Source organism: Tamandua tetradactyla, chromosome 17 (genome assembly GCF_023851605.1).
Source record: "Tamandua tetradactyla isolate mTamTet1 chromosome 17, mTamTet1.pri, whole genome shotgun sequence".
Lineage (NCBI taxonomy): Eukaryota > Metazoa > Chordata > Mammalia > Pilosa > Myrmecophagidae > Tamandua > Tamandua tetradactyla.
This window is the reverse complement of record NC_135343.1, coordinates 6970827-7080611: the sequence shown is the minus strand read 5'-3', so window position 1 is coordinate 7080611 and position 109785 is coordinate 6970827. Positions and strand designations below refer to the sequence as shown.

The following is a 109785-nucleotide window of genomic DNA, read 5'->3' as shown; positions in this document are numbered from 1 at the left end:
AGGTGCTAAATGGGTGTAAAGTGCTGGCAGAACAAAGAAAAACCTGATTGCTGAAACTCTATATTAAAAAACATCTAACTGCTCCTGTTTTAATTTTCTAGGGCTGCTGGAATGCAACCCACCAGAATGGACTGGCTTTTAGTAGTGTTTTTTGTTGTTGATGTTGAATTCTTGTTTGTTTGTTTTGCTTATTTGTTTCTTTTGGGGGGAAGTGCATGGACCAGGAATCGAGCCCGGCGAGAATTCTACCACCAAAGTACTCTTGCGACCCCGTGAGCTGGCTTTCATAAAGGGGATTTATTTAGTTACAAATTTATAGTCCTTTGGAGGAAAGGCAACTGGCTTTCCCTGTCATATGGGAAGGCACATGGTGATGCCTGCTGGCTTCTCTCCCAGCTTCTGGGTTCAAATGGCTTCCCCTAGGGTGATTCCTTTCTGCATCTCCACATGTCTGGGTCTGAACTACTTCCCTCTCTCTTTTAAACCTCCAGCTAAATAAATTAAATGTCACTCATTACAGAAGGAACTCCCTTTAGTCGACAGCAGATGTGAGCACCCACTGATGAATTTCACATGCTGATGATTTAAGTCCACAGGGACAGAACAACTGGGCACCACCACCTGGCCAGGCTGACACATGAACCTAACTCCTACAGCTGCAAAACTCTCAGTTACCATGCTTACGTGTTCTACCAGGGCCCAGGACCTCAGACTGTGGGTCTTTTTGCTTCTTAAGACCTTTTGGTCTCACCAGAGTCACCAATTGATACTGGACAAAGGTGGTGAATTCTCTGCCTGACGTCCTCAAATGACCAATCCCTGAGATGCTGGGGTTGCAAAGAAAGAATTTACTGCTAGATGTGAAGCAGGAGAGCAGATGGCTTATGGACCCAAAAATCTGTCTCCCTGAGTCTAGGGGATTCAAGGTCTTCGTGGATTCTGACAAGGGGAGATGAAGTCATTACAATTTCAACACAAGTGTAAGCACAAAGGAAGGGAGACAGAGTTTTCATTTCAATGGTAAGTTTAAGTGGAAACCATTTACAGGTATAAAGGCATAAACTGGGCTGGAACCACTTAATAGCTGACTTAAGTTTTCCCATTAGCATTAGGGCATTTGCCCTTACAAATTTTTTAAGTTAAAAAAACAAACAAACAAAAATGGACAAAGGCACAAGATAAGGGCTTTTTGTGATTATTTTCAGGGATCAAGGCAGCTTTTCTCTATGTCTACTTTAATTTACCAGAAAGGAAAAAGGAATATTTATATAATGATTCTGTCATCTTGATCATTCATTAGTACTCACTCCTCGGTTACAAAACTATATGGAAAAGAAAAGCTGTGATTACAATAGAAGTCAGTATAGTGACTATCTTTGTAGTCAGGCAAGAATTATGATTAAGAAGAGCCAAGAGAAGCAATATTCCATTTCCTGATCCAGCTGGGGGTTAGAAGAATAGTCTACTTAGTAACATAAAGTACCAAGGGTCAGTAAGGTGTACTATGGGCTGAGTCCTGCTTGCAGTTATTTCTGTAAATAAAGTTTTATTGCAACACAGCCACGTTCATTCATTTACATATTGTCTCGTGTTGTTTTTTGCTACAAAACAGTTCAGTAGCTATGACAGAAACTGCACGGTCACAAAGTCTGAAATATATACTATCTGGCTCTTTACAGAGAAAGTTTAGCCTTGTTTTATACTGATTTGCTATGTTGTAGTTTCTATTTAATGCACATTTTGTAGATGCATTATATTTCATAGTAAAAAAGAAAAGGTTATAAAAGAATGCAATGTATAAGTGCAACGTAGTAGTATGTCCACATGGGTTGGTCTTGGGTTCCCATGAGAAGAACTTGGGGTGCAAGAAAATGCTTTGGGGGGTTGATTCTTTTTCAACTTAAAAATACATATCCAAGTTTATAGTGACTGTTTTAAAACATATATGTGCACACACACACAGAGTAGTCCTGTTATCTCTCAAATTAAGTAACTCTCTTACAGGGCCCACACTGCATTGTTAGGTAACAATGCTTGCCGTAAATTTGCTTCTCATTAGAAACAGAAGAAAAGCTAACAATGCACAATTAAATGGAAATACGGATTTAGTTCTCCCACATCTTCAAAGTTAGCTTGCTTTCTTAGTACAGAAATGGTAGAAAAAACTTGACAAAAACCATATACACTGTAGAGGAATTTTTCTCTAAGCGTACCAATTCAAAAAACTCTTAAAATTCTGATTATTGGTGGAAAATAATCTAGTTTCACTATAAAATAAAGTAAGACTTTTTCATTTTGTTCTTAGAAGTTTCCTTGTAAAAATATTTGAAAAAAGCCACTAACAGGTATAAGCAAGTTAATGTGACATTTTAACGCTGCTCACAACTGATAAGCAACTTAAAACTATTGTATTGAGAACCTATTATAAAACAAACAAAAATATTAGCAAAAACAACAAAATTACTACTCTTGACTTAGAAGATGACTAATCTTTTACCAAGTACCCCAGTCTCCATGGAGTAAAACTCAGGGAAGGAGAATCAGTTGTAGACACCATTCCATAGGATTTCAGTTTCAGAAGTGCCAAAAAAGAACTTACTTTACCTATAGGTGAAATTAATGGAATTTTTAAGATGGAAATTAAAATTAATAAAATGCATCTTAAGTACATGTGAAGTAAAAGACATATATTTATATAGATTCATCATAAACTATAAAATTTTTAGTTTAAGAAATTAAAGCCTGATCACTGAAGAATGAATTTTTTTCTGGGACTGCCTAATAATTATGCTTAACTGTTACTATGTTAACATCATGCATATACATATTCAAATATATATATATACATTTGAAACTATTAAAACTTTAATTTGATAGTCAATAGACAATAAGGTCCCACATTCGTTTATTAAAAATTAACATAAAGAAACAAAAACTGTACAAAAAAATGGCCTAAATCACTTTTTACTTTGAAACACCAATCTTGACAAACATCCCCTACTACCCCTTTTTCTTCTATTATGGCCTCTTCCTCTTCTGCAACAGCTTCCCTTTACTTGAATTTCACCTTAGGGCCAACATCTAAAAGTAGTATATCCAGGGGCAAGCCATCTGGAGGAATAAAATATCAGATAGTACTTCCTCAAACACTTAGTATTTCCAGTTGTACACATTCTCTGTTCTTCAGGGTCATTTTCCCAACTTTAAGATGTATATTCATGCTGATGTGCACACCTGTGATAGATCCCTGGATCTGTGTTCCATTCTTCATTTCAATGGTTACAGTTTCATGACTCAATTTCATAAAAAATCTCACAAGATTCATCTTAGTGGTGCTGACATTCTTTTGGTAGGATAGTGCACAAAATCACACAATGGAGGACCAATGCACTGGGATTATAAGTGGCAAGAAACACTTACTTCTGGGGTCCAGACACAAACAGCAGGAGGTGATTTCTTAATAGATGATTAGGAATTAGTCTTGCGAAGAAGGTAGAGAAGCTTCTATCTCTGGGAATATGGTAGACTATGTTACTCAGAATAATCCTATACTACCATTGAAAAACAACGTAAAATGCTGTACAAAATATATTTTATATATATTAAAAGTGTCAAAGAACTGACAAGTGAGTGAGAAATTACCACACAAAAATCTAAGTAGATGTGGAAACCTAGACAGCTAAGTGGAGCTCTGATGTTCCTTTTGCCCTGGGGCATCTGCTAATCTTATAAAAAATGAGCTTGGGTTTTCTTGATCTCATGGGATAATGGGATAAGGGTCAACACTTGGGGCCAGACAGATCAGGGTAAGGCTGGTTTTACAGGAGACCCTCCCTTTATAAGCTGGAGTTTAAATCTATTCCTTAAGCAAAACATCTCACAAGAAAACTGTAAGGAAAGTTGCATTGATACTGAGCAGAGCATGGGAAATAAAAAATTCCCTAAAGCAGTCATGACCACAAGAGAGTCCTTGTGTGGATTTGCAGAACAAAATCATATCACCTGGATGATTCACTAAGTTTGAAGGTTATTTTAAATTTCTCTTGGACTAGTAATGTCCCAAGACTATTGGCAGAAACAAGGACAAATTCTTTCTAGAGGAATGCACCTTCAGCCTAGGGTTCATAAAATTTCAAAGGATAACTCTTTCAAGGCAGAAGACCACACATAGCCAAAACAGACAAGTACACATGATGTACCTTGAGCAATAACTAGTAAAAGCAGTAGCTAGGAGAAGCTATATAGCAAAGACTTCAGCTGCTTAATCATCAGACATAGACTATAAAGCAATGGTACTTAGAGTAATTTTAAAACTAGGAACTTGTAAATATTTGGAGTAAAAACACTATGAAATATGACAGGACAATTGAGGAATAATCAACTAGAACTTTGAGAAATGAGAGATACAATAATTGAAATTAAAAATTCAATTAAAGAACAGAAGGTAAAACATATGAAAAATAGTTAAAAGGCTTGGAAAATAGAATGAAATGGTCTAGCATCCATTCCATCAGTGTTCCAGAAGAAGAGAAAAGAGAGAATAACAGCTGAAGAAATAACAGCTGAAGATGTCTGAAGAAATAACAGCTGAGAATTTTCCACAAATATGAAAGACAGCAATCCAATTCAAGAATTCAAGAAGCCCAATGAATCCCAAGCAAGATAAATTTATAACAAATTCACACCTAAAGCTATCATAGTGAAAATGAAGAAAACTAAAATCAAAGAACACTTAAAACAAGGCAGAGAAAAAGGACAGATTATCTTCATAGAAGCAGTGGGTATGTTTACTGACTATTCCACTGCAGCAATGAAAGACAGAAGACAATGGAATCATATCTTCATTTGTGGAAGGCTGTTTCTGCCAACCTAAATTCTAAAACCAGTGTAAACATCTTTCAAGAAAGTGAGCAAAATAAATATTTTTTTTCCTTTTTTGCATGGGCAGGCTCCAGGAACTGAACCACGTATCTGGTATGGCAGATGAAAATTCTGTCACTGAGCCACTATTGTACCACCCCAAATAAATACTTTTTAAGAAACAAAATCTGAGAGCATTTGCCAAGAGCAGAACTTCAATAAAGATAACTCTAAGATCTTTAGGTAGAAGGAAAGTTATTCCAGATGGAAGTACTGTGAAAGAAGGAAGAAGAAGCAAAAGAAAAGAGAGAACATATGGATGAACGAAACAAACTTTGATTACATAAAACAAAAGTATTATATCCAGGGGCAATAAAAAGATAAACGAAAATGAATGACAACCTTTTTATTTCTTTTTCTGAATTGATGCAAATGTTCTAGGAAATGATCATGATGATGAATATGTAACTATGTGGTGATGTTGTGGATTACTGATTATATATGTAGAACAGAATGATCATATGTTGAGAATGTTTGTGTTTCTTGTCATTTTTTTAAAAAATTAATAAAAAAAATTTTAAAGAAATTAATGACAACAGGAGCATTTTAGTAAGAAGGGTAAACAGAGGTAGGTGTTAAGATTCTTCTATGGTGCAGGAATGGGCTAAATGTATTGATTAGTTTAGACTTTGAGAAGTTTAATATTTATGTATGATTTCTAGAATAACCATTAACATAGTAACATTGGATATTCTTTTAAACTACTGTAGAATAAAAAATAGAATGGTAAAAATACTAAATTAATAAAAAATGAGGCAAGGAATAAGAGGAAAATAGTTTTTAATTATCCTGAAATTAGAGGGGGCTATAAATAATGAAAATAGTAACAGGTGCACTGAGGGTAGCTCATTCCTAAATGAAATCAGAGCAGCCACTAGCTCTCAGCAATCATTAGACCAAGGCACAGAATGAGAAAAAGAGCAGAGTCTCTGTTTCTCCTTCTCTGCAACCAGGTAGCATTTGACAGGCCGCCCAGCTTCCTCCCACACATTTGGTTCTTTCACGGTGTGGTTTTTAAACTTGTGGATTGTCCAAAGATGCAGCATTTCAATGGCTGATGTCCATCCCCACCCTCAGTACCAAATAGGTGTGATCCCTGGAGGGACCCTGCAGCCCCTCTTCCCTCGACCGGCCTCAGGCTCACGAAAGTCACTTTACCGTCCCCCTGTATTGTGAAGGTCCTCGCGGTACTGGCAAAGCTTCTCCTCCAGGAAGGAGAGTTGCCTTTGCTGGATTTGAGGAATTCTCTTCCTTGTGTAAGACAAATAGTTGCTTTACTTTTTTTTTTTTAGCAATGTGAGACCGAGTTTGGGAACCATTGTTTAAGCTTTCCTGTGCTGGGGTTTGTGATAAATCCAGACTTCTGTTTTGTTTTGTTTTTCTTCCTTGCAGAGGAAGTGAAATGCAGCAGGTCTCCCACCATGGGCTATATCGGATGTGGCAAAGGAAACAAAGTCAGGAAGTTCAAGTGATGGCTCCTGGGTCCAGACACAAGCACCACTTGCCCCCAACATGCAACAGAGAATATGATGCTAAAGCAAAAGATGTAAGACATGGTCTCTTTGAGAACCCCAGATTCAGGTTTCTAAGATCTCTTTTCATTAGTCATTCAACAAACACTTATTCAACACCTGTCACAGCCTGGCCCAAGTCATGCTGGTCGGTCTGTGCACTCGGGGAGCTCACTTTGTAGCAGGACAGCTCAGCACGCATACTGCTGGGGCCCAGTGTGAGCGGTGCTGTGACAGGGGTCCGTCAGGGGGCTGGGGGCGGGCAGAGGAGGCCCCTGCTTAAAATGGCTGTGGAAGAGGGGGTTTCGGGGAAGCCCTCCAGGACAGGGCAATGTTCCCTGAGGTCGGCCGGGCAGCTTGAGGCCAGGAGAAGATATGAGAAGAGGTCTAGCGCTCCCAGGCAGAAAAAGGCACTGAAATGTGCAAACATGTGGCTCCTTGAGGAAGGGCAAGTTCTCTGCCTTGGAAGGCTCCCAGGCAGGTGAGGAAGATGAGGCTGGCAAGCCGTTGTTCAAAACAGAAGCGTCTGTAAGAATGTTGGAAATCCTAGGCCTATACCTGAGGAGAGAACAGAATTCCTTAGGTGGGGAGTTGTGTCGCTGTGCTCATGTGTTGGTCCATCGGGGCTCTGGAATGCGCCAGAAATGTGGTTGATCATCAAAATTTAGGCAAAAATTAGACTTAGTGGTCCAAACGATGCAAAACTGCAGTGGTATCTCTAAGACTCAGCTTCTTTAGCTATGAAATTGTAAAAAGATCTACTCCTTAAATGAGTGAACATGGAAGTCATCTTTATAAGCTGTAAAGGATTGCCCAAACCTGGAGGAATGAGAAAAACGGGTATGTGAGAATCCTGCTTTCAGCACTTGCATGGCCGTCATCATGATTTGCAGCAGCATCAAAGGCTGCTGATTCTGCCCAGCCTGCCGCCAGGGAGCAGGGAAGACAAGGGAAGCGGAATAGAGAAGGGAGAGGAGAGGGAGCTGGGGGGCTGCAGGCAGGGAAGAAGGTGTGGGGACATCCGGCAGGGTCCCAGGAGAGGACAAGAGAAGGGGAAGTGGCTGGCTGTGTGGTGGGCGGATAAAGGAAAAAAGGGAATCTGTGAATAACACTCTGACTCTTTGCGTATTTGCTGGGCCGTTATGGTCACATTCATCACAAAGTTATGACCACACTCATCCTTTCTCAAATAAAGCTTCCGGACCAAGGACATACTAAGCCTGGTCAGGTTGCATCGTGCTTTGTAACACCCGGCTCAGGCATGCGTTCAAGGGCCGGCTAAAAAGAAAATCGGAGAAAATGCATTTGAATCATGTCAGAATGCTGAATGAGTCAAGCAGGACCAAATATGGGTTTTTAACTTTGCACACCACCCCTCCTTGGACAGAGCTAAATCCTCACATAGGAACAGCTGAGTGAGAGTGTGCTGGGCATGAGAAGGACCGAGCTGGGCTGCGGGGGGAAAGGAAAGCGTGGTGCCGAGTTTTCTTCTGGAACCCCAAGCAGCCAGAAGGTTCCATGGCCTCCTGTTCCCGCCGGTCAGGGCCGCTGCTCCGGCAGGAGAGCTGAGGGGCCTGCGCTGGGAAGGAAGCCCCGTCCTCTGCTTGAGGAGGGCGGCAGGAGGTGGACGTGGGGAGGAGCCAAAGCAGAAGAAAAGTGCACAAGGGAAGCAGGAGACCAGAACACTGGGCTTCCTTCCGGTCAAACCCCAGAAACCATGTGGTTTAACATGCCTAAGTCCCAGGAAAGCCCAGGAAATTGGACTCACCCCTGCTGGAGCTCACACCGTTGTTTCCTAAATTGAGTCCCTGGAACCCTACTGTCCCCAAGATGATCACTGGTGTGAATCAATGTTCTGCAAAACAAGCAAACAAACAAACCAAAACGGGGTGGCATGGGACACTGTAGACAATTTGGGAAACACTGAGTTTAATTGAATTAAACAGGACGATTTACTGCGGGACTTCTCAGGTCCTTTGATATGATAATGCACCTGTGAATCACCAAGATCGATAGGGTATTTGTGAGTTCCCAAAAAGATGCACTTTTTTTTTTCTTGTGGAATACCTCGTTGTACAAATATTTTGCAAAACACTAAATCAAAGTCCTAATGGTGCCATGTTAATGAAACACTCTTGGTAATTATACTGTCAATCACATTCTAGGGTTCATTTTTTGACAAGCTTAAGAGCATTTTTAAGCAGGTCTAAATGTGTGTGTGTGTGTATAAATATGCCTTTCATATCCCTCAGGAGAGAGCTCCAAAAATATATTTTTTTCAAAAATCTTATGGGTGATTGCAAACATCCACAGAAGTAGAGTGTAGAGTAAAACGAACTTCCTGTACCCTCACCCAGCTTCTCAGAGTCTTTGGGGCAAGCCTTACACCCATTTCTACGTTTCAATCAGAAACCGGCTCTGGCCGGTGACGCTCGTGGGTGCCGTGCAGGCAGGACCGCTGCAGTGTGTCCTGACTTGGGCTCGTTGTGGGAGACACGCTTTAGTTGATCGCTGATGTGATCAGCCACAGCTGCAATCTACGGACTGATGATTTAATACACCAGACTTCCGGCTTATCAGCCGGCCACAAAATATCCTTGTGGCAATGGTCAGGCCAGTGCTAGCCTGACCAGACAACCAGGCCTCATCACTAGGCCAAGATGACACCAGAACCTGACCATAACAAGGGCCTTCATACATGTTTGTTGAATGACTACTAAATTGTAGCCTTCCCTCTGCTTTGCCCGACGCACCAAGTGTCCTCTGAGATGACCGTTTTCAGGTTGGCGTGGAATCAGCCTGCTTCTCCCAGAAGCCTCAGGGAGTTGATGAATAAAACATATTACAAACTCATCAGTTTGTTATAAGAAAAGAAAACCTGCTCAAACTAGCTCGAGTGGAAAGGCAGGCTGTTGGAGGACACTGACGAATCCTGAAGAAATCAACTTCATGGGGGACGGCTGACCTCATAATGGAAGTTCTCGGCACCGACCCTCTCCCAGCTCTACCTGCCTGGCTTCCCGTGGCCTCTCCCCTTGGCAACTCCAGCTCATCTGCTTTCTGTGCAGGGTTCTAAAAAGTGCTGCCAAACCGAGTGGTCTCACTGGGGGGTAACAAGAGGCAGGCTGGACAGGTATGACCAGGAACACTCAGTAGAATGTGACTGAGAGAGGTGGAGAGATGCTTTTAAGGTTTTTGGCATAATGGTGACGTGAAAATTGTATTTGAAAAAGACAATCTTGACAACTGTTTATATCTTAGACTGGCTTTTGGGGTCTTAATATTAGTTGTGGTTTTTAACTGAGGCAAAGACACACTTCTTTTCCTAAGCTCTAGGCATTCACTGGGATGTGTTTACTTTTGTTCTCCAGCAAAGCACGCAGGCAGATGTTTTTTATTTTTATTTCTAGATTTTCCATTTTTCTTTCTTTTTTTATTGTGAAAAATAACATATATGCAAAAAGCAATAAATTTCAAAGCACACCACAACAATTAGTTATAGGACAGATTTCAGAGTTTGGTATGGGTTACAGTTCCACAATTTTAGGTGTTTCCATTTATCTGCTCCAAGACATTGGAGACTAAAAGAAATATCAGTATAATGATTCAGCAGTCCTACTCATTTGCTAAAGCCTATCTTCTCTTTTATAATTCCTCCTTCTCCTTTGATCCTTCTCCCAATCTTTAGGGTATTTGGGCTATGCCCATTCTAACTTTTTCATGTTGAAAAGGGGTGTTGATAATATGGGATGGGGGATGGAACTAGTTGATGTTCTGGAGAGACTGGACTCTCTGGGTCTCAGGACTTATCTGGCCTAGGAACCCATCTGAAGGTTGTAGGTTTCTGGAAAGTAATCATAGTGTATGAACGCTTTGTAGAATCTCAGATAAAGTCCTAGGTGTTCTTTTGGGTTGGCAGGAATGGTTTTGGTTGGGTTTTGGCAAAACATGATAGATAGCAATATCTAGTGGAAGCTTATGTAACAGAGGCCTCCAGAGTAGCCTCTCAACTCTGTTTGAACTCTCTCAGCCACTGATACCTTATTTGTTACAAATCTTTTCCCCTTTTAATCAAGAAGACTTTGTAGATCCCATGGTGCCAGGGCCAGGCTCATCCCTGGGAGTCATGTCCCATATTGCCAGGGAGACTTTCATCCTTGGATGTCACATCCAACAGAGGGGAAATGGTAATGATTTTACTTGCAAAGTTGGGTTAAGGAGAGAGAGTGGCCATATCCAAGCATAAAGTTTTCTGGAAGTAACTTGTAAGCATAACAATAGGTAGGCTCGGCTTCTCTGCTACATAAATAAGCTTCACAAGAGCAAGCCTCAAGGTCAAGGGATTGGCCTATTGACTTGGATGTCCCTAATATTTGAGACAGTATCAGGGATTTCCCTGGTGGTAAAGTTTAATAGTTTCGTATTTTTTCTCCCATTTTGGGCTTTGCCAATACTTTCTAATTATCTGCTCAACATATTGTGGGACGCATCTGGGCATTATATTAAGCTATATAGAATGATAAGCCTTCATTCCCATTTTGGGCTCCATGTGTTTGGGTTGTTTAAATCATCCATCCAAACAGGTTGATTATGTGCTACAGAAAATTTAGGCTTTGAACAAAATAAACCTCTCTTACTTTGGTCTCATAAAGTAGGTGAAGTTCTAAAATCCAATGACCCAATCAGCTTCGTTCTTAACTCTGTTGAAGCCTGATCTCTTTTTCAATTTCTTTAACAGTTGCTGTACATGGCAGTGCTGACTTTCAGGCCTGCAAAACTCATACTCTGAGTGTTAGGTACTCAAAGTTCTGGGAAATTCCAGATTTTATATATATATAGCATAGCCTCTCAAAATCTAGAAAGAACAATTACCGCTCTGGACCAAATGTGACTACTATAAGAGCTTACAATCTAGGTCCCAATTTCCATATTAAGTATTTTCTAAATGAGACCATACACTATTTGCTCTTTTGTTTCTGACTTATTTTGTATCACATAATGTCCCCCAGGTCTTTTCATCTCATTACATGCCTCATGACTTTGTTCCTTTCTGCAGCAGCACAATATTCGATCATATGTATGCGCCAGAGTTTGTCATTCTCCTTCTCACTCACTGTGTCTTTCAGCTACCTCCATCCATTGGACATCATGTTTAATGGCCAAAGTCAATAGTCCATGTCTCATATTATTCTCACTTAATGGTATAATCATCAACACTCTCAATTTTAGACAATTTTCGTTGCTCTCAAGGGAAAAATGACTGATAAACACACCCTGACCAAACAAAAAGTCCAAACCTCCTCTTAACTCTTGTCCTTCCCCCATAACTATTTACCCCTGATATTGCAAAGGTACTGTGCTGTCTTCCTGTCAAACATAGGTCATAGCTTGCAAGAGTAGTTTCCCCCATACCCTGATATTATAAACTCTTTGTACAAGATTTATACCTTTGAAGTAGTTAACGCAAGAAACTTATTTATATTTGCAGTGTGGGACACCTGGGTCTATACAACCCCTTTCAATCATGCTCACCTTCAATATGGCAATATTACTTATAGACCCAGTAATGAACTGCCTTCACTTCATCCAATACCTTACATTTAAGTTCAACCTCATTAGCTAACAGTTCACCCATCTCTAGTTTCTGTGTATCTCTAGGCCCCTTATATTCTGTGTCATAAACCTCTGAGTTTACCTTTACCAAGATCACAAAAGTGCAATCTTTCAGCAGCTATCCTTTTTTGTCTGGTTTATTTCACTCAGCATTATGTCCTCAAGTTACATCCATTCTGCCGTATGTTTTGGGACATCATTTTGTCTAAATGCTGCATAATATTCCATTGTATGTATATACCACATTCTGTTTATCCACTCGTCTGTTGATGGATCCTTGGATTGTTTCCATCTTCTGGCAATTGTGAATAATGCTGCTATGAGCATTGGAGTGCAAATGTCTGTTTGTGCTACTGCTTTCAACTCTTCTGGGTGTATACTGAATAGTAAATTGCTGAGTCATAGGAAACTCGATATTTAGTTTTCTAAGGAAACGCCAAACTGTCTTTCATAGTGGCTTGTACCATTATATATTCCCAGCAGCAGTGCATAAGTGTCCCAATTTCTCCACATCCTCTCCAACATTTATAGTTTCCTGTTTGTTTAATAGCAGCCATTCTTATAGGTGTGAAGTGGCATCTCATTGTAGTCGTTATTTTTATTTGTTTTCATTGTAGTCTCGATCTGCAATTCCCTTATAGTTAATGAAAATGAGCATCTCTTTATGTGCTTTTTAGCCATCTTCGGAAAAACGTCTATTCATCTCTTTAGCCCATTTTATGATTGGGTTATTTGTTCTAGGCAGACGCTTTTTAGAAAGCTTTCATACATTTCTCTGCTGAGAATTCCAATTGGTAATCCAGCAGACCGGGATCGTGTAACAGATTGAAAGGCAGTCTGATATCCTTTCTCTTCTTTCAGAAAGATGTTTCAAATGTGTATAATGTATTTTGTTTGGGGGAGGTGGCGGTGAAATTCATTTCATAGTGGGGATGGTATCATGAAATAATTCCACACAAGAAGGCAGAGAGCAAGCAGCTGTTGGGGTATGTTTTTACCAAAGAATAACATGAACTGCGAAGTAAGCTGAAGGTTTGTCACACCAAAAAGTCAGCGAAGGCTATAATTTTCAAACTGCTTTAAAAAAAAATAACTCCCCTTGCCCGCAAAAGTCTTTTAAATAGTGTTTATACAAATCCAAAGTAATTGCTTCAGTGTTCCTTTGCCCACTCCTTTGGAAAATTGTTAAATGTAATAGGGTGTGATTTAGAATTTTGCACACAATTACTATTTGGAAACGTGCCAGTCAATGTTACAAGACAGCTCTAATAAAACGACTTATTTAATTCCTACTAATCCTTTGCAGAAAAGGAAACCACGTCCCATTTTGGTTTTGCTTTTTTTTTTTTTTTTAATCAGATGTCTTGAAAATCCCACTTGTGCTGTAACAAAAGAGTTCAAATGTGCCACTCTTCAAATCAAAACATTCAGGCATTGGGCGGGCCGCGGTGGCTCAGCGGGCAAAGTGCTTGCCTGCTATGCCGGAGGACCTCGGTTCGATTCCCGGCCCCAGCCCATGTAACAAAAACGGAGAAACAGAATACAATAAAACAAGAAAATGTTTAAAAATGTTTCCCTTTCTTCCTTCCTTCCTTCCTTCTATCCTTCCTTCCTTCTCTCTGTCTTTCCTTTAAAAAAAAAAAAAAAAAAAAAAAAAAACATTCAGGCATTGCAGGAGAGGTGAAGCCATTCCTTTCATTCCAAAACCTCAGAGCTTGCACTGCGGAGTTTGCGCCAGCCTTCCACGTGACTTCTGCCAGAAAAAGAAAAGGGGAAACCATGAGTCGGGCGAGCAACCTCTGTGGCAGGGCTCCAAGTCATGGGTTTCAGATCAGAAATGGCAGAGCAGGGCTTTATGTGGGGTAGAGGTCCCCACTACGCACTTGCCCGGGAATGTGGCATTCCCGTGGGTTTCATCTGAGCATGAGCTCAGAAGCTCAGGAGATGAATGTAGACCCAGGAAAACTTAAACACAGGACAGCAATTTGGAACCTCTCCAGTGAAATTGTTTGCTTCAGGGTAGTTTGAAAATCTCCACAGCTTTTTGGATTAGAGTCCAACGGTTTTGGAAAGTCTCTTCTGGGCTGATGTGGGACATCATGTTGCCTGTGTTTTGTCATGCTCTGTCCCTGAAGATGTGGCCACTTTCTGCATTTCTGACCAAACACTCTCATACGCATTAGGTTGATCTTAGAACACAGCTATTGCCTGATGACACCTGGGTATAGTCACAAAAAATGAAAAACTGCAAGAATTCCATGAAATTAAGCACCCAGGATCAGAGGTGGTTTTGTGCAAAGACAGGGCACAGCTGGTGCCCTTTTAGAAAGTGAAATGAGCCTAAATGAATACTCTTGGAAACGAATTACATCAATGTATGCAAAAGAAGTCACTGTTCAGCTAAAAAAGGTGGAGTCTCTGGCAGAGGGAGATACACAAAATGTGAAATAAGGAGTTGGATTCAATCTGACATAAACTTTAAGGTTTATTTTCCCTTGTAATGGCATTAGACACTGGAGTTAAGATGCTAAACCTGGACTCAGATAGAGACTAGACTTCTCAGGTGTGAGAAATCATATGCATGGGCTTGGCTGTCTCATCTGGGAATGCTGCTTAATGACATTTTTTGTTTTGTCAGTTGCAATTAACCATTCTTTGAAAACAAAATGGATTTTATACCTAATTCTCCTTAGTGGTCTATGTGGCTATTTACTCAAGCCAAACAGAAGTCTTAATTATACAACTAGGGAAAAAGCCATGTGCAGAGGTCCAATTCCTTAGGACGGCACAATCTGTGAATACATTATCCCAAGTGTCACTGCAACAGCAAACACCTACCCAGAGTCTGCATTTATAAGACGGCTGATGACACTAGGGGCCCCATCTGTCACCTCTAGTAGAAGAAATTAACTGGCCCTTTTGAAGAAGTGAAATTGACCCCATGGCCTCATTTCTACAGCCTCTCACCAACCGGCTGCAACAGCTATGGGCCGAGGTTTGCATCTCCTAGCATCTAGCATTTGATGCAATGCGCAGGCAAATTAGAGACTTCTGGTCAACCAGAAGGTTGTGGGTTCACCATTGTATTTCCAAGGTCTGTCTTAGCGCTCTGTAAATATGCAAATATTATGTAACCAGCAGGGACATAACATGACTCCAACTGTGCCTGAGAGAACAGAAGGCTAGGTCCATGGTTATTTTCCGTCTCTGTGGAAGTGAGTGGAGGTCTGGGAAGTTTCCCAGGTGGTAGAAGCTGCAGCAGGACCAGCACATGGGACTGTACGGAGCCCTTGTTCACAGCCACTGAGCAGGCAGGAGGCTCAGGATGTGAGTGTCCAGGGCCAAGCAGAGCAGGTGAGGAGACACGTGGGGCTCCCTGCCCTGCCCTGCCCCACCCCAGGAGGACCTTCCACCTCTTCTAGAAATGACTGGAGAAGGGGAGCTGACCTCAAGAGAGCTGGCTTGGATGGTCTTTGTCCTATCACATCACCTCCTTGTTTCTTCTGTCCCCTCTCTCGCTGCTAGTTCTTAATCCAAGTAGCCATTGGGTCTTAGTTATTCAGCGGGGTCTCCAGGCCCTGACTGATACCAACTGCTGTCAACCTGCGTGTCACTGGACAACTGACCTACCTCCTGGCAGGGTGTCCAGGGAATCCCCTCTAGGTGCCCTTGCAGGGCTCCTGGGGCAAAATGGGATCAACTGTCCCCTCCCGGATGGCTTTTTTAAGAACCCAGCCCTGACCCGGGGAACTCAGTAAGACCAGGGGCCCAGGCCACTTGCGAATTGTGGATGTGCCCACTCACCCACCCACCCACCACCCATGCCTCCGACCGGCCTAGAGGGGAAATCCTTGTGAGGGTACAAGGCGCAATGAGACCAGGCTTTACCGAGCTCTTGTTATGCCCAATATTTTTTTTGTTATCTCATTTAATGCTCACCACCCCTTATAATTTTCCCACCAGGAAACCGGAACTCTGAGAGTAGCTGGGTCCCTCGAGGTCGCGCAGCAAGGACGTTAATACAGATGGCCCTGGCTGCAGGACCACCGCAGGGCAAGGGTCCTTGACCCTGCGCCCTGGGATCCCCTGGGACCGCCCACTCCATGAGCTTCGAGCAACCGAGATGTTTCAAAGCCCCCAGGCACGGTGGTTCTCAGCCGGGTATGCGCCCCTGGGACCCGGGAGAGCTGGGGAAAGCCCGTCTGCCTCGCCACCCCCGGACCGATGACCCCAGAATCTGCGAATGGAGCGTGGGCAGCGACGCTTTCGAAAATTGGCCAAATACGTCCACCGAGCCACGCATGGTGTTTTTTCATTTGTCGCGTTCCGTTCTGTGTGGATGTCGGGGTTTCCATCCCGTGATCGAGGGTGAGACCCCCCCTAACCTGCAGAGCGGGGCGCGGGGCGCGGATTCTCGGGGCTCGGGCCTGGCGGGCTCGATCAGCGGCTCCCCGCGCGCCCCGGGCTCGGGCTGGAGAGCTCGGCTCCCGGCCCCGCGCCCCCCGCCCCGCGCCCCGGCCCCGCGCCCCCCGCCCCGCGCCCCGCTCTAAAGTAAACAGCGCAGAGCGGCAGCGGCGGCCGGACGGGTGCAGCCCAGCGCCGCCGACGCGCACCGCCCGCTCCCAGCCTCGGCGCGGCGGGCCCGGGGCTCCCAGCCATGGCCGAGGGCGCGCCGGCCTCCCCCTCGGGCGGCGGGGACAGCCGGGACCTGCACAGCGGCATCGTCCAGTGGTGAGCGGCCGGGGCCCCCCTTTCCGAGGCTGGGCCTGGGGGGGGGGGCGCTGCGGGCGGGTGGGAAAGGAGGGTGGGGCAGGGCCAGGGGGAAGCGCCGCTCCCGCCGCCGCGGCGCCCCGGGGACCTCTGGCCAAGGCCAGGTGCGCCGAGGGACAGCCTGAGAAGTCCTTTTATAAGATGCCCCAGGACCGGCTCCTTGGAGGGCTGAGCGGCCGGAGCCGCGGATGGGAATCACACGCACGAACACACACAGACACACGCGCACACACGCACATACACACACGCACACACGTGAAGCCCTCTGGCCGGGGTCGCCAATGGGCAGTGCTGTGTTTCCCATGTGTGGGCCCCCCTGACGCTCACGCTTCCCGCGGGGAGCAACCCCGGTCCCACGGGGGACGTGCTGGTCCGCCCGCTGCGCGCACACATCGGAAAGCGCGTGGGCCTTGGCGAGGAGAGAAAGTGTTTTCTCTTAGCCTGAAATCCCAAGACAGCAGTTTCCTAACTTGAAGCGGAGCAGTTTTCTAGTTTTAACAAGGCATTACACACTGCTTGTGAAATTCACTTCTGGCTATTGCAGTAGAGGCGGAACAAGCGGGAAAGAAAAATACCCGTAGCACTTGGGATTAACCAAACCACGGGTTTCCGTGGGTCTCAGTACAGAGGAAGATAATTGAAACCAGCCCTAGAGCCTTAGTTTTACGAAGTGAGTAACCGTTAGTGATCGATCTACTTTTATTTCTTCAGTTTCAAGGACTATTTCTCAGGAAAGATTATCTGAAAAAGTTTTGGACATGAAATCGGAAAACGAAGGGCATATTTTTTATTATAACCTTAGTATGCCCAAACAGTTACCACTTCCCCCCAAAAGAAAATATCAGATCAGTTTTGTCCTACAGGAGAGAAAAAAAAAATCTAAAGAATAAATTTTGCATCATATACAGTATTTTTCAGACAGTTACACAGCAGCACCCAATCTCGGCTGTGCTTAAAAGATAGGATTTTGAGATTGAGAAATCTTCACATACAGCCCACACATGGCGTAAAATCAATGGCTCATAATATCATCACATAGTTCTGTATTCATCACCATGATCATTTTTAGAACATTTGCCTCACTCTAGAAAAAGAAATAAAAAGAAAAAACTCATACATACCATACACCTTGCCATTCCCTCTCATTGACCACTAGTATTTCCTTCTACCCAATTTATTATACCTTTTGTCTCCCCTATTATTTATTTATTTTTTATCTGTATTTTCTTACTTATCTGTCCATACCCTGGACAGATAAAAGAAGCATTAGACACAAGGTTTTCGCCATCACACAGTCACACTGTAAACGTTGTGTTATTATACAACTGACTTCAAGAATTAAGGTTAATTGATTATAACCATGTCAAGAATGTTTCTGTGTTTGTTTGTTGCCTATAATAAAAATATTAAAAAAAAAAAGAAGAAGAAAAAAAAGAATCAACGCTACTGGAACACAGCCCAAGTGTTTCAGCTACTTCCCTCCAGCCACTCCAATACACCATAAACTAAAAAGGGATACCTATATAATGCACAGGAATAACCTCAAGGATAACCACTCAAATCTAAAACCTCTCAGCCACTGAAAATTTATTTTGTCTCATTTCTTTCTTTTCCCTTTTGTTCAAGAAAACTTTCTCAATCCCTTAATGCTGGGTCCCCGCTTATCCTGGGATTTCTGTCCCATGTTGTCAGGGAAATTTACATCCCTGGGAGTTGTGTCCCATGTAGAATAGGAGGGCAGAAAATTTACCTACCGAGTTGGGTTAGAGAGAGAGGCCACATCTGAGAAACAAAAGAGGTTCTCTGGAGGTGACTCTTAGGCCTAATTTTAAGTAGCCTTAGCCTGTTCTTTGCAGTAATAAGTTTCATAGGGGCAGACCCAAAGATCCAGGGCTCTCCCTATTTATTTGGTTGTCCCCAATGCTTGTGAGAATATCAGAAATTCTTCAAACGGGGAAATTGAATATTTCCTCCTTTCTCCCCAGTTACCCAAGGGAACTTTGCAAGTACTTCTTTATTTACATTCCAGATCACTCTGGGATTTATGGGGGCATCACACTATCCTGGACAAACCAACAAAATCTCACACCCTATTTAAGATTCCACGTACTTATGGTGTTCAACTAAACTGACCATGTGAGTTAAATCAGGAAATGCACCACCGAAAACATAAATTTTGCACCCAATAAACATCTTTCCCTTTAGTCTCACACCGACGTTGAAGTTTCAAAATATAGACGATATCATCCTTTACCCTGTATTCTGATTTAACTTAGTCCTGTCCAGATCAGCTTTATTCATATCTCTACTTCGAAGTCTGATCCCTTTTCTCAACTTTTTAAGCAGTTCCTGTATGGGGTAATGCTGACTTTCATAGCTTCAGAGCTCACGAGTCTCAGGTGTCATATAAATACCTGAAGTTTCTGAGAACTACCATGTTATATAAAGAACAGCTCAGTTTGGAGATTGCTCTTAACTATTTAGTAAATTAGAAATAGTAAACTAGTAAATAGGAAAATAATAAGCTATTTAGTAAATTAGAGTTTCCAAAGTTGGACATGTGCCACCCAGACTTGTAAGAATACAATGGTTCAATTAATGGAAGCATGATTTGGAGCTGCAGAAACTACCTAATGCCATTCTAAAGGCTGCCTGTGACCTGCCAGGACCGGGCTGCTGGCGGGGCCAGGGCTGTAAATCCCTCCTGGGGTGACCGAGTAGCCCGAGGATGGTTGGGAACTCAGCGGCAGCCCAAACTAACCTGAGTCCCCGGCACCGAGCCCCTCCAAGGCAGGCCCCTGACCCAGGGTCATGTGCTTCAAGTTTCGGGATGGGAAGCATTTCCTCGTGGAGGCGGGTCGTCATGCACCCCGTCTCCGGGGTGGCACGTGGAGCAGATTGTTGCTATGTGGTTTTGGTAATGGTATTCAAAACCCAGCTCGGTCTGTGGTCTGGAGTCGAGGTGCCCTGGAGAAGTTCCTGTGGACTGAGCAGGCCAGCTCCCCCCACAGGGGCAGCACAGGGGCGGCCAGGGAGCCCTCTCAGGTTCCCTCCCTCCAGGCACCCCCCCACCCAGGCACCTCCCCCCCCCAGGCTCCCTCCCTCCCAGGCTCCCTCCCCCCCTGGTTCCCCGACCCCGCACCCAGGCGCCCCCACCAGCCTCCTGAGATGGGGTTTCTTGGTACCATGTGGAAGAAACGCCCTGTTTTCAGCATTACTTCCCATTGCTTGGCTTTCCAGTTGGGCATGTGCTGGGTTCCCAAAGCTCCTTAGAGACATCAGTGCCTCGGAGAAGGAAGGGTCCTGCCCTGAGCTCAGCTGTCTGGGGGATCGGGAGGAACACCTGCTTAGCCGTCCAAGGCTTCCGTTTCACGGACAGGATGGCGAGCAGAGAAGGGCCCGGTGGCCCGGGCAGTACAAAATGACAAAGAGTGGTGACCTGACTCCCCCAGACCCCTGCTTTCAAACCTCAGATGGAACCCGATGCGTCTTCAAGTCCAGATGCATGCTGAGCGCTGGCTGTAGACAAAACAACTGGTTCCTGTAGACGAAATGACTGTCCCCTCATAAATACGACTTTTTCAAATCTCCACAGACTGTGTTGCAGTTAATGAAATGCAAGTTTATTTCAAAAGGTACAGAAATCATAGGTGCTTTAGATCAGGCCGCAGCCAAGGGTGCTGTAATTTCGAGCGTGGGGCGGCCCACGCTGTGCCTTATGAAGGAAAGGAGTACGTGGAAAGCTTGGGACGCCTGGCCCGGGTCCACCTGCTGAAGTCTGTGACCTGTAGCGTGACCCATCGCCCCCCGTGAAGACGAGTGAGTGTCCTTGGGCCCCAGCCATCCACGTTAGCCAACAGCGGGCCTTGGAAACACTGATGTTATGCGCCTCACAAGGAAGTTGGTGATCTGGTCCACTCCAGATTTGGACAGGCACTATCACTACGTCTCACCAAGGGTCGTTGTGGCGGCACAGCATCGGACCGCTGACCACTTGTTCCCTGCCAGCAGTTCTGCTGAGCTCTGCTGTCGCCCGTGGAAGCCTGGCTCCCTGCAGCAGGTGACTTCCGTGCGCCCCTCCCACCACCACTGCCTTCTTGCTTCCCTCCAGGATGGGGGCGTTCAGCGTAAACGTGTTGATGCGACAAGTGTCCCTGTGCCAGCTGGGAGCCTCAGCACAGCACAGACTTTTTTTTCTAATCACAAACTCAGAGGTGCCTGAGAATCCAGGGTAAGCCAGAACCTGAGCAGTGTAGCCTCTGGTCACAATCAGAGCGATCATTCCCTGTGCTGAAGCCATAACTGCTTGAGTGCAGGTAAAAGCGTGAGTCTGGACAGGAAAGCTGTGATGGAACAAACTGCAGCCTAATTTCAAAGCATCCATTTGTCCTGGTGATGCCCCAGACCAGTCTCTGAGATTTGGTCAGAACTTTGGGGAACAACCAAAGGCAGACAGTCAGAAGAGGGGTGACCCTTAGAGCAGAGGCGCCATGTGGGAGCAGAAGTCCTTCCGGCGTGTGGACAGAAAGGGCCTTGCTTGTTTCCATTATTATTATTACATTATCACTGTTGCAATCTTGTTTGGCCAGCCTGGTCTGACTAGGTAAAGTCAGAGTTAATGATGGTTTCGAAATAGGAGGACATTTCACAGAGGCTTAGAGCAAACAAATGCCAGGGACAAGGAAGAACAACTAGCAAAAACGTAAACTGGAGTTCATTTTAAGGACTTAGAATTTTGTTCTGTTCTTTCTTAAGGAGACTACTCCCTGACTACATCAGAAATATCTGCGAATGAACAAAACTGAGTTTGAAAATCCAGCGGCCTGTTTGAACTTGATATGTTTCACGTTTTGCCACAGCTCCCCAGGCTCAGCCAACAGTTTTCTGTGATACCTGAAGGTAGAAGACTTTTCATTAATCCACAAGTGGTGTCCGAACAAAACAGATATAAGATTACCGAGATGTAGGAATTTGCTACCTTGTCCCATGTTAAGCATCACCCTGTATGCAACCTCAAGGCAAATAGTTGGTGCAGAAGCAGCTGTATTTAAACCACTGTGTGGGTCCCATGCTGGTGTTATGGGAACCCCTCAGAAAACCATGCCTTATACCCCATATATTGATTTTTCCTTTTTTCTGGGAAGCCACTGGGATCCGGCAATTGTGACTGTGGTTTTCAGTTCTTAAGAAATGCAAATTTAGGTCCAAGCATGCCTTATCTCAGGAAATAAGCTGTAGAGCATCAATAAGAAAGGAGAACCATATTGTCTTCCAGTTCCCCGTTAAAACAATCCCTCTTTATTTAAACATTATGCTGGCTGATTTTAGGTATTTCTTTAAAAGACTGAGAAGAAACCTGGCAGTCTATCCCAAATCAGAAGAGGGAAGGTTGTGCTCAGAAGCCCCTGTGGACCCACACTTCTGACCTGGCCACTCTCACCATTTGCCACCAGCATGCACAGCTCTTGCTGAAACAGGCATCTGTCTGTCTGCGTGGGGTCCAGTCTGTAGGCTGCAGACCACAGGCAGAGCCCCTCTGTGCCCACCCTGGGTGCCAGGGACTCCACACCAGCCCCAGGGCCCAGGACTCCTCGGACAGTCGGAGATCCCGCCTTGAGCAGAGGCTTCGAGCACTGCAGGTAACAACCGAGCGTCACTTAGCTCTGTACCAAACAGGGAAGAAAGTAGTAATGAAAGCTGACATCCTCTCAGCCTCTTGGTGCTTTGCATTTGATATCACATTGCAATTCAAAGAACCAAACACAGGGGCCAGAGCCCTACATCTCAGGGAATTAAGCAACATGCAAATAAACTGCTTCGGAGATGGCAGGTGGTGGAGGGCAGGCTCAGAACTGCATGCACTTAACCTCAGGCAAGCAGGGACTGCAGAGACGCCACTGCCTCCAGGACACACCTGCAGCTTTGAAGGACCACATGGGGGCATTGTTTTGTGTCTTAGAGCGTAGATGGTTCTTTGTGTCATGATTAGGCTGGTTCTTAGCTACAGCCTTTGTAACCATACATGAAATGCTCTTCACTGAGCCCAAGAACTCCTGGTTCTTTTCAGCATGTCCTTCCCTCCAGGAATGTTATCGGTAGCTTAAGAATAACCCCCCATGCCCATGTGCCTTAGTTTGTCGGGCTTCCGTGAGAAACACCACACAATGGGTTGGCTTAAACCACGAGAATTTGTTGGCTCACAGTTTGGAGGTTGGAAATCCAGAATCAAGATATTGCAATGGCCATGCTTTCTCCAAAATCTGTAGCACCTCACTTTCCTCTCTCTATAAAGCCTCCAGTCTTGCCGATTACGACCCACCCTTATTCAACTTGGCCGAATCTTTAATAATAATATCTTCAGAGGTCCCCTTTGCAAATGGTTTCACATCCTCAGGAGCGTGGATTAAACTTGGAACATGTCTTTTGTGGGGTACGTGATTCAATCCCCAACTTCATTTTCAGTAAATTTACCACTGGGCTGAGAACTAAAGGGAAAGTTAGTGATGCTGCTTGTGGTGAGCCTTTGCTGGGTTCTTTTCAGTAACTTAAGCATGCATCATCTGGCTGGATCCCATGCTTGTGTTTGATCATTGTTTCTTATCAAAATGTCCTGCTTTATCATGGGATTGAGAAAGCCTATTTGACCGAAAGGGGAAAGAGAAATGAGGCAAAACAAAGTCTCAGTGGCTGAGAGATTTCAAACAGAGTGGAGAGGTTATCCTAGAGGTTATTCTTACACATTCTATAGATATCCCTTTTTAGTTTATGGTGTATTGGAGTGGCTGGAGGGAAGTACCTGAAACTGCTGAGCTGTGTTCCAGTAGCCTTGGTTCTTTTTTTTTTTATTAATTTTTTAAAAAATATAACAACTAACAAGCAAAAACATTCTTAACATATGATCATTCCGTTCTACATATATAATCAGTAATTCACAATATCATCACATAGTTGCATAGTCATCATCATGATCATTTCTTAGAACATTTGCATCATTCAGAAAAAGAAATAAAAAGACAACAGAAAAAAATTCATACATACCAGACCCCTTACCCCTCCCTCTCATTGATCACTAGCATTTCAATCTACTAAATTTATTTTAACATTTGTTCCCCCTATTACTTATTTTTATTTCATATGTTTTACTCATCTGTTGATAAGGTAGTTAAAAGGAGCATCAGACACAAAGTTTTCACAATCCCACAGTCACATTGTGAAAGCTATATCATTATACAATCATCCTCAAGAAACACGGGTACTGGAACAGAACTCTACATTTCCAGGCAGTTCCCCCCAGCCTCTCCATTACATCTTGACTAACAAGGTGATATCTATTTAATGTGTAAGAATAACCTCTCAACTCTGTTTGGAATCTCTCAGCCATTGACACTTTATTTTGTCTCATTTCATGCTTCCCCCTTTTGGTCTAGAAAAGTTTTCTCAATCCCTTGATGCTGGGTCTCAGCTCCTTCTAGGATTTCTGTCCCATGTTGCCAGGAAGATCCACACCCCTGGGAGTCATGTCCCATGTAGACAGGGGGAGGGCGGTGAATTTGCTTGTTGTGTTGGCTGGAGAGAGCGGCCACATCTGACAACAAAAGAGGTTCTCTTGGGGATGACTCTTAGGCCTAATTTTAAGTAGGCTTGACCTATCCTTTGTGGGTTAAGTTTCATATGAACAAACCCCAAGACTGGGGGCTCAGCCTATTGCTTTGGTTGTCCCCACTGCTTGTGACAATATCCAGAATTCTCCACTTGGGGAAGTTGAATTTTCCCCCTTTCTCACCACTCCCCCAAGGTGACTTTGCAAATACTTTATTACTCACTGTTCAAAACACTCTGGGATTTACTGGGGCATCACTCTGGACAAACATACAGCATCGTATGCCCTACTCAAGGTTCCATGTACTTATGGTGTTCAATTAAGCTGTCCACATAAGTTATATAAGGAACTGCACTAGTCAAAATATAAATTTTGTATCAAACATTTTTTGCTTTAGTCTCACACATAAGTTAAAATTTTTAAATATTAATTACCATCTATTTTCAGCACCCTGCAGTAATGACATTCCTTTGTTCTTCCTCATGCAGAAACATTTTTAAATTTGTACATTTAGTCACCATAATTATACACTCTAGGCATTCCTAGATTATACCATCTCAGTCTTTTTTGTCTATCTTTCTTTCTGATTTCATTTGTGCCCCCAGCCCTTCTCCCTCTATCATTCTCACACTCAGCTTCATTCAGTGTTCTAACATAATTATATTACAGTTAGGTAGTATTGTGCTATCCATTTTTGAGTTTTTACAGTCAGTCCTGTTGCACAATCTGTATCCCTTCAGCTCCAATTACCCAATATCTTACCCTATTTCTATCTCCTGATAGAAATTGGTCTCTGTTACCAATGAAATTCTCCCAGTTTATTCACTGATGTCAGTTCATATCAGTGAGACCATACAGTATTTGTCCTTTTGTTTCTGGCTAGTCTCACTCAGCATAATGTCCTAAGGTCCATCCATGTTGTTACATACTTTATAACTTTATTCTGTCTTACAGCTGCATAATATTCCATCGTATGTATATACCACGGTTTGTTTAGCCACTCATCTGTTGATGGACATTTGGGTTGTTTCCATCTCTTCACAATTGTAAATAATGCTGCTATAAACATTGGTGTGCAAATATCCTTTGTGTCCTTGCCCTCATGTCCTCTGAGTAGATACCTAGCAATGGTATTGCCGGGTCATATGGCAATTCTATACTTAGCTTCCTAAGGAACTGCCAAACTGCCTTCCACAGAGGTTGCACCATTTGACATTCCCACCAACAGTGGATAAGTGTGCCTCTTTCTCCATATCCTCTCCAGCACTTGTCATTTTCTGTTTTATTGATAATGGCCATTCTGGTGGGTATGAGATGATATCTCATTGTGGTTTTAATTTGCATTTCCCTAATAGCCAGGGAAGTTGCGCATCTTTTCTTGTGTCTTTTGGCCATTTGTATTTCCTCATCTGAGAAGTGTCTGTCTGCCCATTTTGTAATTGGGTTGGCTGTCTTTTTGTTGTTGAGTTGAAAAATCTCTTTATATATTCTGGATGCTAGACCTTTATCTGATATATCATTTCCAAATATTGTCTCCCATTGTGTAGGCTGTCTTTTTACTTCTTGACGAAGTTCTTTGATGCACAAAAGTGTTTAATTTTGAGGAGTTCCCATTGCTTTCTTTCTTTTTTCAATGCTTGTGCTTTGGGTGTAAGTTCTAGGAAACCACCTCCTATTATAAGATTTATATTTCCCTACATTTTCTTCTAACAGTTTTATGGTCTTAGAACTAATGTTTAGGTCTTTGATCAATTTTGAGTTAATTTTTGTATAGGATGTGAGATACATATCCTCTTTCATTCTTTTGCATATGGATATCCAGTTCTCTAGGCACCATTTATTGAAGAGACTGTTCTGTCCCAGGTGAATTGGCTTGAGTGCCTTATCAAAGATCAATTGAGCATATATGAGAGGGTCTATATCTGAACACTTTATTCAATTCCATTGGTCAGTATATCTATCTTTATGCCAGTACCATGCTGTTTTGACCACTGTAGCTTCATAATGCACCTTAAAGTCAGGTAGTGTGAGACCTCCAACTTCATTTTTCTTTCTCGGGATACTTTTAGCTATTCGGGGCACCCTACCCTTCCAGGTAAATTTGTTTATTGGTTTTTCTATTTCTGAAAAGTAAGTTTTGGGAATTTTAATTGGTATTGCATTGAATCTGTGAATCAATTTAGGTAGAATTGACATCTTAACTATATTTAGTCTTCCAGTCCATGAACACGGTATGCCCTTCCATTTATTTAGGTCTTCTGTGATTTCTTTTAACACTTTCTTGCAGTTTTCTTTGTATAGGTCTTTTATCTCTTTAGTTAAATTTATTCCTAAATATTTTATTCTTTTGATTGCAATTATAAATGGAATTCATTTCTTGATTTCCCCCTCAGTTGTTCATTACTAGTGTATAGAAACACTACAGATATTTGAGTGTGATCTTGTAACTTGCCACTTTGCTGTACCCATTTATTAGCTCTAGTAGTTTTGCTGTGGATTTTTTGGGGTTTCAACATATAGTATCATATCATCTGTGCAAACAGTGAGAGCTTTACTTCTTCCTTTCCAATTTTGATGTCTTGTATTTCTTTTTCTTGTCTAATTGCTCTGGCTCGAACTTCCAACACAATGTTGAATAACAGTGGTGATAGTGGATATCTTTGTCTTGTTCCTGATCTTAGGGGGAAAGTTTTCAGTTTTTCCCCATTGAGGATGATGTTAGTTGTGGGTTTTCATCTATTCCCTTTATCATGTTGAGGAAGTTCCCTTCTATTCCTATCCTTTGAAGTATTTTCAACAAGAAAGGATGTTGAATTTTGTCAGATGCCTTTTCTGCATCAATCAAGATGATCATGTGGTTTTTCTGCTTTGATTTGTTGAAATGGTGTATTACATTAATTGATTTTCGTATGTTGAACCATCCTTGCATACTTGGGATGAATCCTACTTGGTCATGGTGTATACTTCTTCAAATGTGCTGCTGGATTCAATTTGCTAGAATTTTGTTAAGGATTTTTGCATTTATATTCATTAGAAAGATTGGTCTGCAGTTTTCTTTTTTTCAATATCTTTGTCTCAGCCTTGATTCTTGAAGATGATTGTATAAAAATGTAACTTTTACCATGTGACTGTGTGATCATGAGTACCTTGTGTCTGATGCTCCTTTTATCCAGGGTATGGACAGATGAGTAAAAAAGTATGGATAAAAAATAAATAGTAGGGGGGATAAGGGGCGAAATGAAATTGGGTAGATGGAAATGCTAGTGGTCAATGAGAGGGAGGGCTAAGGGGTATGGGATGTATGAGCTTGATCTTCCTATTTCTTTTTTTGAAGTGACACAAATGTTCTAAAAATGATCATGGTGATGAATAAGACCATGTGATGATATTGTGAGCCATTGATTGTATACTTTGTACAGACTGTGTGTGTGTGTGACGATATCTCAATAAAAATATATTTTAAAATATCCTGCTTTTGAAAAACCGGTGCCAGTGACCCCTGCTTGTCCTCCTCTCCCCAGGTTGGTGGATAATTTCTGCAGCTGTGAAGGGCAGAGTGTCCCCCGCTGTCTCATGTATGAGATTTACACGGAGACCTGTGGGCAGAGCGCTCAGGAGCAAGTCAACCCAGAAACGTTTGGGAAGGTAGGTTGTGAAGATTAAAAAAAAAAATACAGCATTCATTAAGCTTTAAAAGGAGGCAAATTAATCGATGAGGACAATTTGAAACGTATTTGGGTCTAATGAGTTCCAGTGAGTCTAACTAGCTTCATTCTGGGAAGCCAACCAAATGGTTGCCACCCCTCTTCATTTCCATCGAGAAGCCATACTGTTGGCTGCTCCCTTGTCCTCACGATGGGTGAGGAACGGATGGCAGCGGAGGAAAAGCACCTGGGGCCACGGCGTGCACTCCCTGAGGTTCCTCCCTGCCCTGGAAACGCCCAGGCCCAGCCTCAGTGCAGGTTCTAAGAGTCATTTTGTGGCATCAGAAAACAGCTGCTTCCCATAATTTGGTTCTATTTAGAGACCTCACTGGCTCTGAAAGATTTCCCCTGCAGGTAAAGAGCTACATGCTGGAACCCTGTTTAAGACCACACAGTATACAGCAAACACAAGGATAGTCCATCTGAGATCCTCCAGGTTCAGTGGGTATTTATTGTGCACCAGCTGTGTGCCAGGGGCTGTTTCCGTGCTGGGGGACAACAGCGACAAAGACCAGTAAAAGTCCTGCCCTTATAAGAATTTAGAATCTAGTTGGGGGAGGCAGACAAATGAGGTATAGTGTATTAGAAGGGATAGAGGTTAAGGAGAAAAACAGAGCAGGAGGAGAGGAGCTGAGCTGTGTGTGTGTGTGTGTGTGTGTGTGTGTGTGTGTGTGTGTGTGTGTGTGTTAGAGGGAAGAGCTGTAATTTTAGAGAAGGCAGCCAGGCAGGGCCTCACTGAGAAATAAGTCTTGAGTCCAGACTTCCAGGGGTGAGGCAGTGAGCATGTGGCAAGCGGAAGGAAAGAGTGGTCCAGGCAGAGCCGGTGCAAAGGCCCTGAGGTGGGAGGGAACCGAGCTGCCGAGGCTGCTGTGGCTGGAAGGCGGGGAGGCAGGGTGAGAGGATGAGGGGGTCAGATCCCAGACGTGCAGAAGGAGACGGCACAGCAGAGAACGTGGCCTGGACTGCGCTGTAGCAGTGGAGGTGGGAAGAAGGGGCCAGCGGGGTTTGTGGATGGAAAGGATGTATTGAATCAAGGGACTCGATTGTTATTAAATTAGCAAAAATAATACCTTCAGTCACACAGTGCATTGTATTTATTTTCAAAGCACTTTTCCACCTGGTATTCAGGAACAGATGCTTAAAACAAGTTAAAAGGGATTTTATTTTTTAATTAGAGAAGTTGCAAGTTTTCGGAAATACCCTGCAGAAAGTACAGCGTTCCCATATAATCCCTGGTGCACTCATTTTTCCTATTATTAACACCATGCATCAGTGTGGTACTTTTGTTACAACTGATGCAACAATATTATTATAATTGTACTATTATCTACAGTCCATAGTTTACCTTAGGGAAAGGGGAATTTTTAAAGGAAAATTTTAAAATTTTTTAGGAAAAATTTTTAAAGGACAATTTTTAAAAGAAAAGGGATATCTCATCAATCCATTTGCCAAAGTTTGACGTGAGCCCCTGAAAATCTAGCTCGATAGAAACAGAAGGGGAGGCATAGAAGTCACTGTAAATATTCTAGTCTCCTCATTAAACAAGCGTTTTAAGAAGTGAAATTCATTTTCATACGTTTTATTTAACCCAGACATCTGCAATATTATCATTTCAACCTGAAATCAATATAAAAAATAGTGAACGCTTTTTCCAGTGCTAGATCTTCTAAATCCGATGTGTATGTCGCACTTTGAGCACCTCTCTGTTTGAACTGGCCACATTTCAAATGCTCAGTAGCTACATGTGGCTGGTGGCTCCCATTTCAGCAGCACCCTAGAGGGGAAGGTACCTGCCCGTCTTGTCTGTTAGACCTGCCCCCAGCGTCCCTCCACCTGCCCTCCCCTGCCCCGTAACCCTGGCCTGTCTGGTGCTTCCTTAGGTACTTCGCCTGCCCCCTCCAGGCCTCCCCTTCTGCTTTAGCCTGGACCCTGTAACGGCTGCACGGCCACCCCACCCTGGTGGGGCCACGAGAGACACTCTGGAAGGGTTTGTGAGTGGGGAGGAAATGAATGCCATTGGCATCCTTAGTGCTCTGTCTTGTTTCACAGCCACCTGCCAAAGCAGGGAGCATCAGCATAGTTTTATTGGTAAAAAAAACAGACAGACGAACAAAAACATACAAAAAACAAATCCAGAGTGATGAAGGCTGAGGTCCTACAGCTGGTCCCAAGGCTTGGGCAGGACATCCAGTCGCCTGACTTGTGGGTCAGAGCTCTTTCCACTTACCTTGCTAGTCCCCAAAAGGAATCCCTGAGTGCAAAGAGAAGGTTACCTGGTGCAGCATCACAGCCAGTGCAGGTGCTTCGGAAGCACCCCTGGCGGGGGGCTTTGCATTAAGAGGGAGGGCCCCCCAGCTCTCTGCACCATGCAGCCCCAGGTGCAGACGGCTGAGCAGGGGCAGCACATTTCTGCAAAGAGAAAGGTGCTTTCTTTGGTAAACACAGCCTGTCTCTGGGGTTTGTGACTTGGCAAGAGGGGTGCAGGCTGGTTTGCTGCAGCTGCTCCTCTCTTCCTCGGGGAAGAGTGCCGTTCACCACCGGCATTCCCTGCTGCTTGGTGGGCCAGCTGGCTTCGGCTTAGATGATTTGGGGGATAAGGAACTGACTCACAGTGCCACTAAGCTGCCAAGTCAGTTTCCTTCTTTGCTTCTCCCTCTTTATTAGTGGTCCTTGGGGAACAGGATTGGATTAGTTCATGGCATGCTCTCACTACTGATCCCTGCGTGGCCTGATTTCCTTTGATTTTAGTTCTTTTTCATAATATGATAAGCATCCGTGAGCCTGCCACCCAAAACACACCGTATTGCTACTTCCCCACATCCTGTCTCTCTACCTTGCTCATGGCTGGAAACCATCATTCTGGTCATGATTATCTTGCTTTTTGAAAAATAGTTTTATTGCATTTATATGTATTACTAAAAATCATATTTTTCATTTTGTGATCTAACTTTATTTAAAAGGCTGTTATGTTTTCTGTAATCTTTTGGGACTATTTCACTTAATATTGTGTTATTAAGATGCATCTAAATTCATTTTCAGTATTATACAATAAATCGCAGTTTATTTATCCATCCGCCGCTGATGAGCGTTTGGGTTGTTTCCTGATTTTGCAGTTGTGAGCATCCTTGCACATGTCTCCCGTTCACAGCTGAAGATTTTCGATTGGAAACCCTGTATATCCTGGAGTGGGTTTGTAGATTTCAGAGGGTATGTGACTGTAGCAGCTTCAGAAGGTGGGACCAAGCTGTTTTCTTAAATGTTTGCACCAGGTTTCCCTCCCACCAGCCATCATCTGGACCCCAGTCTTGTTTTCGAAGCGCTGACATTTTTAGACCCATTCTCCTTATATTCAGCCAGACCCCTCATGTCTGACATTGCCAGCCATGGTGGGCATTCTGCACTTTTAATAATTCCAGAATATGTACTAGAATCTTCTACGGCAACAATTGCCCAAGTATTTGAAACAATCGTTCATGTCTCCTGTCTCCCCTTTTTCGGACTGCGTAGTCTTGGTTCCCCACCCTTTACCCTCTTGCCCGCCTGTTTCACTGTGCACCTCCATTTATGGAGGCTCCCCCTGGATGATGGCCTGAGCTTATCACCCAGTGCCTTGGGAATGCTCAGAGGACAGCAGCTTTTGCCTTGTCCTTCCATCATTGCAGCTTCTGGCTACTGTTGGCTTTTATCCTTCTATGTCACCCTGCTGGTTTCATTTTAAGTTAGTGGTCAACGAAAATAATCCTTAGACATTTTTCACAGGAATCGAAATTAAATTAGGCCTCCTAAAAGTGCCTGTAAACTGTAAAATACTCTATGTAAATATAAAACATCATTGTAGTTATTATCAAGTTGTTATCATTCTATAGGTGCCTATTTGAACCCCAAAGTAGCTGCTTCCACTCATATCACTCCTTTTCAGCAATGAATTGCAATTCTGTTCATCACTATCTCCTTGAATCTCACTGTAGGCCATCCAGTCTTCTAACTGGTAAAGCTCACAGGTTTGGAAAGCATATCTCTTATCCCTTCATTCTAATACTTACTAAATAAAGCCACAGCAGTGTGGCCTTAGGCACACTCAGGTACATTCCCTGAGTGTCTCTGAGCAAGGTTTTCCAGCGAGCCAGGAATTCCCCAGTTATGCCACCATTCAGGCCAGATTTCCCCTTTTCATCACTCAGAATATTGGGAAACTTCATCGGAGGCTGTGCTGAGCCCCGCTGCCCTGCGCTCCAGACTCTCTTTATCCATTTATCGGAGGGAAGTGGAGGGAGTTTGGTCTGACATGTTTTGTCCCCATATGGTCCCTATTTCCTTTTCTCAGATATCAAAAACTCTTTTGATTTTTTAGGTCCTGTTATAATGTTGTTCACTTCTAGGGCAGTCTTACTGCAGAGTATTCCAAAGATCATGGAGAGAAGACTCCTAGGGAGTAGGGAGTTAAGGCTTAAAACATACGGAGTCTCTATTTGGGATGATGGAAGAGTTTGGGTAATAGATGGCGGCAATGGTGGTGGGCTAACCTTGTGAACGCAATTACTGGCACTGATTTTTACATCTGAATTGTTAAAGGGGGAAATTTAAATTGCATATATGATATTAGAAAACTTGGTTAAAAATCCATGGAACAGCACGACACAGCAAACCCTAAGTTAAACCACGGACCCTAGTTAACAGGGAAGTTATAAAATGTGCCTTTATCGTTGTAACAAATGTGCTGCACCCATGCAGGGTCTGAGTCACCGGGTGCTGTATGGGAGCCCTGTGTTTTATGCATGGTTGTTCTGTAAACCCGCAACTGCTCTAATAAAAAAAGAATTAATAAATGGAGTGGAAACATCCCCCCTCCCAACAGAGACCCCAGTGCAATGATTTACATTTATTTAGCATTTTGTCATCTTAATACCTTCTTTAGAATCCGTTCCCCAGGACGTTGTGCTGGAAATGTGCCTGAAGAGTGGGTCAGTTCAGTTGAGCCGGGAGGGAGCCTGGGCTGCTGAGTTTGTGATCGCAGGATACTAAAAATGGAGGGGGGAGGGAAAGGGGAAAAGGATATGATCACAAAGCATGTTTACAAGAGCCACAGCAGAATACCCAATTCTTCCTTCCTCCCTCCTCCCCCCGGAACAGAGTTGGTTCCTCTCTGAGTTCCTGCACAGATGGTGAGATGTTTCTCGTGCTTTTTTGGCAGCACTGGGCACACAATGTGGGGGGGGAGGGGATGCACATCCCTCGTGGCAGGACTGTCTCACACGAATTCGGGAATTTCCCCAAGGCTGACTTCCTTTGAAAAAAATAACATTTGCTATTGTTTCTCTGATTAGGAAAGTAATGCATCCCCTTTGTAGAAAATGTGGAAATTAGATTAACGTGTATAAAAAGAAAATTACTACCAGCTGTAACTTCACTGTCCGGAGGTAGCCACGTGTCGTTGTTCGTTTGCACACGCACATCCAAGCACACACACAGGCACACGCGCTCACACACGAGTGGGGGTTTCCCACCTTCCTTTAGATCTGCTCACGGGCTGGATGGCTGTCCCCCTGCTCTGCAGGAGCGTGTGAGCAGACAGCAGGCGTGCAGCTGCTTTCCCTTCCACGGAGCAGAGGTCTGCGGCCCCTGGAAACCACCAAACGTCATCAAACTGATACTGAGAACGCCCATCGCATTTAATGATCGAAACTCTGAACTCGGTTTAAAGTCTCATTTCTTCCCTACCCCCGAGACGAGGTGTGGGGGTTCTTCTTCACCCCCCACCCCCGTGCAGGTCCCCCAGCTCAGCAGGTGTGCTGGGAGCCCCCTGGGAGGGAGAGAAGCTAGAGGAGCTGGAAAGTGGGCGCTTCTGGGCTTCACGCTTTGGGGACCGGCGGGTGTCGAGCCCTTTTCCTCCCGGGCACTCTGCAGGGTTCTTCAGGGCCTCCCTTGGGAAGGTTCTAGAATGCGTGCTTGGCTTGGGGAAGGACTGGGCGGGCGTGCACCTGAAGATCTCCGGCTGCGGGACAGCTGCCCGCGCCGGGGGGTCTCGCATGGGGCGGGGGGGGGGGGGGAGGCTCGCCCGCACCCCAGCTCGTTCTCGTGGGTGGCCGGCGGCTGGCGCACGGCAAGGACCCACAGCCGTGCGTGGCGGGGGCGCGGCTGAACCACGGGCGGTGGCCGCTCTGCTCCTCCCGCACAGCAGCCGCCAGCCCTGCTCCCCGCACCCCACCCCACCCCGGGAGGCCCAGGCCGGAGCCGGACACCAGCTGCCTAACGCGCTTCTCCGGGTGGCTCCTGGAACCCCGTTCTGTTGGGCACCTCCTGCCTATGCTTTCTCCAGAGAAACCCCTTACATTTTCTTCTCTATACACCTTATTCAGCAATTAGAGTTGAGTGGTTGTTAGCATTCTAACCGGTTTTTATCTAAATGCCCTGGGGTGCAAGTACCCCAGGGTGCCTGTCCCACAAGTCACTTTGCAAATCTGTCATCTTCATGTCTTCCGCTGTTGTGCAGAATGAGTATGGATGGATGGATGGAAAGGAAGGAAGATGACAGCTAGATGGATAGACAGATGGATAGACAGATAGATAGATGGACAGGCACCCTCTCTAAGTTTGATTTTTGTCTCCTTTTTCCTTCCCTTTGGGTCTAGGAGTGCAGCCGCCTTGGGGACTGCTTGAGCTCTTGCTGCTTCCCTATCGCCTGTCCACATCCTTTGTAATGTCTCCTTTCCTTAAATGCACTTCAATTATTTTAATTTGAATGCTCCATCTGTTTCCTGTTGGAGCCCTAACTGAAAAAAGACATATCGATAGACAGACACAACCTGCGTGTAAACAGTGTAGCTTCTAATGGCATCAAACCTGAAATCAGATTTCTTGGGTTATGACCCTGGGGAAGTCATTTAACCTTTTTGTGCTTCAGTCACTTCAGTTATAAAAGAAAATGTTAACAGTAATAGCAATTTTAGTACCTACTTTGTGAGGTGCTTTAAAGGAATTAATGGAAAAATACCTGAAAAGAGATTAGAACAGTTCCTGGCACATAAGGAGCTCCCAAGAAATGTTTACAATTATTATGCCTATTTTCACTTAGAATATCATGAACATTTTCACATTAATATATTTAAAAATGCATGTTGTATAATAGCTATAAAACGTTTTCAGATGTACCATAAATTTTTAAACATTTCCTTTATTGGAAATTTAGATTTGTTTATTCTCTTTGTCTATTCTAAGTAACAAATCTCCATTTGCATCTGTTAATTTCCTTAGAATGGATTCTTGGAAAGACCTTCAAATTTATACAGCCAATTTTAACCAACTGTAGCTAATTCATACCCCTCAGTAGTCCATAACTCATATCTTAACCTAGAAAATGTGTTGGGTAAAAATTATATTCAGCTGTGAGAATTTGTTGGATTATTAGAAAAGATGAGGAATTTTGTATGTGATTTGATCTTGTGTAACTTGTCTGTGTACATAGAATCAGCAGAACATTTTTCTATTGGGCTTTTAGTGTTTTCCCTATTGACTTGTGTGAACTCTCTCTGTATTGGGATATACACTTTATAATTTGTCTATTTCTTGCAAACAATTATCCCAATTGTTTTTATTAATCTTTTAATTTTAACTGTGGTGTACCTGATCATACAATAAAATTACAGGATAATTCAAGGTTGGAATTGCTCGTTGAAACAAAAGTGGAGTTCTCACCTGCCATGCCAGAGATCTGGGTTCGATTTCCGATGCCTGCCCATGCAAAAAAAAAAAATAGTGGGCAAGTTATTATGTTGCCAGACAGCTAGGCAGTTTATTTCTGCTTTGCCCATCAAAACACAAGATTATTTCTCACAACCTTAAATCTGAGCCTGGTGCATACTTTATAATAATTTCTATAGGTACTGTTTTAGTTTCCTAGGCTGCTGGGAGCAGATACCATGAAATGGGTTGCCTTACTTTTTTTTTTTTTTTTTTCTTTGCATGGACAGGCACCCGGAATCAAACCCCGGGTCTCAGGCATGGCAGGCGAGAGCTCTGCCTGCTGAGCCACCATGGCCCGCCCTTGCCTTACAGTTTATTAGCTTACAGTTTTGAGGCTGAGAAAAATGTCCAAATCAAGGCAGTAATTTCCTCCTGAAGACGGGCTGCCAGGTTTCTTGAATCTTCTGCCACACGCAGCAGGGCACACGGCAGCATCAGCTTGTCTCTCCCTTCTCTCCCAGGTTTTGCTTCCAGCTTCTTGCTTCCGTAGCTTTCTCTCTCCTTGTCTGAATTTCATTCCCTTGTAAAGGCCCACTCTGGGCCTAACTTAACTGAAACAACCTTATCAAAATATCCTGCTGATGATAGGTTTATACCCACAGGAATGGATTAACTTTAAGAACATGATTTTTTGTGGTTTCCAAACCACCACAGGTACCCTACTGTTTGCCCCTTGATTTCCTTTTACGTGGTTTTAAGCGATTTTTTTAAGAGATGAACTTACTAGAATCTGTTGTTGAAAGTGGAAATTTCTGGCTTCTATATCTCATTAAGGCTCAGCTGCTTTTTTCCTTTATCTCTCGCCATATATGTTTTTCTGTACATTTTGGTTCTCCCTTCAATTGCACCTATCAATTTGCACTCACTAGTGAAGGTTTTAGCTGTGCAAGTCTTGTCTTCCGTGCTCTTTCATTTTGCCTCCTCCACCCCCGTGCTTGTGTTGATTTCCATGTATGAGGAGGCAGGACATGAGTCAGTGCTTCTGTGAATTCCTCCTGCTCGGCAGTAAGTGGAAAAAGGGAGAGGGCTGCAACGTAAAGCCAAGCAGGGGAAGATGCTGAGGGAGGACGGAGGGGTTATGGAAAAGCAACAGAAATCATTTTCTTGCCAGCACCCTACACGGTGCCTTACTTGCTTTGTCTTTTTGAAAGTTCACCGCACTCCCAGATTTCCACTCCCAGCAGGTGCTTGAACATCACTTTGTCTCCTAATTAGGAAACTGATGCAAACTTCTACTTATTTCACTGTATTTGATCATAAAACTTATGTCAGTGCTATCCAACAAAATGTATGTAACAAAGATAGTTGGATGGGTGCACGGATGGTTCCATGGTAGAATGCTTGCCTTCCATGCAGGGGACACGGTCTCAATTCCTGGACCATGCACCCAAAAAAAAGAAAAAAAAAAAGAGATTAAAAGATAATTGGGAGATGAGCAGTTGAATCAGAAATGGCTATGTTACTGAATATTGTAATCCTATTTACTAACAAAATCTTTAAAATGAAAAAAATTAAGTAGAAAAATGATTGAGTGGTGAAAATGGCTTTTATATTGGAAGAAGAGGAAAATGGTTAAATTATGGAATATTCCTATGATGGATTATTACGCCACAGTTAGTAAACCCCTGTTTTCAGGGATTTTTAATGACAAGGAGAAATGTTGATGGTAGCATGTTAAGGGAAGAAAGTAGGAGGCAAAACTGCAAAAATGCTAACTTGTGATCCCAATGATTTAATATGTAGACTACATATATGTCTGTGTGTATATATGTACATATATGTAGTCTACATGTTAAATCACCGGGCTCTGAATAAAAGACTGGAAGGAACTACATTAATATTTAAATGTCAATGATTTCTGAGTGTCAGGTTTTTTCAAATTTCCTTTATGTATATTTTCTTCATATTCAGAAAAGAGCAAAGGCAATTCAAACATTGTAAGAGAAAGAAAATGGAAGTTTTATTTCTAAGTTTTCTAATTGTAACTTTAAATCTGGCTTATTTTTTAGCTTGTGCACTTGGTTTTTCCTGATCTCGGCACCAGGAGGCTGGGCACGAAAGGAAGTGCCAGGTAGATTTATATTTTTTGTTTTATTTTACATGTTTAAAAGCAAACATTTGAAAATCACAAAATGGTTGACAAGGAAATGCAAAATTAAACAAGCTATAAAGAACAACTCTTACCAAAGAGTTCCCATTATTCAAATTAAATCCTATTGCCTGAAATAATTTGGGTGTTGTGAGAACCAAATACTGGTCTCTATTTATTTAGGGATTTCATTTAAATGGAAAGGTCACAAAATACTTTTTGTTTCAACTCTTCAAATGCATAGACAAGGAAATGTCTAGTCATTGAAATATTTAAATAATAGCTCACACTGAATAATAGAATTTTGCTCTTTGAACTAAAATTTGTTTCCTCTAATTAATATTTGAATTATATTCAGGATACAAGGTACTGAGGCTATATTTTCAACACAAAAGGCAGTACTAGTATTAATAGTTGAATGGAATCATAACCGCCCTTGAATTATTATTTGTTGTTGTTTTAAATCAACATGGGAAATCAGTGAGAAGGGAATGAAGCCAAATTAGGAAATGGTCCAGCCGGACATGGAGGAATTGAAGACAGTGAAAGAGTTTGCCAAACTAAACATTGAGCAATAATTAATTTGTCAATATTTCGGGGTGTGGCAATAAGCCTGACGGGCAGAAGAAAGAACCTGGGTTGCACAAGAATCCCAGCTTCCTTCCTAGGTTCCTGAAAACCTGAGCCCAGTTCTCAGGACAGAGAATCTTGGTGTCCCTCCACTTCTTAGAAAGGGGACTTTTCCTGTTGCATGTCTCTGAGATTAGGGTGTCCTCAGTTGGGAAAGCAGAATAGGGCATTCTCAGGCCGATTTCAAGGCTGTTACATACGAAATAGTCTGAAGTTGCTGGTCTAATCCAACTGTGTCTGATAAAGCTGGATGGCTGATTAACGTGTGATAATAAATGGAGATAATGAGAAAGCCTAAGAAGAACTAATTCCTTAGCCTGCTCTGGGTCCATAGGACATAAAGTGTGAAGGTAATTTGAAATGATTTTTAAGGCATCTCTTTTTTTTCCAGGTATCATTATGATGGAATCTGTATCAAGAAAAGTTCTTTCTTCTATGCCCAGTATTGCTACCTTCTGGGTGAAAAAAAGTGTCAGAGGTCAGTGTCACTGGGGATTTTGGTCATTGGTCACACATCTGGTTAATATTAGAACTGTTTGGATTTTAGTTGTAGAAGACCTGGCTTTGGGCTGCTCTGCCATGAAGTCTTCTTAAGGATGGCAACATGCGTCCTGTCTCCTCAAGTCAGGACACCTCTGCCCCCCCTGGTAACTCAGCCTCTGGCCCTGTCATTGGTCAGGAAAATCCATTTCTGGTTCATTTCCTTGGATCCTTTTCATTGTGATTATCATCCCAGTTGCCAAAACCATTTTTCCCTTGAGTGAGTGTTCATTCTTTTCATCTTTTGCAAAACTTGTCACTACTAGCCGCTTCCTTCTTGAAAGTTTCTGTAGCCCTCAGGTCTCTGCTTCATCCAGTTTCTTTCCTGAAAACCTCCTCTGTCTCTTTATCTTTCCCCCTCCATTAAGTGCAGGGATTTCCCACGTTTCAGTCCTTGATCCTTAACGGTATTTTTCCTACTGTGTATCCCCAGGACACCCCCGCCCCGGTTTGCATGACTTTGGAGTCGTTGTCACTGGCCCTAACCCTTCCCCCCACTAGATTCTCCTCTCCGGCGAGCTTCTGGGCATTTCCATTTAGATGACTGGTACTGGGTGGGCCACGGTGGCTCAGCAGGTAAAGGAATGCTTGCCTGCCAAGCCCAAGGACCCGGGTTCGATTCCTGGTGCCTGCCCATGTAAAAAAAAATAATAATAATAAATAAATAGATGGCTGGTACCTCCCGCTCAATACCTTCCTCCAAATCATCTCTGCCTCTTGACTTCCTTATTTCAATTTATGATGTCAGTAGGTAGAATCTGCGCAAAAGGTCACCTCAAAGGCAGCCCTGGCTCCCTCTCCCTTGTTGCCAGATGCCGCTGGTCACAAATTCCTATTGGTTCTCTCTTTCCAGTTTCTCCTGATTTATTCGTTCTGGTTACCAATATCCCCTTTAAGCCCTACTCATCTCACACTGAGGTTATTTCCAGAACTCTCATGAGGCCTCGCCTTCCTCAGTCTCTCCACTCTTTAAATCATCCTAAACACAGCCAGCCACCAGACTAGTCTCTCTGAAATTCTGCTTTTTTGGGGGGGTCTCCTCTCTGCTCAGAAACCCTCGACGAGGGCAGAACCAGGGGGCTTGTTTCTCTCCCCAGTGTAGACCCTGAAATAACTATTGAGGAAGTGAAACTTTGGACTTAAGAATAGAGTAGGAAAGAGAGAGCAGTGGACAGGAGATGGTTCAGAGGAGGCTATAGTCACCCAGTGAGCCCCTGAACCAAAAGGGCAGCGGATCTGAAAGACCTCACAAAGGCAGGGTCTTCAGGATTTGGCAGTTGATTGAGTCATTGTCCATGGAAGGACTCAAAGATGACTCAGCCAAGCCTGTCCACCAAAACCTCAAACTCAACCTCAGAGAAGGCCATTATGCTCTGCTCCAAACCAGCTCTTCCTCTTAAATCTCCTAGTCACCCCTGAGTCATAGAGATGGGAAATTATATCAACAGAAATAGAGAAGTTAGGAGAGGGAGTTGATGTAATAGGAGATTTATTTATTTCTGTTATCATTAGAACTTTCTTCGTGAAGTGCATTTTCTCCCTTGCCTACCTGTGTACCCGGAAAGGTTTGTCTTCAATCCTGCATTTCTTTGTTTGCCCCCAATGCCCAGCACCCAATAGCCAGCAGGCAGTTTGGAGAGCTCTGCACGCACAAGGAAAACCACTAACAAGGCAGGAGTGAGAGACCATTGGTGTCCTGAGGACAATGGGATTCAGATGTCACAGGAGGTGAGGGGCTGGAACTGGTCTTTGTAGGGGGAGAGAGCCACAGCAAGAAGGAATGAAGTTGTGAGGCATGCAACCAGGGTGAATGAACTTTAAGGACAGTATGTTGAATAAAATGTCAGAAACAGAACGACAAATATTATCATGCCTCACTCACATGGTCTATAATATACGAACTAACAGAATTGAACTGGAGAGCATGGGTTATCAGGTTGCGGCCTATTGTAAAGGGTCCTAGATTGTAAGCTCTTACAGCAGTCACATATATTTAGGAGTTGTAACTGACATTTCTAAATTCTGAGATACTGAGCTATTTGTATATAACCTGGCATTTCCTGAAACTTTGGGTATTTATGTGACACTTGAGATTCAAGAGTTAGAGCTTTGAAGCTATGAAAGTCAGCATTACCCCATGCAGCAACTGTTAAAAAAGCTGAAAAACTGATTAGACTTTGACTAGAGAAATGAATGAAGCTGATCTGGATAGGACTAAGGTAAATCAGAATACTGGGTAAAGGATGACCTGGCCCATATTTTCAAACTTCAACCTCTATGAGAGACCAAAGGGAGAAATGTTTATTTTGTGCAAAATTTATATTTTGGCTAGCATGTTATTTAACTTGTATGGTCAGTTTACTTGAACATCATAATTACATGGAGTCTTGAATAGGGCGTGAGATCTTGTTGGTTTGTACAGGATAGTGTGATGCCTCCCAGAGTAATTTGGGAAATGAATAAAGAAATATTTTCAAAGTCCCCTTGGGAGACTGCAGAGAAAGAAGGAAATATTAAACTTTCCCATTTGGGGAATTCCTGATATTCTCATAAGCAATGGGGGACAACAAATTCAGTAGGCTGAGTCCTCAGTCTTGGGAATTGCCCCTATGAAGTTTGTTCCTGAAAAGGAGAAGCTAAGCCTACTGATAATTCTGCCTAAGAGCCACCTCCAGAGAGCCTCTTTTGTTGCTCAGATGTGGTCTGTCTCTGGAAGCCCAGTTGGCAGGTGAACTCACTGCCCTCCCCTCCATGTGGGACATAAGTCCCAGGGGTGTAAATCTCCCTGGCAATGTGAGACCTGTCTCCTGGGGATGAGCCAGGACCTGGCATCATGGGAATGAGGAAGCCTTTTTGTCCCAGAGGGGGAAGAGAGAAATGAGACAAAATAGTCTTGGTGGCTGAGAGATTTCGAACAGAGTCAAGAGGTTATCCTGGAGGTTATTCTTTATGCATCATATAGCTATCCCTTTTTTATGGGGTATTGGAGTGTGTGATGGTTAAGTGCTGGTGTCAACTTGGCCAAGAGTTGATGCCCAGTTGTCTGGTCAGGCAAGCACTGGCCTGACCATTGCTGCAAGGATATTTTGGGCTGATTGATAAACTGGAAGGCTGGTGTCTTAAATCATCAATCAGTCAATTGATTGCATCTGTGGCTGATCACATCTGCAATCAATTAAGTCGTTCCCACCAATGGGATAATCCAGTAGATTGAAGACTTTTAAGGAAGTTGAGAGCTTTTTTTCACTGCTTCTCCAGCCAGCAAACCTCTCCCGTGGAGTTCATCCAGATACTTCATCGGAGCTGACAAATTTGTAGCCTGCCCTAAGGATCTTGGACTCTTCCAATCCCACAGTTGCATGAGACACCTTTATAAATCTTGTATTACAGATCTCTCCTGTTGGTTCCATTTCTCTTGAGGTTCTAGAGAACCCTGACTAATACAGAGTGGCTAGAGGAAAGTACCTGAAACTGTGGAGCTGTGTTCCAGTTGCCTTGATTCTTGAAGATGATTATATAACTGTATAGCTTTTACAGTGCAACTGTGTGATTGTGAAAACCTTGTGTCTGATGCTCCTTTTATCCAGGATATGGACAGATGAGGATAAGGATAATAAATAAATAACAATAGGTAGAGATAAATGGTAAAAACTGGGTAGATTGAAATACTGTAGGCCAATGAGAGGGAGAGGTAAGGGGTATGGGATGTACAAGTTCTTTTTTTTTCTTTTTTGTTTCTTTTTCTGGAGTGATGTAAATGTTCTAAAAATGATCATCCTAGAGAAAACACAGCTATGTGATGATATTCTGAGCCACTGATTGTATAATGTGGTTGGACTGTATGTATGTGGCTATTTCTCAGTTAAAAAAAAAAGCAAGAAATTCTGAGGATGGAGTTTGGCAAGTGAGCAGGAGAGTGGGAGAAAAGGAACTGAAAACACAGGCAGGGACGTTATAAGTTTTGGAATGAAGATGGGGTTTTATTCTTATGTGATGGAGGTTTCTGGAGTGTCTCATACTGGGGGGGCGAAATAATCTGGTTTGCAATTTAAATGGAGATCCTTCTAGCCGCTGTGCTGAGACTGGGCTTAGGGGTGCAAAGGGATAGCAGAGGGGTTAGGGAGGCCAGTTACGAGGCTTTGGTTGCAGTCCTGGCAGGAGGTGTCCCATTGAGATTTGCTTTTTACTGAAATAAATTTAATTCTCCCAGAGAGGCAGCATAATGCTGTTGCAATATTATATGTGGATACAGGCAAAGAATCTGCAGCCAGCCTGGCTCTGCCACTGTAAGCTGTGTGGCTGCTCTGTGCCTCAGTTTCCTCATCCATTAAATGAGGAGAGTGGTAGTATCTACTTCAGACAGTGCCATTGTGAGGATTAAAGAGATGAGTACAAGGAATATGCTTCAAACAGCATCTGGCACATAATAAACATCCAGTAAGTCTTGTAAGCATATTGCTCTAGGCTTTTGAGGTATTTAGTTTATCATACCTGCATGAGTTTTTTCCATGGTATTATGTATATGATTTTTATGTCAATAGTGTATTTTCCACTTCTGTGATTTCCATTTGGTTCTTTGTATTACTTCTGCGTCTTTGCTGAGGTTTTCTATTATTTCATTTGTTTAAGATAATTTGCAGTCACTTGTTGGAGCACTTCTATGATCGCTGCTTTAAAATTCTCGGCAGATGATTCCAAATCTGATTCCTCTCAGTACTGGTGTCAGCTGATTGTCTTTTCTCATTCAAATTGTGATTTTACTGGTTCTTGGTAGGACGGGTAATTTTGTGTTGCTGTTTTAGCAGGCAGTCAACCTGTTCAGGTTTAGCAGTAGATCATGGCCTACATTCGAGGGTGTGGTTCCCTGACGGCCTAGTTCTCTGAGTCCTCACATGCAATTCTGGTTTGCTCCATTTGCTGCTGGGACTTCTGAGCAGTCCCTACTGGTGCTGGCTCCGTGGGCAGAACGTGCTTCCCTGGCCCACCTGGGGTCCCTGGCCCACCTGGAGTAGGGGACAGGCAGGGTCAGAGTTGCTGGGCCTGGGGCTCCTTATGCCACGTGGGGGTGGGCAGGGAGACGTCAGGCTCTGCCAACCGACCTGTAGAATGACCTGCTCTTTCTGCAAAGACCAGGGTTTTGCTGCTGCCCATCCAGGTGCAGGGGCTTGCCCGCCAGAGCCCCAGGTGTGGGCAGGAACTGGGGCCTCCTGGTGGGCTTTCCTTCCCTGGCTAGAGAGCACAGGTTTCGTCCTTGTCTGTATCTGTTGACGGTTCTGGCTTGCATGTCTCTCCAGTGCCCAGGCCAGGTGGAAATGAGAGAGAAAAAGAAAACCCAGGGAACTCGGTGCCTTGCTGTTCCTCAAATCCTGAGGTCCCTGTTGAATAATGTCCGAGGTATGTAATTGTATACAGAGGAAAGAACAGGAAGAAGTAGTCTACATTATCTTGTTGCCTGCACATGATTTTTAATATAAGCTACTTCAGATAGTCTTTGAAAGCAGACAGTGAGATCACATTATAAATAAATGCTAATTATGAATGGGATGCTAGATTGTATGGTTGTTCCTAATAATTAAAAATACAATAACTTCCCCAGGGGTATAAATCTCCCTGTCAATGTGGGATCTGACTCCCAGGGATGAGCCAGGACCTGGCATCAAGAGATTGAGAGTTTTCTTAACCAAAAGGGGGAAGGAAGAAATGAGACAAAATATGGTTTCTGTGGCTGAGAGATTTCAAACACAATTGAGAGGTTATCCTGGAGGTTATTCTCATGCATTACATAGATATTCCTTTTTAGTTTATGGTGCATTGGTATGGCTGGAGGAAAGTACCTGAAACTGCTGAGCTATGTTCCAGTAGCCTTGAGTCTTGAAGATATATAATGATATAGCTTTTACAATGTGACTGTGTGATTGTGAAAACCTGGTGTCTGATGCTCCCTTTATCCAGGGTATGGACTGATGAGTAAAAAAAAAATAAGGACAATAAATAAATAATAGGTAGAAGATTGGGTAGATCAAAATACTAGTGGTCAGTGAGAGGGAGGGGTAAGGAGTATGGGATGTATGATTTTTTTCTTTTTTTAAAATTTCTTTTTCTGGAGTGATGCAAATGTCCTAAAAATGATCATGGTGATGAATACACAACTATGTGATGATACTGTGAGCCACTGATTTTATATTGTGGATGGACTCTACATGCATGAATATATCTCAATAAAAATATTTTTAAAATATGTGATGAGTTGAAATATGGTGGTGGTAGCTTCCGATCAGGACAAGATGGTGTAGACCTGTTTCTCTCTGGCCCTCCCAATGAGCACAACTGGAACAGTGTCCGAGATGACCAAAGGAGAACTCTGCAAGGTGATAAGAAGAAAGCGGAACTTCCGGAGAAGATGGCAGCTTAGTAAGACGCGCGGGTCTTAGTTCCTCCTCCAGAAAAGCAACTAAAGAAAGAGAAACAATACGAAACAGCTCCCGGAGTCACGACAGAGACCAAAAAGACAGCGTATCCCATTCTGGAACAGCTGAACGGGCAGGGAGAATCTGCTGCGGTGAGATACCCGAGGGGCGCGCGTTTTCCCGGCTGGGGCGGCTGGCGACTGGGGTCCCCTCCACGCACGTGGCTCCCTGGTCTGACTGGGAACGTTGGATAGCGGGGCCCTCCCGTCACGCTTGGCATTTGGGGCCAGCTGGGCAATTAGGACCGGCACTCTCCCAAGCCGCGGCGGCCAGCGACCCCCGCCTCCATGTGCGGTTTCCCAGGCCGACTGCCGTGCAGACAGACGAGCGCCACGAGCGCCACCTACTGGGCAGGAAAAGAAAAACAGAGCCCAGAGATTTCACAGAAAAACCTTTCAACCAGCTGGGTCCCACACCCAGGGAAATCTGATCAAATGCCCAGACACCAGCAGAAAATAATGGATGACGCTCGGAAAATTGAAGATATGGCCCAGTCAAAGGAACAAACCAATAGTTCAAATGAGATACAGGAGCTGAGACAACTAATGCTGAATATACGAACAGAAATGGAAAAACTCTTCAAAAACCAAATCAATATATTGAGGGAGGACATGAAGAAGACATGGGCTAAACAAAAAGAAGAAATAGAAAATCTGAAAAAACAAATCACAGAACTTATGGGAGTGAAGGACAAAGAAGAAAAAAATGGAAAAAACAATGGATACCTACAATGGTAGATCTAAAGAGACAGAAGCTACAATTAGTGAACTGGAGGATGGAACATCTGAATTCCAAAAAGAAACAGAAACTATAGGGAAAAGAATGGAAAAACTTGAGCAGGGGATCAGGGAACTGAATGACAATATGAAGCGCACAAATATACGTGTTGTGGGTGTCCCAGAAGGAGAAGAGAAGGGAAAAGGAGGAGAAAAACTAATGGAAGAAATTATCACTGAAAATTTCCCAACTCTTATGAAAGACCTAAATATACAGATCCAAGAAGTGCAGCGCACCCCAAAGAGAATAGACCCAAATAGGCGTTCTCCAAGACACTTACTAGTTAGAATGTCAGAGGTCAAAGAGAAAGAGAGGATCTTGAAAGCAGCAAGAGAAAAACAATCTGTCACATACAAGGGAAACCCAATAAGACTATGTGTAGATTTCTCAGCAGAAACCATGGAAGCTAGAAGACAGTGGGATGATATATTTAAATTACTAAAAGAGAAAAACTGCCAACCAAGACTCCTATATCCAGCAAAATTGTCCTTCAAAAATGAAGGAGAAATTAAAACATTTATAGACAAAAAGTCACTGAGAGAATTTGTGACCAAGAGACCAGCTCTGCAAGAAATACTAAAGGGAGCACTAGAGTCAGATACGAAAAGACAGAAGAGAGAGGTATGGAGTAAAGTGTAGAAAGAAGGAAAATCAGATATGATATATATAATACAAAAGCCAAAATGGTAGAGGAAAATATTATCCAAACAGTAATAATACTAAAAGTTAATGGACTGAATTTCCCAATCAAAAGACATAGAATGGCAGAATGGATTACGACCCAGCAATAGCACTGCTAGGTATCTACTCAAAGGACTTAAGGGCAAAGACACAGACGGACATTTGCACACCGGTGTTTATAGCAGCATTATCTACAATTGCAAAGAGATGGAAACAGCCAAAATGTTCATCAACAGACGAGTGGCTAAACAAACTGTGGCGTATACCTACGATGGAATATTATGCAGCTTTAAGACAGACTAAACTTATGAAGCATGTAATAACATGGATGGACCTAGAGAACATTATGCTGAGTGAGTCTAGCCCAAAACTAAAGGACAAATACTGTAAGGTCCCACTGATGTGAACCGACATTCGAGAATCAGCTTGGAATATATCATTGGTAACAGAGACCAGCAGGAGTTAGAAACAGGGTAAGATAATGGGTAACTGGAGCTGAAGGGATACAGACGGTGCAACAGGACTAGATACAAAAACTCAAAAATGGACAGCACAATAATACCTAAGTGTAATGTAACTAGGTTGGAACACTGAATGAAGCTGCACCTGAAATATGGTTTTTTGTTTGTTTGTTTGTGTGTTTGTATCTTTTGTTTTTGTTTTTTTTCTTTTTCCTTTATATATATATATATATATATATTATTAGTATTATTATTTTGATTCTCTTCTCTATATTAACATTCTATATCTTTTTCTGCTGTTTTGCTAGTTCTTTTCCTAAATCGATGCAAATGTACTAAGAAATGATGATCATACATCTATGTGATGATACTAAGAATTACTGAGTGCATTTGTAGAATGGAATGATTTCTAAATGTTGTGTTAATTTCTTTTCTTTTTTTTGATTAATAAAAAAAATTAAAAAAAAAAAAAAAAAGAAGAAAGCAAGGAGGCTTGCCTTGGGGAGGGCATCTTGCATCCCCAACCTAAGAGAAGGCTACCCAGACCAGGAGATCCCAGAAAGGCTCTTTCCTCCCCCAGATCAAAATGGGGTCCCTCTGACAATGTCAGTCAAATGCTCCACCACCAGCAAGGGGAACTGATTGGAAAATCGTGCCAAAGATAAATGGCCGGGGGGCGTACTCATTCCTTTCTGGGCCTGGCACACCTCTTCTGCACCCAGAGATGCTGAGGAGGATGGGCTTGTCCAGCAGGACAGACCCAGCTGTAATAAGCAGCAGGTGGGGGGGGGGGCCTGTTTCACCCCACAGGCCCGATACTCTGCTCCCAACCCAGAGACAGCTGGGGAGCACCAGTAGGAGCCCCAGCAGTGCAATATAAATTGAACAGACCATAGTATCACCCCAAAGGCTGTGCAAATTAAACTTTTGAAAACTACAGACAAAGAGAGCAATCTTGAAATCAGCCAGAGAAACTACATATTACCATAGGTGATACCAACTCGAATGATAGTAGATTTGTCCTTGCAGGTAGAGGGAAATGTCACAGTTTTTTAAGTCCTGAAAGAAAAGCACGGTCAACCATGAATTCTGTATCCAATGAAACTATCTTTCAGGAATGAAGGGGAAATAAAAATGACCTAAGACAAAGGAAAACTATAAGAATTTGCCATTAGCAACCTACCCTTTTAGACTGGATGAAAGAAATTTTTCAGAGAGAAAGGAAAAAAGGATGAAAGAAGGAATCTTGGAACATCAAGAAAGAAGAAGAAACCGAGAGGAAGAGCAGAAATATGGGCATGCAGAATATACTCTGCTTTGCTCTGTGAGTTTTATAAATCATATTTGTTGATTGAAACAAAAGTTATAACATCCTCTGATACTCTAGGCAATGATATTTAAAAGTGGAGGCAGTTAAGGGATCTAAATGGAACTGAGATGACCATACCTCACTAGACGTGGTAAAATGTTGATACCTGAGAGATACAGAGAGAGCAGGGCAAGATGGCAGCATAGTGAGGTATGGAATTTAGTTCACCCTCCAGAGCTGCTGGTAAATAGCCAGGAACTGTATTGAACAACTGTTGGGGGAACATCACTGACTGGACACACATTCGGTACACCTGAAATGGTACAGTCTGAAATGGTGGAACAGCTGAGATCCCACAGAAAACTGTAAGTTTCCCAAGCCGTAGAAGCCAGCGGCCCTCCCCATTGGGTACAGCAGGCTGTTTCCCTGAGGGGAAAGAAAAAAGACTTTACCAGTAGCAAGGAAGTTAGCTCAATCAAGCTCCAATTGTTGGGGAGGACCAGGAAAGCACAGAGTTTAGAGGCTTCATAGGAAAGTCTCACATCCTGCTGGATCTCACCCTCAGGGAAACTTAATAGTGACTACTCTCTGTTTATAACAGATTTGGACTGCTGAAAACAGCCCCTGAGCACAGATAAACTTGGAATAAGCACTAAAGGGACCAGGAGCTAGTCCCTTTAGTGCTTAAAGGGCCCCTCTCTGTAGGGGCTAAACAGGAGTTTTAGCCCCTACAGAGAGGGGCTGGGGCTGATGAAAACAGCAGCAACAACAGAGGCTTTCTGAGTTGGCCAGCACAAAATACTGGAAAAGGGCTGGGCCTCAAGGAATGGGGAAACATAGAGCTTGGGGACCCACAGAGCCACCTACCAACTCCAGCTCTTGATTGGCAGACCCGGGAAGCTGGGGTCTGGCTCTGAGAAGGCATTTTTCCTCTTTCTCTCTTTTACTTCTTAACAGCTCATTAGATAGAAATGCAAGCACTCCCAGGCTTCAGCACTGTCCCAAGCAAGGGCAGAATTAAGGCATGCCTGAGAGACAAAGTAAATGGTCACGTGAATGGAGGCAATTTCCTAAAGGGTTTGTCTTCCCCAAGAAAAGGGAGGTGGTGCCAAGCTCAAGTGGCAGACTTCCTTCAGGGAATTCAGTCCCCAGGGGCTGGAAAACAAGAGCAACCTAAGCATGCCCTCTATCTCAGCCTCCATCTCAACCACATCACTGTCAGGAAGAGGCTGTTGAAATTAAAGCAACCCCATTACTTCACCATAGTGGGAAGCTGCGGGCAGAGAAGTGCCATGTGTTGGGAAGGACAAGGAAAGCACAGAGTCTAGAGGCTTCATAGGAAACTCTCAGAACCTGCTGGATCTCACCCTCAGGGAAATTTAATAGTGACTATTCTCTGTTCATGAGATGTGGGTCTGTCGAGTCTGGGAAAATCTGGCTGGGGTCAATCATATCTGAGGAGACGCTCCTCAAAAAAAGATTCCATATAGGAAGGCAAGAACCAGAAAAACAAGAGCTGAAAATTCTGCTCACCTAAACAGAAACTACGTTAGAGGTCTAGGATAAGTTGAACTGAATGCCAAAGAACAGTTAGAGAACAAAACAGATTGTCAAATGTCAAAATCAAAGAGGGAATTTTGAAAGCAGCAAGAGAAAAGCAATCTATCACATACAAGGAACGCTCAATGAAGCTATGTGTGGATTTCTCAGCAGAAACCATGGAGGCGAGAAGGTAGTGGTATGATATTCTGAAAGAGAAAAACTGCCAACCAAGAACCAGGAAAGGTAAAAAGAGAGAAAAAAAAAAGATGTGACATAAAATCCAAAGTGAAAAACTGCCAACCAAGAACCAGGAAAGATAAAAAGAGAAAAAAAAAAAAAGTGACATAAAATCCAAAACACAAAATGGTAGAAGAAAGTACTGCCTTTACAGTAATAACATTAAATGTTAATGGATTAATTTCCCCAATCAAAAGACAGACTGGGGCAGGCCATGGTGGCTCAGCAGGCAGAGTTCTCGCCTGCCATGCCAGTGACCCAGGTTCGATTCCTGATGTCTGCCCATGAAAAAAAAAAGTAGACATAGACTGGCAAAATGGATTAAAAAACAGGATCCATTTATATACTGTCTACAGGAGACTGACTTTAGACTCAAAGACAAAAACAGATTGAAAGTGAAAGGCTAGAAAAAGATATTTCACACCAACAAAAAACAGAAAAGAGCAGGAGTAACAATACTAGTATCTGACAAATTAGACTTCAAATGTAAACAATTAAAAGAGACAAAGAATAATACCATGTATTAATAAAAGGAACTATTCAACAAGAAGGCATAACAATCATAAGCATTTATGCACCAACCAAATGTGCTCCAAATACTGACAACACTGAAGGGAGAAGTAGACACCTCTACCATAATTGAGACTTCAATTCACTGCTCTCATCAATGGATAGAAAACCTAGAGAGAGGACCAATAAGAAAACAGAACTACAGACATTATACTAACACTAAAATGAACTATAAATGAACTAGACCTGTAAACATTTACAGAACATTATACCCCACAACAGCAGGATACACATTTTTCTCAAGTGCTTACAGATCATTCTCAAGAATAGATCACATGCTGGGTCACAAAGAAAGTCTCAGTAAATTTTAAAAGGTTGAAATTATACAAAATAATTTCTCAGATCATAATGGATGAAATTGGAAATCAAAACCAAATATACAGAGCTAAAGAACACACTCTTAAACAACCAGTGGGTGAAGCAAATGAAAATGGAAGCACAACATATCAAAAATTATGGGATGCAGCAAAGGCAGTGCTGAGAGGGAAATTTATTGCCCTAAATGCCTATTTTAAAAAGAAGAGAGAAAAACTCAAGGTATTAACTGCTCACCTGGAAGAACTAGAGAAAGAACAGCAAACTAACCCTAAAGCAAACAGAAGGAAATAAATAACAAAGATTAGAGCGAAATAAATGAAATTGAGAGCATGAAAACAATAAAGAGAATGAACAAAACCAGAAGTTGGTTCTTTGAGAAAATCAGTAAAATCAATGGATCGGTAGTCTAGGCTGTCAAGAGAGGATGCAAAAAAATAAAATCAGAAATGGGAGAGGGGCATAACTACTGTCCCTGCAGTAGATAATGAGATGGTACTATGAACAACTGTACGCTAAGAAACTAGACAACTTAGATAAAACGCACAGCTTCCTAGAAAAGCAAAAACAACCAACATTGACTGAAGAATAAATAGAACGCCTCAACAAACCAATCACGAGTAAAGAGATTGAATCAGTCATCAAAAAAGTCCCAAAAAAAGAAAAGTCCAGAACCGTATGACTTCACAGGTGAATTCTACCAGGCATTCAAGAAAGAATTTGTACCAACCCTGCTCAAAGTCTTCAAAAAAAACTGAGCAGGAGGAAACATTACCTAACGCATTCTATAAAGCCAACATCCTAATACCAAAGCCAGACAAAGATACTACAAGAAAAGAAAATTATAGACCAATCTCTTTAATGTATATAGATGCAGAAATCCCCAACAAAATACTTGCAAATCGAATTCAGCAGCACATTAAAGGAATTATACACCATGACAAAAAAAGAAGGGCCTGGAAACATCCTAGAGTATATTAAGCAGATAATCAAAAAGTATTGGCAAAGTTCCCTGAGGGAAGGGAGAAAGACCATGCAACTATTAAACCTTACCATCAAGGAAGCCCCTGATACTGTGTCACACCTTAGGGACACACAAATCAATAGGCCATGCCCTCGATCCTGAGACTTACTCTTGTGAATCTTATGTAGGTAGCGGAGAAGCTTAGCCTACCTATAGGCATGCCTAAGAGTTACTTCTGGAGGACCTCTTTTGTTGCTCAGATATGGCCTCATTCTCTCTAAGCCCAACTCTGCAAGTGAAATCATTGCACTCCCCCCTACATTTACATGGGACATGACATCCAGGGGTGAAAGTCTCCCTGGTGACATGGGAGAGGACCCCCAGGGATGAATCCAGACCTGGCATTGTGGGATCAACAATTACATCCTGACCAAAAGGGGGAAAAGAAGTGTAATTAACAAAATATCAGTGGCAGAGAGAGTTCAGATAAGTTGAGAGGCTACTCTGGAGGTTGCTCTTACACAAGTTTCAGGTAGATCCTGCTACCTGTCATAACCTGCCAACCCCCAACCAGGACCATTCCAGCCAATCCTAAAGAACACCTAGGGCAATATATAAGATTCCCCAAGGGTTCCAAGCACTAGAGTAACTTTCCAGGAATCTACAACCTCCAGATGGGTCCAGCCTCTCCAGAACATCAGATAATTCCATCTTTCTACCCCATATTAGTGACAGACCCTTCCAATATCAAAAATTTAGAATTGCCATAGCCCAAACAATCCTAAAGAGAGGTATGGACAGATCAAAGGTGATGGTGGAATTATACATAGAAGATAGGACTTAACAAATGAATATGAATGCTGAATCATTAAATTGATATGATTTAGTCTCCACTATTTTAGAGCAGCTAGAAGTAAAAACCTAAAATTGTGGAACTGTAACCCATGTCGAAGTCTGAAATATGTTCCACAACTGATTCTGGTGCTGTGCGTTGACATTTATAACTTTTTCATATATGTGTTATTTTTCACAGAAAAAAAGTTGACTGTGATGACAAAAAAGTATTTAAGCCCTCTATCCTCCTATATTCTGGAGCAGCTAGAAGGAAAAATATGAGAGGATCATATGGTAGCCCATGACAAACTCTGGGATCTGTCCTGTAACCACTTTTTGAAGAGTGCTTTGTGAACTATTGCTTTTTTATTTCTTTACTTTGCATATATGTCATACTGCACAAGAAAAAAATTTTTTAAGAAGAGCAAAAATTGAAGAATTAACAGTTTACTTGGAAGAACTAGAGAAAGAACAGCAAACTAACCCCCAAAGCAAATAAAAGGAAAAAAATAACGAAGATTAGAGCAGAAATAAATGAAACTGAGAATGTGAAAAATTAGAGAAAATTAACAAAATCAGAAGTTGGTTCTTTGAGAAAATTAATAAAATCGATGGACCCTTATCTAGGCTGACAGAGAGAGAGAGAGAGAGGTGCAAATAAATAAAATCAGAAATGGAAGAGAGGACATGGTCACTGACCCCACAAAAATAAAAAAGGTAATGAGAGGTTACTAAGAGCAGATATATGCTAATAAACTAGACAACAGAGATGAAATGAACAAACCAAAGGGAGAGATGTTTGTTTGGTGCAAAAATGATATTTCGGGTAGTGCATTAGCTAAACAAACAAACAAACAGTGTTGATACCTGTACACTGTGATGAATCACATATGTATGTTGTAATACAGCAACCACTACAGAAACGACACAAGGAGATATACGCAAAAATGTTATAATTAAATCAAGATGGAATCCTAACAGATGTTTACAAAACTCCCATGAAGATAAGAAAAAAGAAGCAAGAACCAAAGGAAATAAATAGAAAAAAAAAAACCCAATAAAATGGCACGCTTAAATGCCAACATGTCAATAAGTACCCAAAATGTAAATTATCTAAATACACCAATCAAAAGACAGAAATTGGCAGAGAAGATTTAAAAACCAAACAAAACATGGGTAGATTGACAGTACAATGATAAAAAAAGATGTAGCATGCAAGCGTTAATTTTTTAAAAAAGCAGGCGTGTCTATCCTAATATCTAATAAAGCAATCTTCAGAGCAAAGAAAATTAGTGGAGAAAAGGGGGACATTGCATAATGCTCACAGAATCAATCCACCAGGAAGACAAAATGGTCCCAAATCTCCATACACTAAAGAATCGAGGCTCTGCCTCTTTCTTTTCCCCCAAATAACACTGTAGCCATACATTGATGAGTTTGGGGTTAGTCTAAGAAATTGCACCACTGCCACCCTGTTTGGGGGATCCCTAAGATTAACCCCATGTCTAGAAATTCACTTGAGGGATTCACAGGACTCAGCGTCTATTTGTACTCGTGGCTGAGATGTCCAGTTACAGTGACAGGCAGGACCCACGGTCGGACTTAGAGGGAAAAAACGTGGTGTTTGGCAGGACCCACGTGCAGGACCACCACGTGTGTCATGTGTGTCAGGTTTCTTCCTGGGGAAGCCCATTAGAGGCTCGGACCTAAGGTCATTCCTGGGGCTGATGGCACGGTAAGCCTGGTACACACCAATGCTCCAGAGCTCTGGAGGGAAAGCAGGTGCTCAGGATAAACTTTTAAAGTTAGCACCTAGAGGCTGAGCCCAGGAAACACCTTCGTCAGTTCAGTCCTGCCTGGGAACACTGCAAGCCAAGTCCCCAGATGCCGGCAAGGGCCAGCCTTTGCAAGCAGCCCTCTCTAAGGCTAGCAGCCTTCCTCGGAGCTGCTAGGCTACCTCTTTCTGCACAGCTGTACAACTCTTGGAATACACTAAAACAACACCAAAGCACATGGAATTGTACTCTTTAAATGGGTGAATGGTATGATATGTGGATTATACATCCGTGAAGCCGTTAGAAAAAAATCTCAGCAAGGAGTTTTGTAGACATGGACACGTTTCTTCCTAAAGTGTGGAAAGGTACTAGAATAACTCAAACATCTTGACAAAGAACAGTGAAGTGGGAGGATTCACTCTATCCAATATTTAGGCCTGCTATATATTGCAGAAATCAGGAAGGTGTGGTATTGGTGGAGAGATAGACACAGAGACATTAGAACAGAGTAAAGACTCTAGAAATAGACCCACACAGATATGCCTGATGATTTTTTTTGCACAGTCAGGCACTAGGAATCAAACCCAGGTCTCTGGCATGTCAAGCGAGAATTCTGCCACTGAGCCACCATTACACCGCCCCAGCAATTTTTTTTTTTTTTTGCATGGGCAGGCACTGGGAATCAGACCTGGGTCTCCAGCATGGCAGGTGAGCATTCTGCCACTGAGCCACCGTCGCATCGCCCTGCTTGGCTGATTCTTTTGTTTTTTTGGAGGGTGCATGGTCCAGGAATCAAACCCAAGTCTCCCGCATGAAAGGCGGGCATTCTAACCACTGAAACACCCGCGCACCCCCTGCCTGGCTGATTTTTTTTTTATGTTAGGGATATTTATTTTATTTTTTATTAATTAAAAAAATTAACAAAACATTTAGATATCATTCCATTCTACATATACAATCAGTAACTCTTAATATCATCACATAGTTGCATATTCATCATTTCTTAGAACATTTGCATCGATTTAGAAAAAGAAATAAAAAGACAACAGAAAAAGAAATAAAACGATAACAGAGAAAAAAAAAAGATTATACATACCATACCCCTTACCTCTCGCTTTCATTTACCACTAGCATTTCAAACTAAATTTATTTTAACATTTTTCCCCCTATTATTTATTTTTATTCCATATGTTCTACTCGTCTGTTGATATAGTAGCCAAATGGAGCATCAGACACAAGGTTTTCACATTCACAGAGTCTCATTGTGAAAGCTATATCATTGTTCAATCATCATCAAGAAACAAGGCTACTGGAACACAGCTCTACATTTTCAGGCAGTTCCCTCCAGCCTCTCTGCTACATCTTGAACAACAAGGTGCTATCTGCTTATGCCAACCAAGAATTCTATATCCAGCAAAACTGTCCTTCAAAAATGAGTATTTCTTGCAGAGCTGGTCTCTTGGTCACAAATTCTCTTGGTGATTTTTTGTCTGAAAATGTTTTAATTTCTCCCTCATTTTTGAAGGACAGTTTTGCTGGATATAGAATTCTTGGTTGGCAGTTTTTCTCTTTTAATAATTTAAATATATTATCCCACTGTCTTCTCGCCTCCATGGTTTCTGCTGAGAGATCTGCACATAGTCTTATTGGGCTTCCCTTGTATGTGATGGATTGCTTTTCTCTTGCTGCTTTCAAGATCCTCTCTTTCTCTTTGACCTCTGACATTCTGATTAGTAAATGTCTTGGAGTACATCTATTTGGATCTATTCTCTTTGGGATATGCTGCACTTCTTGGATCTGTAATTTTAAGTCTTTCACAAGAGTTGGGAAATTTTCAGTGATAATTTCCTCCATTAATCTTTCTCCTCCTTTTCCCTTCTCTTCTCCTTCTGGGACACCCACAACACGTATATTCATGCGCTTCATATTGTCTTTCAATTCCCTGAGTCCCTGCTCATATTTTTCCATTTTTTTCCCTATAGTTTCTGTTTCTTGTCGGATTTCAGATGTTCCGGCCTCCAGTTTTGAAATCCTATGTTCTGTCTCTCAAAATCTACCATTGTAGGTTTCCATTGTTTTTTTCATCTCTTCTACTGTGTCTTTCATTCCCATAAGTTCTGTGATTTGTGTTTTCAGACTTTCAGTTTCTTCTTTTTGTTCTTTCCTTGCCTTCTTTATATCCTCCCTCAATTCATTGATTTGGTTTTTGATGAGGTTTTCCATGTCTGTTCGTACATTCTGAATTAATTGTTTCAGCTCCTGTATGTCATTTGAATTGTTGGTTTGTTCCTTTGACTGGGCCATATCTTCAATTTTCCTAGTGTGATTTGTTATTTTTTGCTGGTGTCTAGGCATTTAATTACCTTAATTAGTTTATTCTGGAGATTGCTTTCACTTCTTTTATCTAAAGTTTTCTTGCTGGATGAATTTGTTGTCTATCTGTTCTTTGACATTCTGTTCAGCTTTATCTGGACCTTTAGCTTAAGTTTTGTTTAACTTAACAAATTTTTAAGAGGAGAATTTTTCAGTTCTTGTTTTCTTATTTCTTGCCCTGCTTGTGTGGTGCCTTTCCCACACACACACTTAGGATGGTCTACTTAGATATTATAGACCCCAGCCAGATTTTCCCAGACCAAATGGCCTCCTATCAGGAGGAAAGAGTCACCTGCACCGGTTTTCCCTGAGGGTGAGACCCAGCAGGTTGAAAGACTTTCCTGTGAAGTCTCTGGACTCTGTTTTTCTTATCCTGCCCAGTATGTGGTGCTTGTCTGACTGCAGGTCCCACCAGCATAAGATGATGCGGTACCTTTAACTTTGGCAGACTCTCCCTGCTGGGGGCGTGATGGAGACAGAGAAGAGGGTGTAGGCTGGTTTTAATGGCTTCAAATTACCAAGCCCTGGTGTCTGAATTCCTTGATAGAGGGATTCCACCTGAGTGGGGCTTCACCCCTCCCCTGGGGAAGGCACAGGCTCCAGATAAGCCCCCAAAAGAGCTCACTTCTGCCTATGCCTGGGGCAGTTGCAGCCTGAAAAGTCCTGCTGCTGTATCCAGAGGCAGTCAAGCCTTTGTAGATACACAGCCACAAAAACCTGTTTCCTTCTTTTTTTTCCCCCTTTTTCTGTCAGTCCTGCCCCCTTGGTGCCAGGGCAAAAATGAGCAACCTCTGCTTTGATCAGATTCACCTAAGCTGGGGGCCTATTTTTAGTAGTCAGAATTTGTTAATCAGTTCCACAATTGGCGTTTGATTGTGCCCAGTCCCTGCTGCTGATAAAGTCCTTTCCTTTCCCCTCTGGGAAGCGGCCTGTGGGGGAGGAGCGCTGGCTGCCACAGCTTTGGGAACTTTTGGTTCTGGGGGGTGCTCGCAGCCAGTCCAGCTGGTCCAGACTAGGGTACGCTGTGTATCTGGTCACTGACGTGGCCCCAGGAGCTGCTCTGTACTGTTTCTGGTTATTTAGTAGTTGTTCTGGAAGACGAACTAAAATGCGCACGCTGTTAAGCCGCCATCTTGACCCAGAAGTGCCTGGCTGATTTTTAACAAAGGTGCAGAAGCAGCTCAGTGGAGGAAGGATAGCTTTTTTGACAAATGTGCTGGCATAATTGGACATCCTTAGGCAAAAAAAAAAATAAAAATCTCAGCCTAAACCTCCCACCTTATCCAAAAATTAACTCAAAATAGATCATAGACTTAAAGAGAAATCATAAACAATTTTTTTCAAAAACAATTTTTAACTTTAAAAAAGTAGGATATCTTCAGGACCGAGGGTTAAGCAAAACGTTCCTAGAATTGACATCAAAGGCAGAGCCATAAAAGGAAAACCTAATAAATTGGACCTCAAAAAAACTAAAAATTTTTGTTCTATGAAAGCCCAAGTGGAGAGGTTGAAAAGACAAATTACATCCTGGGGGAAAATATTTCCAAACCACATATCCAACATAGGACCAGTATCTAGAATATATTTTAAAATGCTCAAAACTTGAGAGTGAAAAAACTAACACTTGAATTAGAAAACAATACATCAATGGACATTTTACAGAAGAGGCTAAACAGATGGCAAATAAGCATATGAAAAGATGTTCTACATCATTAGCCATTGGGGAAATGCAAAGAAAACTCACGAGATAACACCACATAGCCATCAGAGTGGCTAAAATTAAAAATAGTGACAAAACCAAGTGCTGGTGAGGATGCAGAGAAACCAGGTCACTTACCCATTGCTGGTGGGAATGTAAAATGGAGCAGCCACTCTGAAAAGCAGTTTGGCAAGTTCTTAATAAAACTAAGCATATGCTAGCCATACAACCCTTGGGCATTTATCCTAGAGAAATGAAGATTTATGTCCACACGCTGTCTGTGAATGTTCATGGCAGCTTTGGTTGACATAGTCAAAAACTATAATCAGCCGCAATGCCCTTTAAGAGATCGGTCAAACAAACTGTGGCCCATTCATGGCATGGAATAATACTCAGCAACAAAAAGGAACAAACGACTGATGCATACAACAATCTGGCTGAATCTCCAGGGAAGCATGCTCAGTGAGAAAAATCTAAGCCCAAAAGGTTAGATCTGATTCCATCCATATAACATTTTGGAATGACAAAATGTTTGAAGTACTGGCAGATTAGTGGTTGCCAGAGGGGAGGACCTGGGGGTTGTAGGGCAAAAAATGGGTGTGGTTGCAACAGGGCAACCTGAGGAGGAACTTGTGGTGGTGGTACACAAACCTATGCAGGGGTTAAAATTGTACACAACTTAATACACATACACACACTCACAGATATGTAGAAGGAAAACTGAGGACATCTGGACAAGATGAGTGGATTGCATCAATGTCACAATATCCTGGTTGTGAAATTCTGCTACAGTTTTGCAGACCGTTGCCCAGGGGGCAGCTGGGCAGGGTGTTTCAGGAATCCCTCTGACTCATTTCTTGCAACTGCAGGTCAACCCACAATCATCTCAACAAATTTTTCATTTGAGAAGAAGAAATCAAGGGCAGGCTGTGGTGGCTTAGCAGGCAGAGTGCTTGCCTGCCATGCCAGAGACCCAGGTTTAATTAACGATTCCTGCCCATGCAAAAAAATAAATAAATAAAAATAAAAATCAAGCATAATCCTACAATCCAGGGGGGAAATCACAGCAGGTACCATGAAGTGTCCCTTTTGTCTTCCATTGTCCGTCTCTTCAGGGCAGTCCAGGGGCGCCGTCCCCCGTTCTCAGAGTTGTCCATTATTTCAGAGCACTCTCCTGACATTGTCATTCGCGCTAAGGTTGAAATGGCACACACCTGTCCTTCCTCCAAGACACACGCAGTGTCCTTCGGGTTGGGCGGGACTTACTAACACACAGAGGCGAGTTTGCCCGAGGCGGGGCGGGCTGCGGTGTGGAGGGAATTGGGGCAGCCCCCAAGGGGGAGCGCTGCAGCTGCTGGGGGAGCTTTTACACGTGGTTTTAAAAAGCATGATTCCTTTCAAAGGTGACCCTCCGTGGCAGCAGGCCCACAGGGGGGCATATTTTAGTCCCCTAAAGGTGGCTGCCCGGGGAGGGGGTGATGTGTACTGCGCACAGAGCAGTGGAGGCCCAGGGACAAAACCTCTCCGCCTGACACTCGCCTAGGGAAGACTAGGAGACTAATTTTTTGCTCTTTCAAAAAAAAAGCATGCCTTATCATGGGACTTGCGAATGCCTTCCTGACCAAAAGGGGAAAGAGAGGAATGAGACAAAATAACGTCTCAGTGGCTGAGAGATTCCAAACCGAGTTGAGAGGTTATCCTGGACGTTATTCTTATGCATTATATAGATATCCCTTTTTCGGTTATGGTATATTGGAGAGGCTGGGGGGAAGTACCTGAAACTGCTGTGTTCAGTAGCCTTGACGCTTGAAGATGATTGTATAACTGTACAGCTTTTACAGTGTGTGTGATTGTGACTTGTGTCTGCTGTTCCTTTTATCCAGGGTATGGATGGATGAGGAAAAAAAAAAGGGCATAAATAAATAATGGGGGGGGGGCGATAAAGGGTGAAAAATTGGGGAGATTGAAACACTAGCAGTTGATGAGAGGGAGGGGTAAGGGGTGTGGGATTATGAGGTTTTTTATTTATTTTATTTTTATTTTATTTCTTTTTCTGGAGTGATGCATATGTTCTAAAAATGACCAGGGTGATGAATACACAACAATGTGATGATGCTTGAGCCATCGATTGTACACCGTGTATGGGCTGTGTGCGTGTGAAGATTTATCAGTGAAAATAAAATTAAAAAAAAAAAAAAGAACGTGCCTGGCTCCAGGTTCCTAGGGCGGGATGTTGAGCCTTTTCCAAGCTGCCCTCCGAGGTACTGAGCTGTGTCCAGGTGATCAGGAGCAGTGTGTGTGTGTGTGTGTGTGTGTGTGTGTGTGTGTGTGTGTGTGTGTGTGTGTGTGTGTGTGTGTGTGTGTGTTTAAACTGACCTTGTGTTAAATGAAGAAATGCAAATCATCCTTGCAGAAAGACTTGGCGAGAACCGGGGCTGGGAGCAGAGGGGCGGCCCCGGGAGAGCCTCCCCCCCACCCCACCCCACCCCACCCCACCCCACCCCCATCCCACCCCCACCCCACCCCCACCTCGCGCACTCTGCACAGAAGTAGAGACGCTGATGAAATTCAGTCTCAAAATGACCCGGCCCCCATGCCTCCCACACTGCCACTTCCAAGTTCGCCAGTTTAGGAGTTCCCCCGCCCAGGTCCTGGAACCCTGCTCCCACCCCTCCCTGGGGTGGGGGTGGGAGGCGGCGCCCTAACCGGGCCGGGGCGGGACATGGCGGCGACTCTCCCTCCAAACCGCCGAGCCGGCGTCTGCTCGGAACCGGCAGAGCAGGGCTCGGTTTTTAGAACAAGGACAATGCTTGAGGCTGTTTTGTCCTTTTTTGAGAACTGAAAATGACTACCCGTGTGCAGCGTGTGGCCAGCGGGAAAGACGCCCTCGCAAGGTGTCGCGCGGTCTCCCTCGGGCCCTGCGCTCACGGGGACTCGAGTTTGCAGGGAATGGACACCTGGGGAGTCTGAGGTCTGCGAGCTGCCTCCGGGCTGGGGCTGGGCCGGGGCCGGGCTGCAGGGGAACCTCCCGCGGAGCTGAGGCCAAGGGAAAGGAAGAGGTGGCCCCCGGGTGCAGGTGGGGAACGAGGCGTGAGAACACGCGCGCGTGTCTGTGCTTGTGCAGATGTGTGGCTGCGCGCGTGTGTGCACACGTGTGTGTCTGCATGTGTGGGGGTGTGTCGGCATGTGCCTGTGTGTGCACACGTGTGTGCCTGTGCATGTGTGTGCGTGTGTCTGTGTGTGCCTGCGTGTGCTGTAAATGTGTGTATTATTGTCACATCTAGAAAATCACCTCTGCTAACCTATCTTCATTCTTAGGCAAAATCCCCTTTTCTCACATTTTGGGAAAAACCTCTGTCCATAGATTAATTCCCATGCTACCGAATGTAAATTCTGAAATCAACCTTATGTTTCTTTTCAGGATACACAGAAACAAACCCTGGCCCTCAACTCTCTCCCAGCACACACACACGCACACACACATGCGTACAGATAGACACACACCTGCACACACTTAGCTTTTCCAACTCAGTGTACTAAAGGCCTCTCTAAAAGCTTCTAGCACTGCGCCTTCAACATTCCCTGCTTTGTTTTCCATTGCTCTTTTGGCAGCCCAAGAGCTCGGGGTGGGTGGTGGGGTGCTGCCTGGTCGCCCCGGTTCTGCTAGGTGGAGGGCAGCTGGCCTGCAGCTGGCTAGTTTGTGCTGACAAAGCAGAAAAGCCCACGGGTTCATCTTCCAGGCCATGGCACCCTTGAGAAAGCGAGTTCCCGGGGAATGTTAGAGTAGGGGTGCCCCTGAGGTCCCGCTGTGCCTTCAGAGGGTCTCTCCAGCCCGGGAGGGGACTTCCTTCCCTTCACTTTGTGCAAATCCGGGAGAGGGAGTGGCGTGGAACAGGAGCTGGGCCCCCCAGGGTCGGGACCCCCCGCAAGGGCTCTCAGGAGCCCCCTTCTAACTCTGAGCTACTAATGAGGTGTCCAGGTTGCAACCTGTTCTTTTGGCCCTGTCCACCCTGCGGTTTTCCAGGCTGGTTTGAACTTGTTAAAGTTAAAAAATATGTATTGCATGATGTTGTCTCGCAGCTCAAAAAACACGCCTGTGGAAAATTAAGCCCTAGATCTCAGCAGCGTGGGAAAGGCTTTAAAACAGGTCACCATTGCAGGCCCCCTACCAAGGGATCTCTGTCATTTGTTTGCAGCATCCCTAACTTGCCCAGCACCAAGAGAAAGGTGCCATTTGCAGTGCCAGGTGTTATCCGCTGCCTGCAGTGCAGCGTGGCTTCCAGCTCAAAGTTGCTGAGTTTTGTCTCAAGGAGGTGAAGGTGAAGGACCTATTTTCAACACTTCCAAAGATGCCCCCCAGCTTATCATTTTGCAATCAAGTCGTTCGTCAAATCCAGGCTACAATGAGCCCAGGTACAGTTAAGTTCTGTATGAGCAGCAGTTCCCTTTGCAGGAAATGACGGATCCACCCAACTCAGCAAACGCGCTTTGAAAATTGGATTGTACGTTATAAGATTGGTCCTGTCCACTTTAAATTTAAAAAAAAAATGGTACCGAAAAAATAAAAATAAAAAGGTGCGGCTTACTTTGCGCTGCTTGTGTACATCATTTTCTTTTAATCTCACACATGTATATGTTAAAAGACCAAATAGTAGAGTAGGTTATAAAGACTGGGCTCTGATGTAAATCTGGGATTCTTGCTCTGTGAATTCTGTCTTGCTCTCCCCATCTGTAAAATGGGATAATAACTATCACCTGTCACTACCTATGGGCTGTTGTGAGAATTGGGACAAAATGTGTAAAAGAACTTAGCAGTAAGTACTAAAGATATATTAGTGGTTAGTATTATTAGTATAATCAAAATATATTAAGTAGAGCTTTTATACAACCATTATGACACATGTCCTTATATAAATATATGCAAATATATTTACTATTTTCACTTTATATATTTAAAATGTTCATCAAGTTAAGGGTATCTTTTCCTACTCAAAACCAACATAATTACTTCATCTGCTTTGAGGAAAATTAGGTCCTTTAACAATTGGAAGGTGAAGCCTCTCTGCTCTGAAATCTGATGCAGAACAAGTATGATGCACGAATTAGATTTTATTACATTTTTATCCTCTTAACTTGGTAATTGCTTCAGGTTGTTTCATTGTGGTTAGAGAGATTTGTGAGGGCAAATTACGATGCCAAAATGATGTAAATGAAAGTCTGGATTAATGACAAATGATGTCAAAACCTGAGAATGTGAATGCAAATTGTAGTTAGACTAAAAAGGAAGCTAAATGCAAAATATATATATTAAATATTCTATTAGACTGATTTAATGGGGGGAGGGGAAATGATGAGTTTATGTGCCACGTAAGCATGTCTCAGTTCTCTTCACACTGGATGCTTTTTTAGCCAAATAGATCAGAAAAACTAATGAGAGCAAAATGTAGCTCTCATGGTGGGTCTACACGAGTCCTTCCTCCACTCTCCCCCCATGAAACCCAGAAAGAATCTTATATCATCGTGTTGGTCCTGGAGGGATTCTAAGCCATGTGGTAGCAAAGGTTGTAGGATCTCTGAACTACAAAGGATCTTGGGTGGGTGGGTGGAAGGGGTCACCAGATCCCATCCCCTGCTTTGACAGGGGTAGAAAATCGAGCCCCCACCCACTCACCCACCTCCAGAGCTCAGAGGACGTTTCACAGCACTATGGCAAGTGAGAGGCAGCGCTGGACACGGATGTTCCTTCTCCCGTGGGAATTCTTCCCCTGCTCCTGTCTCTTGCAGGCCCTGCCCTCTCTCCCTCCATTCCCAGCTGACCACTTCCTTTCTGGCACCTCTTGACCTCTCCCTTCCCCCAGTGATTATTAAATGCTAACATCTGGGGCCCCGCCTGACTGGCGCTTTGGGGTAGGAGCTGAGGGGGGCAGCTCACAAGGCCCCCATGTTCTCTCTGGGCCGTGCCCTCTGTGGATTCTGCCTTTCTCTCTGATACTGGGACTTGGCACCCTTTGAGCATCTCGGACCCCAAACAGCAGGCGGGAAGAGGCCCCTGCTTGGACTGGAAGCCCTTCCCCCCAGCAAGGCCAGCTCAGAATGTTTTGTGTGGTTTCATTTGAGCCATATTTCAGCAGTGACTTGGCTTTTGATCACAACCTAGTAAATGTCCCAAAGGACTGAATTAGAGCCACACGTGGGGAACGACTCAGGGCCAGTGACAAGGCCGCCCTGGCTGGCCCTCTGGCGGAGTCCATGGAAACTGTCACCTCAAAGCCAGCTTCTGCCTTGCCCTGATGGCACCCTCCACTGCGGTGAGAGAACCGGGTGCTGGTGAGAGGGTGTCTTCGATGGAGAGCTGTCTGCCACAGCCTTGTGTCTAACCCCAGCCCTGCCTTGCCTGCAAAATTAAAGCCCAGCCCGAGTCTGCCAGATCTGCTGGGGACTGAGGCCTCCAAAGTGGACCCCCCAGAGGTCCCCCACCTTGCAGAGATGCTTGTCTCCCCATTTAATTTCTGCTTCCTAGCCATATGCCTGCCTTCAATTTTGCCCTCTACTCACCCTTTAACTCACAAATATTTTTGCTGATCTTTGTTTGCCTGCGGTCACCAAGATGAGGATAATTTTTTAAAAATTAATAAATACAATCTCATATAGCTTACATGTTGACCCACGTTGCGAGCAGTTGACGTAAATTAGGCCATCCCAGAAGCCGAAAGAGACTCCCTTTGAGCAGCAAGATGCCACTGTCTGGCTAAGCAGAGAGGGTTTGTTTTTTGTTGTTTTTAACTTATGACCACTTCTCTCCACAAGGTTGAAATATATTCTCTCTTCACAACTATTGTTGTTTCAATGCATAAAATCCCCTAATTCAATACTAAAAAATAGCTTAGCTCCCCCACTTAGGAACCTTGCAATAGATCCCTGAATGCAAGGAGTACCATTTCAGTCTATCTTTTAAAGATGAGGAGGGTGACACCTCCCTCCTTTCGTGGCTGTCGAAGTAAACTCATTTTTCTGCATTGAACAAGTGCCATAAGCTTGGAGGGTACATTTAAAGATCTGAAGCTACTGCTTAACTCAGTTGAAGGGCCTCCAAAGCTAGCAGAGTCCAAGCATGGGGGAAGAGGGATGAGGGATAAGGTGGAGGATTTCGCGCATCGTTCCTGTAAATCAGGACATAGGCCTTCTGGCTTCCAGATTCCTGTCTCTGGGAACCCTATGGAAGAGGCCTGTGAAAAGCACTGTGGTCATCCAAAGGGCTTAATAAGTGCTGTCCAGGTATGGTGCATGGTGGTGCCAACCAAGACAAGCTAACTCCAGATGATGATCCCCTGGGCTTTTCAAGCCACCACGTGGGAGGCACATGGACTGTTGAACTAACAATAACAGTAAGATAGGCCCCTGATATGTGTTCCCATAACACCCTGTACTTCAGCTGTCATAACCCTCACTCAAAGTCTTAGAAATTGTATGTGTGGCGTCTTCCCTTCCTTGTAGGCTATGACTTCCATGAGGGCAGCCCTTTGTCTGTTGCCATCAGAGCTATATCAGCCAGGGCGTAGCATGATACCTGATATACAGTAGGCCCTCAATAAATATTTGATGAATGAATGGAAGGATGGATGAATAAATAGATCTTAGTGTATTTGTACAATACTCTTGCATTTATTTCCCAAAGAAAATATATTAGGAGTAGCATGTTGACATGATGTGAAATTGTAGGGAAATTGCTCTCTCTCCAGTTTACCTGAGGAAATTCTCACCACTGATTTTTTAAAAATATTTTTATTGATAAAACAACATACAAATATACAAGCATTGTTAACATACAAACATTCCATACGTGGTGTACAATCAGTGGCTCCAATATCATCACATAGTTGTGTATTCGTCACCAAGATCATTTTTTTTTAACATTTGCATCACTCCAGAAAAAGAAATAAAAAAGAAAAAACTCATACATACTACACCCTTTACCCCTCCCTCTCCTTGACTAGTGTTTCCATCTACCCAATTGATTTTAACCTTTGTTCCCCCTATTACTTATTTATTACCCATATTTTTTTTACTCATCTGTCCATACCTTAGCTAAAAGGAGCATCAGACACAAGGTTTTCATAATCCCACAGTCACACTGTAAAAGCTATATCATTATGCAATCATCTTCAAGAATCAAGGCTACTGGAACACAGCTCTACACCTTCAGGCACTTCCCTCTAGCCATGCCAATACACCATAAACTAAAAAGGTGATATCTATATAATGTGTAAGAATAGCCTCCAGGATGACCTCGTGACTCTTTTGAAATCTCTCAGCCACTGACTGTTTATTTTGTCTCATTTCTCTCTTTCCCCTTTCAGTCGAGAAGGTTTTTTCAATCCCTTAATACTGAGTCCCAGCTCCTTCTAGGATTTCTGTCCCACATTGCCAGGGAGATTTACACCTCTGGGAGTCATGTCCCATGTAAAGAGGGGGAGAGCAGTGAATTTGCTTGCCATATTGGCTGAGAGATAGGCCACATTTGAGTAACAAAAGAGATTCTCTGGGGGGTGACTCTTAGGCGTAATTTTAAGTAGGCTTAGCCTATCCTCTATGGGGATAAGTTTCATAGAGGTGACCCCCAAGATTAAGGGCTGGGCCTATTGATTTGGTAGTCCCCACTGCTTGCAAGAATATCAGAAATTCTCCAAATGGGGAAGTTGAATATTGCTCCCTTTCTCCCCATTCCCCCAAGAAGACTTTGCAAATTCTTTTTTATTCACTGCCCAGATTACTCTGGGATATATTGGGGCATCACACTAACCTGGACAAACCAACAAAATCTCATGTCCTGTTCAAGAGTCCATGTGCTTATAGTGTTAACTGTGCTGACCATACAAGTTAAATTAGGAACTGTACTACCCAAAATATAAATTTGCACCAAATAAACATCTCTTCCTTTAGACTCACACGTAAGTTGAAGTTTTTAAACAGATGATATCATTCTCTACCCAGTCTTCTGATACACCATAATCCTATCCAGATCAGCTTCATTCATATCTCTACTCAATGTCTGATCACTTTGTCAGCTTTTTAAACAGTTCCTGGGGTAGTGCTGACTTTCATAGCTTCAGAACTCTAACTCTGAGTCTCAGTTGTCACATAGATACCAGGAGTTTCTGGGAAAGACCAGGTTATATATAAACAACTCAGTTGGAATTTAGAATGAACAGTCATACCTCCTGAATAGATGTGACTGCTGTATTAGCTTACAATCTAGGACCCTTTACAATAAGCCCCAACTGGATAACCCATGTTCTCAACTTCAGTTCACCAAGTTTTTATATTATAGTTAGTCCATATGATTGAGGCATGATAATATTAGTTTTTTTGTTCCTGACATTTCAGTCAACATACAGCTCTTAAGGTTCATTCACCTAGTTGCATGTCTCACAACTTCATTCCTTCTTGAGGCCACTCAGTAGTCCATTGTATGTATACGCTGCCGTAGTTCCCCCTTCCATTCCTCAGTCATTGTACCCTTAGGCCACCTCCATTCCTTGTCACCACTGATTTTTAAGGTCTCTCTAAAGGCTGATAACCATATTTTCCACCTAAATTCCTTTCCTATTAGCCCTTTAACTACTGAACTTTCATTTCTTTGACATATTCTTCTGTGTTGGTTCATTCATTAATTGTTTATTGTTTGTTGTTTTCATTGATATATGTCCCAGAATCTGTGGCAATGAGCTTTTTCTAAATTTCACTTGGAGAATACCGTCATTGTCATACCTACCCATGACAAATAGAATTCCTAAAGCCTTTCAAATTCTTCAGTTTTGAAAATTGGGGGCCCTGAGCTCCTAGTTTCTCAAATGCTCATGATGGAAGGGAAAATGTACCACACCACATGGGTAGGACTGAATCTGTTCTTCATTATACGTAAATTTCTCTGCTACAATATTTGAATCCAAGAGTCATGGTCTCTATTTTTAATGACCAGTTTTCTTGTTCTGTGACAGTGAACTGCTAGCTCCACCTACTCAAAGGATGTTATTGTTTCTGAATTGATCATTTTCAAAGGCCAGGAAACAGAAAGTAAAAAGATTTGGTTTCCATGATGATTTTTCTTTTCTCACAGGAGCAAATCTAGCCATGATGCTATCATATCTTTGCTTCTGAAGGAATAAAACTTGAAAAGAAATATGTGATTGTCCCAGAAATGGATTTTTTAAAACTCTAAGCTGGCAATAATCACCATTTGTGAATAAAAGCTTGGAGAAATGTTCTAAAATAAAAGTTATACTCTGTACAAATAACCTAGATTCTTTCTTTTGCTCAGAAATAGCTGTCTTACTAAAATTATTTCTGTTAACTTTTCTGTTACAGTGAAGATGTCATTGCCTTTGAAAAATCGACTAATTATAACACCATTATCCAACAAGAAGAAACAGTGAGTGTTGAATAAAACAGATTTACTGATTGGACCTAGCAATATACCATAATTGCTTGATTAGTTGCAGCTATATTCTTGTGTTTCCTGTTCTTATTATGTGTAGCCCTTAGCCATTCACTCATTCAGCTATGATTGTTGAGTGCCCATAGCATGCTACCCACTGTGCTGGGAAAGACACAGTCCCTGTCCTCAAGCAGCTGGCTATTTAACTGTCCTTAACTGTTTCTTTAACTATAATCAAAAAAGATGAATGGGTTGTTCATAATAAATTTGTCTGAAAGTACCTATGTTATTGTCATAGCTCTTTGAATTAGGGCACTAGAAATGCTAATTCTAGGTCTACATGCTAGTTTGAAACTGTTGTTTCAGAAGAGCCATGTTCTTTAATCCTGATTTAATATTGTAGAGTGGGATTATTTTTATTAAGTTGTTTCCATGGAGATGTGACCCACTCAATTGTGGCTGGCTGATTTTGACTGTTTGGTGTCCATGGAGATGTGTCTCTGCCTATTCAAGGTGGGTCAATTAAAGGACTTACTGGAGTCCTTTAAGAGAGAACCATTTTGGAAAAAACTGCAGAGCCCACATAGACAGAGATGTTTGGAGATACAGAAAGAAAACAGCTCTGGGAAGCTGTTTGAAACCAGAAGCCAAAAGACTAGCAGACACCAACCATGTACCTTCCCAGCTGACAAAGGGTTCTGGACCCATCAGCCTTTCTTGATTCAAGTTATCTTTCCCTGGATGCCTTTGATGGACATTTTTATGGCCTTAGAACTGTAAACTTGTAACTTAATAAATCCCCTTTATAAAAGCCAATCCATTTCTGGTATGTTGCATTTCTGGCAGCATTAACAAACTAAAACAATCTATGACACACATTGAATTTTAATTTTGTTGGCCCTGGTGACACAATGGTATTTTGACATTGTCTCATTGACAGGTGTCATTGAGTGGACCATCTTTTAAAAATCTGTTTTGTGACCAGCACTGTTGAGGGCTGAATGGGGTGTGAAAGAGAAGTGAAAGTGAACAAATATACAGATGCTCCCTATGCTCGCATAGAATACAGTTTCATAGTTGGGAAACTAAGAAGGATATGAAACAACTTTTAAATAAGCAGAGCAGGCTACAGGTGGTTTGGGAGGTCAAAAGAAGAAGGGAGGGAGAGAGGGAAGGAAAAAGACTATGGAGGACAGAGTAATTAGGGAAGGCTTCATGGAAGTCGATGGCCTATTTTAGCTTCCCATGCCATGCTGCTTTAACAAATTACCACAAACATGGTGGCTGACAACCACACAAATTTATTTTTTTTTTATGGTTCCATAGATCACAAGTCTGACTCTCATCTTGCTGGGCTAAAATCAAGGTGTTGGCATGGCAACATTCCTTTCTGGAAGCTCTAGGAGAGAATGCATTCCCTGGCCTTTTCCTGCATCTAGAGATTGGCCACATTATCCTTGGCTCACAGCCCCTGGCTCCATCTTCAAAGCCAGCAAAGGCAGATTGAGATGTTCTCATTCTGCCATCTCTCTAGTTCCCTGTAGCTGGGAAAGGTTTTCTGCTCTTAAGAACTTGTGCAATTAGGTTATGCCCACCAGGATAATGCTCCCATTTTGAGGCCCTTCTTAATCAATGTGCAAAGTTCCTTTTGCCCTGTAAGGTCATCTATTCGCAGGTCTCAGGGACTGGGACCCGAACGTCATTGGGGGCCATTATTCCCAGCACATTGCCCTTTAGGGTCACTCAGCTCCTGAGGAGGGAGTTCTACTCACTTCCAGCTCAACCACTTGCCTTTGCATTGGAAGGAAAACATGTGAGCCCAGATAGGGAGCTGGGGGAGCAGTTGGTGAGGAGCAGACTCTGAGGGGGGAGAGGTGGAAAGTCCCAGATCGTGGCAGGTCTGTCAGTTCTGGGCTGAGGCATTTGGATTTGATCTATGAGATCAAGGCCACCATTTTTTCGGAAGCATCTTCAGAAGGAGAATGGCAGGATACATTTGTTCTTGGGTGATCATTCTGGGAGCAGTGTCCTCAAGGATGCAGGAAGGACAGACGACATCCAGGAGGATGGATGGAGTAATTCAGATGGGGCACAGGGTGCCTAGTTGGGCATGGCAATGGCGGAAAGATACCCCAATCCCCCCATTATGTCCCCAGGGCCTGGAACATAGTATATACTCAATAAATACTGGTTGAATAAAAAAATGATACTAATTCCCAGGACCTTTCTTGGGTCCGTGTAAAACTATGTTTAATAGTGTCTGAAAATCTAAGTAGAATTTCTCACCCTTTCCTTTGTCATTTTGCTAAAGGATTTTTCCAGAACCAGAATCCTTCTGACTCCTTTTGCCACTTACGAATGCCTTCTTCTGGGTGACAGTGATTCAAATTTGGGTAGCTCTGTACCATATTTTCACTTTAGATCTCTGATGAAGTTACAAAGAAAGGATAATTCATGATTATTAAAATATTTTCATGAAAGGCCGGTTCTTTCCACAGTGTATAATGAAGGGATTATGTTTGGAAGTGATTTCTATGGAGGAAGAACTCTGAGGGAATCGACTTCAGGAACACATGAATTTGCTTTTATAATTTTTTCCTGATAGCATATGTTTACATTCTCCTTGGAATCATTTCTTAAATATGCTGGTGCTATACTGCCGAATGACTACTTCTGAACAGGTGAAACTGTGATGTCTTTGCCATGTTGAAATGTAGAGATTTCTGCAGAATTAGACAAGGATCTGTCTGCCTAGAGCTGCAGTCTCAATGGCAGCATCCATAAGACTCACCTGGGACGCTGGTGAAAATGAGAGATTTCTGGCTGTATCTGATCACCCAGGGATATGGATCCAAACTCCCCAGAGGATTCGATGTAGCTGGTCTCAGGAACCACATCTTAAGAAATGCTGCCTAGAATGATAATAGTATCAGCATCAGGAAAACACTGATGAATCCAGAAGGCCAAAGTGTAATGTGGAGGAAAGGATGTACTTAGGGTTGTGCAGTAAGAAAGGCTGGTCCAGAGCTGGATTGAAGATTCTTCAGTTCTTCACTAATAGAAGCACTGATGGCCAGGCCAGTGAATGCTAGGAAATAGCCCTATCCTCCTTGTAGAGGGATACCAGCTTGTATGCACACAAGACCCAGGTCCTAGAGAAGTGCTCTCCGTCAGGCCACTCCAAATGGTGCCACATTCTAAAGTGGAGGGAATGGAGCTTCATAGCACCCGACAAAGAACCCTTTGAGTTGTCACCTTTCTGTGTTGCTACTTTGTATATTTATTTACATATTAATGCTCCTGTTTTATTCAAAAAATATTAACAAGGAGGTTTTAACCTGGCAACTTTGCAAAATTAAGTGCATAATGTATACTTTTTTTTTCCAGGGAGAGGGCCACTTGCTTACATCAGATTCTCGGTGAAGTTCAGGACCACAAAAGGGTTAAGACCTACAGATTTCAGGAGATTGAGCACAGTCCCTAAATTCCCCTAATCCTGGATGCTACATGGGCTGATGATAAGGAGGAGCTGCTGTGCCCTCAGATGCCTTATAGACAGGAAGGTACAACAAACTCACATCGATGATTTTACTAGGCAAGAGAGGAGTGAGCAGTTTGGTAAGCCTCTGGTGGCCAGGAACTGAGAAAGTTAAGGATGAAACACTGACCTTGAAGCTGAACTGTCCCTGAGTGAGCCATTTGGTTGGAGAGAGAATGAAAAAATAAAACACGGGGCAAGTCATGGTCCAACATGAAAAACTCTGCAGCTCAATTTCTAATTTGAATGGATTATTTAATCTGCTTGAATGTAATGGAAGTTATTCGACAAAAGTCTGGGAAAATCCTGAAGGAGTAATTAAAGAAAAATCTATATTTACTTTTTCAGACCAGGAGCAGTCATTCCTTCCCTCGCTCAGGTGGGACTAGACCGTGACTAACACCAATGAACTCATGTTGAACTGCTTTTCTGTCACGTTGCGTTTTTGCCCTCTTTGATATAAATGTTTTTCTGTTCAGTAATTTATCCTTCTAAAGGAAGGTGTGCGACCTCGTTTTCCTTGTTAAAATTATGCCCCCAAGATTGCTGATACAGCTAACCATTTCTATAGATCAAGTCATGATGACCCAGACAGGATGTGGTTTCAAGGAGAAGCAATTATTGGACAAGGGTCGTAGAAATGTATTTGTAGCCTTACATTTATACATAGATAAGACTTTCATTGTAACTACATTTATACATAGATAAGACTTTCATTGTAACTTACAGTGCCGTACTTATAATCCAAGACCCCAGGGCTGATGCTTTTGGATAATATATTAAATTTTAACCCCTCCTGCATTAGTTTGGAAGCTGCTGGAATGCGATATACCAGAATTGGAATAGCTTTTAAAAAGAGGAATTTAAAAAGTTACAAATTTACAGTTCTAAGTGAAAGTGTCCAAATTAAGGCACCAACAGGAGGTTACCTTCACTCAAGAAAGGCCGATGGGTCAGGAACACTCTGCCAGATAAGTAGTCACGTGGATGCATCTGCTGGCCCCTTGCTCCTGGTCTCCGTTGCTTTCAGCCTCTGCGCCTGTGGGGACTCCTCACTTTGCTTCTCCGGGGCTGGCTTTCATCTCTTGGCTTCTCTTGGCTCTCTCCAGGTTCTGACTTGCTTAACATCTCATAATGACGTCTGCTGGGCTCCAGACATCTCCAAACATCTGCATTTCTGTTCTCCAAGTGTTGGCATCTGTGTCAGCTCTGCTCTGAAGTTTCTGTCGGTTCTCAGGCTTTTGTCGTTTCGGAGTCTCTCCAAAATGTTTCCTCTTTTAAAGGATCCAGTAAACGAATCAAAACACATCTGGAATGGGCAGTCACATCTCCATCTAATCAAAAGGTCACGTCCACAATCGGGTGTGTCTCATCTCCATGGAGATAATTTAATCAAAGTTTCTACCTTACGAGACTGAATCAGGATGAAAAGAAATGACTGCTCCCACAAGATGGGATCAGGATTAAAACATGGCTTTTCTGGGATACATAATATTTTCAAACCAGAACATTTCGCTAATGACCATAGTTCATAGAATTATAGAATAGGAGAAGGTTAGGGTCATTTGGAACAAAATATGGAAGAATAGTTGCTGGGATCATTGATGTGTCCAGAACAATGGATAAAAAGTTACATAGAACATCAACCTATAGTAGCAGTGTTATAATTATATGGTTTATATGCAAGAAAATGCATTTGTTTTAAAGAAATAATCCATTGTATAAATGTTTTCTAGTTTGAAAATCATTCGCTGGTTGGATCCCCTTTGTCCGACTTCAGGAGATGTCCATTTTGGGAGCAAGAACTGGCAAAGAAATACTCCTATAAAATGGTAAGTTTGCTTGCATGGGGACAATTAGCTTTCTGTGCCTTGTGAGCCTGAGGGCAGTAAATGTCTTCTGATTTTGCCTTTGGTCCTGGATGTGCAAGAAGGAGTAATTGCCTTATCCCAGACCATAGAGGACCAACGCTCCATCCTGGTTTTGGTGCTGGTTGGGAAATTCAGGTCTTTCTCTCACATCCTTTACAAAGGCCCCATCTGGGGCCTTCCAGGGTGAAGAGGGGAATGGATCCTTCTATTTTCTAGAAACTGGAGCTGAGGGATATGGAGGGGAAATGGGGTTGATGACTTAGGGAGAAAGGTGTTAAAGGTTGGTGGCCTTTGTGGTAGATGGAACAGACCCTGGAAATACTTGTTATGACACTGAAATTGAAGCTACATAAATTAGACACCAATATAGCATGCATTACTCCACATAAATAAATGACACTGTGGCCCAAGTGAAGAGCCCAGCTATTGTGCTGTTAGGATGGCCACAAGAGCAGTCTCTGAAGGCTTCAGAAAAGTCTTTGAGGGTCAGTTAGTCCTTGAAGTAACCTTCAAGCTGAAATAATTTTCCATGTTCTTCCTAGGTGGCCTTGCTTGCTGATGAATACTGCAATTATTGTCAAGATATTTTACAAAACGTGAGGAGCCAAGATCTTGAGAGGGTAGGGTTTTATCTATAAAAGACAAGCATTCATGACTCATTATTAACAGTTTACTTCAATAGGCCACTCAAGGGATGTCACATGGCAAAACATCCAACTGAAGTGCTTGTAATGAAGTGAATTGATAGTGACTAAGTTCTCGAAGGTGATACGGATTTTCACTTTAGTAATTTGGAAATTCACTTTGGTGCTAATACTGGTAACTTCATGTTTTAAATACAAATTCAGCAGTTTTCTTAGATCCTTGTTCCAATTGATTTTGAACGAAGTATTGGTAGCATCTTATACCCTCTGAAGAACCATTTTATTGACACAGGCTAACTGAAAAAGAAGCAGTTCTTTGAAACAGGTCCGTCTGATCTGGATATTGTCATGATTGGGTTTTGTTCTAGAACTGGCCTTAGAAAACATGAAACAATTCTGAATTTCATCCATGAAAACAAGTGCACATTTCAATGAAAGTTTTCATTGTGCTTCAGTGTTCTAAATGCTTCAACTTTTGGTGACAATTTCAGCCAGCGTGTGTGCAATTTAATACCTACTCAGTGTAAAGCATCACAGTGAGAGAGAGATCAAGATGTATTCAGAATGGCTATTCTATTAAGGGAAGGCTATAAATATCCATCCACATCAACATCTGACATATTCCTTCCTTCACTCATTCATCAAGTATTTATTTAATTCTTCCCTGAAACTGGCACCATTTCTGGAACTAGCAGGTATTCTCCATAAGGCTTAAGATGTTTATAGCCTGGTAATAGGAGACATATAAGTCAACAACTACAATACAGTATGGCAAATTCCAGAATACCAGTAAGATGAGAACATTCTGGGTGCCCAGAGGAAGAGTAACAGAGAGGATTGCGAGTGTCCCCCAAGAGAAGGCCACGTGGCTGCTGCCTCTAGTAGAAACAGCAGAGTTTCAAGTAGACAGAAAATAGGATAGGAAAGGGATTCCAGTCTGTGCAGACAGAGGTAGGAAGATGTTCACATCATGGCGTGACGAGATCTAACACTAGGGCTAGATTTTATTATCTCTAAAGGAAAGAAGCCAGAAGTGAAGCATAAAAGTAGGGTGGCACTAGAAAGGAATTTTGATTTATTTAGTAAACATGGGAAGGGGGTGGCAATTACATAAGATTAGCCATATTGGCACAGAGAGAGCAGTAAGGAGGTTTTTGAGTATGCTCAAGGTGAGCACTGATGAGGGTCAGATTTGAAGCAGTGATAAGGACATTAGAGAGAAAGAAGTACAGGTTACAGAAATATTTCTGAAGTAGGTACAACAGGATTTGATGATCTTTCGATATGGGTGGTGAGAGAGTTAGCAGAGATGAGTCTGTGAGTGTTGTCTCAGTTAGCCCTACTGACACCAAAGGGCTCCCTGCTCCAAAGTTACCAACCAACCAAAAGTAAAATGATTCATAAGGCCTTTGCATCTCATCACCATATATTTTTTAATTGAATTTCCATGAGTCTCTTTGGAGAAGTCATCTCTAGAATGAGTGCTCCTGACAGTAGGATTTCAAAGCAAAGACATTATAATCTTGTAACTCAAGAGTTGACTCTAAGTTCCTTTTGTATACTTGATGGCCTGCACATGGAAATAGCTTCTTATCTGGAGTCACTGGAAGGTCTAGTGGCAAGGAAGATAGACCAGGATTGTGATGGCTCAGAATATCTGAGCCTGCTGAAATCCCCAAGAGGTGAGTCTTCATTGGCTGGCAGCTCAGACTGGCCACCCGGCTGGATAATGGAATCTAAAAAGTTAACACGGGGAGAAAAGAAGCCGCCATATTGTTCCTCAACAAAAGTTGTCCACATGGGTCTTTGAAGAAGGCTCGTATGAAGAGACACCAGTCCTTTTTCTTGTACAGTCCTTAGCTGAAGTCTACGTTGATTTCAAGGGGAAGGCCTTTTAGATTAAATATTGTTATACCTCTTTCTGAGCTGAAAACTAACTGATGTAGTCAGTCAGTCAATGAACATTTATTCTAGATTATTGTCTGTCCCTATAGCCCAGTCCTCATCCTATTACAGTCAACAGGAGCCTCCTTGTGGTCAGAACCACCTTTTCTTCTAGAAATCTTCCTCATGAAAATATGTTCCATATCATCCCATCCAACTGCCAGGACTCTCTGATGAGTTGCTGGAAAGAATGCATCTAAAACACAACCTGGAAAAGCTGACAGGCAAAGCTTTACATTAATTGGAACAAAATCCTTGTCATCATTTGGGGCAGATTATGTATATCTGGGGGATTGGTCTCACTAGACACAAAATGAGTTTTCAGTGATATATTCTATTACTCTCATCAGGTAGAAGACTTGCTTACTTCCTTCTGGAAATCTCTGCAGCAAGACGCAGTCATGGTTATGTCATTGCCTGATGTGTGCCAGCTCTTTAAATGCTATGATGTGCAGCTGTACAAGGTAAGAAGACGACTGTTCAAATTGCTGGTTTATATCCTTTCCAGAAATTGGTACCAAATGCTGGGTTTACCATCATAGCCCTCCCCCTCCGCAATCTCTGTGACCTTCGAAATCTCTAAGGAGTACATTGCTAAATGGATGAACCATGAGCCTCTGACTTCAGACTAAAATTCGGCATTTCTTTTTGAATGCATGGAGTGTCTGAGTCTACCTCATTTTAAGAAAAGGCCGATACACATAGCAGCCTGTTGTTCCAGGACCAGTGAACCCTGAACTGAGTCAAAGTTTTTCCCTCTGTTAACTCCAGCAAAAGAAGACTTTTAAAAATGAGTAATTGTTTTGGAATATATGTGCTTTCCAGGGTTTTTTTTTTTTTTTTAAAGCTCTGACTGTTGAGTAAGATTGTATTTTAGGGGTCAAGGATAGATGGTAAAAATATATTCTGCTTCAACTAGTCATGAACTGTACATTTTATTTTATTTTACTTTTAAGAAAGTAATCTAGTTTCTTTAAGATTTTGTACAAAAGTTGCCACTGAAGGCTTCGCTAAGTTCTTAAATTAGTTTAGTTCGATCCATTGATTATTGGCTGTCATGGTGTCTTTTAAAATTTTGAATCAATTATCGGTATTTCAAAACTCTTGGAAAGATTCCAATTCTTGCCATGCCAGCCTGATTCCCTGCAGGGTAAGGAGCGGTTGGGGCCACGTGGTAGCCACCCCCAACTTCTCATGACCTACCCTGGCCCTGCACATGTCTGAGTGTTTGACATACGTGCCCGCTGCTCACTAGTAACTGGGGGGTGCCTGTGCCTGGCCTGCAGATTCACAGCGTCTCCGCCCTTCTGTTGTAGGGAATTGAGGACATTCTCCTGCATGACTTTTTGGAAGATGTTTCTATTCAGTACCTAAAATCCGTCAGATTATTTAGTAAGAAATTTAAGTTGTGGCTCCTTAATGCTTTGGAAGGTTTCCCAGCCCTGTTACAGATCTCCAAGCTCAAAGGTAGGTTTCAATGAAAAAAAAAATCGATAAATTCTGTAAGAGGATAAGAAGTTTCTAACTTTCAAAACCTGGGGAAGGCCACATCAGGCATTGCCCAGCTTTTTTTCCCACCCGATGTACTAAGCGACCATCCGCAGGGCCCGAGACACTCAGGATTTTCTGGCTCTTTCTGTAGTGCCAGTGATGGGCTCTTGCACTAAGTCACCCACACTCTTTTAGCTCCTCCCCCTTACGAATGAAAGAATAGATTTTTGGCAGGACCAAGGGGTTAGAAGTGTGGCTAAGGTGCTGCTAACTGCCCTACAATAAGGGGGGGAAGGTGCCCCGTGAAGGTGTCCCCCCCTAATCTCTGTCCCCCAAAGGCAGCTGAGGAGCACCAGCAATGCTCTGGTTCCCGGGCCCTGCCCAGAGCCGGGCTGGACCAGGGCCCCTCGCTCCTTTCAGCCTCTTTGTCCCTGCGTGGTCTCCCAGTGAGGCCTCTGGCGATGCTACTATCTCCCTACTGATGTTCTAGAATGCTTTTTCCTTCCATCTGGCTATCTGGTTAATCGTCTGCTCAAACCCTACCGTGGCTTCCTAGTCCAAGCCTGAACTTCTCTGTCTGGCTGTCGTACCCCCCCATAAACCTGACCTCTTCTCACCCCTAAGACTCCATGGTCCTTTCGATGCCAGCCCATCCCACTGGGGGGATGGTATGCTTTTCTGGTCCTGGAAAAGCCCTCTCTCTACCACCCCCTACCCCCAGCCCCCAGCACTTCTTGGCTCAGGGCCTCTTGCGTCCCCGAGCCCTCAGCTGTGACTTGCTTTACCTTTCTGTGATCTTCCTTTCTTCACACATTGTTTCTTGTAGGGGGGGGAGGGGCAGGTGACTAGGGCAGGGGCTGGGTCTTGTCTAAGTGCCTGTGGAATGGGATCAGGTCTAATATCCACGCACCGTCACCCCTCCACACCCCCAATATATTCAATGCAACGCTGGGGGCCTTGTGCCCAGTTTGCCCCACTTGGAAGTGTTCGGCAAGGCCAGGCCGGACCCCGGGCCCGTGCATGTGCCAGCCGAGAAGGCGGCAGGGAATGGGTGCTGAAGAGAGGACATGAGGTCTGGGGCGCTCTCTGAAAGGAGATCCACGGGGCAGGGTTGGGGAAGGAGAAGCCTGCTTCGTTCCTCCTGTTGCCACTTTAACTTCAGCCCTAATTCAAGCCCTCAGTCTCTGTCCTTCCCTCCCAAAGGTTCTATCGGCAGCTTCCGAGCTGCTAGTCCCGCCTCTGGCCTCCCCCTGCCCCACCTGTAATCATTCTACAGCTCAACTAGATCAATAAAAAAACCTCTGACGGCTCCCGCTGGCCAGAGGATCCGTTCTCCTTGACCTGCTCTGCAAAGCTGGGGTACCACCTATGTCCACGTTCCCCCAGGGACCCAACAGTGCTCCCCAGCAACACAAAACAACCTGAACCCCCAAAAGCTCCTATTCCTGCTATTCTCTGTGCCTGGATTGCCTCTCCTCTCCCCCGCACCACCCCCTTGGCCAACTCCTATTGCACATTAAAACCCAGATTAAATGTAACCTCCTCAGGGCAGGCTTCCCTGATCCCTCCTTCCAAGCAGACCTCCCCCTTCCCTGTTTCCAAGGTTGCTTGTCAACAATCCTAAACTCCACTGAGCTCCCCTATCAGACGCCGGGATTACATAAACATCCTGGCTGTGTGGATAGACTGGTCTAGTTGCTGTTGCCAGGATCTTTCCTAGCCATTTGGAAAGGGGCCAAGGACAGTGGGTAGACCTGGAGGCCAGGCCTCTACAGGGCCACCTGACCAAGAGATCTCACTCTATGGAAGGCAAGTTCAGCCGCCTTTGCAGCTGAGCCTGTGCCTTCCTACTCTGAAACATGGGTCTCCTCTTCCCCACTGTTACACGTAAGAACGTGAAGCTTTCATATCAATAATAGCCATGTGTATTGTTCTCAACAGAAGTTACTGTGTTTGTCAAAAGACTAAGAAGAAAGACATACCTTTCCAACATGGCAAAGGTACGTTTCCGCCAACCAGACAGAAGGGTACAAAACCATTTCCTGAACTGCAAACTGGGGAAAGCTGCAGTGTCTCCTAAGAACAGGTGGTAGCGCGCTTTGCAGTGAGGCCATTTCCATCCATCTCGATGGCAGACTCTGGCTGGCAAGGCCTGGTGGACCAGATGACTGAGCTAACAGTGACAAAAGACTTCACTCACCACCTCTCTCTGGGCATACAAGAAAGCCAGACAAATAGGTCAAAGTTTCAAAGTTACCAGAGGGAGGCCCCACAGAGGTGCCCACACTGGGCCAGGCCTGTGTCACAGGTGAAATGGCATTGCCTAAGACAGGCAGACAGACAGACCCATTTACACCGTGCATGGCCCTGTGGACTCGAGGTGTCCAGGCCGCCAGGGTCCTTGACTTTGGCCTTCATACTCCTGGGGTACTTATGTAGCTTCAGATTTGTAGGAAGGTAGAGGAATACTGAAAACAAGATTGTGTAATGCCAGCATGTGGGTCCCCCTGGAATCTGTTCTGAAATCCTGGGGGCATCAGATTAGGGCACAGCTGGGGGGATTGTCACTCGGCTCCAAATCAGTCTCTGCTCCGATGGGGCTCAGCTGGGCCCTCTGTCTCCATCCATCCCGCCCATCGCTCTCCCTAGACTCTAAGCTGATCAAGTTGTTGTGTGGCCTTCCATGCTCTTGGCCTGCCCAGGTCCCCCTCACTCTCCCGTGTCACATCTGTGTCTCAGTCCATCCTGGCACGCATCCTACAGCAAAATCAGCACCTCATCCCAACCAGAGGATCAAGCTTTGGTGCTGGAAGCTTGCTCACCCCTTGCTCTGCATCCAGAGAGTTTTCTGTGTCCTCATCTATAAAATGAAGGGGACAACAGCACCTACTCAGAGGCCTGGGGTGGGGACGACTCAGGGCCCATCCTACAGACTGTGAACACGTAAGGGATTCACTTATCCCTGCTGCTTCTCCAGAGTCACCTTTTTCCTTGCAGATGATTCATCACTCACTGTTTTCCTTCCTAAAATAATTGATACTTATTGAGTGGGGTGCAGAGGATTAGAAACAGGGAGGAGAAGAGCCAGCACCCTGTTGGCCTAGACACGCCTGCCTGGGAGCAGAAGCATGCCAAATGATGCCTTCTCCTAAAGGCAGCTCTACAACGTGTGAAACCTGAATGTGTTAGTTGTCATTTAGGATGCAATTGTAATGGGCCACACCCGAATCCAGTTTTCTTTCTATTCCACAGAATAATACCTTTGGGAATTTGAAGAGGGGGATTCTGCAAAAATAAAATGAAAAGATTTAGTTATTATGCTTCCCCATTATCTGTAGACTATGAAAATGGTCCTGAAAAATAACAGGAGAGTCCATATTTTGAAGTCGGATCTTCACGCCATCCTCAGCCAAGGCGCTTTGGCTGTTTCTGAGGGCGTCCTGCTGAGTCACCCCGAGGAGATGGAGGAACTGGAGAACTGCACAGAGATGAAATGTAATCTGCTTCTGCAGCTTTCTCTATTGGAGCGTCTGGTGTGTTTGGAACTAGCACAGCCATCACTAATTCACGAACCTCTTGATAGCAAGTAGAATGTATTTACCCTTCGATAGAGTAATGTATCCGCTCGCACATCTTTTCCTGCAGGGGACAGCGGGCGCCCCAGAGGGTACACGGTGGCCCTGTATTTCCAGAGCCAACCCAAGTACCTGCGTGCTGTCCGTGCTAAGACATGTTTGCTGTGTAAGTGAACGAACAGATGGGTGAGGCTGTTGCTTGACACGTTTTATTCTGGAAATCAGCCTGGAGTGTCTCATCTGGAAAAAGAAATTAATTTCTGTGTCTATTCCATACATATGCCCAGATTCAAGAATGCCCCTGCTAGCGAGTCTGAATTGGGATTTAGTTGGCTCCCTGCCTGCCCCAGACTCTGCTATCATGCCTGTTAGTGTCATCGAATATTGTCTTTTAACAATGTGAAGCCTAACAATTGTGCTTTTAGTGGATTTCGCAGCTTTCCAAACAAACGATATTAAGCATATGTATAGTCTTGTCCTTTGATAACTGATACTCATCATTATTGATATTATCAATAATCGTGATATCATTATGATGATAACTGATATCCTAAGGGGGAAAAATCCCTTCCATAGCATGCTCGGAGAGCTGGCTGACAGCATGGTCGCGCTCCGGTGTAAAAGTAGGGGGGAAAGGAAGCCAGGAAATGTCACCTTGAGGGGTGGGTGGGGGGAGCCTGGGAGCTGTTTCCTGAGGGCAGGGGGAGAATGGCCAAGAGCCTTTGCCCCAGCAAGAGCCAGTCCCTAGCAAGGGGGCAGAGAGCCCAGGCCATTGTCAGGGACTGAAGCCCCCAAGAATTCCTGTTCCAGGCACCTCCCCAACCCGGCCCCGGGAGCTCGAGCAGCTTCTCCTCTGTGGGCAGAACCCCAATCCGGTTCTCTCAATGGTGTGGCAAGCGGCCCCCCAGGAACCTGTGACCCCCCCCTCAGGCTGTCAGCCTGGCGGCTCCTAGCCCTTCCCTAAGTATTTCACAACCAGACGGATGCCTGGATTCGGGGATACCTAAAAGCACCACCAATAAATGACCCGTTCCCTTTCTTTGACCTTGAAGTAGGGTTGACCTTTGTATGACCGCACCAGTGATGAAAGTGTGTTGAAATACGCCCATACTGGTTGATAAATTGCCTCTGCCCCCAACCCCATTGTCCACCCATATTGCCCAGATCCTCCCCTAGCACGTCCCCTTTCCCACCAGTCCAGCCACAAACACCTGTCCCCGCCGCCCTCGGAGTGTGGACAGCGGTTCTCATGAGCACGCGCCCGCGAGGCCCCCTTGCTGGGTGACCCCGGGGGTACACCCCAACCCCGCTCTTGCCCAGCCAAAGCCCAGAGGGGCCCAGAAGGGTCTGAATCCCCCCTCCCCCCACCTCCCATGCCTCCCAGGGGCTCCTGTGCTCGGTTGCTCTTGAGATATTTTCACACACTATATAATCACCCAAAGAGTGCTGTCAGTGGTTCCCAGCATCATCATATCTGTGCATTTATCATCACAGTCTATTTTTGAACATTTTCATTATTTTCCCCCCAAATTTTTTTAGTAAAAATAAAAGTAAATTAGAACACCCAAAACATCCCATAGTCCCTCTCCACCCACCCCTATTATTTCTTTTTTGTCTTTATTTTCTTACTCATCTGTCTATATATTGGATAAAGGGAATGTCAGGCATGAGGTTTTCACAATCACACAGACACATCTTAAAAAGCTTTATAGTTATTCAGTCATCTTCAAGAATCAAGGCTATTAGATTACAGTTCAACAGTTTCAGGTATTTCCTTCTAGCTACTCCAAAATACCAAACTCTGAAAAGGGATATCTATATAATGTATAAGAGTAACCTCCAGAATGACCTCTCGACTCTATCTGAAATCTCTCAGCCACTGACACTTTATTTTGTCTCATTTCTCTCTTCCCCCTTTTGGTCAAGAAGCCTTTCTCCATCTCTTGATGCCAGGTCCTGGTTTATCCCAGACTTTCTGTCCCACGTTACCAGGGAGATTTACACCCCACATAGTGGGGAGGGCAGTGAGTTCACCTGCCAAGTTGGTTTAGAGAGAGAGGCCACATCTGAGCAACAAAAGAGGTTCTCTGGGGGTGACTTTTAGGCATAATCATGAGCAGGTTTAGCTTCTCCTCTGCAGGAATAACTTTCATAAGGGTGAACCCAAAGATCAAGGGTCTGGCCTATCAGATTGGCGGTCCCCAGTGCTTGCAAGCATGTCAGGTCTTCCCCAGGTAGGGAAGTTTAGTATTTCCACCTTTTTCCCCGGTTCCTCAAGGAACTTTTTTTTTTTAACATGGGCAGGCACCGGGAACCAAATCCAGGTCTCCAGCATGGTGGGTGAGAACTCTACCACTGAGCCACCATTGCCTGCCCCTCAAGGGACTTTTTAATCTTCTGCCCAGGTTATTCTGGGATGTATTGGGGCATCACACTAACCTGTACAAACCAACAAGGTCTCACTCCCTTTTCAAGGCTCTATGTAAATATGGTGTTTGAATAAGGTGACCACACAATTTAAATTGATCGTGTGCTACTGAAAATATAAATTTTGCACGAAATATCCCTTCCTTTGGTCTCACACAGAAGTTGAAGTTTTAAAATGCGGTCAATATTATCCTTTACCCTTTAGTCTGCTTTGCCCTAGTCCTACCCAGATGAGCTTCATTCACTTCTCTAAATTGAAGTCTGATCTCTTTTTCAGCTTTTTAAAAAGTTGTCATATAAGATAATACTGACTTTCATAGCTGCAGAGCTCTAGCTCTGAGTGTCAGGTATCACCCAAATACCCAAAGTCCCAGGGAATGACCAGGTTATACATGTCAGAATTTAGAATTAAGTTACGACTCGGGAATAGATGTGACTCCTGTAAGAGCTGACTGTCTAGGGACCTTTACATGGCCTCAACCGTGCTCTCAACCTCAGTTCTCTGAGTTTGCACATAATGGTCAGTCCATACTAGTGAGGCCTCGTAATATTTGTCTTTTGTTTCTGGTTTATTTCACTCAACCCACTGTCCTCAAGTTCACGCACCTAGTTGCATGCCCCACAATCCTGTGCTCCAGTAGGCGTCGGCACGTGTCCCTCCAAGAGAGTGCAGAGCCCAGCAGGGGGGCGGTTACCCTGGTGGCCATGGCTGAAGGGGCTCCTGCAAGAGCTTCAGATGGGCCTAGATGGCAACCCGGTCCTGCACTGCAGCCGCCGCCACCTCCTGGGGCCCTGGGCTCTGCCTGGGAGGCAGTGGCGTCCAGGTCATCAGGACGGCCAAGCGCTGCCTCTCCCATCAGTGGGGCCTGCCCATGTGGAGGGTCCGAGACCTGATGTCACCCACTCCCCGCTCCACCCTTTGGGTACTGAGTGCACTACCCCAGGCAAAGCACTTCCCCTCTCGTGGCTGCTTTGATTTCTACCCCCCAGTTAACGATGCTACCTCTCATGAAAATGGTTAAGCATAGGTGAGGTCATGTCTGAACCTTGCAGTGAGCTCATTCGAAGACAGGTTCTGGGTAATTACAAGGTGCAGTTTTTATTCCAAAGCATTTCTTTCCATTTCAACAGAAAGCAAGAATGGCTAGTAGATGGCAGTGAACTAGGTGACCGCAGAGATGACGTGTCCAGGATTAGAATTCATCCTTTGTGTTCAAAATTAGTGCGAGTCCCTAGGGAATTCCTTTGAACTGTTGTTTCGATGTGGTCCCCTAGGTTACCTGGTATACAAACACCTACAGAAAAATTCTGCTGCCTGGCGCACAATCTTTTTGTTTTGTTTTGTGTCTTTATAGGTTTAAGCAGTTTAATTTCTTTGCTGGGGACGTCAGCAGATCTGAGTGTATTCCTAAATAGTCTGTCTTCAGATCTCCAGGCATTTGTCTTCCAGGTACATAATTGTGATTTTTAAAGCAAAAGAGCAGGTGTTGGTAATTCTCGCGAATTTATGACACCGAGTGTCCAGTTCGTGGTGGCATGAAAAAGAGGTTTCTCTGAAGTGCGAGTCAGAAACTGGGTCAAGGCAGGCCTGGGCGTCGAGAACGGAGGAGTGGCATCTCACGTCTGGAGCAAGGCAGAGAGTGAGAGTTTGTGTGTGCATGCCTGTGCAGGTGACCATGTGTGCAGGAGACGGGCACATCGGGGATGTGTGTGTGTGTACCGAAGTGTGTATATGTCAGTGATTGTGTGCAGAGGGGGGTGAGTGTGTATGTGCATGGATGAGTGTGCATGCACAGGTGAGTGTATTACAAGTGAATAGTGTGGGGTGATTGTATGTGTGCCTCCCATATTTCGGGCTCCATCTTCCCCTAAGACTGAGGCACTGGGGAAAGGCCTTGCAGGGGGAGGTGAGATTTAAGTGGATGTGGAGGGTGGGTAGGGTCAGAATAAGCTGAGAAAGGGGAAGCAAGCATCCCGAAAGAGAACAGTGGGAGCAGAAGCGAGCATGTGGACGAATGGAAGGCCTACTTAGAGAAAAGAAACAGACACATCTGGAGTGGAGAGCACCTGTCACAGAGCAAAGCCTTGGAGGGCCTGGGTCCCGGAAGGTCACTTTGGCTGCCTCCTCGAGTCTGCTGTGGCCCCGCCTCCACCCCTCCCACCTCCGGCCCAGCCTGGCCGAGTATGTACTCTGGCATCTCTTGTACTCTGGCATCCCCGGGGGAGAAAGGGCAGAAATCACAGCTGAGCCCTGAGGACTGCAGAAGACTTCTGGCCTGCCCCCTCATAGAGATGAATCCGAAACCCCCTGAGGCAGGAGTTGGAAGCCCAGTTTCAACCCGCGGCAGGTGTCTGTTTCCATCCTCTTCCACTTGCAGATAATCATTCCAGATGCTTTAGGGTTTTTGGTCCTCCTTTTGGGTCTTAACCAAAGCTTTTTGATGAGAGCAGCAATGCATGGAGACCTTTAGCCACGTGTCAGCTGCAGGCTTGAAGGGCCTCGTGGCAGGCGCCAGCATTACCCTGTTCCTTGTCCTGTAACTTAAACCGAGACGCGTGCACCAAGGCATTAAAACAGACCCTGCCCCAAAACAGCCTGCAGCCTTGTCCTGTATCTCAAACCCCATTTCCCAAGTCTCCCTAACAGCTCCCTACCCCCATATCTTCAGCCTCCGCAAATGAGGCATGCTAGAAATAATAGTATTTTTGCAACTGCATGCCTTTGCAGGGCTCGTTTTTGTAAAATAGCTTAGCTGATAAAAAGCAGACTCCAGTCAATAAACTACTCAGATTGTTCGAATGAAAACCCCTGAGCTTGTCCGAAACGACCAGTGGCTTCAGGTGTTGGCATCGGGCAGTGCCTGAGCGGAGGGAAATGTTAAACTTCATCGTGGGTTTTGTTCTCATCATCCTTGGCCCCTGTGGGCTCAAGAAGGGTTTCTAGATGTAGGAACTCGAAGTGCCACACTGTGGTGGTGACCAGAAGCAAGCTCAAGAGCTTCTGTGGTTTGTACCGAAGCGTTTGGGCACAGAGAACCCTACAGCTCCAGAACTACTTCTCCCAGTACTTGTAGGAAGCAGCCGCATGCTTTTTGTGCGCTTGTTGTCCCTTGCACTGAAAATACCCCCTGAACACCAGGGTCTTCCTGAGAGCCGTTTCAGGTGGTAAGAAACCCTGGCTGAGACCACAGGAAGCCGGGAGATGGGGTGCTGCCAGTGAACCCTGGCACCACAGGGTGCTGAGGTCCACCCAAAGCCTGGGACAGTCTTTCTATTAGCATGTGCTTTCTGCAGGAGCAGGAGGAAGGAAAACCAGAAGAAAGGGCCTGGCCTCATTTCTCGCCCCGTCTGCACATTTCTTCTTCAAAGAAATGCTTTTGAGCCTGGTGGGTGGTCCAGACAGCACATGGTGGAGACGAGACTTAGAAGAGGTTTCACAGGGCATTCATTTCAACATACCCATTTGAAATGAATTTGGTACCATTAGCTTGTAGCACATTTAAAGCGTGACCCCAGGCTACTTTCAATCTTGGGTCAGGGAATTTCCTAATCTGCAGGTAGCAGCCTTGTCTACTGCTCAGGGCAACGCACAGGTCAGTGCACGCAGGCTGGCCAGCTGGGGTGGAAGCTTCTGGCCCCACAGCGATTTTACCTGCGCGGTGGTCAGCTCTGTGCCCTCCTACGTCAGCCCCATTACTTTTCATGATGATAGGATTCTATGCCCATTTTCATAATCAGACTTAGCAGGCAGAAGTGCAAAGTATAAAATAGCCACTGACCCTCTCGGTAGCAGCGCATGAGGTTTCAGTGAGGTGGTGTGAGTCTGCCACGCTTCACACGTGACCTCTTTTAAAAAATTGTGTAGGGACTGAAAAAAAAAAAAAAAAGTAGGCCAATTGCCCACATCCCTCCCTCCCTCCGCCAGCGTCCTAGAGTTCTGTTCTGGAATCCTCTCCACGGGGGATGGCGCAAGTCCAGAAATAGATCCCATGTGCCCCTGTCTTAGCTCTGGCCTTTAACACTATTTCGTCTTTGTCTTCTCAGTTGGCCCTTTCCAGTTTTCTGTTGATGACAAATGTGTACATTTGAAAGCACGCTCTTCTATTTGATTTTATCGTAACCCCAGCATTTTTTGTCCCCAAAATGTAACAGCCGAGCAGAAGCAAAGAGGAGTTTATCCAACTGGCTGCCAGCTTCCAACTAAGGTGGAATTTCCTTCTCACTGCCGTTGGCAAAGCGATGACCCTCTGCCACAGAGACAGTTTTGGTAAGTCAGAGAACACAAAAACATTCTGTGTTCTACCTTTTAAAAACAACACAGCATCAATAGTTCCCGCAGGGCTTGGCAGACTCCGTAATCATCTTTCTAACCTTTCTGCATAAAATGAGACATAGATACAGAAAACCAGGCAAAACCACAGTAATCTTTTCTCACTGGCAGCGTGATGCTTCACTCGCCCTCTCCACCATTGAGGGAGATGTAGGAAGCTTCCCCTTGGTTTTAAATTATGCACTTTGTGACAGTCTGGGAAAAACACAGAGGGAGACAACTGAGATGGAGAAAACTCCGATTCCTTGAACACCCACATTTAGCTTTCAGGAATAATGAGGAATAAAGCTGCTATTATGTATCGATGGTGGAAATAGTGCATTTTCCACCATTCTGTAAGGTTCCTGGTCAAATTATTGGTCTTTCCTGGTCAGGGAAAGTCAGGTCTGATGCTGATGCACAGGAAGAGAAGTTTGCAATTCAGCCATCCTGCTCCATGGAAAGAATCATTCATTGAACAGATATTTATTGTGTGCCCATAATTACCCAGACACTGTCCTGGGCACTGAGCATATAGCAGCAGAAAGACAGACAGCCTCTGCCCCCTACAGAACTTGCAGACTAGTCAAGGCAAGAAATGCAGTGCTCCTGGAAGCTGCCAGATGTCCTCAGAGCGGGTAATTGGAGTAAGGAGAGAAGACAACCCCGATTTATTTCCATTTTGCAAACACCCTGGAGCTCTTTTGAGTGCTGCTGCTTTCAGCAACCAGAGAGGGGACACCCTTCCCAACGAAAGCCTCCCGTTTAATGCTGTCCCAAATGGCTCAGCTTTATGCTAGTCCCCTTCCAAAGTAGAACGATAGCGCCAAGGTCAGCTGCCATCCCTAAAAGAACTCCAGCCCTGCAGTTCTTGTTTTTCCCCGTCGCCCTTATCAGGATGCCCACATGTAGTCAAAATATCAACAGCAGTATTTTTCCCTCTTCACCCTGAACTGTGGCTCTTTGCAAGGTTCAGTAGGCCTGGCATTTACCTCACTCCAGGCCCTGCCATTCCACGGAGGCCAGAGCTGTCTTTGAACCTTGGGGTATCTCTCATCCTAGATCCTTCAAGAAATAGCACACTTCATGTAGGGGAAACTTACAAAAGCCTTTGAAAGGGACAACAAAGGATGACGTGGCGTCTGGTGCAGCACTACCTTTCTGGGTAATCGCCACCTTTCATCACCTCCCAGTCATTTCACAACTCCATAAATGGCAGAAAACTGATAATAATGCCAATGATTCTTGTCCATAGGAAGGTAAACAGCTCTGACTGCAGTTGATTACTGCTCTACGGCCAGACCTCGTTTGCATCTATTTCAAATTAATGTCAGTATTCTTTATTGCCCCTTGTGTTTGGAACTTTGAATTCGTCTTGGAACCAGTTAAAACATCTTATACTTATTCCATCATTCATTAATGACTTAAAGAAAATCACTGACACATTGTTTTGGTTTGCTAAAGCTGCTGGAATGCAATATACCAGAAGTGGATTGGCTTTTATAAGGGGGATTTATTAAGTTACAAGTTATAATTCTAAGGCCATGAAAACGGCCAAATTAAGGCACCGACGAGAAGATACCTTCCCAGAGGAAAGGCAGCGAGTATCTGCAACACCTCTGGGTTCCAGCTGGGAAGGAACGTGGCTAGCATGTTTCTGATTCCCGTGGCTTCCTCTCTAAGCAGCTGTGGGCCCTCACTTAGTTTCTCCAGGGCACACTCTAGATTTCATCTCTTAGCTTGGCATTTCCAAACATCTTTATCTTTGCTTCTTTTCTCTGCTCTCCATTCGGTTCTCATCTTCCTGTGTTGACTCTCCAAGCATCTGTGCTTTCTCCAAAATGTCTTCCTTTTAAAGGACTCCAGTTAAGACCCACCATGAATGGGCGGGGTCACATCTCCATCTCATCAAAAAATCCCACCCACATTGGGTGGGCCCCATCTCCATGGAAACAATCTAATCTAAAGGTCCCAAAACAATAGGTCTGCCCTTGCAAGATTAGATTAGGAATAAAAGAACATGGCTTTCTGGGGTACATGACAGTTTCAACCCAGCACACACGTGTTCATTTTATATCAGTGCAAGAGACATGGTTTTATCATGATTTTATAGACACCTTTAAGCAATTGCAAGCAGCAGTTGTTTCTCAGGCCAACAAAAATGATTGTCTCTTCTCGGAGCGTCCAGCAGCCTTTGGACTTGGAGACCTCGGTCAAGCCCAGTCACCTCCCGTCTCCTCCCCATGGATCTCTAACGGCACTTGCAGGCGACCACATGCCCGTGCTGGGCTCCAGCTGGTTTCCCTCTCCCACGTACCACCCAAGGAGAGGCAGCCACACAGGCTACAGTAGGCGACGGGGGCTGCATTCCAAGCAGAATCCCTTCTGCACTCTGCCCCCACATTCCCCCACCCCTCCCTGACCTCCCTGTGTGCCAGCACCCGTTTCTCTGTAGGAGCTGCCTCTCTGCTTACACCCTGTCTAGGTTTCAAGGTCCCCTGCTTGGGCTGGTGCCCAACAAAATCTCACTCGCTCAGGCTCTTCAGCTGTCTCTGCTTTCTGGCCCAAAGCTGCCCTGCCTGGGTGCCTCTGGGCGCAGGGTGCTGCTGGCATGGTGGACCCTGCCAGGGCCCCTTTAGGGTCAGGATCAGCTGTGGGAGCGATGCTCTGGGCCACGGGGAGGTCAAAGCCCCCAAGAAGTAGCTGCTTTATTTGTGCGTCTGTCTGTCTGTCTGTCTGCTCATTTGTGGTTGTTATTTAAATGCAGGCTCCTGGCATCTGTTTCATTTGCTGCTTTTGGAATATGTGATTCATATACTCCAGTCCTGCATAGAGGAGGAAGAGGAAGAGGAGGACGTGGGGAATCTCCAGGAAATGCTGCCAGAGAACTTGCCCCTCGTCCAGCCCGCCCAGGCCCTTTTCCAGCCTCTGGCTTCCTTCCCAACTCAGGAGTGCAGATACCCTGAAGCGGAGTCCCCCTGCGTGGTGCTGAGACCCGCGGACCCCAGCTGGCTCCCCACAGGCGCGGGCAGCGTGACGCTCAGTGTCCTGGGCTTCCTGCTGGACGTGGCCACGGGCAGGAAGGTAACACCCCCGGGACCCGTCGTCCCCCGCTTGTCTCTAGGGAAATAGGGACTCAAAAGGCAGTTAGGAAACCTGTAAAGAATGCATTGTCCAAACGCTGACAAAGAAGCTTCAAATCACCTTTGCTTTTGGTGATTCTGCCAGGTGATTAGAAGAGCTTCGTCCCTGGTCCATTGGGCGTGTGGTGCAGTGACCAAGGCTGGAGGTGTGGAATGCGGGGGCGGTCTGGCACACCAGCTTGCGTGGGGACTAACCAAGCACTGCAGCACCTCCAGCTGCCAAATGCGTGCTAGCGACTGCAGATGCTTCTAGAATTCAAAGAAAGGAAACACTGCATAGTCAGAATAGATACAATGTTTAAAAGATGGAATTGGGATACATTTTGGAAGATAAGACTAGCTGTTTTCTTAGCACCTGCTATATACCCTTTCTGTACATTATCTCACAGTGGTTCAGTGCTGCAGAGTGTCTATTCTTAACACTTTCATGTGATGGATGAGAAAATGGAGGCTCAGAGATGCTAAGTGACTTGTACAAAGTCACACAGCAAGTAAATAGTGAAACGGGGATATGAGCCTGGGTCTGTCTGAAGTCATCAGGGGGTTCTTATCCCCCGTGTCACATAACACTGTCTCTGATTGAGATCAGGACAGCCTTCCATGCACAGAGAGAAGTAGATACAAATGGGAGAGCCCAGAGGCAGGGCCTCAGATGCCAGGAAGGGGAGATGGGCTGTAGGAAGCAAACAAAACGCCTCTGTTGAGGAGGAAGAAGTGGGCAGGTCAAAAAAGTAAAACTAGCGGCAGCAAGTGTCAGATAACTAACTTCTCAAACTTTTTCGACATGTTTTGGATGTTTCACTACTTTATGTGCCTTTCTCCTGTGAGCACGAGGCTCCCTCTTGGGTAGATGAGGAGTGGGGCTTATGGGCGACGCAGAGGCAGGCGCAGTGTTCTCACGGCGGTTAATAATGGTCACGACATAGAGGAGACTCACATCCTGCAGTGTCCGTGCCCGAAGACCTCAAGGAAACCAGAAGCTTCCAGGCAGTGTCCGGACAAAGGCTGCGTTCTGAGTCCTCCAGATTGCAGGGGCCCTGGACAAGCCATTATGAAGCACCTTCTCTGAGACGATAGCACATCAGACAAAAAAATAACGGGGACAGCAGTAAAGGGAATGCATCTCTCGGGTTTAAAGATCCTCCCTTTGGCCATTTCTGGCCGTTGATTTTTGGACGCTGGGATAGTCAGTACCTACATCTTGCTGCATTCAGTGGCCTCTGTGAGCAGATCCAGATGTGTGCCTGGGAAGGAGAAGCCTCGTCTGGGAGTGTGTGTGCAGCACAGCGTGTGAGGGAGGCATGCGGGAGGGAAGTCCTGACCTCAGATGGGGGCTGCTTGTGGGGGACCCAGGCCTCCTCATGAGGGGGCCAGCTGCATGCAAAGTGCTGCCTCCAGAGCCCAAGCTTCAGGGCTGCGGTCAGCAAGATCTGGAGAAGGTACTGCTTGGCCCATTGGTGCCTGTCCAGGCCAGGGCCAGCCATAAGCTCAGCTGGGAAGCCTCCAGAGTGCCAGGCCGCCACCCGGAGCGAGCATGTGTGGTGGGCCTCACGTTCGGCTCCCAGTGAGCAGAAGCCTCCTCTCCCCAGTGGGGCGAGACTGTAGCGTGACAATTTTACATGCCCCTTGTCACCAAGGTAACCGGGACAGGTAAACTCTGACCTCTTCTGCCACAGGCGGAAGTGGATGGAGAACAGCCATGGTCTTCCCAAGCTAGGCATTCAAATGCCTCATTTCATCTCTCCCCGTAATCACCTATGGAGATGAGTGTTATCATTACCCCATTTCACAGATGGCCTAACCGAGGTTCATAGAGCGGTTGAGTAATTATCCCTTAGTGTTTGGGCTGCCAAAACAAATCCCATGCAAGGAGTTGGCTTAAACAATAGGAATTTATTGTCTCCCGGTGTTGGGGCTAGAAGTCCAAAATCAAGGCGTCAGTAAGTTGATGCTTCCTCTACAAAGACTGTGGTATCGTGGGGCTGGCTGCCGAGACCCTTGGCATTCCTCGGCTTTGCTATCACGTGGCGTTGCTTCTGACGGGGTCTTTTCCTTCCTCTCCCCAGTGCCGTTGACTCCCAGCTTCAGGCTGCTCCTGGGGCTGCTTCTATTTGTGCCCAATTCCTGTTGCTAATAAGAACCTCAGCCATACCAATGAGGCCCATCCTCACTCAGTGTGGGCACCTTCCTTGACAGCATCTTCAAAGGTCCCATTTACTAATGGGCCCCCACCCACAGGGCCCGACATGCCTTTTGTGGGGGCCATGCTTCCATCCCGCCAGGTGCCTACCTGATAATTGGCAGAGCCAAGACTCAAGCCTCCTCAGAGCTCCTTCCAAGACTGTCCTTTCCCAGCATCCTCTCCCCAGAGGACATTCCGTGATTTCATTCCGAAAGGGGTGAGTTAGGAGTAGATTATAATATCTTAAAGTCTGATGACCTAACCAAACACAGAAAGTCATTTTGGAGAACTCAAATGCTCTTACCCGTGATGTAATCAACCTGAGTCCCCTTTTCACTGTGAAAAGCTTTGCCTAAGTGTAGGTGGAAGGGAGTGTTCTCTCGCAAACTAGAAATACTTCAAGATCTGGACAGATTTTTTCAATGATTTAAGCCCAGTTGCCAGTGCCAAGATGCTCCCATCCTGAGCTGTGTGCCGTTGGGGTATCAGCTACGTTTACATGTTCTCCTGCACATGAGCCAAAGGGACAAAGACATCCCAAATCTGGATCCATTTTTCACGTGTCTGCTTGAAGATATGATCTTCGGAAAGACAATGTTATGGAAAGTAGAGGAGAAGATGGCCTCTAGCTCTACAAACACTTTTAAGTAGGAACCTCTTGGACATTTAAAACATTCTTCAGTTTGTGAAAATTTTATTTCAGCCCCACTGTGCTGGTTTGAAACTGTTATGTACCCCAGAAAGCCCGTGTTCTTTTTTTTTTTTCTAAAAATATTTTTATTGAGATAGCTTCACACACATACATTCCATCCGAAGTATACAATCAGTGGCTCCCAATATCATCATGTAGTTGTATATTCATCACCATGATCAGTTTTTAGAACATTTGCATCACTCCAGAAAAAGAAATAGAAAGAAAAAAGAAAAAACACGTACATCCCATACTCCTTATCCCTCTCTTTCGTTAACCGCTAGGACTACAATCTACCTAATTTTTTTACCCCCCTCCCACACCCCTATTATTTATTTTTTTGTCCTTACTTTTTTACTCATCTGTCCATACACTGGATAAAAAGAGCATCAAGACAGAAGGTTTTCACAATCACATGGTCACAATGTAGAAGCTATATAGTTATACAGTTGTCTTCAAGAATCAAAGCTACTGGAACACAGTTCAATAGTTTCAGGTACTTCCCTCTAGCCACTCTTGACTCTGTTTGACATCCTTAGCCACTGAAACTATTTTGTCTCCTTTCTCTGTTCCCCTTTTTGGCCAATAAGGCTTTCTCAATTTCATGATGTTGGGTCCCGGTTCATCCTGGGAGTCCTGTCCCATGTTGTCAGGGAGATTTATTCCCCTGGGAGTCATGTCTCATGTAGGGAGGAGAGCAGTGAGTTCACCTGCCGAGTTGGCTTGGAGAGAGAAGGCCATGCTCTTTTAATCCTGATCCAATATTATAGGATGGGACCTATTGATTAGATTATTTCCATGGAGATGTGACATGCCCAATTGTGAGTGTGACCTTTGATTAGATGGAGATGTGACTCTGCCCAAGGTGGGTCTTGATTAATTTCCTGGAGTCCTTAAAAGAGCCAAACAGAGAGCAGACATAGATGTTTGGAGATGCAGAGGAAATGCCAGAGGAACCCAAAGGATCTGTGAGAGCCGTTTGAAACCAGAAATAGGAGGGAAGCCCAGCAGATGTCGCCATGTGCCTTCCCACGAGGCAGAACCCAGAGTTTTGCCTCAGAGAAGCTATGTGAGGGCCCACAGAGGCTTAGAGAGGAAGCCACTGGAATCCGAAGTACAAAACAATGAACGGTTCAAATTCTGCCTCTTGTACTAAAAGCCTTGGGCAAGTGGCTTAATTTACTTGTTCCTTGGTATTCTCACCTACAAAACCTATATTCTCACCTACAAATATATAGAGATAATATCTAATTGCATAGACCAGTTATGAGGTTTAAATAAGTTAGTCATTATAAAATGCTTAGAGTATTTCTTAGAACATAGTAAGCACCTAATAACCATTAATGAGTGTTATTGTTTTTCCAGCAAAATCACCTAATTGAGCCCCCTGTTCCCATAATACCCCCTACCCAATCCCCTTCAGCTACCCTGAAGTTCATTGCTATAGGGCTTGACCCATATTTAATTAATGGAGATGATACAGAAGATATTAAATACTTCATTGAACTACATGATAAAGCAATACAAGCAGATTAAATGTCATATAATCTGAGGTCATATGCATTAGAGATTCATTAAACCTACTTCTGTTCGTTCATGCCAGCTGACTTAGCTCTAATGACTTAAACAATCTAACACCAAGAAGTTATGCTCATCTAATTTTCATTGCATTTATTATTTAGCATTTGCACTCATCATCAATAAAAGAGCACACACCCTGTGTGTCCTATCTGCATTCAGCCGCCAGGAGTTAATGCCCCGTTCAGCTGCACATCTGTGTGGCAGCCTCATTATTTGCACAATTTAGCACGTCTCTGCACCTCCAGTAACAACTCAAGTCAGCTTCCCGATGCCATATCCATCTGTCGCTCTTCACCATTCTAGCAATGCTCAAAATAGTAAGATGCCAAGGCGTGTTGAAGAATAAAGTGAAAATTATACTGATATTAAATTAAGAATATGCTTTTTAAAAACATTCCACACAGTTCCAGCCGTGTACTCAAGGGTTAAAGCACAGCTCTTCTGCCATCAGGCAAAGGTGAAGACCCCTTTTTGATCAATAAGAAAAACACCTTTGCACTGGGTGGTGATGCTGACGGTTAAACTGAGAAACCAAGAGTGAGAAATGCACTTTCATTCGATTTGCATTTGAGATGATCTTGCAGAGATTTGTCAAAATATAGTAGTTTATGGAGGGCTGTTACTGTGGAAATCAAATCAAGGAAATGCATTTCTGCTGGTTTTAAGGTGATCGTGTCCAAGAACCTGCCAATCTCAGAGCACCCTTGGAGTTAAGGAAGGATGCATCATTATCCCTGGTCCTCTGATAGGGATAACTTGTTCCTACAGGTTAAATGATTAGCTAGAAAAGTGGCACTTAAGCCAATATCTCAAATCTATCACCAGCCAACCCAGTGTCATTATCAGATGACTGTTTTCACACTTGGGTTTGGGTTTGTTTGGTTTTTTTTTTTTTTTTCAGCTAATGGTACAGTTGACGGGAGGTGGAGGGAGTCTGTGTGGGAACTGGAGCTGTCTCTGCTCCTGGGGCTGTGTGGACACTGCAGGGTTCGGTGTCCCTCCAGAAGGCAGCCAAAGTGATGGGCACTACAGCCACACGGACACCCACAGTATAGCTCACAGGCGCCCTTTTGATTTCCATAGCTCATCACTCTCTCCAGGTCTTATCAAAAAGCTCTCTGTTTTGCTTGCACGGTACCTAGAGGGTGTTTCTGTGCAAAGTCACTGGCCCCCCCCGCCTTTTCTCCATGCTCTGCCCTTTTTTCCAATCACCCCTGGTTGTGAGTCTCGCTGTGAAGTCCTTGGCAGACCGGGAAGGTCCCCTTGAGAAAGTAGGATCTCCTAGAGTGTGAACAAATGTGCTCGCTTTCTGTTCAGTCCCCAGGGCTGGGGGAGAGTGCTTGGAATAATTCTAACGGCGGTTCCTGCAGCCGGAGATCGTGTAACTTTCCCTTTTTGTCTTTTCCTTTTGAACATTTTCCCCTTGCAGCTCGTGCAGGTATTGTTGGAAGACACAGCCACTGAAAGCGCTGCTCAACTCAGCCTTCCCGTGGGGCAAGAAGCCCTCATCACCCTAAAAGATGGACAAAAATTTGTGATTCACGTATCGTACATACCCCAAAGCTCTGAAAGTGTTGATTTCAGAGACAGCAATGCTAATGTGTAAGGTTATTTTTGAATACGGCACAAGAAAAGAAATAGCTTTTCATTCTTTAAAATTTATTAAATGGAAAAGCTTTTGTATTGATGTGGGAGAAGATTTTATGTACATAATAGATGTAGCATTACCTATTTTATGTTTCTACGTATTTTCAAAGAGTGGTTTTGATCAAACATATAACTGATTTGGACAATAATTTTTGCCTCTGTCTCTTTTCTTATTGCTTTCCAAGTAATCCTATTTGGGGACTTAGAAAAGAAATTTGAGAGATCTTGCTGGGAGTAAAGAAATGGACACGTGTCCAGAGAAAAATAATAAGATTTGAAGAATATAGACCAGTACAAAGCAGTAAAATGCTAATGGTAATGTTTTTCTTCCTCTTGATAAGTTCAAAATCAAAACAGAGTTTTAGAAAGATGCCCCTCTGGCAGGGAGAAGCAGAAAGAACTCAGATACACCGTTGAGCCCACTCACTGGTCCATTAAACTTCTCCTAGTCACCTCTCCAGCTATCTTAGGGTGAAGTGGGATTTTGCATGCAATAAGATGCATGACAGATGACTCTGTCCTGCTTTGAATGACTTTTTATTTTTCTCTGTGTAGCAAAATCCTAAAAGCACATGTTGAAACCAAAAACAGATCATTGTTAAACCATTTCCATCTTTCTGTCACTGACTACTATATTTACAAGAAATTTTTAAATTCATGCTTAGCATGGTTTCTGGCATATGTGGAAAGAATAGATTCATTCGATGAATTTATTTCATCTGATTGAAATGAATTACATTTCCCTAAATGCTTGGAAACTTTAAAGAAACATAAAAACATGTCACTAGATTCATAAAAGTATTGATCCTTGTGGTTAAAACCAAAGTAATCACATCTTAGAGCCGAGCTCTCTACTACTGCATTTAATATTTATCCACTTTCTAAAGCTATCTGGGCACGGTTAATATTTGTCAAAGAATATTGCAGATTATCTCACTAATTTGCTCACGCCAGTGATTTTGCATGTAATTTGTTTGCTTACAGCTAAGTAGAAGTTGGTGGCCTAAGTCAAGTTAAAAAGGCAATGACAGGTTTTAGAAATCGTGCATATGTTTGCATAAACTGATTAGCTGGGCGTTAGCAGAGGTCAGTCTGGACGTTCTGTCCTTGAGAGGTCTGGCCAGGCTTACACCTGACGTGTGAGGTAGGAAGTTAGGACGGGATGCGAGAGGGTGGTAACAGGGGGGAGCTAATGGGACCTCGCCGGGATGGAGGTTTTGGTCTGGGGGCGGCCAGTACGCTCACCTTGTATCAGGTATCAGGCTTATGACATGACTCCACGGACAGGAGAGTGGCTAAGAGGCACACAGAAGGATTCCAAGAGAATCTGAAAAACCGGCAGGGTCAGCCAGGACCGGTGTGAGATCAAAGCTGCACCTGCTACGTTCAGCTTCCCTTTTTCCCTCCTGGCTCCCTTACCCCGTGAGCTGGGGCAGGAGGCAGAGCCGGGAGAGAGAGAAAATCCAACCGCATCTGCCTCCCCCACCGATGGCTTCAGTTCCTAAACAAATCTCAGCCAGGACAGAGGCAATGCTTTTATCTTTAATAAAATGTGATCATTTTAATTATTACACTGAGCTAGGCATTTTAGTTACTGAACTGAGATGGTTCTTCTGATTGAAAGTAATGGGTGGGCCTCTCTTATTCACAAGTGAACATGAAATCCCTCTACCCACCTCCCAACTTGGATTTCATCCAAGAACCAAAAACAAACCACAGAGTAGGTTGCAAAGGTTGCTTTCTGCTCACACCAGTTTTCAACTAGCTCTCATGGCATAATAAGCTACTCTAACCCTTGATGCCTGAACCACCATTTATTTACTTCCCACCGGTCCAGAGGCTGCAGAACCAGGGCGGTTCTGCTGATCTGGGCTGGCCTCTGCTCATCCCAGCAGCTCCTCTCCTCTCCGACAGGTTAGTTGGGGGCTGCCTGGTCCAGGACAGCCTTGGCAGGCCTCCAAGTGGCTCTCCATGCGTCCAGCAGGCCAGCCAGCGTGTGTTCTCATGGCAGAGGTGGGATTCAAGACAGGAAGCGGAAACATACGGGCACTTTTTCAAGCCTCTGCTTGCCTCTGCTCGCATCAAGGTGTCTTCCTTTCCCTTTGGCAAAAGCAGGTCTGACTGCTGAGCCCGGAGCCGGTGAGAGAGGGCACCAGCCAGGGTGAGGGACAAGAGGTGTGAGACAACTGGAGTCAAGAATCCAATCCATCTACCACAAACTTATCTAATAATGCCAAGGTCATTATCCCACTTGTCCTGTTAGGGAGACAATCTTTGAATGGAAATGACCTGCTCCAGGTCAGATAGCCGGCAGTAAACCCCAGGTCACCTGTACACATTTCACAACCATCCCCATGACAACTGGGAAGTGATTATGGCACTGCTCTCCAAACAGCATCACTCAATGGGGAACATAGACATTTGATCCTCATTTATGCATGGAGGGCCTAGTATTTTCTCAATCAGTCATTTGAAATAGCACTGATAAGGGGATCCTGTACAGACAGAAATTTCCACAAGGCATATCACTTGTCAGTACGGTGCTTACGGAAGGAGAGGAGGCTGAAATTTTTCTTCCTGGCAATAATAGCTACACCCACACATATTTTGGAACATAAATTTTCACTCATGATGATGATAAGTTGGGAGCCTGCTAGCATTCTGGCAGAAGGCAGATTTCCAAAAACAGATATTTGATCTAAAATTTAAAACGATGTCTTAAAAAATGAAGCATTTGTCATTTATTCTTTTATCAGGGGCTCTTTTCAGCACTGGAAATCATCAAGAAACAAAAGAGGCAAAACCCTACTCTTGGGAAGCTTGTAGTCCTGGTAGGGGAAGATAGTCACTGAACTAATGAACAGATAAAAAGGCAGTGGTCTAGGTGGTGGTGAGTGCAGTAGTGGAAATAAAACACAGTAAGGAGGACGGAGAGTGGTGGGGCACGGTGCCAGCCCCTAGAGGGCTTTCAGGAAAGGCCTTTCTCAAGGTGCAGTGTGAAAAACGTCCTGGAGAAAGCGAGCCAACGGGTTCTCTGGAGTGCCCTAGTCAGAGGGAACCGGTGCCAAAGCCCCTGTCCTGCACTGGTTGATGCCTGGAGCTTTCAAGCGCCCACAAGGAAATGTTCTGGGCAGAGCAGAGAGGAGAGGAGGAGGAAGAGAGCTAGGAGCTAGGAGACAAAGTAGGGAAGTTGCTGGGAACTTCAACAAAGTAGGGAAGTTGCTGGGAACTTCAACAAAGTAGGGAAGGCAGCCTAATGATAACAAGCCTCGAAGAAAATAGAAGTAGATATGGCAGGACCATCTACATTAATTTGCAGGGCTCCATGCAAAATGAAAATGGAGAGCCCCTTCTTCAAAAATTACTGAGAATTTCATGATGGCCAAGGCAGAGCATTAAAGCCGTTCTGGGTCCCTCTGAGCACGTGCCCTGTGCGGCTGTACAGGTTAGGCACCCACAACGCTGGCCTGATGGCTGGATTTGACTCTAAATGGAGCATGAAAGTGACTGGATCTAACATTTCTAAATGATCATCCTCATTAAAAACAGATGAGAGAAGGCCATGCACGGAGAGTGAGTCATGAATCAAAGATTAGACTTACCCATTCTGGGTCTCTTAAATCCAGAAATATTTTATTTTAATTAAAAATAAAATGATCTGCCACCATGCAGACAATAGATAGAGAGGCAAGCGGGAGAGGGTTCCAAGTTAGGAGATGATGGCAGTAGTCCAAGAGAGGCAATGGAGGGTGGGACCAGGATGGAAGAAGTGGGTTGATGAGAAGGGATTTGATTCCAGTTATGTCCTACAGGAAAAGCCATAGGGAACAAACACAAGGAGGAGACTCAGAGTTAGAGCTCTGAAGCTATGAAACTCAGCAGTACCCCAGATAGTAACTGTTTAAAAAGTTGAAAAAGTGATCAGACTGAGTAGAGATATGAATGAAGCTTGTCTGGATAAGGCTGAGGTATATCAGAAGACTGGGTAAAGACGATATTGTCCATATTTTAAAACCTCAACTTCTGTGTGAGACTAAAGGGAGAGATATTCATTGGGTGCAAAATTTATATTTTGGGTGGTGCATTTCCTAATTTAACTTGTATGGTCAGTTTAGTTGAACACTATAAGTACATGGAATCTTGAATAGGGCATGAAATCTTGTTGGTTTGTCCAAGTTAGTGTGATGCCCGATAAATCCCAGGGTAATTTGGGCAGTGTATAAATAAGATTTGCAAAGTCCCTTTGCAGGACTTGGGAAAAAGGAGGAAATATTCAATTTTCCCATTTGGAGAATTTTCTGATATTCTCGCAAGCAGTGGGACAACCAAATCAATAGGCCAAGTCTTTGATCTTGGGGTTTGCCCCTATGAAACGTATTCCTGAAAAGGATAGGCTAAGCCTTCTTAAAATTAGGCCTAGGGGTCACACCTAGAGAACCTCTTTTGTTGCTCAGATGCAGCCTCTCTCTCTAGGCCAACTCAGCAGGTGAACTCGCTGACCTCCCTCCTACATGGGACATGACTCACAGGGGTGTAAATCTCCCTGGCAACATGGGACAGGACTCCCGGGATGAGCCAGGACCTGGCATCATGAGATTGAGAACGCCTTCTTGACCAAAAAGAGGAAGAGAGAAGTAAGATGAAACAAAGTCTCAGTGGCTGAGAGATTTCAAACAGAGTTGAGAGGTTTTCCTCGAAGTTATTCTTATTCATTATATAGATATCCTTTTTAGTTTATGGTGTATTGGAGTGGCTAGAAGGAAGTACCTGAAACTATTGAGCTGTGACCCAGTAGCCAAGGTTCTTGAAGACAACTGTATAAAGATACAATGTTTACAATGTGACTGTGTGATTGTGAAAACCTTGCATCTGATGCATCTTTTATTCAGGGTAGGGACAGATGAGTAAAAAAAAATGGATATAAATAAATAAATAATAGGGGGACAGGTTAAAATAAATTGGATAGATGGAAACACTAGTGGTCAATGAGAGGGAGTGGCAAGGGGTATGGTATGTATGAGTTTTTTCTTTTTATTTCTTTTTCAAGAGTGATGCAAATGTTCTAAAAAGCAATCATGGTGATGAATACACAACTATGTGATTACGTTGTGAGCCACTGATTGTACAGCATGTATAGAATGTGTGTGTGTGTGAAGACTTCTCAACTAAAAAAAAACACAAGGAGGCAAGGATGACTCTAAGGGGTTGAGCCTGTCCAACTGGAAAACCAAAGTTGCCAGTTTATGAACTAAGGAAGATGGGGCAGAGCAAATTTGGGGAAGATAAGAGCTTATCCTTAGAGATGCTAGACTTTAGATACCTCTTAGACAACCATGTGGAGACTCCACATTAGCAGTTGAATGAATGGGTGTGGACTTTAGGTAAGAGGTCAGTAGGCGAAGACAATATTTAAAGACAAGAGACTGGAGTGGGTGACCTGGGCCGTGCATATGGAGAGGGAAAGAAAGCTGTGGGGTCGTGGCCTTAGAGCATGCCAATGCCTAAAGGTCAAGAAGAGGAAGGGAGCTTGCAAAGCTGAATGAGCAGGAACGGCCACAAGGAAGAATAAACTAGGTCTCTTCATGCCAACTGCTGAAAGCGTAAGAGGATCCCTTTCTTTTCCTCCTCTTTTCAATGGTCATTTAATACCAGCTTGATTAGACCTAACAGACCTACAATAAATTGCACAGTACCACAGTCAAAATAACAAACAGGTTCATCACCCCTAGAAGTTTCCACAGGTCCCTCCTGCCCCCCTCCATCCACCCCCATTCCCAAACACTGTTCTGTTTTCTCACTGTAGATTAGTTGGCATTTTCTAGAATTTTATAGAAATGGAATCATGCAGTAGGAACTACTTTTTGTCTGGCTCAGCTGAATCATTTTGAGATTTTTCCATGTTGTGGTTAGTACATAAAGTGTTCAATCCCTTTATTAATTGAGTCTTATTCCATTATATAGATATACCAGTGTTTGTTTAACTACTCACCTGTTGATGGACATTTGGGGGGTCTCCAGTTTGGGGCAATCGCAGTTAAACCTGTGTGATCATTTGTGTACAAGTTTTTGCGAGACATATGCTTTTATTTCACTTTGGGAAATACGTAGGGGTGAGGTGGAAATACAATGCAAGGTCTTAAGGGTGGAAATAATTACATGCCTCTTGAACCCCTTACCTGCATTAAGTGCTTGTAACTTGAGAAGGTACCGAAGGTTGAAGACCTCAAACGTGAGGAAGGTTTTTGAAGTAGTAGTCTCTGGAGAGCTATTAGAGAAATGAGTGCCACCCCTCGCTGTTGGGGATCGGGAGAGGGTTGCTTATCCATTAACCACGAGTCAAACAGCGGGGCTTCAGCAGGACCCCTCAAAGAGCCTACCCTGGGAACCCTGTAGTCAGGAAGACACACCTGCCTCCCACCTGGGAAATCTAGAAGACAGGGCGTGCTGGCTAGCTTCTCCCACCGCAGGGGATCCTCCTCCTCCCAGAACTCATTGGAGCAAAGGACAAGGAAATATTTCCATGTGCCAGATGTGGGCCATACATGGGAGAGAGAGCTGGCTAGGAAGGTATGAGATCCTGTCCAATGGTGGCACCCAGAGAGAAGAAAATGCCACAGGAGAGGGAAACTGTGGGTTTCCCAGGATCCTGGAGGCTGAGGAAGGAATAATGAATGAGCCAAAGGATAGGGCATTGCTTGCATTCAAGGAAACCGCACATAAAAGCACCCTAACGCTGGGGGAGAGGAGGAGAAAGTATATGTCTCAAAGACCCATGACAGCTCCCAAGAGAAAAAGTCAGCCTGCAAAATCTTAAAATAATACCTGTGAAGAAGGAGCTTTTCCACTCCACGTATGTCTCCTCCCTTTTACCACTGGATAGGTGAGCCCTGAGCAAACATGGTGAAGGAGTGAAGGAGAACCAAACCTTCCCTGTTTCCTGCCTGCCTGAAGATGGCACAGCTGTGAGAAGGGGACATTTGCATTTGCAATGAAGTTTGAGTTATGATTACTATGTGGGACTAGTCATTTTTTAATATGAATTGAGACTATGTCACTAAAAGTGACTATAAGACTTTTTGTACCTAGAGATAATTAAAAAGATCATAGAACAATCCAAGTTTTTATTCAGGAGCAGGAGAAAAATTTCTCCCATTGAAATAAAAAATTGGAAGGATAATAGGAACCAAAAATGAAGTTGCACTCTCATTACACAGCAGAGGTGAGCTTGACAAAGCACTTGCACTGGAGATGAAGGAAGCGAAGCCTGGTTTGAGTGAGTTCATGAGAGAATAGAAGGGAAGGAAGTAGAGGCAGGGAATACAGAGAACTCTTCAGAGCAATTTATCTGAAAAGGGAGTTGAGATATGATATGGTAAATGGAGAGGGTTGACATGAGGTGAAAAGATGGGGAATGTTTTGGGCCGAGTATCATAATCCAATAGAGAGGGTGAAATTTAGCAGGAAAGGACACAAATGTAGAAGTAATTGCCCTTGCACAGAAGAGAGAGTATGGGGTACAGAGCACAAGAGGAGGGGTGGCCTTGGAGTGAAGCATTATAAACTTATTATGGGGAAGGAAGGCAGAAGATAAGGGTCAGAGGCAGGAAGATGCATACAGTTGAGGCAGACTCGGATTTTCTCTCCCGATTACTTCTGTTTTCTCAGGGAAATAAGAAGCCAGCTCATCAATGGGAAGGAACAACAGGACAGGTGCTGTGTGCTGGAAGAGAAAGGAGGAGAGGCAGAGCTGTCTGGAAAGGTAAAAGAAGGAAGCATCATCAAGCAGCCCCAATGGCTCCTTGAAATTAATGGCCACGGAGTGAAAGTGAGAAAGGGATTCAAAGTCCCTTTGATGGCTGCCAGAAACATGGAAAGCTACTTTACTTGAACTGACTTATCTGATGGGAGAAAACTAAGAGTGCTGGAAAAATCTATAAAGCATCTTGAAAACATCAAGAAAACTGAGAAGATAGAAAAGAGTCTCCAGGACAAAATCTAAAAAACAGTGGGACATGGAAAGATATACTAAGCACAAAGTCTACTTCTTTCCAAGTCAGACAAACTTGAGTTTCGATTTGGATACCCTGAAAGGTGAAGAGAGCAGTAGTCAACACAGACTCACACACAGTGGGGAGTCTAATAGCAGACTCTCCCCTTGTAAACTGGAATATCCAAAGGACTACATGCTTTCTGGTAAGGGTGAGCTGGAAGCAAATCTCCCTGCTCCCTCCTCTGAAGGTGGCAAAGAATTTTGAGTAGAACAAGGTGGAAAAAACCCGCCCTGAGAAATTGTAACCACAAGCTTGCCCGTGAGCAGATTAAAAAAAAAAGAGAGAACTTTACTGAAGTATAATTTGAATATCATAAAATTCTTCCACATAAAGAGCACTGCTCAATTATATTTAGTATATTTACAGAGCTGCCTTCACCCATCACCATGATCTAAACTTAGAACATTTGCCAAAAAGAAACTCTGTTCCTGTTAGTCACTCCCTATTTTCTCTCTATTCCCAGCTCTAGGCAACCAATAATCTGCTTTCTGTCTCTTTGGATTTGCCTATTCTGGACATTTCCCATCAATGAAATCATTCAGTATGTGGTCCTTTATGACTGGCTTCTTTCATTTGGCATAATGTTTTCAAGGTTCACCATGTTGTAACATGTGTCAGTACTTCATTCTTTTTATTGCCCAATAATATTCCATTGTATAGATAAACCACATTTTATTATTCTAGTCATCCAGCTGATGGACATTTAGGTTTCCATTTTTTGGCTATTATGAATAATGCTGTGATGAACATTTGCATATAAGTTGTTGCAATATAAGAATAGACCTACGCTTTCTTTTCTCTTGGGTATTTACCTAGTAATGGACTTGCTAGATCATATGGCAACTCTATGTTCAACTTCTTGAGGAACTGTCAAACTCTCCAAAGTGGCTGCACATTTTATATCCCCACCAGCAATGTATGAAGGCCCCAATTTCTCCATGTGCTCTCCAACACTTATTACCTGCCTTTTGGATGATAGCTGCCCATTTGGGGATTAAATGAAGTCCCCCACCAAATGCATGTCAGGTCCCAACCCCTAGTCCTGTGACTGTGAACTGACTTGTAGACAGGACCTTTGAAGATGTTATGAGTTAAAGCAAGACCAAACTGAATGAGGGTGGACCTTAATCCAATATGGTTGAAGTCCTTATAAACAAAGGAAATTAGACACAGAAAGAGAAGCCACAGGAGAAGCAAGAAGCTGAAAGTTAAAATCTAGAAGGGAAGGGGAAAGACGCTGCCATGTGCATTGCCGTATAAGTTTTCTACTAAGGAACCCCAAAAGAGTGCCAACCACCAGAAGATACCAACCCCAAGGAAGGAAGCCTTCCAGCTTCTGAAACTGGGAGCCAATAAATTCCTATTGTTAAGCCAACCCATTGTATGGCACTTGTTTTAACCTAAGAGACTATAACACCGCCTCGGTGGGTGTAAAGTGGTATCTCATGGTGGTTTGGGTTTGCATTTTCCTGATGACTAATGATACACAGCATCTTTTCATGTGCTTATTGGCTGCTTGTATATCTTTTCTGAATAAATGTCTATTCAAATATTTTGCTTATTTTTTATTTGGGTTATTTGTTTCCCCATTAATGAGCTGTCCTTTGTATATTCTGGATGAAAATCCCTTGTGTCAGATATATGATTTGAGATATCACAGCAGTAAATACTTCAGTCTGCCTCTGTAACAGAATTTTTTACCTAACCCAAACTTCTTTATCACACCTAACAAAATTAATGATTTTTCCTTAATATTTGTTCATAGTCGGATATCTTCACTGGCCTCAATAATAGCCTTTTACAGTTGGTCCATACATTGCATTTTGACTTATGTCTCCTTAAATATTTTCTTATCTATAATTGCACACCCCTAATTTTCCATGCCATTTATTTATTGAAGAAACGTGGTCACTTGTCCTATAGACTTTTCCATATTCTGAATCAGATTACCTGTTCCATTGCCCTCTGTATTTCTATAAACTGGTAGTTAAATTTGGAGGCATGAGTCGATTCAGGTTCTTTTTGGGTAAGCCACTTCATAGACAGTGCTGGGTGCTTCCTGCTGCTTCACATCAGGAAATACCTAAGGTCTCTTTGAACTACTTTAGGTGAAATCATGATTGACGAGTGGGCTCAGGTGTTCCCAGGCCAAGCCATCCATTGTAAGATTCCACACCAGTATTTCAGGTGGTGATTTTTTTATATATATGATCACTGACTACATTGATTTTTCATTAGGCATTGCAAGAACGATATACTTTTTCTAATTTTACCATTCCTCCTGAGCATGTTAGTTGGGATTTTTAAAATAAAGTGATTATCTCCCTTATCAACTATTCAGTTACCTTGAAATATAAGTCACAAAGGAAAGGCAAGACAAACGCTTGAATTATTTTGCTTTAAAAAAAATTAAGTTTTCAGAATGAATTAGATACCCTAACAGCTTCCAATAACGACCAATGAGGATTTGTGTTTTTTTGTTTTTAATCATTATTAACTCAGAGAGATCTCATGTCCTCTTTACCCTATTTCCCCCAGTGGTTGTCTCACATAATCATAGCATGACGTCAAAACTAGGAATTTGACGTCAGTGTGCGTGTGAATTCTTCTATGCCATTTTATCATATGTGCAGATCCGTGTAGCTATCAGTGCAATCAAGATACAGACATGTTCTATCACCACAAAACTCTGCCTCTTGCTGCCTTTTATAGTCACACATCCACTAATCCCAGTTCCTGGCAATCACACTAATCTGCTCCCCATCTCTAAACTTACGTCATGTTGAGAATGTTAAATACATGAAGCAGACAACCTTTTGAAATTGGCTTTGTTCACTCAGCATACTGCCCTTCAGTTCCGATCACGTTGTATGTATCAATAGTCTGTTCCTTTTGATTGCTGAGTAGTATTCCATGGATGGATGTACCCATTCGTTCAACCACTCGCCTATTGAGGGATATTTTGGTTGTGTCCCAGCTAGGGCTGTTACAAATAAAGCTGCTATAAACAATCATGTGCTGGTTTGTGTGTGGAAGGTAAGTTTTCACTTCTCTGGGATAATTGCCCCCAAATATATTTTCTGGGCAGCATGTGGTAAATGTATTTTTAGTTTCCTTTTAAGAAACTGTCATCAT

The 109785-nt window shown here is 43.9% G+C and overlaps 1 protein-coding gene and 1 long non-coding RNA gene across 2 annotated transcripts; one reads left to right on the top strand and one right to left on the bottom strand.

Annotated features, from left to right (window-relative positions):
- Window positions 1-6928: 6928 nt before the first annotated feature.
- LOC143661481 (uncharacterized) lies at window positions 6929-9358 on the bottom strand. The gene is made up of 3 exons (XR_013164622.1): window positions 9185-9358; window positions 8200-8286; window positions 6929-7250 (listed from the first exon to the last, which is right to left on the bottom strand). It is a non-coding gene; the product is annotated as an uncharacterized LOC143661481 (long non-coding RNA).
- A 7321-nt stretch (window positions 9359-16679) lies between these two features.
- On the top strand, window positions 16680-98737 carry RFX8 (regulatory factor X8). Its single transcript, XM_077135077.1, has 15 exons — window positions 16680-16775; window positions 27936-28059; window positions 37868-37929; window positions 38969-39055; window positions 69487-69550; window positions 74831-74926; window positions 75508-75585; window positions 77904-78017; window positions 78870-79020; window positions 80986-81044; window positions 82383-82539; window positions 86402-86496; window positions 89199-89313; window positions 92123-92439; window positions 98382-98737. Exons 1-15 carry the CDS (start codon window positions 16702-16704, stop codon window positions 98556-98558), a joined length of 1770 nt encoding a protein of 589 aa, XP_076991192.1. The 5' UTR covers window positions 16680-16701; the 3' UTR covers window positions 98559-98737.
- The last annotated feature ends 11048 nt before the right edge of the window (window positions 98738-109785 follow it).

What these genes read in the sequence shown, in the direction of transcription:
- RFX8 (XM_077135077.1), top strand. Translation starts at nt 16,702, where the DNA reads ATGGCCGAGGGCGCGCCGGCCTCCCCCTCGGGCGGCGGGGACAGCCGG. An exon ending in GGCACGAAAGGAAGTGCCAG is followed by an intron (nt 37,930 to 38,968) that starts GTAGATTTATAT and finishes TTTTTTTTCCAG; the next exon opens with GTATCATTATGATGGAATCT. An exon ending in TCCAGGCATTTGTCTTCCAG is followed by an intron (nt 86,497 to 89,198) that starts GTACATAATTGT and finishes AAAATGTAACAG; the next exon opens with CCGAGCAGAAGCAAAGAGGA.